General features: G+C 38.3%; 2 protein-coding genes across 7 annotated transcripts in view; both read right to left on the bottom strand.

The window, feature by feature from the left end:
* Positions 1–1,870, bottom strand: part of LOC148865279 (high mobility group B protein 15-like) — a 32,836-nt gene extending 30,966 nt beyond the window's left edge. Inside the window, exons 1-2 of one of the 5 annotated variants that reach the window (XM_088977585.1) lie at positions 1,776–1,870; positions 132–405 (exon numbers count right to left, since the gene is read on the bottom strand). In XM_088977585.1, coding sequence (XP_088833711.1) covers positions 132–355 — 224 coding nt within the window. In that variant the 5' untranslated portion in view covers positions 356–405; positions 1,776–1,870. Of the gene's footprint in view, positions 1–131; positions 1,014–1,775 lie in introns of those variants that run through there. The other 4 variants (XM_088977582.1, XM_088977584.1, XM_088977583.1 and 1 more) reach the window with 4 other exon arrangements.
* Positions 1,871–34,670: 32,800 nt separating this feature from the next.
* LOC148865278 (Sec14p-like phosphatidylinositol transfer family protein) lies at positions 34,671–86,908 on the bottom strand. 2 transcript variants are annotated; one of them, XM_088977579.1, is made up of 17 exons: positions 86,360–86,751; positions 85,983–86,031; positions 85,588–85,885; positions 76,042–76,141; positions 71,306–71,386; positions 64,757–65,023; positions 64,591–64,668; positions 64,403–64,504; positions 64,262–64,311; positions 64,043–64,142; positions 61,382–61,471; positions 61,171–61,284; positions 59,692–59,776; positions 49,415–49,812; positions 49,209–49,283; positions 35,061–35,247; positions 34,671–34,968 (listed from the first exon to the last, which is right to left on the bottom strand). In XM_088977579.1, exons 2-16 carry the CDS (start codon positions 85,987–85,989, stop codon positions 35,194–35,196), a joined length of 1,899 nt encoding a protein of 632 aa, XP_088833705.1. In that variant the 5' UTR covers positions 85,990–86,031; positions 86,360–86,751; the 3' UTR covers positions 34,671–34,968; positions 35,061–35,193. The 2 variants fall into 2 exon arrangements, with proteins under 2 accessions (XP_088833705.1, XP_088833706.1); XM_088977580.1 differs by lacking the exon at positions 71,306–71,386 and having other exon boundaries at positions 86,360–86,908.
* Positions 86,909–144,179: the final 57,271 nt, after the last annotated feature.

Raw genomic sequence — 144,179 nt, 5'->3', positions numbered from 1 at the left:
ATTGACTACTAGACGAAGAATAAAGGAAGTTTACAATTAACCAAAATCTGAACTTCATAAAAAAGTAAACAAGCATCATCAAACTTTCATGGTGAAATCTGCCCAAGATAAAATCATTAAATCAGACTCACATGAACTTAGTTCCCATAGTAGCATGAAGCTTCTCCAGGGTATCCATGAAAAGCTGCCGATTAGCTGCAACATCCTGATACTTTGCAAGAGCTGAAGGATAAGGACTGAAGTTTGCTGGCGCTTCACTTGCGGACAATGGACTCTCATAGCATCTAGAGGAAGGGAAGACCACTGCCGACTCCCTCCTACCACCCACACCATCCTCTCGACTCTGCTCAACCATAACTTAAGTGCACTGACAGTTCCAAATATCCTTTGCAATGCTCGTTAGAGCTGCAATGACACACAGAAAGAAGCAACTCAATGTGTAATGACAAAAAATCAATGAAACGATAAAATAAAATCTTATAAGACCAGAAGAAAACTAACAATCTGCACAGCCCCAGAAGAAACATAACCACCACTAACATGTAAAACCCAGATACAGTAAACCGAGAAAGAAAAACAATAACAAATCCCAGTCAACACAACAAAACGACCATTCAGTCAGAAAGGAAAATTAACAGATAAACAATAACATGTATCCCTTATTTTGACTTTATACAACACGAATCAGAAAGAGAATAGCCCCAACTAAATAGCTGGGAAAGACCCAGATAAGTTCCTGTAACCAGGTAGAGATCCAAAATCCAAGAAATCTCTATCATACGGAAAATCTGGCAAAACAGCCATTAATCACCCCTGGGGGTACTACTACACAAGAATGCCCACCAATCCTTCATACGGAATCCAGAGAGAGACCCCTCAGTCCTTTACTCCTTAGGCCATGGGGGACCTGAGGCCAAATAAAAAGATGACAGCACAAGAAAGTGAAGAATACACATAAGGGAGAAGGCTCTATTACTCTCCTTGCCCAACCCCCGACTGACATATAAAGACATGACATTAACTTGTAGCATTATTTTTTATTTGACAAGGTCCCTACTTCGGTTTCCTCCTGACACTGTTCAATTATAAAGTGTTTTAACTTTTAAAACAAACATTCAGAAAAAGATATCAAAACAGCTTATTTCTAATGGCTATTTGAAATGAACCCCCTCTGTCTCCCCATGTCTCCACAACTTCTTACCTTTACGACAAAACACAACTATGACCCCCCCCCCCACCCCCACCTGAGATTTCAAATCAAAATGTCCTTACTCTTATTCTACTTTCATGGAAGACAAAAAACCATGAAATCATTTCTTTGTTGTTCTATATATCAACCATTTTACCACTTGATATTATAAAAAATGAAAAATATAAGAAGAAGAAGAATAAACCCAAATAAGAAAATTTGAAGAAACCTTCCTTTTCTTTCTCTATGCAGATGATTATAAATATAAATAAACAACTAAATGTTAAAAAAGATAAATAAATCGAACCCATCCCAAAAAAAATCAAAGAAAAGGAGAAAATAAAAAGATATGAGAAGAAAAATAAGCCCAAATTCTAAAATGAAAACAAGAACGTTCTTACCTTACTTTCTCTATACTGAAGATTATAAATGCGAATAAAAGAATAAATTCTTAAAAAAGACAAATAAATATAATCCACCTAAAAGAATATTCTTTCTTATTGATACAGAAGCAAATAAGACAAATATAAACTAATTACTAATCCTTTAAACCCATTAAGAAGATGAAGAATGACCAAGAACCCACCTAAAAAGAAAAAGGAAAATCAAATAAAAGTGGGAACAAAAAAAGATTATGATGATAAATAATTATTATTGAATATACAGGCAAATAGGGTGGATGGTGTGAGGTTAGCAAAAACGTATCTTACTAACTTCCGTTATAAACGGCACATCTCTCACATTAATGGATAAGAAAGGTAGAAGCGGTTGCTTAACAAATATCTCCAGCTGGTGGAGTTAATACTGCATTTAACAATGTAGACCAAGTCACCAATTGCCTTCCTACCCTACCAACCAATACATTACAAGATCAATTCCTTCTGTGTTGGTCATTTTTTAGGCTATTAATCCTCAACCAACCCACCCCATTTAGCAATATTTAATTTAATATATATTATTATTTTGCACTAAGCCTTGCCCAATACCTATTAATATTGATATTATATTGTTGTGTTGTTGCTATTTTTAGGGTAACTAAGTTGGCTTAGAAATAGAGGTGTTGGTAGGATCCATAAACGGTATTGTTATAGTACATTTGGCTGGCAGTTTGTGTACAATTTTATTTGACATTTCAGTGAAATATAGTGTTGGACTTTGGTGGAACCCATTACAAGATATTGTACTGTAGGCTTTTAGAATGTTTGAACATTGAATGGGACCCATTGGTGACATGACCAAGTAGAGCGTCCCCACGAATCAAGCATACAGACGTAATGGTAAGACAAAGAGAATGAAAATTTTCCTACATGAACAAAGTTTGTTAGTCAATGAATTTTTCTCAATTTCATCAACAGTCCAACAGTATGTTGGGAAATTTTTAAACCTTTCCTATGTTTTTTTAACAACACTTAAATTTCCTTGTACTTTGACCTTTGTAGAATTCATTTTCTTTTTTTTTTGATAAAAAAAAAATATGCAAATGCATCCCTTCTGTTAACTATCCTATAATGGATGTATCAAAACTATAACCATGCCCTTTTATTATGAATATACACAGTGATCATCACTATTCACTTTTTAGACTGTTTGATTAATAAGGGAGATTAAATTTTAACACCAACTTGGCTTTTGTTGTTTATTACATACGATTAATGAAACCACTTAAATAATGTGAATCACTTTTGTTCTTTATCAGGCTTTGAAAAGAAATATATATATATATATATATATAATGAATCACTTTTTTTAAGGTAATTCAATAATTTTTTTCATGGACCAAAATGAAGTTTTAAGAGCATTACATCAACTTTTTCCATCAAGACAACCAATAGGGTTTTGTTTGTATATTTATTGAAACATCAAGGGAGGTCTCTACGGAGGTCAAACATACAGGGGGTTTAAGTTTTTTTTTTTTTTTGTAATAAATATAAACTTGGTGAATGTAAGAGATGGAAGTGGAATGTTAATCTTCTGCCTTCTTAGAACTTTATTCTACGTTATAAATATCACAGTTCTAATTTTTTCATATGAGCTTGAGTATGTAAGTTTAATGAATTTATTTAAATAGTCAATTTAGTGGATCAGGTGAGGAGGTGAGGACGGCAAGGTGTATGTGAGGCCTTTTTGTTTGTAGCACAAATAACCAATAGGTTTAATAGTATTAGTACCGAGTTTTTTTTTTTTTTTTCTTTTTTTCTTCTTTTGATTCATAGGATAGAACAACTACACACTATTAGAGCCAATTCTACTACCACCATAACCACATAGGTGGTATTTGGTTCCACTGCCATTTCTCCATTGCATTTTCTCAGAATGCAATGGTCTTGTAAAGGTATTTGGTTCCATTGCTATTTTTTGAAAAAATAGTGTCATGTTAAAGCCACATCAGAAACCATGCATTGCAACATTTAGGGAAAGCAAAAAAACCTTCAAAATGATGTTTTCCAAAATGGCCCAATTTTTTAAATTGATGCATTTTTTTCTCTTTGTGCTTTTTTGTAATTTTCTGAGAAAATGGCCAACCAAACAATAGATTCAACTAGTGAAGATGAATAGCTGATGTGGGGCCATTTTCTCAGAAAATAGCAATGGAACCAAACATCTCCACAATCTACTATTATCAACACCAACCAAATCATCCAAGGTAAGCAACATCCATACAGGAAAAGATGAACAAAATATCTTGAACAACCAGGCAGAACTATATATACCTCAATCTTGCTCTCTCTTTATATATACACACACACACACACACAATATATATATATATATATACTACTTTAAAAAGTACCAATAGCCCCTAAAAATTTATGGAATTTTGGTTGGATAAATTTTGCCCCTTTGTTTTAATGTTTTCATATTTGAATTTGAGGACAAATTTGACATTTTATTTATTATTTTAAATGAGTTACATAAATAAATTGTAACTGAAATTTCACAGAGCATTTAATTGGATATATATTTATCTCTCTTTTATTTAATAATGAATTGTATCTGAAATTTAATGGAGTTTTAGCTAGATGTATTTCTCTCTTTTAATTAATATTGAACAAAATCATTGCTATTTGATCATCTTTAAAAGAAGGTCCAATTGTCACTATTTAAAAACCAGCTCGGAAATGGAACCGCTTTAACCATCGGTTTTTGGGTTAGTGGTTCAACCATTCGGGTCAAAACGGTTCGACCCGCAACATTACATTTTTGAGAAATAAACCCTATAATGCTCATACTAGATTCATATTCTAATTTATAATTTTTGTTCGTCATTCTATTAAAATCAATGTTTAAAACTTAAAAGCCTATGCTGACACATTAATTGTATTGTGAGTTAGCGGACTAGGGAGAGAGATAAAAGGTGAGAGGTGATAAAGAGAAAGTGTGTCAAAATAGTAGAATAGAATAGGGGATAGGGAGAGAGAGAGAGAGAGAGAGAGAGACGCTAATTGACCAAAAACCCGCAATTCTAATAGTAAAAAAATTGTATATTGAAAATCAACTTGGAAACAAAATCAGTTTTTAAGTATGATAAATAAGAAAAACTTTTATTAATGATAGAAAGGAAATACAAAATTTAAAACTACCTTAGCAACGAAACCACTTTCATGTTTGTTAAATGATGGAAATGGAATACAAAAATTATGAAAAGAGAAAATTCATGTCTATTCCATCACCCTACTAAACAAATCAAATGATTCAATGGTTTGATTGGCTAGGTCACCATGTTGATCGTCAAGTCAATGGTTTTTTACAAACAATCAATTTGGTGGAAAAAGAACCTAAAATCCAAGACTAAGTAACAATTCAATTAGTCTAATCACACTCTAGGCAAGCAATGGTTCAATTAGCACAATAAATTTAAAATATTGATATAAACTATAGAATAAGAAGATTTGATACAAGTTTTTGGGTTGAAAGGCAATAAATCACCATATATATATATATATATATATATATATATATATATATATATATATATATATATATATATATTGTTGCTGTTGTTGTTATCATTTGAAATTGCCACGTGTGAAGCATGTGTGCACATACATACATACATACATATATACATATATATATATATAGCAAAATAGTCTACGTCATATATCCTCCATGCTTCCATTCTCCCTTCTTTGTCTTCTCCTTAAACTCTCTCTCCTTTCTCCTTATTTCTTCCCATCTCTCTAATTAACTCTCTCTTATTCCTCCCTTTACCCTACCCAAATCTCCCATTTAAGCCGCGTGGCAAGCCCTCTCATGAAGCCAAATTCGTGTTATAACACTCCCCCTAAACAGCTATGTGTTATAGAAAACTTCCCAATATATGGTTTCCTTCTTCCCTTCCCTTCCCTCTACCGAAATTGAAGAACTAAGACTTTTCCTTGTTTTGGAGAGATCTGAGTTCGGTGCTTAGCTAATACTCAACTTTTTGTCTAAGACATTGCAGAGATTTTAATTAAGGAGAGCAAACTCTCTCAAGTACAGCCCTTTTTATTCATTAAAATAAAGGAAAATTCTCAATTAGTACCATATACTTTGGGTCTAGTGCCACTTGGGTCCCCCAACTTTACAATGTTATAATTCAGTACCCAAACTTTCAAAATGTGCCAATACAGTACATGTTGTTAACTAGTCGTTAAGTAGCATTTAAAAAGACGTAAATGCTTTTCAAGTTTCATCTAATTTTCTTTATCAACTACCCAAATGCCCTTTTCCAGAGAGAAGTCTAATGAAAGTGAGAAGCAAATGCTAACTTAGAAATAAGCTTCTCTTACAATGTTCTTGCAATTCTAGTGCTAATTAAGGTGAGTCTTATCGGCTGTAAAGAACTGAGTTAGTTCAAAATCAGCAATCTCTGCAGTTAGATCCTCATCAAGTAGAATTGTTGCTCTTAATGTCCCTGTAAATTACTCTTGTTTCAGTACCTCCATGAAGATATGCAATCCCCTCAGCTATTCTAACAATGATGTTAAACTATTGTTACCAGGTTAGAATTTGAACCTTGCTCTTATCTGTATGCAATAATGAAAATTAAGTGCGGTTAACCTGGAGAAATATCTCTTTCTTTTCCATTCACAATGAACTTATATTTTTCATTCTTATACAGGTTGTAATAATTTCAATCTTGGGCATTGAAAATATTCATTATAAAACTAAATTTTTTGACAGTGTGACCTAGCAAAGAAAACTAGAACTATATAAGTGATGTAACTCAAAATTGGGTATCAGAGGGATTTGTGATTGGATTTTTCCGAGGACTTACTGAAAAGGAATTGGTCAAGGCTTTTTCTTTGGTACATACTCATAGATCAAAAGACTCTCTGGCCTTTAATGCTACAACCCAAAAGCTTAACAAGGTTTTTGTGCTGAATTCCATTGATCAAGTTTACTTCATTAAAGAATTCATCCACCCACTGTCTGGTGTTGAAAAATAAACTCTTGACCGCTACAGCCTTTCCATCAAGTAAAGTCCCCTTGAATACTGAGCCAACACTTGATCACCTATTTGTCCTAATTTGTTCTTGATATCGAAAGAGTCCGTTGCCTTTTCCAGCAACCTCATGTTTGAAATTCAAATGGGACATGGATGAAGAAATCGAACAAGGTTAATCTGTTCTCTAAGATACAAGGAAAGACAATCATGTCAGAAACATTGAGAGCTATGAGGAAAAATTGTAGACTAATTGATTGGATTTATGTTTCTATTACAGATTTTACAAGTATCGCTACTAATGAAATTTTACACAAGCACCAAAAAGAGCGAGTAGAGAAAAAGCGAGTGATGCCAAAGCAATTGCTATTACGACCGCAGTTTCAGAAAGCTCTAAAACAACACGAAATAGAAGAGGAAACCACATATACTTTTTGGTAATGTCGAGCAGCAACCTAACCCCAGTATCCCACTATGTTGCAATCCCATCGTCCTGGATCAAAATAGAAAAAAAGAACAGCCTTACCTTGCATAGAATTGTAACCCGCCAATAAGAATCAATAATGCTTAGTTAGAGAGAAAATATCACAGTAACAACAAATTAAGGACTAAACATAGAAAGAATAACACATAAAACCCACACTATGGAAGCTGTTGCTGCCAAATCTAGAGTCAAGGGCAGCTTGGTAACTTTCGAGATCAGATAGCTGAGGGTCCCACTTGTAAAGGGTAAAAAAGTTAAGAGGCCCCGAGAATGTTCCAGGGGCGAGGACTTTGACGGTCAAGTTAGCCAAGAACTGATGGAAAGTCGATGTCACAACAAGAGAGCAAAGAGAAAACTCAAGTGTGTGTGTCCATACCTTAGGCTTTGGTGCCCTTTCATAGTTGGAGTCACTTGGGAACCCAGTAACGGGCAGTCGGTAACCATCCTATGAATTTCGGTCACGAATGCGGCTGTTACAAGGACAATGACCAAGCATTATCCCATCATAAGTACGTTAGGAGAATGTTTAGTCGAGAGCATAACACTTGTAATAAATGCTCCCATAGTAATGACTCAAGGAAGTTACGACAATGCCCTTAGTTGAAGGTCAAGGTGATGAGATTGCCCTTGGGTAGTGTCATGTGTCATCACATGGTGAAGTGGCCGATAATACCCATATCACTTGCCCCCACTCCTAAGGCCAAGGTCTAATTATTAACTTACGCCTCATCCTCGATCAATGGGAGTAGAAAGAAGCTCAAAGTCTTCTAAGTCTTTGACCATCGAGAGAGTCGGTGCAATTTGGGAGGCATGCACATTTGTCGGTAGGCAGCCATGACCGGGACGAGTAGACACGCCAATTCAGTGGATCATGGGTTGATGAACTCTGGTGAACCAAAACCAGGCCTCTTGGTGTCATTTTGTATTCCGAGGTCGGTGCCACGTGGTGGCCATCAACGCGAACAATTGAGGTTATGCACGGGTGACTATTGGATGGAATAGATGTAGGTCATCCATTTTTCTTTAAAAGGAGAGGAAAAGAAAGAGGGAACCCCATCATTTTTCTATCATACAACTTCCTAGAGTTCCCAGACCACCTCGGCTAGTGCACCACTCCTGTTTAACCTTTTTGAGTTTTTGGTCCACTTTGCTTAACTAAGACCTTGTCCATCACCATGTCCCTTTCAACTTCTAAGCATGAGGCCTATTCCCTCCCCTACTGGAGTAACCATATTAGTACTCCTATTGGAATAGCAATAGTAGTAGTTGTTCCAAGAGCTCCTCTCAGCCTTCTAAGGTGGAAGTCTTGTAGAGGAGGGTTGTAGCTTGTGGGGCAAAGCATGACCAAAGGAGTGAAAGCTCCAATGATGAGAGTAATGGGTACATGATGCCGAGGTGTCACGGGGCTAGTCGACGGGGCCCCGTGCGGCGCTCGATTGGGGTCGAGAAAGCCTACAAAAGCAAGCAACAACACACAAAAGGAAACAGGAGTGCACACAAATTAGACAAAAGCCACTTGTATTGCATTAATCAGTGATAAGCACAAGCACACAGTACAGTGTCGAGGGGATCTCGTGCTTAACCTTTACACGCTTATGAGCTCACTCGACTACCTACCTCCCCTCAAAGAGTACGTTAAGCTTTTGGGGGAGTGACAGAATAATACATCAAAATAATGTACATGCATACTACTATTTACATAATTGTCATTGGCATACCCCCCTTACAAAAAGAGTACAAGGACCCAACCCAAAATACTTGGATGGCGTGCTGATGGCACTGATGGTGGCTGAACCGTCATAGTCTCCCCCACTCAATTCAATCTTCGTCCTCGAAGATTCTTCCTCAGGTACTCGTCCAGCTTCTCCGCAAACGGAAGGAGGTCTTCTGCTAGCTCCCAGGTGTCTTCTTCTGCAGGCCCCTTCCACTTCACCAGGTACTCCCGTTCTGATGTTTGGGAGGATTGGGACAACCTATGGTCGAGGATGGAGTCGAGGAATCGGTTCTTGGGTGGTTGGTAGGATGGGTGTGGGCATTGACTTTGGTTTCGGGAGGTGTCTTGGCTGTCGGCATGGTAGGGTTTGAGTTGGCTTACATGAAAGACAGGGTGTACTTTTAGCCAGGGAGGTAATTTGAGCCTATAGGCTGAAGTTCCTACTTTGGCTATCATTTTGCAGGGTCCCTCATATTTTCTCACCAGCCCGGGGGTGTACTCTTCGAAAGAACCTAAGGCAATGGGTATGGAGTTTTACTAAGGCCAAGTCACCTATTTGGAAGTTCTCGGGTCGTCTACCCAAATCGGCACATTTCTTCATTCTTCTGGAGGCTTTCTCTAGGGAGGCTCGAGTGATGTCAAGGCATTCTTTCCATTCCCTGGTGAAAGTGAAGGCTCGAGGGCTTCTTCCTTGATGGTCATTGGCGATGCTGTGCGGACATCTTGGTAGTTGGCTAGTGATGACTTCAAAAGAACTTTGATTGGTGGAGGAGCTCTTTTGTGAGTTGACGGAGAATTGTGTGATGTCCAGCAATCGAACCCAATTCTTCTGTGTATCTGATACAAAATGGCGAATGTACTCTTCAAGGAGGGAGTTCATTGTCTCTGTCTGCCCATCTGACTCTGGGTGGCTGCTGTTGGAGAAGTTCAAGTTCGAACCAAGAAGCTTGAATAGTTCTATCCAGAAAGCACTAGTGAATCGGGGATCTTGATCACTAACAATGTTCAGTGGGACTCCCCAATATTTCACCACGTGCTTGAAGAAAAGGTAGGCCGTGTCTTCAGCTGAAAGGTGCCTTGGTGCTGGGGTAAAAGTGGCATACTTGGAAAATCTATCAATGACAACAATGATGGATGTATAGTCTCCCACTTTAGGAAGACCGCTGATGAAGTCCATGGAAACACTCTCCCAAGGTTGTGAGGGAGTTGGAAGAGGTTGCAGGAGTCCAAGAGGCTTGGCACGTTCAAGCTTGTCTTGCTGGCAAATTAGGCATGTTCTTGTGTATTCTCGAACGTCTTGCTCCATATGAGGCCAATTGTAGGCATGTTGTAGAAGTGCCAAGGTACGCTGCCACCCAGGGTGTCCTGCCCATAAGTTGTCGTGACATTCATGTAGAAGAGTCTTCCTCAAGTCTTCAACTCTCGGTACAAATATCCGCCTTCCCTTTGTCAAAAGAAGGCCTTCTTCAACCCAAAACCGCCTAGTCTTCCCTTCACGGGCCGCTATCAATAGGCTTTGAGCGATGGGGTCCTTCTGGAGTCCTTCCTTGATGTTCTTAATGATGTCCAGTCTGATCTGGCTTTGTGAGGGACCTTCACCGGTGGATAGTGCTGCAAGCTCGGCCTTCCTACTAAGTGCATCAGCAACCCTGTTCATCGGCCCTGGCTTGTACTCTAGAGTCATATCAAACTCCACTAAGAAATCTTGCCATCGAGCTCGCTTAGGGCTCAGCTTCTTCTGTGACTGAAAATAACTAGTAGCTATGTTGTCAGTCTTGACCACGAACTTGGAGCCAAGAAGGTAGTGTCGCCATGTGCGGAGGCAGTGGATGATGGCTGTCATCTCCTTCTCTTGCACTGTGTACCTCCTCTCTGTATCATTCAATTTGCGGCTTTCAAAGGCGATGGGATGTCCTTCTTGCATCAAGACCCCACCAATGGCAAAATCAGAAGCATCTGTGTGTAGCTCATACGGCTTGCTTGGATCAGGCAAGTCGAGGACAAGTTCTGCTGAGACAGCTCTCTTCAAGTCATCAAAAGTTGTTTGACAACGTTCACTCCAGGTCCATGTACTAGTCTTCTTCAGTAAGTTGGTGAGGGCAGTGGCTCGTGTTGAGAATCCAGAGATGAATCTTCGATAGTAGTTCACGAGGCCAAGGAAGGAGCGAAGTTCGGTAACCCTGGTGGGCGGTGCCCAATCTTGAATGGCCTTGACTTTGGTTGGATCCATGCTGATTGTGCCTGCTCGGATTATATGTCCGAGGAAGGCCACATCTTTTGTGGCAAAAGAACATTTCTCCTTCTTAACAAATAGATTGTTGTCCCGCAAGACCTGGAAAACAGTACGGAGGTGGTCAACATGTTCCTCCAAGTTTCTACTGTAAATTACAATGTCATCAATATACACAACCACAAATTCGTCTAGGTAGGGATGAAATATTCTGTTCATCAATGTACAGAAGGTGGCTGGAGCATTGGTGAGCCCAAAGGGCATGACTCGAAATTCGAAGGACCCATATCGTGTAACACAAGCTGTTTTGTGTTCATCTCCCTCAGCTATGCGCACTTGATAGTACCCCGACCTCAGGTCTAGCTTAGTGAAGTACTTGGCCCTGCTGAGCTGGTCAAAGAGGTCGGCCACCAAAGGTATGGGATATTTGTTCTTGATGGTGAGCTTGTTGAGAGCTCGGTAGTCAATACAGAGCCGAAGAGATCCATCATGCTTCTTTTGAAACAGGACAGGTGCTCCAAAAGGGGCCTTAGAAGGCCGAAACAATCCAGCATCCAACAACTCATTCAACTGCTTTCGTAGCTCGGCCAGCTCCGGAGGAGACATTCTGTATGGCGGGCGTGCCGGTGGTTTGGTTCCAGACTCCAACTCAATCTTGTGATCAACTTCTCTCCTTGGGGGAAGCTTCTTTGGCAATGTGGGAGGCATGACATCCTGAAATTCTTCTAGTGCCATAGCAATCGTTGACGGGATATGCCCGGTTGGTGGGTCAGGTAGGTCGGAGTCCACCAATGTGGCTAGGTAAGTGGCATGTCCTTTCCGCACTCCATCCTTGAGTTGCAATGCTGAGAGCATCTTGGGGGTGGACGTGGTCTCTGGCACAACTGGAATCATGCAAGGAGCCTGATCTTCGAATTGCACACTTTGTTGAGGAAAGGCATGGGCACTGCCTTTACTTGAGTTAAGAAGTCCATGCCGAGAACAACCTGAAAATCATCCATGGGCACGACTGAGAGGTCTATCGTCCCTTCCCAGTCACCAAGTTGCAAGACCACCCCATGAGCTACACCTTGTATGGGTTTGGCATTAGAGTTCACAGCCTTCAGCCATCCGACTTCCTTGGTAGGTGCAAGTTCTACTCGGGATGCCTCCTCCATAGAGATAAAATTGTGGGTAGCACCTGTATCCACCATGGCTCTTGTGGGCTTGCCATTCAAGCAAATGTCTATATACATCAGTCCCTTCGGCTTGAACTTCGATGCTCCTTGCGGGCTCATCTTCTTCTTTATTGCATTGAGTCTTCGTAGAGCCCCCATTCTTGTCTCCCCTGGTTCCTTCTCCTCCTCGCTATGCTCATCATCACTAAGCTTTGCAAGCAAGGCATTGAGCTTCCCCCGACTAGGACAATCCTTAGTCCAATGTTTTCCCTCACAGATGAAGCATGGTGCCGGAGGTGTTCTCTTCACAAATTGGCCACCCCTGTATCCAAGGTCTCCTTCGGGTCTCCTGTAGAACTTTGTAGTGTTGGGTTTACTTGGCCCAGAGTCTCCCTTGGGCGCGTAGTAAGGTTTCCTATCACCTCCAACCTTCCCTACGCCTTGATATGAGTTGGATTTGGTGCCGTCTTTGCTTGGTCATCTGTTGTCTACCAGTTGTTCAGCAACGGCCATGGCTGTGGCGAGGTCCTTCACACCTCATCTTTGGAGTTCAAGTTCGGCCCATTGTTGTAGGCCGTCCATGAAGTTGAAGAGCAGGTCTTTATCTGACATGTCAATGATCTCGAGCGATAGTGCGGAGAACTCCTTCACGTACTCATGCAATGAGCTTGTGTGTTTTAGGTTTTTGAGCTTCCGACGAGCTTGGTACTCTATGTTCTCTGGATAGAATTGGCGCTTTATCTCGCTCTTGAACATGGACCAGGTATTAATGGAGCATAATCCTCGTTCCGCATCGTCACATCTCCTGCGCCACCATAACATAGCAACATCAGTAAGATACATAACAACAGTACGCACCTTGGCCGCCTCCTCAACAAGTTCGGCGGTGGTGAAATATTGTTCCATTTGCCACAGGAAGTTGTCAAGCTCCCAGGCACCGCGGGTCCCTGCATATGAGGTAGGCTCGCGGACTTTGATCTTTGGAGGGGCTGGAGCAGCAGGTGTGTTGGCTGTATTGGCCATCAACCTCTTCAGAAGGGTCATTTCGCCCTTCAAGTCTTCGAGTTGGATCTGTAGGCACTTCACCAGGTCTTCTAGGGGGTTGTCAGGCTTGTTGGAGCTATCACCGAACCAGTCCTCCAATCTTTCCACCACCGAGGCCACGGTCTCAAGGTTGAGTTGAAGCTCGTCCACGCGGTCACGAGTTTCTCCAACCACTGCTTCACAGCGCATGATGCGCTTGTCCATGGTCGCAAGCTTGTCAACTGACTTGTCACGCTTGCTATGCTTTGATCTGATGCCTTTGTCTTTGGGAGAGCTATCTCTAGGCTCGTCCTCATAATAAACCCATGATATCCCTTCTTGGATCTCCTCTTGCGTGTCACGTTTCTTCATCGGGCTGGTGTTGTTGCGGGGCACGACAAGGATTTGTTGGGCTTGACAACCGATAGTGTCAACCAGGCTCTAATACCAACTGTCATGGGACTAGTCGACGGGGCCCCGTGCGGCACTCGATTGGGGTCGAGAAAGCCTACAAAAGCAAGCAACAACACACAAAAGGAAACAGGAGTGCACACAAATTAGACAAAAGCCACTTGTATTGCATTAATCAGTGATAAGCACAAGCACACAGTACAGTGTCGAGGGGATCTCGTGCTTAACCTTTACACACTTATGAGCTCACTCGACTACCTACCTCCCCTCAAAGAATACATTAAGCTTTTGGAAGAGTGACAGAATAATACATCAAAATACTGTACATGCATACTACTATTTATATAATTGCCATTGGCATACCCCCCTTACAAAAAGAGTACAAGGGCCCAACCCAAAACACTTGGATGGCGTGCTGATGGCGCTGATGGTGGCTGAACCGTCACAGAGGGGCGACACCCTTAGAGGTTCTGTAGTGGTACCTCATAGTGCACACGGTGATTGTTGATGAGGAAGAAATCGATGATGAAGAGCAAGGGGCCAAAGGACAAGGTGCAAGGTGTGAACGCCCAATGTGTTAGATAGTGTATGCCCTTAGCTCCAATCAGATTGATGTGCAGATACTTTTTTTTATAAATGAATAAAAGTACATTATTGTTTCATGTTGATATTGGTATGTTTTTGTGAAATTACCCCTTAAACTAGACATTTATGAGACTTGTATTAGTTTAGAATGTTCTCAATCATTGGATAGACTTGGGGAGTATCCCACCAAGGTAGACATTGATGTGCTGCCAAAGAAATTGGGGCAGCTTGTCTCAACTACTAGGATTAAACCCAAAGCACATGCAATGTGTGTTTGGATGAAACAATGAACTTAGACCATTTTCAAATTATACCCTAGACCTTAGAGATTGATGGGCAAAATTGGAAAGTTACATATAACCCCTAGACTTAAATATGGTACTGCACCATGTGTTGAATTGAGCTATCTTTGATATGTCAATCAATAAGATCCATTAAGGGTCAAAACCTAGGTATGTTGGGGCAGTTTGAGAATTCATCTAAGTGGGTGATCATAGTGATAGGACCGGCCCCTTTGTTGGAGAAAGTGAATGATAACACTCTTCTAATGGAAACCTAAACTACCGGCAGTGGATTTCAACTATGTTTGAGACTTTGTTTTGCAAAATATATATATATATATATATATATATATATATTAATGTTTTTATGAAAAATGTTTGCAAAAAGGTTTTAATTTCTGATATCCATCTGAGTAGAGAGTGTGACGCTGCACATTTCTGTCATGGGAGAGGTCCTTCCTTTTGGCCAGTGTTTGATCATTATGGGCCGAGAGATTAAGTGTAAGAGACCATTACAAGGCTGATTACTTGATGCACTTTATCTTACTTAAGTCCATTATTCCTGTATCTTCATAGGATGGCTGAATTCAATGATCATTTAAGTATAAACGTTGGGCCCATATTGAGCCCATAGTGATGTGTGCTCAGGGGTTCACTATATTTAGTAGTAAATTCGGCCAAGCCTTTCACAGAGGTTGGGATGAATCCATATGGACTTATGTTAGGTCATTGTGGGGTCCCACGCCAGACAAATCAGGCCTAAGTTGGCAATGCAACACCCTTGGGTCGTAAGGCTTATAACTGATGGGCCTAAGGCCCATAATTAATATGATTAATTAAGTTGGCACAAGACAACTTGCCATGCAGCAAATCTGGGTTCGAATCTAGGTATGAAGCACCTAATCTTATAGGAAAATAAGGTATATTTCTAATTAGATTCTAGATCTATGATATAGATTTGGATTATCTCCAAATTAGATTAGGAGATAGCTCCATAAGAGATTATAAGAGAGGAGGAGGCAGACCAGTCCAAGACAGATTCATATTTTTGTAGTTTCTGGTTCTCACAACACCCTTTTGTCATCTACTTTTTCCCAGTTCGACATCAGCTATCTAGGACTAATATAGATCAGTTTTTTTCATTGATTTTTGCAAGAAAAATTCAAGGGATATCAGGCTCACCTTCCCTAGTTCAACCCAAGCAGTTTGGTTGCAGTTTTGTTGAAAATTGTGTTGCTGAATCAACTTCACCTATACATTGTGCCAAATTCACTAGAGGCTGGTTTTAGGACTAATTTGGGCATGAACCTCCACCTTGGGATCTAAATTTGTAGTATCCATATCAGGTATACATCTCCCTCTTTGTTTGGTTTCAAATCTGGTCTGGTTTAGTGCAAGACTGACCCACAAAATTGCAATTTTTCAAAACAGAGAATTTGATTCCCAAAATGATTAAAAAAATTTTGAAATTTCACCCAGACATCTAGCATGGTTCAACTATCCATATGATGGATTCTAACCTTTCCAACAGTGGTATCAGAGCACTAGGTTCAGCACTTGAACTGAACTAAACTAGATTTGAGCCAAAACTCAAATTGGCAAGAACCAGTCTAGCTGATTTGAGCAGTTAGCAGAAATCCCTAAGAACTTGATTCTTAGAGTGGGCCAATGATCTTAATATATATATATATATATATATATATATATATATATATATATATATATATATATATATATATATATATAATATTATAGATTTGTTCTATCATGAATTCTTGAATTCTTAGGCTGAAAATGTGATGGAGGTTGAACTCTTGGTGGTGGAAAGATTTGTGAACACCGAATTTATTAATTTAATTATGCGGTTTATAATTTTTTCCTTTCTAGAAAGAATGTATTAGGTTTTCCTAATGTAAGCAATAGAGATTAGGTTTTTCTATTTTTTCTTTACATTAGAGAAATCGCTAGAGCGTGCAAAGAAGACAAAGATTGCAAATGGAGATCGATCTGCAGATTGTAGTTTTGTAGCAATGTAGTTTTTTTCGGATTGGATTCAAACCATCACACTATCAACATTAGCCATTTATATTTAATTATCTACTATTTATTTTTTGATTTGATTGTGAATAATAACTGATAATTTCAAATTATTACCTACATGAATTAATGGATGCTTTGGACACCAAGCCCTAGGCCAATCTAACCTAGTTTTGGCCCAATATTTTGGGGCCGAACCTATAGTTCTTTGGGGTCTGATCACACCCTCTTGGATTATTGTTTAAATTACTCAAAATCAATCTAAGCCAGGGGTTTGATGGCCTATTGCATGGACCAATTCTGCCCATATTTGAAAACCCTTTTTATGTTATATTAAAGCAAGACAAGCCCATTTCAACATGGACTGCTATATGGGCCGAATTGTTTTTTGCAATTTGGCCATATACCATGACAAAATAATTTGTTAATCTAAATGGGTCTAGGTTTTACAAATTTTAAATTGATATGGATCAATTATGTATGTGCATGTGATGTGCTGAATGGATGTGATTATCATGGGCCATAAGTGCTTGGCCCATGTATTGACTTCTGTGTCCTAATCGTCCTCCTCAATAACTTCTTTCCCAGGAGGAACCTCATGGGAACCCTAGCTCATTAAGGGCCCATTTGAATATGACTTTATAAAAGTTAGTGGGAGCCACTATAGTATAACCTAAATCTGACCTAGGGACTGATATACATGTTCTCTCATGATTAATATCATAAGATGATATCTCTAAAGGCCTTCCATCATTAGCATGAAAACAGACCAAATTGGTGGGTGGATATGCACCATAAAATTAGGCTATCCATTTCACTAAGACATTCAATGGGATTGATTAATGAGATGATAAAGGTGTTTGTAGGTACATAGTGGTCACTAAGACCATCAGAGTATAAAGGGTGTCAAACTAACACTAATACATGGATGTATGTGATGAATGATAACCCATCGCACGTTTGCAATGAGTTCATAACTCATCACAAATTTGCGATGAACTCATACCCAAAATAGGTTGCAATGAGCTTTGTCCCACGCGGATCTGCAATGAACCTTAGACAGGCGCAGACTTGTGATGAACTTCGAACACGTACGCAATTACTATAGATCAAGAATAAATATCAGAAACATGTGCGTCTTTAAAATATGTGCATGACGGGATGCCCTGTGGGCCTAGTAAAGGCGAACAATTCAAATAATGACGTCACCCATGCCATGTCAGTATAAAAGGGTCACAAAAAGAAGTAGCATACGTAAAGAATTCTTAAGGGGAAGGAAACCCTGTCTTCGTAGGATCTCCCTAGACCCGTGGCAAAACCCCAATAACACTCCCTTAATAGTTAGATCTCCTTTCCTAATAGGAAAGGTATCCTTTTAAGTCCTTCTCCTTATAGCCCTGACTCTCTCTCTATAAAAAGGGAGAGCAACTCTTCCCTAGGAAAAAAACAATATAACTTTGACCTAGGGTTTCTCACAAGGGGGTCTCTCCCTTCTCTTTCCCCTCTTCCTCTCACTTCCCCATGATCTCTTTCTTTCCCATTACCTTCTCCGGACCTTCGGAGACATGAACAACCTTTGTAGCTTTACAAATGATGAAAACAATAGAATCTCTAGTTCTTGTCTCCAATCTCTGGAGATGTAGCATGAAAGATACTTCATCCTTCTCAAAATAAGTTTTCTCACGACACCTGAAGGGATGAGAGATCCATCATATGAATAGCCGAACCCTATAAGAAAGTTGGTCGAAATTTCAAAAATTTCTCTCTCCCATATGGGAATCACATTCCCTATTTTAGAAAATTACATTTTCAACGATCATTCTTAAAACAAAACCATACCAAATCTAAAACCAAAGGAAGGGAGAAGGAAATACCTGATACGGAATTAAAAGGAATTCCCAACATAGGTGTTTACACCCAAAGAGGACACCAAATCCACCTCCACTGAAGATGACACAATGAATGTTGAGGCAGGATCAGTAGAAACGGTTCTTCAACAAGAGCTTGGATTCTTCACCAAGAATCAAATAGGGTGATGTGAGCACGACTTCTAATTGCTTCTTCACCAAGAAACAATATCAAGAACACTTCTTGATCGCTCTAGCAGGAGGAGATCGAACTGGGATGGCGCTAAAAGCTGAGGGAGAGAAGAGACTACAAAGAGGAGTGTGTTCTCTTCTTGGAATTCACCCCTATTTATAATCCATTCAGGATTAGCTTCCTAATCTGATTAGGAATGAGATTTCTTAATCTAAATCTTATATTTAGATTTAGACTCTCAAGTTGATAAGACATATCTTATTCAACTGCTAATCCCAGTCAGATTATAAATTCAAAATTGGCCCAATTTAATTAAACCATTTAAGCCCAGTTCGAAATGGGCTTTAGGCCTATTATGTCATGTTGCTTAACCCATTAAGTGCTGGCTAGTTTGGTTTTCTTTGTATGGCGTAGGACCCTAGCATTGATTTACACATCAGCCACATGGGTTCAGCCTAGCCTTTGTTACAAGGCATTGCCTAATTCGCTGTAAGTCACAACAAACCTCTGAGTCCATAAACATGTGCTCTTAATGAGCCCAACATTTACACTAAATAGTCATTGGGTTGAGCCATTTTTGTGAAAACCCAAGGACTGTGGGCCATAGATGCAAGATTAGCCCATCAGGTATTACCCTTAATGGCCTTACACTTAGCCTTTCAACCCATAATGATCAAACACTGTCCGACAAGAGAAGACATCTCTCTCGGCTGCAAAGTACAGTGTTGCACTCTCTACTCACATGGATCCTGGGAATTAAAACATTTTGCAAACCAATTCGAAACCATAATATATAAGTATATCTCTATATAAATATATTTTGCAAAACCAAATTTCAGACACATTTGAAATCCACTACCAATAGTTTTATGTTTCCATCAGAGAGAGTGCATTTCCCCGATCATTCACTTTGTTCGACAAAGGGGTTGATCCTGTCACTATGATCACCTATTCAAGTGAGTTCTCGGATTGTCCCAACATACCCAAGTTTTGACTCGATAAAAGATCTCACTGATTGGCATATCAAAGACAGCCCAATCCAACACCTAGTGTAGTACCATAGTCGAGTTTAGGGGTCAGGTGTAACATTCTCGTTTTGCCCATCTATCTCCAAGGTCCAGGGCAATACTGGAATTTGATCCGATTCAGGGTTTCTAGAAAATCCACGCTTCATGTACCTTAGGTCTCCTCCTGGTAGCTGAGACAAACCACTCCAACCAACTTGGTGGCACATTAGTGTCAACCCTGACAGGATAAATCTCCCTAGATCTATCAAATGACTATGAAGATTCTAAACTAACACGAGTCTCATAAGTGTCTAGTTTAAGGGTATTACATAGAAACATACCATAATAACATGAATCAATTAATCACTTTATTCATTTACAATAAATGACAATAAGTAGATCAACCTGATTGAAGCTAAGGGCATACACTGTCTAATAACACCTCCGGTAAGAGTTTAGATCAGGATTTTTTTTTTCTAGAGCACAAGCCCCACACCTTTGAGTTCTTGGTTGGCTCGAACCAAATTCCCAAAAAAGTCCATCTTCCTAATCCCAACACAGAACAGGGGCGGCGATGTCTCTCTCCCCTCCTCCCGTCAGCGAAAGAGGGGGCACTATTCATCGTCGTCCTCTTCCGACGATAGCAATGAGAAATCCCCGAGTCCGAACCAGTCCCCTTCCTATCAAGTTCACTTGAGCAAATGGGCCCCGAAGTCACAGGTAGAATTCAGCATCAAACTGTTACCTCTCAATGACGAATCAAATACTCGGCATCAAATTCCTTGTCCCGCTCGGCCTCACATAACCAGCGATGACCGCGAATCATTGTCACCCAATACTGGCAACGCTACTCTGTCGGAACCGTGGTGCAAACGGCTCGAAGTTACTGAAATCGTTCGAGAAGATGACTTGAAACAAAGAGGGTTCATTGTAGAATCATTTCGAACTTGTCTAACATCACAACTCAAGTCTTCTTCTTCTTCTTCTTTTTTTTTGCTGCTGCAAACTCTCAAATTAGGCCGCTGAATGATCAATGGCTTCGACGGAGGAATCAACAGAGACCAAAGACTTTATAAAAGAAGGCACCATTTTGAAGGACACCGTTTCGCTGGAAGATCTTTGTTGAATCCTGAACACAGGTATCCTCTCCTCTCCTGATTTAAATATATACTATAGGTGCGATTATGAAGAAGGGAAGATTTAAAAAAAAAAAAAAAAAAAAAAGAGAGAAAAATCAAAATATAATGCAACAGTAAGACATTGCTAGAAAGCCTATCGGGCGAAGATTTATTAAGCCATGTGAATTCAATAATACTTTAATTAATAACAATATAACTATGAGATTTTAAATAGGTCTGAACAGTGAATGATCCTAAACAATTGTTTTAAATTAAATCCCATTAAATTAGGTAATTCGAACATTAATTATCTTACGATCTGATTAGGAAAATACTTGAGTCATAATCCGCAAAATAAATGTTGAAAATCTTTGTACATCTTATCTTTTAATAATTATCTCCAATAAATACTGAAAATCTTGGAGGACCATTCTTATTTAGAAAGCTATTACTTTTTCAATTAACCTTTCTTCTTCTTCCTTTTGGAAATTAATACGTTAGTGATAAAATAACAGGAAGCGAAAGAATTGACACAAAATATGGCAATTTCTGTATATTAGTTTGGCAACATAAACACTTGTCCTTAGCATTCAGAAGGAAAAGGGGGCGTTAATTATTAGAAATCAACATCAAAATATAAAATATATAAATATAACAATAAGAAAATAAATAAACAGTAGAAAAGTATCCCCCCATAGAGTTATACGAACCCTAGCAGACTATTGCTTTACCACTAATTCAATACTTTGTATAGTGCTTAAATTCGTTAACATTGACAAAATAATACGCACATGCATCTTAAACCCACTTTGACTAATCCAAGGTTTGGTTTATTTCATCATGATGAGTCTACAATAAATGAAGGTAGCTTCATAGCTTCATGCACCCAAAATTAAGTGGCCAATATTCAATTTCTTTCTATGCTCATTAGCTATCGTTGGCTAGATTAGTGGCTGAATGGTAGATTTTAGCAGTTGTATCTTTCCTAATGCTCCTTATCTTACTATTTGTTCTTTTTACTTCTTCCTACGACAATATGTTCCGTTTCAACGTGGTTAATTAGAATAACTATGTATTTTTTCGAAATAATTAAATGGATCTTATCGTAATCATTGATTGGCCTTCACCCCGGGTCATTGAATAATGTCCATTGTTATCATTAATTCCTATTTACTATTTTTTTTTTCTGTTTTGGGCGAACATTTAATTCATTGCAAAAATTAGCGGTTTACATTTTAGCTTTTTTATCCTTTTTTGCAATTCTCAAACGCATGTCACCTTAATTATGCTTTTCTAATTAGATTACGTGTTAAAGTGATTAGTGATTACTAGTTAATTTCGGTATGGATTTTGTTATATGGACTTTTTTGTTTATTTTCTTTTGAGCAGTAGCATATTTAACCCTACTTTTTAGGTATGTCTCAACTTATAACAAATTAGATCCAAAGCCCTAAATGTGTAAGCTTGGTTCTTGGTGTCCACCCAAAACCACACATGATGATCGTACTTTAGCATGGTGCCTCTCTGTCACATAGTTATTTTCAAAACATACTTTCAATATTGTCTCTTAAAATATATTATTTGGTTTTAAAGTTATGTTTTATCGTATTTAGCGAGAACATGTTTTCAAATAACACCCTTTTTTTTTATCCTACAGTGAAGATATGACTGAATCAATTTGTGAATTTTGAAATGAATTTTAAACAAGCGATTACCCATTCATCATATATCTTGTAATTCACTAACATGTTTCTTGCATCGTTACATAAAAATCTTGATCAGTAGCACAGCCCATTCATTGCAGGCCTGGTTTACTAGGCTCAAGCACCGCCTTCGGGTTGACACCCTGGTTGTATTAAGCCCTGGCAACCCCAGGAGCTTGTCACACACATACTCTGGCCAGTTCCAGGATGCCATGACCAATTCCGCGATGTCGTGGCCAGTTCCACGATGTCGCATGTTCCATGCAAAGGCCTTGGCAACCCTAGGTGCATTCACTTATTCCCTAGCCGGTTCCAAGATGTTGCGGTTGGTTCTGCAATTCCATGGCCGATTCCACAATGCTGCATGCTCCATGCGAAGGCCTTAGCAACCCCAGGCGCACTCACTTATTCCCTATCGATTCTGTGATGCCATGGCCAATTCCACAATGTTGCATGCTCCATGCGAAGGCCTTGGCAACCTAGGTGTGCTCACTCATTCCCTGGCTGATTCTAGGATGTTGCGGCCAATTCCATGATACCGTGACTAGTTCCATGATGCCACATGCTCCATGCGAAGGCACTGGCAACCCCAGGCACGCTCACTTATTCCCTGGATGGTTCCAGGATGCAGTGGCCGGTTCTGCGATGTTGTGGCCAGTTCCACGATGCCACATGCTCCATGCACAGGCCTTGGCAACCCCAGGCACGCTCACTCATTCCCTAGCCAAGTCCAGAATGTCGTAGCCAGATTCACGATGCCATGGCTAGTTCCACGACACCGCATGCCCTATGCAAAGGCTCTGGCAGCCTGGGTGTGCACTTATATGTCCTGGCAACCCTAGGCACATTGTTACATACCCTAACAACCTTAGGAGCAATATCCAACAAAATATATAGTATCCTGAAAAGCGATAAGATATGCTGACACTTAGCTTTCCGAAGTACAACAAACTATCCTAACAACACCAGGTGTGATGAAATTTAATTTCCTTATTCTTTGAGATGATATTTACCTCTCATATGCGATGGCATCTATCTCTCTCAAATACAATATCAATTAACCCTTAGTTGCAATATCATTCAACTTTCGCATAAGCGATGACATTTAAATTTTCAAATACAATGACACTTAGCTATCTCGACCGCATTGAAACATTTTGGCAAATACTAAAGACCTCAGAAACCTCAAGGACGATACAACAGGCATGACAATCAATCTCAGTACATCGCATAATCAAGTGCGATGACACGTCCTGACTAGATAAGGAAAGATCTAACAAATCCCAACCACACTAATTGACCTTGGAAAAAGAGAACTCTCGGCAAAACCAAGGGAGATGGAATACCACAAATACTTAGTCACGATGACATAACCAAGTCAAATTGCAAAGCAATCACAACAAAAGCTCAAATTGCATCAACATGTTCCAAAATCTTACATAGTAAATGGGGGGCTTTCCTTCATGCCTTTTATAAAGGCAAACAGGGGCTGGGTACTCTGCCCACGAAACACCCATACAACATCCCCCTACTCACATAAAGAGACGGCAAGTATTCACACACCTAGCAAACCTCACTTAAGTGTTTCTCGATAGAAGACATTCTATCAATATACAGGGGGGTGAACATTAAAGTAGCCAACTTTTCACTCAGTACAAGAAGTATTGAGCTATACCTTAAAAAATGCTTATATGATGTTACCATCACATCTTCAAAAACTTCGTACATGACTCAAATAACTCAGAAAAAATGTACAAGTTAACACGATAAATAACACCTTATCAAAAAGGCAAGGGGGCTGAGTCGTAGAACGAACACTCTCGATTCCCATCCAAGAGCATTATTAAGTCGAATGTCAGAATGCTTATTGACAAGTGTAAAGCAGGGGGGGCTATCAACATACCCCAATAAATTTTTTTGTACACAAAATTTGTAGAAAATCTCATCAAGAACTAGAACGACATCAGGCCTAATGTGAAAAGGTCAAGATGCCACAACATCTACAACCCTATTCCTCATCACCCCATCATGAAACCCCAAAGTAAAACATGATGACAAAATGCTTATCAATAAGTTCCCACTTATCGACAAAAGGGGGATAATGCAGGTACATAGTGGTCACTAAGACCATCAGAGTGTAGAGAGTATCAAATTAACACTACATAGATGCCTTTGATGAATCCATAACCCATCGTGCAAATCTGTGATGAACTCATACCCGAAACACATGTTGTGATGAGCTTTGTCCTATGCGGATCTATGATGAGCCTTAGACACGCGCTAACCCGTGATGAACTTCGAACAGGTATAGAATTACTATAGATCAGGAATAAATATCAGAAACACGTATTTAAAATATGCACATGATAGGACGCCCCGTGGGCCTAGTAAAGGCGAGCAATGCAAATAACAACATCACCTACGCCACATCAGTATAAAAGGGTCACAAAAGGATGTAGCATATGTAGAGAATCCTTAAGGGGATGGAAACCCTATCTTCGAAGGCTCTCACTAGACACGTGGTGAAACCCCAATAACGCTCCCTTAATAGTCAGATCTCTTTTCCTAATAGGAAAAGTATCAATTTAAGTCCTCCTTATAGCCTTGACTCTCTCTCTATAAAAAGGGAAAGCAACTCTTCCCTAGAAAAAAATAACAATATAACTTTGACCTAGGGTTTCTCACAAGGGGGTGTCTCCTTTCTCTCTCCTTTCTTCCTCTCTCTTTCTAGTCGCCTTCTCCGAACTTTCGAAGACTTGACCAACCTCTATAGCCTTACCAATGGTAAAAATAGTGCCATAGACTAATGGGAGGGGCCTATCCTAAAATGGAAGACTCTTCCATGGTACCTTGAGGCTCTCAATATGATAGCTCTGCACTTATTAGTTAGAAAGGTGTAACCTAAATTGATAATGAACCTTGTCTAATGGATGATAAAGGGAAAGTTTATTGGGTGGGTGGATATATGATCATTCATAAAAAGTGATGGGGTTATGCAACTGAAACAGTTGACCACATGCACCTATGTGATTTCCTACATTTCCAAATACATGAACTATGTCATCTATCACTGAGATAGAAAGGAAATCTTAGATATAAACAAATGGAGATAGAACATAAATAAAATTTCATTCTATGAAAGATAACATGAAACAATATTAATATTGTGGACTAATTAATTGTGCCTTTTATAAAAAATGATACATAGATAGTTTTTTAAATTGTTAGGCAACAATAAATTGAAAGGACCCAACTATGCAAACTGGTTTCATAACTTGAACTTGGTGCTCACATCCGAGAAATTGGACAAGGATGCCAAAAATACAATATCAAAACATTTGGGTGAAAGGGCTTCTGAGGCAAGGAGGGAATATCAGGAATGGGAAGAGAAAAATTCTCTTACCTGGTGTTATGGCATAGCCTCCTTGGATAATTCTATCCAAATACAGTTTGACAAAATTAATATCTACAAAGATATCCTAGATAGTCTAAAAACCATATATAAGGTGCATAGTTGTTTTACAAGACAAAAGGTCCTCAAACTATTGATAACCACGAGGATAACCGAAAAAGCCAACCAGTTCATATCCATGTCATGTGAATGATAGGTTATATAAATGAATTGGAGGCTCTTGGCTCCCAACTTGATGATGACACCAAGACTGATGTTGTCTTGAACTATCTATCATCATCATTCAATCAGTTTGTCATGAACTACAACATGAACAAGTTAAAAGTTAGCTTATAGGAACTCAACAATATGTTGCAAAGAGCCAAAGAACTGGTTAAGAAGGATAATCCAGTAGCCATGCTTGTTTAAGGTGGCAAATTTGATAAGAAGAAAAGAAAGGATAAGAAGAAGCCTAAAAAAAAGAGGTAAACCGAAAAAGCATAAGAGAGACAAGTCATCTAATGAATGTCACTTCTATAAGCAGATTAGGCACTCAAAGGGAAATTATTCTTAGTGTTTGGAATCCTGCAAGAACAAAGAAAGTAATTTTGAATATCTTGTCATAGAGACCAATATGTTGGTCACTTTTGCATTTTGGTGTATTGACTTTAAGGCTTCCACTCATGCATGTAATACATTGCAAGAGTTCAAGGAAAATAGAAGACTGAATGATGACGATGTTGTGCTTTACTTAGGGACAACTACAACTATTACAACTGTTGATATCAGAACAATAGATTTAATCTTTAGAGAAGGAATTGTCATATTAAAAGATTGTCTTTATGTACCTTTACTTAAATAAATTTGATTTCGGTTTTTATGTTATGTAAGTATGGTTATTATGTTTTATTCAGTAATAAGATTACCATTAAATTAAATAACAAATTCCTTATTCATGAAGAACTTGGGAATGATCTTTATGTTCTCCATCATTCTTTAGAAACGAATGTGACCAAAATCGTATCGGAGCACATCCCCAAGAAAAGAGCATATGACACAATTAATCCTACGTGTTTGTGACATTACTGACTTGGCCATATTAACATAGAACATGTCACAAGATTGGTGAAAGATGGCTCTCTAGATTTTTCTCACTATAGAAAAATCTACCAACTAATGAGCCTTGCTTCTAAGGCAAGATGGCAAAAGGCCATTTACAGGTAAGCCTCAAAGAATTACGGTCACACTTGACCTTATACATATTGATGTATGTGGTCCCATGAATGTTAGGACACGAAACCAACACTGTTATTTCATAACTTTCACTAATGATTATTCTCAGTATGGTTGTGTGTACTTAATGAGGCATAAGTTTGAATCTTTTACAAAGTTCAAGGAGATTAAACAAGAAGTTAAGAAACAGTTGGGGAGACAAATTAAAGCCCTTCAATCAGATCGATGAGGTGAATATCTCTCCGATGAATTCATGGACTACTTAAGGACAATGTGATTATATCATAATTATCTCCTGCTACACCACAATTAAATGGTGTGTCAGAGAGAAGATATCAAACTCTATTTGGATATGGTCAAATCACTCATCGTCCATTCAGAGCTACCCATATCCTTTTGGGGAAATGCATTGGACACTGTAATTTACGTGTTGAATCGAGTTCCAACCAAGTCAGTTTCTAAGACTCTTTACGAGCTATGGATCGGTAAGAAACCAAGTGTAAGACACTTCAAAATATGGGGTTGTCCAATACACGTCAAAAGGATAAGTGTGGACAAATTGGAATCCAAAACCAATCGTTTCTTATTTGTAGGATACCCCAAGGACTCAGTAGAGTATCTCTTCTATGACCCACAAGATCAAAAAGTGATTGTTAGTCGATATGCCTACTTCTTGGAGGAGGACTACATCCTGAACAATCACTATTAGAAAATTGTTCTTGATAAAGAGAGCTCAATAGTAGTGAGAGATAACCCACGAATTCTAGATAATAATATCCAACTTAGAATATCTATTCAGGTTTTAGACCTTTAGTATATTACAACTATGATCAAGAAAGTTACTTGATTGAAGCTATGAACAATGAGAAAGGTTCCGTAACTTATACAAAAGCTATGTTGGATATAAACTCCCTGAAGTGGGTATATTCCATGAAAGTCGAGATGGACTTTATAAAAACCAACGGAGTTTGGACTCTCGTAGACTTGCCCCTTAGGGTGAAAGCAATTAGTTGTAAGAAGATTTACAAGAGGAAGAAGGGCCTTGATGAAAAAGTTGAAACCTATAAAGCTCGGTTTATATTGAATGGGTACACTCAGAAAGAAAGAGTCAATTATGAGGAGACTTTTCACAAGTGGTCATGCTTAAATCCATAAGGATATTATTAGTTATAGTTGCACACTACGACTATGATATTTGGCATATTGATGTCAAAGATGCATTCTTGAATGAAGATCTTATTAAACATATCTATATGTAGCAGTCGTGAGACTTTATTGCTAAGGGTTAGGAACACATGATGTGTAAGCTAAATAGATTATTTATGGGTTGAAACAAGCTTCCATAAATTAAAACTTTTGATTAGACTCAATAGTCAAACAATTTGATTTTAAGCAGAATTTGGATGAATCCTGTCTTTATAGAAAGACATTGAGAGATAAGGTTACATTTATGATTATGTATGTAAATGACATTGTGCTCATTGAGAATGATGAAGGAATGTTGATTACAACGAAGGTATGACTTCTGTAGCAATTCTCCATAAAAGATCTTGGAGAAGCCTCTTGTATTTTGAGACTTTAATTCTATAGAAATAAATCAAATAAAATAATTGGATTATCACAATCTACTTACATTGACAAGATTATCAATAGATAGAACATGTAGAATGCCAAGAAGAGATATGTCCATTTTAGGCATGAAGTCACTCTCTCCAAAGGAATGTTACTTAAGACCCTTGAGGAGATAGAGGGCATAAGAAAGATTTCCTATGCTTCAACCATATAGAGCATCATTTATGCTATGTTGTACACTTGGCTAGACATTGCTTAGGCCGTGAGTGTTGTAAATAGATACCAACCTAACCCAAGAAAAGAGTATTGGACTACTGCGAAAACTAAAGTACTTACATAGGACTAAAAACTATTGTCTTGTCTTTAACGATAGTTCACTACAAATGGTCGGATATACTAATACTGACTTCCAATCTGACCAGATGATAGAAAGTCTACATCTGGATGCATATTCGTGATGGGGTTTTGTATAATTAGTTGAAAAAGTAGCAAATAAGGGTCCACGACAAATTTCACGATCGAGGCCAAGCACATTGCTATAAGGCTGCCTAATAAGTAATATGGATGAAGAAATTTTTCCTAGAGTTTGGAATCCTATTATATTGCCCATTCCACAGTTGTGTGACAACACTAGATCTACGAGAGGTTGTTAGTATAAGGATCCAAATTCAAAAGGTAGCATTAGCGGAGAATGTAGCAGACCCATTGATTAAGCCACTGACATAGAAATTGTTTGAGAAACACGTGGACAGTATGAGACTGAGGCTTGCTCCCGATTAGAATGTTCTCAACCATTGGAGAAGGTAGCATCAACGTTGGAGAGACTTTATTATTTCATCCGATTGGAATTTCCCCGATTGGACATAAGGTAGCATCAATGGAGAAGGTAGCATCAATGTATGCCCTTAGCACCAATCAGATTAATGTATAGATACATTTATTATAAATGAATAGAAGTACATTATTGTTTCATGTTGATATTAGTATGTTTCTATGAAATTACCCCATAAACTAGACACTTATGAGACTCATGTTAGTTTATAATATTCTCAGCCATTGGAGATTGATAGGAAAAATTGGAAAGTTACACATAACTTCTAGACTTGATTAGGATACTGCACTAGGTGTTGGATTGGACTATCTTTGACTGTTTGTATAAAATATTTTTTACATTTTTTTTATGATACAACTAATGAAAATTTCAGGTGTTTATTATTATCTAGAATTCGTGGGTTATCTCTCACTACTATTGCTTAGCTACAATATTAAATCCTAGGTTTAGAAAAGATGGTTTAAATGTTTTACTTGAATCTTATTATGAAAATATGAATATTGAAATTGGAAATATAAAAGAAGAAAATAATAATTTATTATTTAAAATGTACAATTTATATGAATTTCAATTATTACGGCATAGGAAAACTTGTATAGGACAACAACTGTAATTTCTACCTTTGAAATATATAGTTCTAGTAATGGAAGAGAAAAATTTTGGTCTCTAATAAATAAAAAGCAAAAATCAGTTGCCACTTCATCATCAAGTTTATTTACTAAACTTAATTTTTATTTACAAGCTAATTTTTCTAATTTAAATGATTCTTTCAACTCGGAGGAATTAAATAATTTTGATATTTTAGCCTAGTGAAGTAAACGTGGAAAAAATTATCTAGTTCTTACCTCCATGACACGTGATCTACTAACCCCTCTAGTGTCTACGATTCTATTGAAGTCTTGTTTTAGTGCAAGTACTAGGGTGCCAAATGACAAAAAAAAAAAAAAAGACTACATGAATGATGAAAACATGGAGATATGCATATGCTTGAAAGATTGGCTGGATGTTGACAATAAACTACAAGATAAAGGACATGACATTTCACCTGATGTTTCACCAGAAGCAAATGATGATTAGGGTCAAGGAGATGGAGGTGGAACTTGAAGAAAAATGATGAAGTCAATATTATTTTTGTATACTCAATAATTGTATATCATTTTTAAAATTATTGATTTTTTTTCAATTTTATTGAAATTATTTGTTATTTTTTTTCAATACCATTGTAATTCTTTATTTTCAATTTTATTATTTTGTTTTTATATTTTATTCCATTGTATTGTTCAAATTCAAATGAAATAAGGTTTCTAATTTATTTTCAATTTGTTGTTTATTTTGTATTTCGTCAAGTATTTTTTGTTAAATTTATATTTTCCCCAAAGTTTGTATCACTTAGTAAAAAAATGGAAAAAATAATAGAAATGTAAAAACAAAAAAAACAAAAAAAAAAAGACTAGTTGGCTCAACCTAGCCCCACGGCCTGACCCATCTTGGCCCAAGCCCACAACCCAGTCCATAGCTTGCCCGACTTAGGCCTGTGGCACGGCACTGCAGGGCTTGGACCCATGTGGGCTCGTGCCGGGCCTGTCCTCTAAAGTATCCTAGAGGAGGCAAGCAAGGCCCACCAAAGCATGAGCGGCCCGTAAAATTGTATCGTTCTAGCCCAACAGGGTCTGATTTACACATCTATTGGTGTATTCACTCATGATTGGTTACTTATCCCATTACACACGAATACTTTTGGGTTTTCTAATTTGAAAACTGATAATTATAATTCTTTGAAATTCATGTAGTAAAGAAAAGGGCCCTTGTAAATCTACAAGTCTATGCTTTTGACACATTTTTTTTTTGTAGGAGATGTTTAATATTATTCCATTGGAGGTATAAAAGTTATTGCAAGTCATCCACTAGTGGGGTATTTAGTATTTTAGTGTTTCGTTCTCATTATGTTTTGTCTGTGAGGGACAGATTTTTCAATCTGAAATGTTTTGAAACGATTATGAGTTGATTAATACAAATTGTTTTCTACATAAAATGTCAAGTTGATGTTTAACAGTCACATGTATATTTCCAAATTAAATGGCATTCATATATAATGTGACAACACACATTTCTTATAAATTTGTATTTATAAACCCAAACTGAAACCGCAACATAGTGCCACTATTACCAAACACACCCTCTAGGTGTATCTAGTTACAGCTTTGGGGTTCTACCGATGTCCATATCCCGTGTTTCTATGTTGTTGGTAAGAATGCAATTTGGGCAGGCTTAGGTTGATCATTTGTTAAAATTTGAATGGGCCAGCTTGACAACCCAAGCCTTGATGCAATACAAATTCATTAAATCAAGTATCCAACTTGCACCCCTTTTTGGCATTTTGGGTGCAAGGATCCTTTTGTAAGATATCAGAAGAGTGTCACTTGAGAGCACTATTTTCAAAACCGGACCAGACCGAATGGTCGGACTGGAAAAACCGTTGATTTTGGTCAACAAACCGCTGAACTGGTTGGTTAATTGTTCAAACAGTTCGAATGGTTTTGATCGTTTTTCAAATTTTTTTATTTTTTTGTCAGAATGGGCCAGCTATTCGGATCGAACGGTCAAACTGTTCGAACTGATTACCGGACCCCTTACCAGTTCGATCACCGGTTTGTTTTTTAAAACCATGCTTGAGAGGAATGCTACTTTGTTCTTGCAAACAGATTTGTCTCTACCATGCTTGTAAGTATTTAATGTAGTAGAATTCTTTGATCATCTTCGCTCGTATGCAGCAGACATTTTGTTGAACCACCCAAATCCGTCTTTCTATTTTTCTCGTTTCATTGTGGTACCATCAAACTTGTGGTTGTGTTTCCACTAAGGCCTCATTCGCTTTTCGATAAGTTATTTACCCGGGTAAATGCAGTCACCTGGGTAAGTTTTTCCTAGAAAACACTTGTATGGGTAAGTACATTTACCCATGTTCTTTTATTTCTCATGTAAATAAGGCAATGACCATTTTAGTCTTAAAAAACCATTATTAAAAAGGGCATTTTTGTCCCATTCAAGTTTTGGCAACTTTCCCCCTAAGTGGAAAATACCCACGTAGGAAAATAAACTTTCACTGGTCCCCACATAAATCTGAAAAAAGAACATAGAATTCTTGGTCAATGGGAATCAAAATCCCATTGACCAACTCCCCCCCTCTTAAAATCCAAAAAAAGAATACCCCCTAACATGTATCACATCTTAGATTCGTCGCTTTTTCCTTTGGTTTTTCGCGGAAGGGTTGTGCTATAAGTGGAGTTAATTCAATCAAGCTCGGGTTGCGCAGGTAAGGCACTGTTGTTGTTGTTAAAGTTGGACTCAAAGAAGGGCCAGATCAGCAAAACCAGAACCCATTGGCCTTGTAAATCTTTTTTTTTTTTTTTTGAATTTTTGAAAAATTAGATGATTCACCATTGCCCACATGAACCATTGAAACCTATAGGTTTTTAGTAACTTAAATGTTTTACGATGCTAAGTTATCAAAAAAAAAAATGACCATGGGCCCGTTTGGGAGAACTTAGCTAAAGATTCAACTAAATTTGTTCAGCTGCTTTGAAGCGCTTAGAATAAACTATTCAAAGAAGCTAAAGGGGACATCCCATCAAATGATTTTTTTTTTCTTTTTTAGTTTTTTGGGAGACAGTCCATCAAATAATTGAACTACAGCCAATTTGGACTCTCCCATTTTTCACCAAACATAGCTGATAGGCTATCTGTGTGAGGCCGCCTCAGAAAGTCACAAGCAGCTGCGCTTCAGCCCTCCCAATGGGCACCGTAAGGGGGCTTCCAACTTTCGATTACCATTAGAATGCAACTGGGCCTGGAGTTTATATAAATAATTATATATATCAAAATTCATGTAAAATAAAATTTAAGATTTTTTTTAATCTTTTGTATATTTTTACTTTAAATATTTATTTATTTTTTCATTTTTTAAAATATACCTCTCATGGCTTGGCCCAATCTATAGCTGGTCTGACCAAAGGCTCAAACCAGCCCGGTACAGACCTGTATGGGCTCAGGCCATGCCAGGCTGACCTCTCAAAGTATCTTAAGGAAGGGAAGCACACCCTGGCTCAGCCTGCGAGCTAGCATGGCATGGCCCGCCAAAAGCACAGGCCATGCCGTACTGGCCCAACACGGCCTAAATTACAGCTCTACATGTAAATATGATGTCATCATTCATTGAATCAAAACCAGTGATCGGACCATTTGAATTGTAACCCAATAGCTTTTACAAATTTGTGAACAATTTGGGTCTGATAACATTGATTCAAAGTAGAAAAACTTGAGGAAAATAACTTTGGTTTATGGAAAATCAAAGTTTTAGATATACGACTCCAATAAGTTTACACAAGACAATGGAGATGATAATCTATGAAAAGAATTAAAGATAGCACCCCTTTCTACAGAATTGTTCAAGGTTAATGTGGACTTGATCAATGATAAAGTTGATTTCTGTAACATAAGTGGGTGTAAAGAAAATGATAGAAGACTCTTATTTGCTTAATGTGGGTCGTTGTATGGCAGCCCAATGCACGAAACTCTCGCCAATGTGGGTTTGGGGAGGGACAGATGTACACATAGGGGAATAAATTGAATTGGATTTGGTCCAATCCAGTCCAATCCAATGTGAGTCCATTACAAATGGACCAGGTCCAACCCAATCCAATGAATGTTTTAGACCATTTTGGAGTGGTTCAATTCAATGTTTGTACCGTCCAATTTGTTCAAATTTGTTTTAATTTAGATTAATTCTAACCTAAACCTGATCCATTGATGCCTATATTCTTAGGAAGAAAGCTTTTTCCTTATCATTCTTGTCAGGTTTGGTCCCTCGATATAATTTCCTTTTGATAAAGTAGAGTTCTTTGATCATTTTCACCTGTAGAAATATACATTTTGTCAATTCACATAATTCTTTACATTTGTGTGCTTGTTCTGTCATCGCCTATTTTTCTCTTCTTTGGTGCCATCAAATCCTTGGCTGCATATGCAAAACAATATTTTCATGCTCGCATATGTAATGCACCACCAGAACCTGTATCTATGATTTGTCATCCCCACAAATCAAATGGTTGATGTTGTTCAACATCAACTACCTCACACATCAAGATATTCTAAGATGGAAACGGAAGTTCGGAAGTTTTCAGGATGTTTTAGTAACGTAATTTTGTAAACATTCAGCTTAGACACCAGCTTAGTAGGTTTTGATAAGCAAATATTTCTGCTTCTAAAATTAGACTACCTTGCACACATGATTATTAACAGATGGTTTTTTGTTTGGGGGATTATTAACATATGTTCTATATTATCATTGAATACAAATGAAGTATGACATATGAACATTGCAAAAAGAAGAAATAACCATAAGAACATTGATGCAAAGGCAATGTTGCATAAATATATGACATTATGATGCCTATTCCTCTTAACACTTTTAAAGGATACATAGTGCATTTCCATTTGGGGCTGTGTTAATAGGTGCACCTTCCCATTATCAAACCTGCAAAAGAAAGAACCATGGTGCTCCAAGGTGATTGAAAAGTTATTGGATTTACCAACAGAGAGGAGAGGGCTACTCAGAATGATAAGAACCTTGATTTAGTGGCCGGGAACTGTTCAAAGAGATCCTTATCTCTTTGTGGCCGTTGTATGCATTCTTGATACTCTATGAAAAGAAGGAAGGTCAGCCAACAACTTCGGCATCCAATCTTTCCAAACAATATATTCAGTTACCAGGCGGAAGAAACTTGCAATCTCCTGACCAGCAAGAGTTTCTCTTCTGTGATTGACAAGTATATTATCAGCAAACTTGAGCAATTGGTGCTATAAACCATGAGCAAAATAAATTAGAATAATAAAAAAGGAGTGGGCAAAGGAGGCAGGAATACATTTGAAATCCATATAAGCAGGGAAATGTAATATATTGAATGTGTTAGAGTTCACAGAACAGGGGTATTTTGGTCTTTTAGGTTTATCTATTTGAGAGTGAAAGGTCTATTTTATTCAAGTTTAAGTTATGTGTCCCATCACTTATAAGGGACAATATTGTCTTTCTTGTAACTGAGTTTATTTGATATAAATACAAGTGGGTCGACTAGTGAGGGTTAACTTTTCCTCTACTGGCTGAACCCTTCTTCTCCTTCTTCCTCTTCTTCTTCTCTACTTTAACCTAGAACTGAATAGGGTTATTCACATGGTATCAGAGCAATAAAACCCAGTTTACTTTCTTCTTTTTCTTCTTTCCTCATCGCCCTTTCTTCTTCCTGGTTTCGCCGCCAGCCATATCAGATTTCATCGATTTTCTCCTAGCCCGATTGGAAGCTCGACAAGAGGCCAAAAAAGAGTGGTTGTTTTCTGTTTTTGGAGGTAAGTATGCCTCCAGTTGCTGTGGTGGTGATCATTTAAGTGGTGTACTAGATGCCCTCTATTCTGTGATACAAAGAGGGCTGTTTGTGGACAGGTATGAACAGTTTTCTTTTTTTTGCCCAAGTAGTGGACTTCGAATGCTGTGTTTTGGTCTAGAATATATTTCTGTGGTTGTGTAAAGTGATTAGTATGCATATCAGTCCCTTTTTCCTCTGTTTATACCTGGGTATGTAAGTAGGGTTTTAAGTTGCTGAAGTTCACGACAGCAGTAGTGTAGTAGTGTTTATGCTGTGCTGAGTAGTGTGTGGTTTGATTCGGAATAGTTGAAGGTAAAAACCTTGTCTATAAAATTGATTCCTTTGTGAAGTGAGGAGATTTAGTTGAAAATGATGTCAGCCGGAGATGGTAGTGACAACAAAACTAGTGTTATGATCTCTCCAGATTATTTAAATGTTCAAATGACATCTATTAAGTTGAACAGTGAGAACTATGTGCTGTGGGCCAAGTCAGTGGAGGTGTTCTTAAAGGCCAAGAAGAAGGTAAAGCATGTGAAAGAGGAAAAACCTTCCTCTGACTCTCTAGGGTTCAGTGATTGGGAGCAAGAGGATGCTCAAATTATGAACTGGTTGTGGAATAGCATGGAACCTAAAATCAGTGTGAACTTTATGTTCCTAGATACAGCTAAAGAAATCTGGGACCATGCTAAGAAACTGTATTTCAGACAAGACAATACAACTAAGGTGTATCAGTTGTACCAAGAGTACTTTAATCTGAAGCAAGGCAATCAAAGCTTGGAGGAATACTATGCAAGTCTATGAAATATCCAAAATGTGCTTAATGTATATCATCCACTGACACCGAATGTTTAGGTTCAACAACAACAGCGAGAACAAGTTGATGTGACGAGGTTCCTGGTGGGTCTGAAGGCTGAATATGAACCCGTTCGAGCACAAATACTTGGGGGGGGGGGGTCTGCTCTTCCCTCACTTGAAGAAGTGTTTGCCTGTCTTAGGAGGACATCTATTGAGTCTACAAAGTATTCTTCTCTCTCAGACAGATCTGGTTTGGTGGTGCGTGGAAATAGAGGTGGTGGTCATGGACTTCCAAGTAACCGAGGTGGTCCCGAGTTTAACCGTGCTGGTGGCCGAAGTGGAGGTCAAGACTCAGGAGGTTGTGATAAAGGAAGAAGTAATGCTCCTAGGAAGTGTACATACTGTGGATTAGAGGGGCATACTAATAATTTCTACTATGATTTACATGGTCCACCCAACACTTGGGCTAACCATGTTGTGACTAGGGGTAGTGGTATAGCTAGTGAAAATTAGAAAACTGATCAGACCCCCTCCACATCTACTGGTGCTTCTGGGAAGGAGATGGTGAGTGTACCACGTGTGGTATATGAGCAGTTCCTTAAGGCATCTTCTCAACAGAACACAGCTACCCCTACCCATTCAAGTATGGCTTGCTTGGCTTCCAAGCCTTCACATTGGATCATCGACTCTGGAGCCTCGGATCATATGTCTAGGACTCCGAATGTATTTTCTTCATTTTCTTCACATTGGATCATAGTTTTATTTTAACTTTAGTGCTGCAAGGGCACCTTTGCAATTTTCTCCTTTATTTTTTATGTATGGTCGCCCTAGTATATATACCAAAATAAACTGGCGCTGCCAGTTGACTTTTGCCTCTTTCAATTTTGTCTCTCTTCTCTCTTTTCTCTCTTCTCCCTTCTTCTTCTCTTCTCTCTGCTCTGGAATCATACCATCTCAGCACCAAGAAAACATGGTATCAGAGCGGCAGATCCAATCTTAGGACCAGGGCGGCGCTTCTTTCCTTTTCTGTCTATTGGTGGTCGAACCAAAGAACAAGATCTCTGGTGGACGTGTGAGGAAGCTCACTGCAAGACTGTTCCTTTTTCTTGGTCGTGAACCCAGAAACTATCAGAAAGAAAAAAAAAATCAAATACTGTGAGTTATTTTTTTTTTAGTTTTTTCTTCCTCTTTTTGTGGATCGAACTGATCCTTTTTTGTACCCAGATGTATGGGTTATGTGGGTCCAATGACCTGCGGCTGGTGTGGGAGTATTTTCTCTCATTGTATGTGGATAAAGCGATCCCTGTTTTCCCAGAAAGGTGTTATTACTTCAAGGTTACAGATCTGTAACTGCTGTGACAGCAGATTTTTTTTCTTCTTCTACTCATATAGAAGCTAAATTACTGTGTGAAAGCTGTTTTGTTGCTGGAGAGAATGGTCAGATCTTTTTTTTGATAGTCCTTACACATCTAGAATGGTGTGATCAGTCTGAAAGGGTTCAGTAGGGCCAAAATCTGAGAACAGTTATGGTGAGGGACCAGCTGTGATTTCCTTGAGTGAGAACCAAGTTTTTTTTTGTGTCCAGAAGTGTAGCTGAACTGCAACCTGTTTTTGACTGTACTGTGGGTCTGAACTGAATTAAAAAACTTGTTCTCTAGCTGGTTTGTGACTGATCAGATTTAGCTTCTATGTCTTCAGAAGATTCTGGTATGCCTGGTGTTACCTCTAGTCAGAGTGGGATGAGCGGAGGTTTTGACATGAGTTCCCATGGCTGTTATTCCCTTTGATGGCCTTAATTACCTAGAATGGTCAAGGGGAACCAAACTTTACATAACTGCAAGGGTAAGAGCAGGATATATCAATGGCAGAATTAGAGAACCCCAGTCTAGTGGTGTGGAACATGATATGTGGGACCAGGAAAACAGCATGGTGATGTCATGGCTGTTATTGTCTATGCTGCCACAAGTGAGAAGGACCTTCATGTGGGCAGAAACAACTCATGAGATATGGGAGCAGCCACAGTCTACATACTCCGAACAACGACATTATGCTAAAATATATCAGTTGCAGGCTGCCTCCTCAACTTGTAAACAGGGGGAGAGGAGCCTCTCTGCCTACTATTCAGACCTGACTTCTTTTTGGAAGGAACTCGATCACTATCAGAATACAGACTAGAAGTGTGATGCAGATGCCAAAGCATAAAAGTCTCTGGTTTCACAGCAAAGAGTGTTTGCCTTTCTCCTAGGGCTGAATCCTATAATATGTATCTATTAGGGTTCAGATATTGGGGTGTAAAGACCTCGCATATATGCTCTAGTGCAGTCAGAAGAGAGCAGACGGAATGTGATGAATAATCCTGAGGGAGAGCATGAGGCTTTAGCAGCTAAACGGAGTGTTTCTACGGGTGGTGGAAATTCCTTCAAGAAGAGTGACTTCCAGAAGAAAGGCGATGACAAAGTTAAGTTATGGTGTACACACTGTCAGAAGTCTAGGCATACTCGGGAGACATGTTGGGAACTTCACAGGAAGCCAAAGTGGGCTTAGGAAATGAGTAAAAAGCCGGCTTAGAATAAAAAGCTAATACAACAAGGTCAGAAAAAGTTTAATGCAGCAAATATAAATCTCAAAAGCCTCAATCATCTACCACCACTATGAGTTCTTTCGGGACTATTCCGAGAGAAGATATCATTAATTCTTTCCGTGACCATTTTAGAGTTGTATGGGAGGGCACTCTGCCAGATGGATTCTGCTTCTCCACCCTCGACTTCCTTTGCGTCTACATCAGGTAATGGTAATTCTACCATAGCTTTTCATGTGTCCTCTCATTCTTCAGACACCCCTTGGATAACAGACTCTAGAGCCTCGAACCATATGACGGGTAAGTCCAATTATTTTCAATCTTATCATCTATTATCTGGTTGGGACAAGGTGAGACTTGCTGATGGTTCTTTCTCCACCATAGCTGGTCAAGGAACCATCTCCCTTCCTCTTGGACTCACCCTCTCTGATGTTCTACATGGTTCTTTCTCCACCGTATTTATTTAAATCAATGTCAGTGTTGGATTCACATGTCAAACTTGTTAGTTGAGCAAACATTGTAGAAATCACTTTACTTCAAGAAATAATAAATCTAATTTTCCTTTCCATATTGTGTATTCTGATGTCTGGGGCCCTGTTACTTTAGCAACCGAGTCTGGCTATAGATATTTCATTACACTTATTGATGATTACTCCCGATATACATGGGTGTACCCTATGCGGTACAGAGATGAAGTACCAAAAATCATTAAAGATTTCCAACGCTTGATATTCACTCGGTTTCAAACGGAAATCCAAATTTTCCAACCAGACAATGCCAAAGAATATTTCCATAGTGATCTTATGGAGTTCTTTGCCTCGTGCGGATCCATACACCATAGCTCTTGCACTAGAACCCCCTAGCAAAATGGTGTTGCTGAAAGAAAGAATCACCATCTCCCTGAAGTTGCTCGTGGGTTACTTATACACATGAATGTTCCTAAACGTTTCTGGTTGGATGCTATGTTGTGTGCTGCCTATCTCATCAACCGTATGCCAACTCGCTTGTTAGGGTACAAGGCCCCCCATCAGCTTCTTTTTCCCAAGGCTCCACTTTTCTCTATTCCTATTTGTGTATTTGGTAGTCGTTTCATCCAGGACCTTTCTCCTACTCGTGGAAAACTTGATCCTCGTACCATTGCTTGTGTCTTCTTGGGTTATCCTTCTTTGCAAAAGGGCTATCGATGCTTTGACGCCGTTTCCAAGTACTATGCCTCTATGGATGTGTCTTTCTTTGAAAGTGAGCCTTTTTTCCCGGTTTCTCCTCAGGGGGAGAGTAAGGTGGAGGAGAAATCAGTTCAGGTTCAGGTTCTTCCTCCTTTGCCTGACCCTCCTCCATTCCGTGTTTTTCGTCATTGCAAGGGCCAGCTAAATTCGAGAGTTGTGGAGCAACTTGAAACCATACCGCCAACATCATCTGATTCACCGGGGACAGATCATATCCAACTAGGTACTATTCATCCCTATTGATGTTCCTGATCCTCTTGCCATAGAAATTCCATCTAGTGATGACCTTGACATTCCTATTGCAAAAAGGGAGTTAGGTCTTGTACCACCAAGTATCCTATTACCCATTTTGTTACCTATGAGAACATCTCACCCTCCTTTCGTGCTTTCATTTCTTCCATTGATAGTGTCCCTATCCCAAAAGATGTGGCAAAAGCTCTCTTAGTACCTGAATAGACAGATGCAATGAAAGAAGAGATAAATGCCCTACATAAAAATGGTACATGGGAATTAGTGGATCTTCCTGAGGGTAAGGAACTAGTAGGGTGCAAGCGGGTGTTCACAATGAAACACAAAGCTGATGGCACGACAGAAAGGTACAAGGCTAGGTTGGTGGCAAAAGGGTTTACCCAGGTATATGGTGTAGATTATGCAGAGACCTTTGCCCCAGTAGCCAAGATGAACTCCATTGGAGTCCTTTTCTCCCTTGCAGCAAATCTTGATTGGGATCTTCATCAGCTAGACATTTAAAAACACCTTTCTAAATGGAGACCTTGGGGAAGAGGTATACATGGTTCAACCTCCTGGCTTTAGTGTCCTAGGCAAAGAGCAGAATGTGTGCAGACTAAAGAAGTCTTTGTATGGTTTGAAGAAATCACTGAGAGCCTGGTTCAGCATGTTTCATCTGGCTATACAGTAGATTGTCTACAAACAATGTCAGACTGACCATACTCTATTTGTGAAAAGAGGGGAAGGAAAGATTGTAGCATTGATAGTGTATGTTGACGACATAGTGATCATAGGTGACTGGAAGGCTGAAATTCAAATACTAAAAGATTTCCTAGCCACTAAATTTGAGGTGAAGGATCTAGGTCCCCTTCGATATTTCCTTGGAATTGAAGTGGCCCGCTCTCAAAAGGGGATCTTCATTTCTCAGTGGAAATACATCTTAGATCTGTTACAGGATACAGGAAAACTATGGGTTAAGCCAGCCGACTATCCCATTAATCCAAATCACAGACTAGGTGACTATTGTGGTGAAGTTGTCAAAGATGTAAAACAATTCCAGAGACTTGTGGGAAGGCTCCTATATTTATCCATGACCAGGCTAGACATTGCTTATGCAGTAGGTGTTCTTGTTCTTAGTCAGTTCATGCAAGCTCCTAAGACCACACACTTAGAGGCAGTAGAAAGAATACTCAGATACCTAAAGAGGTTTCCTAGAGCTGGTTTGTTATACCAAAAGAATGGTCACTTGAAGATTGAAGTATATACAGATGTTGATTGGGCTGGATCAGTTGATGACAAAAAGTCTACTAGTATGTATTGTTCCTTTGTGGGAGGAAATCTAGTCACATGGAGAAGCAAGAAACAAAATGTGGTGGCTAGGTATAGTGTTGAAGCTGAATATAGAGCAATGCCCCATGGGGTGGCTGAAGGCATGCAGATAAACAATCTGTTGAGCGAACTGGGTTTTCCTATTGATGGTCCTATGTCCTTGTATTGTGATAACAAGGCTGCCATCAATATTGCAGCCAACCCAGTTCTTCATGATAGAACTAAGATATAGAGGTTGACAAACACTTCATTAGAGAGAAAATTGTTAATGGGGAAGTGTGCACCCATATGTGAGTTCCAAAGAGCAACTGATAGATATATTTACAAAAGGCTTACATCACTCGTAGCGCGATGATTTGTGTGACAAGTTGGGCATGATTGATATCTACGTCCCAACTTGAGGGGGAGTGTTGAAATAACTTAGTTTTATTTTAAGTTTAGTGACGCAATGGCACCTTTGTAATTTTCTCCTTTATTTTTTATGTATGGTTGCCCGCCGCTAGTTGACTTTTGCCTCTTTCAATTTTGTCTCCCTTCTCTCTCTTTTCTCTCTTCTCCCTTCTTGTTCTTCTCTTCTCTTTGCTTTGGAATTACACCATCTCAGTACCAAGAAAACATACTTATTGTGGTAGACACCAGACATACCAAAGAGACATGTTGGAACCTTGTTGACAAGCCAAAAAACCTTGTCCTTCTAGAAGAAGCAACTACAACATTCTGGAAAGAATTCAGGTTCGACTTATGCAGTTTCTAGTGGTTCATCTCAGGAGAGTATCTCTATAGGTTCTAACTCTAAAGAAGAAATATTGTGTACCTTATGTGATCGGTTGGAAGAATATAGTAGAGCTCTCTGTCAACTTGAGGAGACCTCTATCACTCCTACCTCACATGTGTCCACATCAGGTAACCAAGCCTCTTCATTTCCATGTGTCTACTTCATCCTCCAACCGTTGGATCAGTGATTCTAGGGGAACCAACCACATGATAGGTGCACCAAATTTGTTTTTAGCATATCATTTACTTTCTAGTAAAGACAAAATTAGGCTAGCCGATGGTTCTCACACCACCATTGCTGGCCAAGGTACTGTGTCCATACATAATGTGGTTCTCCTCCATTCAATCTATCATGTTTCCAAATCTCCTACAAACATTTTATCTTTTAGTGACTTCTAGGAGAACGATTAGTAAGGGACGTGTGGTTGATGGTCTATACATCCTAGATGATGTTGCTACTCTGGAGTCAAGTAATACAATAAGTTTTGTGAGTTAGTTTGAGAGTCCTTGTAATAAAGCCCAGAGTATGTAGTGGCATTATTGATTGGGTCATTTGTCTTTTCCATCTTGGAAAGTTGTTTCCAAAGTTATTTAAGTCAATGTTTGAGTCTTCACTTCAGTGTCCAACTTGTCCTTTAAGCAGACATTGTAGAACGAGTTTTCCTCCAAGAAATCAAATTGTTCATTTTGACGTGTGGGACCCTACTTTATTGCTAAAGTTATAGATATTTCATTCGTTTCATTGATGATTTCTCACGATATACTTGGATTTACTTACTTTGTTCATAGGATGAAGTTCCTAAAATAATAGAAGATTTCCAAAGAATGATGTTTACTCAGTTTCATGTGGAAGTGTAAATATTTCACTCAGATAATGCTTGTGAATATTTCAGAGATGATCACAACTAGTTTTTTTCCCAACATGGTACAATTCATAGTACTTTCCCTAGGACCCCTCAACAAAATGGTATTGTTGAGAGGAAGGAGAACAGGCACCTCCTTGAAGTGGCCTATAGATGTTGCATATGCATGTTCCTTAGAGATTTTGAGCTGATGTTGTGTTGACAACTGCATTTCTTATCAAACGTATGCCCACACGTGTTCTCAAGTTCAAGGCTCCACATCAGTTCTTGTTTCCTCAGTTCCAATTGTTTTCTACCCTTGTTCGTGCTTTTGGATGTCGATGTTTTGTCTAGGGTTTGTCACCATCTTGTGGTAAGCTTGACCCGTGTTCTATTCCTTATATTTTTTGGGATATCCCACAACTCAAAATGGACTAGGTGTTATGGTCCCTCTTCTCATCACAGTTCACCTCTATGGATGTGACTATTGTTGAGTATCAACCATTCTTTCTGTTGAAATAGTTTACTTTGTTTCTTGTTTATTATTTTTGTCTTTTTAGGGTCTGTTTGGTCTGTTTAAAGCCTTTTTATTGCTGTTATTGTACTTTATTTACAGCAGGGGCACAAGGGTCTTTTTCCCTTTCTTTTTAGTCGCCCTATAAATATTAATATAATCAGGCGCCACCAGAACTATTCTAGTGTTGCCAATCTCTCTTCTTCTCTTCTACCTTCTCCCTTCTTCCTCTCTTCCCTTCTCTCTCTTATTTCCAGTCAATTCTATACTGTCAAGATGGTATCAGAGCGGGATTACTGATTGTGAGAGCAGATCGAACAAGACTTCCAATTCGACATGCTGAATCTGGGCTGAACAAAAACTGATCTACGACTGGTACAATCCTTCCTTTTTTTTTTCCTCTTTTATCTTTCTTGACATGTACCAAGAGAAAAATCAAATGAATCTGGGCTGTTGAATGTAGTCAGATTTTTGTGAGATTTATACCTCTTTTTTCATGGATCATGTGATCCTGTACCTGTGAAAAGGTGACTGTAGGTCACGGATGACCTGATATCTCCAGTTTTTTGTATGATTACAAGTTTTTAAGGATCTCTCCTGATGGTTAATGTACTTAGACAATATGGAAGGTTGGTAGGTTGGGACTGTTAACCTGTACAGGTTTGAAATCAGTCTGATCTTGCCATTTTTTCTGGAAATTGGTGCTGTTTTGTGCTCAGTTTGAATCCAAACTGAAGTGTGTGTGTGGACTGCTTACTTGTGTGGAGCTAAGTGTTTTTTTTTTGTTGGGGTGTAAGGAGGGATCCTAAGTTGAGTGTTGAGACTGATATCCTTTTTCGACCATGTTCTCTTGGAATTCTGCTACTTCAGGGGTTTCAGTAAGTCAAAATGGAGTGAGTGGGGGGATGGATATGAGTTTTCCCATGGCTGTAATTCCTTTTGATGGACTAAACTACCTTGAATGGTATAGGGGAATAAAACTCTACACCACTATTAGGGTGAAAATAAGATTTATTAATGGAAAAGTGAAGGAACCGAAGAATGGAAGTATTGAATATGATAGGTGGAACCAAGAAAATAGTATGGTGATGTCACGGCTCTTGGTTTCCATGCTGCCACAAGTAAGGAAGACATTCATGTGGGCTGAAACAGTTTGTAAAATATGGGAACAAGTAAAATCTACCTATTCAGAGCAAAGGCACCATGCCAAGATATACCAACTGCAAGCTGAATCTTCTACTTGCAAGCAGGGGAAGAGAAGTCTCTTAGTGTACTACTCAGATCTAACATCAATCTGGCAAGAACTGGATCACTATCAAAATGTGAGTTGGAAGTGTGATGAAGATGCAAAGGCATACAAGTCACTTGTTTCTCAGCAATGGGTATTTTCTTTTCTTTTTGGGGTTGAACCCTTCATATGAGTCTATTGGAGTACAGATCTTGGAAAGTAAAGACTTACCATCCATTTAGAAGGTTTATGCCTAAGTCTAGTCAAAAGAGAGTAGAAGAAGTGTGATGAATTGTGCAGAGTGGGAGCCGGTTGCCCTAGCTGTCCAAGGAAGTATAGATTCAAATGGCAAAGGCTTCTTTAAGAAGGGTGATTCTCAGAAGAGAGTGGATGACAAGCGTAAACTTTGGTGCACTCACTGTCAAAAGGCAAGACACACCAGAGATACATGTTGGGACCTCCATGGGAAACCTAAATAGGCACAGAAATTGAGTAAGAAGTCCACAACTAATTAGAGTAAGAAACCAATCTAGCAGAATAAAAAAAATATAACTCAGCTAATGTGGCATCTCAAGAGACTAGTCCCATGATAACTCAGGAAAGGCACCCTAGTTCTAACCCCAAGGAAGAGATTATCAACTCCTTTCATGACTATTTGGAGTTATATGGTAGGAATCTTCGCCAGATAGATTCTGGTCCTACTCCTTCTACTTCCTTTGTGTCTACACCAAGTAACACTGCCACTGCTTTCCATGTGTCATCTCATACATCTGATTCCCCTTGGATAATTGACTCTAGAGTCTCAAACCACATGACTAGTAAGTCAATTTTATTTCAGGCATATAACCTCCTTTCTGGGAGATATAAGGTGAGAGTGGCTGATGGTTCGGTCATCTTTCTTTTGAGTCATTAAAAGTTATGTTTCTATAATTATTTAAGTCTTTGTCAATTAGTAAGTTGCAGTGTCAGACATGACAATTGAACAAACACTATAGAAGTTCTTTTCCTTTAAGAAATAAAATATCTGAATTTCCATTTCATATTATTTATTCTGATGTTTGGGGCCTTGTTACTCTACCTACTACGGTTGAACATAAGTATTTCATTACTTTGATTGATGACACTCTAGATATACTTGGGTTTACCCAATGCAATCTAGAGATGAAGTGCCAAAGATTGTGAAAGACTTTCAATGCATGATTTTCACTCTGTTCCAAACTGAAATTCATATTTTCCAGTCGGACAATGCAAAAGAGTACTTCCATAGTGATCTCACAGAATTCTTTGCGTCATGTGGATCTCATCATCGAAGTTCTTGTGCTAGGACACCCCAACAAAACGGTGTTGCTAAAAGGAAAAATCGTCACCTTCTCGAAGTAGCTCGTGGTTTATTACTCCATATGAGTGTTCCAAAATGCTTTTGGATTGATGTTGTTTTGTGTGCTACATATACCATCAATTGTATGCCATCTCAGTTACTAGACTATAAGGCCCCACATCAACTTTGTTTCCTACAGCTCCATTGTCCCCCATTCCAATGCGTATTTTTGGGTGTCATTGCTTTGTTCATGACTTGCCCCCTACTCACGGCAAATGTGATCCTCGTGCTATTCCTTGTGTTTTCCTTGGTTACCTTTTATCTCAAAAGGGTTATCATTGCTATGCTCCCACCTCACACAAGTACTATGTCTCTGTAGATGTATCTTCTCCTTTCTTCTCAGTTTCTCCTCAGGGGGAGAGTAGGGTTGAGGAGAAACATACCAAGGCTCAGACTAAATTACCTCCTCTTCCTAATCCTCCTCCATTCATGTCTTTCTTCGCTGCCACAAGAGCCAGCAGAGTTCAAGAGCCATGGAACCTGAAACTGTGCAACTAACATCATTAGATTCTCTAGAGGTAGATCCTCCTCATCAACCAAGTACACTTGTTCCCACTGATATGCTTGAATCTCTCAATATTGATCCCCCTATCATTAATGATCTTGATGTTCCTATTGCTAAGAGAAAGGGTGTTAGATCTTATACTACTAATCATCCTATCTCTCACTTTGTGTCCTATAACCATATTTCACCTTCATATCATGCATTCCTCTATTCCATTGATAGTGTTTTTATTCCTAAGAATGTGACAAAAACTTTATCCAAACTTGAATGGACAGATGCAATGAGGGAAGAAATTGATGCATTGCACAAAAGTGGCACTTGAGAGTTGGCGGATCTTCTTGAAGGGAAGGAACCAGTGGAATGAAAGTGGATGTTCACAGTGAAGCATAAAGCTGATGGAACTGTTGAAAGGTACAAGGCCAAATTGGTGGCAAAAGGTTTTACACAGGTATATGGAGTATACTATGCAGAGAAATTTGCTCCAGTATCCAAGATGAAGTCCATCAGGATTCTTCTTTCATTGGCAGCAAATCTTGACTGGGAACTTCACTAGTTGGACATTAAAAATGCTTTCTTGAATGGTGACTTAGAGGAGGAAGTTTACATGACTTAGAGGAGGAACTAACCACATACAAGCCCTCTTGAAGTTGCTCAATAGAGATTGAGCATCACAAGCACCACCACACAACCATAACTGCCACACATGGTACAGATCTATCTGACCTTTTCAGAGGGCACTACAAGTCCAAAGGAAACATCAATTACTGCTACTGCAGTAACCTGTCATTCAATTCAGGTCACTTGTGACCAACAAAGGCTTGAAAACAACTATAGACCCACATAAAAGGGTCAAACATACCCTTACACCATTCGACCACTGTAAATACAACCTGTTCTTGGACCTTTTTCCAAGAACCAAGGCTACAAACAACCTAGTTCTCTAGGTTCTGATCAGTCCAAGCAGATTTTGAAGGTTTTCAACCCAGAAATACCAACATCACAAAAAAAAAAAGGTAACCAACCTTCGATGAAGAGCTTCAGTCGACCATCCACTTCTAAAGTTGTTTTTTTTTTCTTGAAAAACAATCAAGTCCGAAGTTGTTTTTTTTTTCTTGAAAAACAATCAAGTTCTGAGCAGAGGAAGAAGGACTGAAGTGTTCTCAGACCTAGGTCGAATCTGTATTCTCCATTTTCAGCCCAGAAAGAAGAAAGAAAAAAAAAATGAGGTCACGAACAGAGAGGAGCAGGGGAGGAGATTTAGAGAGCAACGTCCTGCTCTGATACCATGTTTGTCCTGTAGTTACAGTAGTTCGAACCAGGAGAAGAGCAGAAGAAGAAGAAGAAGAAGAGAACAGTCGAACCTGATAGCCTAAACCCTATCAATCGACCCTAATATGGATTAGCCTCTAATTAGTAGTATAAAGACTAAACTGCCCCCACTTAAGTATGGGACAGGAAGTCTCTATTAAAACTGCCACGTAAGCACATAACATAACAGAAATAAAATGACTAATCTACCCTTATTCAGCTAGCTCTAACAATCTGACAAATAGAATCAATTCATTAACTGTAGCCTTGGTTCTAACCAATGGCCTTGCAGTGCCCTTTGATGCCTTCATCAAATTACCAATTTCCACCTTTACCTAACTCTACTCTCAGCAATAGTATCAACCATTAATTTTAGCATCATCTCCAATCAACAACCTACCAGTCCCTTCTACAAGTCTTTCAAACTCTAACCAAATTACACAATTTTGCTCCTACCAGCCTGAGTCTCAGCATTTACATGAGCATTAAAACTCACTAAGCCTCATCTCATTTTGATCCCTAGTTGTGCCTTCAAAATCTACCAAATAAGAAACTCTGAATTGGATTATCCTACACCAAGCAGAGCATTACCATTGTATTTCATGAAACTGGAGTCCATTAATTGCTCATTTCTGAGGATGAGAGGACTTACATTTAGACGGGGTTCCTTCAAATTCTCCAAAGATTCTGCAAGCTCCACTTGTTTTGATGCTGTTGCATGCAGTGCCTATCCAAAAGGAAACCAGGTGGAAACAGTAAGTTCTAAACCAACTAATCTACATGAAAATCACCTGATCTGCACATTAAAATCAATTGACTAAGCTAGATTAGAGACAACAGGGAAAGAAATTATCTTACATTTTTAGTCTTCTGTAAGTCATGTTCTATCGATTTAATACGGTTCAACGATTCTATTAGTATGACGTCCTTCTCTGGAGGAATTGTAACAGGTTTATTGGTCAGCTCAGTTACCAATGCTTCTAACCTTTGAAGCCTTTGCAAACATGGATAAATGAGACTCTCTCCTGCAGCTGGAGAAGTGTGTTCATCTTGAGAACTTGAACCAAGCACCTCTTGATCAAACTGGATATCCAACTGTTCATCTGCATGATGCATTGCAGCCATTCTCCGCAAACTACTGAGAAAAATGCCTAGAGCTGCCAATAGCTTAACTACAAATGAAGTGGCTAAGCTTTTAATATGAGGGAAAAATAACTTTGGCAGCGTTCTTTCAGTAAGATTATCAACTGAATCATCTGCCATCAATGTGAAACATTTGTCAGAAACATGTTATGAATAAAGGCAATAGATGGAAGCAAACAGTTTTAATTAATAGGGAAGAAACTCTGAAGCTTCTATTGATAAATCCAACAAAAAATTGACATTTAACCTTGCTACTATTGCTCTTTTATTAACAGAACATTATCTTTAGGCACAAAAGCAATGTTCCAAAGCTAAGATCGGATAACATGATTGAAATGTATAAACTATCAATCCAGGCCCTATATTTGTTTGGACCAACCTCCCAACCCAGTTTTTCTTCACCTGGATGGGTTTCTATCAAACAAAGTAGGTTGGATCATTTTTTATTATCACCAGCATAAAGTAGAATTGTAAGTTGATACCTATTTCAGCCCTTTTTAGCCTAGGTTATATAAGCAACCAGAAGAGAAAAAATCAGAAGGTTAATAAATACTCTTTTTCAATAAAAATCCTATTCCTCCTCTCTATTGCCTATTTTCTTAGCTTGGTGGAGTTTGAAGAGGAAACATAGAGGTTTAGGGTTTTCACATAAAAAGAATACTAAAATATATGTGAGAACTCCACAGAAACAACAAAGTAGATGGAAATCCATGTTAATGGATTCATGAATAGTCAAAAGTAATTGCTTTTGATCTTATTTGAAGAAAATAAAGAATTAATACAGAAAAGGGACAACTGAAGAATAGACCCCCTAGAAATAAAATACAGTGAAAAAATACTACCTAATGGGGGACTTTAACATAAAGGCCTACACATAATAAACACCCACTGGATCAACAGAGTTTCTGTTGAGAAACACTTTTGGAATTGGACCTCTCTAAACTCTTCAGTAATAGATAGCCACAATTACACCATAGAAACGCCTTTCCTTGGTAAACACATAAATAGAGTTTCTGTTTTTCTATGTTTTTATTTTTCAAGAATCCCCCTTTTTGTATATGGGTCCTTGATGCTTTCCATGTGCATCTACACATATATTTCTTTTGATAGGTACATCTGTTTGTGTGTTTCTTCCATTAAGAATGTTGGTTGTTTACGCAAACTAAAATAAAAAAGTCTCTGATTTTTCAGACTTTAATCATCAAGGGAGCTAGTAGGAACCACTCTTCTCACCTAGTTGCGTAGGTGATGCCGTGATGGAACTTTTTACATAAAAACCATGAACCCTAGGTAATTCCCTAGGTTCTATAACAACCAGCAACCATCTTTCACTGATAGTTATTTATAAACTTCATAAAAGGTATGAGCTTCATATTAAAACATAGAAAATTGACATGTTTATGAGAAGAAAAAGAAGAAAGAAAAGAAAATTCATAAAGTATAGATGCTGAACCCCTATTTTTGTCTAGGAAAAGGGATAAAAGGGGTGGTGATGATGATGATAAAGATAAAGAATGTTTTGATTGGATAGAATTTTAAGCTCTTCCTTGCTTATTGATTCAGGTTTTGATGCTTTTGAGGATTCCTGATAGCATTCACAAACATGTGTGTTGATTGAACCCTAATAAATAAGAACATAATAACAAGAAACTATTATATAAACTGAAAAAATGTATATTTTAGCTTAATAATATATATTTAATTATTCAAATATCAGAAAAAAAAGAACATTAGAGTTTTTCATAGCGACATGTACAAAATAGATAGGTGATTAAGCAAGGTGACCATCCATAAGTGACTTGTTTCTTAGGCATCGCCCTGGTAACTATAATACCAGTAACTCCTAGACACCATGTGCCATAGTGTAAAACTTAGCTTGATCATTGACCTTGCCACCACTGATTACTAGCTTCTCCATGACACAATATTCCCATGAAAGATGTTTGGGGCAGTCAAATACCTCTTAGAATTATTGCATTTTTTTGGGAGGTTTTCCATGAAAAAATCAATACTTTTGATTTGCTACAGAAAAGGAAGCCTAATTATAGCTTATCCCGTATTTGGTGTATTCTTTACGAAGCTAATAGTAATTACTAATTATAGCTTATCCCAAAATTGGTGTATTCTTTGGAACGGTTTTTCTCTCTGTTTGGGGACTTGCCCATCATGCATGGCTGGATTATTCTTACCATCAACCTTTGTTTGTCCAAAGAAAAGGGAAAAACCATGTGGAGATGCACTCGGGCAGCACTTATTTGGACAATAGTGGAAGACAGAATGCAAGAATATTGAAGGAGCAAGACAAAAGCAAGGAAGAAATAATTGAATAAATTACAGTTAGGGTGGTTCGTTAGGTTAAATCGTTGGTGGAAACATCTTCAAGAAAGATTGTATCTCACATTCATTAAGCTTAACTTCAATGGCAGTAGCATGGGGAACCCAATGCCTTGAGGTGTGGGAACTGTGTTTAGGAATGAAGAGGATCATGTTGTTGCCATACTTTTGGGCCCAAATGGAGAGGAATCCCTAAGGGCAAAATTAATGGCTGTTTCAGAGGGTGTACAATGGTCAAGAGACATGAACTTCAGAAGATTATCTTGGAAGGTGACTCAAAGGTTGTGATAAGGTGGTTTATGCATAATGAAACAGCTATGTAGACCTATAAAAATGAGATCAAGAAGTTTGCATGGCTTACTAGAAGCATTCAAGTAAAAATCCAATGGGCACAAAAGTCTGCTAATTGTATGGCTGATGCTCTAACAAGATGTGGTTAGAGATCAATTGTTTTGGGATCAAGGGTAAATTCATGTAAGGGGAGGGGTGGTAGGGATTACTCTCTATAAAGGCTGTATGTAAACTTTTTACATACTACTATTTATATTTAATTGATGGCTACCTATAAAAGAATGCTACCACCTACAAAAGTACAATATGCAGAAGTGGGCATCCTATTGTCTTCAAAATAAATTAGCATCAGTGTAGGCTTCCAACTTGAGATGACCATGATGAGAGTACAATAAACCTCTACCAGGAGTGCCTTTAAGGTAGCAAAGGATTCTCTTACAGTAGTTAAATGAGGTGTCCAAGGTTGATTCATGCATTGTCTCACCACACTTACATAAGAAATATCTGGTTGGGTCAAGCAAAGATACAACTTACCCACTAGTCGTTTCCCTCTATTTGTCAAAACATCCCCAAGATTCCCACATAACTTGTGATTGGGAACTAATAGGAGTATTTATCGGTTTACCTCCAAGTTTGCCTATTTCCTTCAATAGATTAAAAGCATATTTCCTCTGAGAGATAAAACTGCCATTCTTTGACCTTGCAACTTCAATTTCCAAGGAGTATTTGGGTTCCCCAAGATCTTTAGTTTCAAATTCAATGGCCAAATATTACTTCAATCTTGAGATTTCAGCTATATCATTGCCAGTTGTCACCATATCACCTACATAAACAAGTATAGCCGTTAAATCACCATTTCTCCTAACAAAAATGATATCATCAGCATGTGATTATCTGTATCCAACTCTCTGAATAGCTCCCTGAGTCTACCAAACTAGGTTCTTGGAGATTGTTTTAGGCCATAAATTGCCTACTTGAGCAAGCCAATTCTATATAAACCTCCTGTAAATCACCATTCAGTAAGGCATTTTTAACATCTAACTGATATAATGGCCATGAAAACTGGGCAACCAAAGAGACCAATACTCAAACTATGTTCATTTTAGCAACTGGAGAAAATGTCTCCTAATAATCCACCCTATATGTCAATGTATTTTTGCTACCAAAGGATGTATCTTTCAGTGGAGCCATCTACATTATACTTCACAGCATATATCCATCCACACCTAATCGGTTTCTTGCCTGAGGGAAGCTTCACCAGCTTCATCAATTGCCAAGTCTGATTCTTTCCCAAAGCGTTAATCTCTTGGTCCATGGCTTGTAGCCTCTGTAATAGTTTTAGGCATAGAATAGAACAAAGAGTGAAATAGCGAAGGCAAAGTATGAATGAGATAAGGAAGCACAAGAGAGATAATCCGAGATAGGATATTGAGAATTAAGAGTAAATTGGGTACTAAAACAACGTGCATCATCATCATCCTAAAACAATCTACATACTTTCAGGAATTGTTTCCCCCATTGAATTGGTAGCCAGTAGCTGCTTTGCTAGCCATAACAGATCCTTAGAATCAACAACCAAGTTAATAATTATTGTAGATGTTCAAGACTGCTATCAGTCTTGAGCACTAATAAATTTCAGGTTCGAAAAAGGAGAAAGAATAGAGGAAGGAGGAGAAAGAGTAGAGAGAGAGCAGTAGAACACAAGATTTGAAAGGAAGGACAGAATCTCCATATTCTGCCGCCGCCACTTTATTTAATATTTATAGGTTATGCTCATTACATGGAAAGGACAGATCTGCCCTTAGTCGTGACATAACAAATAGAGCAAAATAAGACTGAAACAAATAACAACTGAAACAACTAAATGACCAATAACTGACCCTAGGAAGACTAAAACACCTTCTACCCTACAAACACAGTGGGACCTAAGCTGTGGGGCCCACATCAGTGTTCTCTACACTCCCCCTCAAGTTGGGAATAAATGTTTATCATTCCCAACTTGGATAGATCCGCCTCTAGCTTCTTCCGTGATACAGCTTTGGTGAGGATATCTACCAGCTGCATGTTGGAGGTGATGTACGGGAGACACACTTCTTGTGATGAGACCCTCTCTCGTACAAAATGTCGATCAACTTCAATATGTTTAGTTCTGTCATGTTGTATCGGGTTGTGTGCTATATTAATAGATTATCACAATACAACACTAGGGGCTTCTCATACTCAATACCCAACTCCTCAAGTAGTGTCTCAGCCAAAGAATTTCAGCCACTCCATTAGCCAATGACCTGTATTCAGCTTCAACACTAGATCATGAGACAACACTCTGTTTCTTACTCCTCCAAGAGACCAAGTTACCTCCCACAAGAGCACAATATCCAGAGGTAGACCTTCTGTCATCAACACTCCCAGCCCAATCGGCATCCGTATAGACCTCCACCTTCATTTGACCATTGTTCTTGAACAGTATACCTCTACTCAGGCATCTCTTCAAGTATGCTAATATTCTTTCTGCTGCTAGAAGGTGCGTGGTTCTAGGAGAATGCATGTGCTGACTGACAACACTAACTGCAAAACTGATATCTGGCCGAGTGAGGCATAGATATAGGAGCTTTCCCACTAATCGTTGAAACATAACCTTGTCTTCAAGAGGCTCTTCACTCTCTGCACTAATCCTATGGTTCTGTTCAATGGGTGTATCCGCAGGTTTGACACCTAGTTTTCCAGTTTCCACTAACAGATCTAGAACATATTTCCTCTGAGAGACAAAGATCCCCTGTTTAGATCTAGCAACCTCAATACCCAAAAAATACCGTAGTGCACCCAGATCTTTCACCTCAAACTCTTGATGAAGGAGCTGTTTGAGGGACTCAATCTCATGGTTGTCATTTCCTGTCACCACAATATCATCAACATATACTGCAAGTAATGTCAGAGAGGACTCCACCCTCTTGATGAACAGTGTATGATCTGACTGGGACTGTACATAACCGAACTTCCCAAGGGCTAGTCTGAATCTATCGAACCAAGCTCTAGGTGACTGCTTCAAACCATACAATGCCTTATTGAGCTGGCAAACCTTCTTACCTGCCTCTGTATCATAGAATCCAGGAGGCAACTGCATGTAAATCTCTTCTTGCAAGTCCCCATTCAGAAAGGCATTTTTAACGTTCATTTGGTACAAAGGCCAAGTGTGGCTTGCTACAAGAGATAATAGAACTCGAATGGTGGTCATCTTGGCTATTGGGGCAAATGTCTCCAAGTAATCTATACCATAAGTCTGAGTAAACCCTTTTGCAACTAGCCGAGCTTTGTACCTCTCAATGGAACCATCCACATTGTGCTTCACAGTAAATACCCATCTGCATCCAACTGGTTTCTTTCCTTTGGGCAAATCAACTAGTTCCCAGGTATTATTTTTCAACAGGGAATCCATTTCAACTTGCATTGCACCTCTCCACTCCGGGACTGATAGAGATTCTTGCACTATTCTTGGAATAGGGGACATTAGCAACGGAAGTGAGATAGGACCTGTAGGAGGGAGATAGGCGATCATAGGATAAAAACTGAAAAATACAGTGGGCTGTAGATGTGGTACAATGCCGTTTCCCCTTACGGACGACAATGGGAAGGTCAAGGTCATCTGGAGGAGGTGAAGTGGCAACAATGAAAGAGGTCTCTGTGGGCCTTGGGATTGTAATACCTGGACTTGGAGCCACAGAAGAGATTGGAGCTGGCCTGGACTGCTAATGACCGAGATCAACCTGCCTGCATCGCCTGTGATAAACCCTCAACTCTTGACCCCTCTGACCACCCTCACTATGGTAGCCCTCGTCACCCAATGGAATAGGTAAGGGAACAACCGCAAAAGTATGAACCCTACCCTCACTACGCTCCCCCTGAAGAAAGTGACCCAAATCCTAGCTCGCACTGCTCTCCCCCTGAAGAAAGTGACCCAAATCCCGACTCACACTGCTTTCCCCCTGAGGAGAAACCTGAGAATAATAGGGTGTCTCCTCAAAGAAAGTGACATCCATGGAGACGAATCTTTTCCCTGAGACAGGATCATAGCAACAATAACCCTTTTGAGTTTGTGCATAGCCGAGAAAAATGCATTTGGAGGCCTTTGGTTCAAACTTGAAGTGATGGGGTCCAAGAAGCTAAACAAAACAAGTACAACCAAATGTTTGAAGGGGAACAGTAAACAACTCCTCATCTGGGTATAAAAGAGAAAAAGGAGATGACATATCAAGAACCCAGGAAGGAACCCGATTAATAAGATATACTTCCATGAGGATAGCATCACCCCAAAAGCGAATAGGGACATTGGAGGTAAACATAATACTTCTAGCCACCTCAAAGATGTGCCTATTCTTCCTTTCTGCAACCTCATTCTGCTGAGGTGTATGAGGGCAAGTGCTCTGGTGGATAATCCTATGATTAAGAAGGTAAGATGCCAATGGCTTAGCAAAGTATTCCTTTGCATTATCAGATCTAAGAACTCTGATCTTGGCATCAAACTGAGTTAGGAACATTTGGTGAAAGGTTTGAGTCAGGGCGAGAACCTCATCTCGTGAACGCATAAGATAAACCCAAGAACACCGGGTATAGTCATCAACAAATAACAAAAAATATCTGTACCCACCCATAAAAGGAATGTGATATGGCCCCCAAACATCCGTATGCACAAGATCAAAAGGACAATTACTCCTTTATTACTCAATGAATAAGAGTTTCTACAATGTTTAACAAACTCATAGCTTTCACATTGCAACTAGGACAACTCAACAGACTTAAACAAATTAGGAAACAGACTCTTTAATGACCGAAAGGACAAATGACCCAATCGGTTATGCCAAAGCATAACCGGACTCACACTCTGGGAAACAAGTGACTTCTTATCCACTTACTCTTCCTGACGAGAACTTTCTCCGAGCAGATAGATCCCATTCGTCTCACGGCCAGTCCCAATCACCTTCTTCGTCTTCAGGTCCTGAAAAACACACCGGTCAGGGAAGAAAGTTACTGAGCAGTTCATGTGTTTGGTAATACTACTGACCGAAAGAAGGTTAGTATCAAGCTTAGGAACATGTAAGACAGAAGACGAGGAGATGCTATCCAATAGCTTGATGTCACCCTTGCCAGAAATGGGGACAAGAGAGTCATCAGCAATAGATACTTTATCCCTACCAGAAGATAAATGATAAGTGGTAAACAATGAAGGCAAGCTAGTCATATGGTCGGATGCACCTGAATTTATTATCCAACAGGGTTCAGTAGTCCTTGGAGCTGAGGCATGGTAGACTGAGGCTCGAGTACCTGAGTGTGCGAAAGCAAATGTGGTAGGGACTAATGGTGACTGCAGTGGCTGAGCTAAGTGCCCAACTTCCTTTTCCAATTGTATAAGGGCAGCCCGAACTGTAGCTAAGGTCTCTAAGAATGTGCCTCTTGTGCCAGACAAGGATGCTGAATCAGTATTCATGGCCACATGAGCATTACCCTTCTTGCTTCTCAACTTTGCCGGGACCAAATGAGGATGTAGCTTCCAACATGTTTCTTTTGTGTGTTTGGGTTTTGCCGGGACCAAATGAGGATGTAGCTTCCAACATGTTTCTTTTGTGTGTTTGGGTTTCTTACAATGCTCACATACATAACTGTTGTTCCCAAGCCTTCCTTCAGCCTGATTTTTAAGCTCCATTTCAGTCAAGAACCAGTAGTCTCAAAATAGGGTTACTACAGTCAAAGAACAGCACTTGGACTATCAATCACAACCAAAAACAGTGTAGGACCAATCTGTATTCCCAATGTATGTGCACAAAACTAGGATAACTCTGATCTGAAACCAACTAGCAAACACAACAACAGTTGTCCGTAGAGTTTTCATCCCTTAAGAGAGTTTGGAAACCCCAAAAGACTCTGAAAAACAGCTTAGAAGTAGGTCTGATATGCTTGGCAGAATTAGGGTTTTAATCAGTCCTTAAAAGTAAACAGTTCAATTGCACAATCCAATCAGTGCCGTATAGATAGAGTTGCAATAGGGTTAATATGAAACCCTAAAATCTGATCAATGCTAACAACAAACTTGAGGACAGCTTTGGGTAGATCGCAAGGTTCAGTCTAACACTAGGGCTTGCCGCAAGATCACTTTCAAACCCTAGAGCAGAGAGAAACAAGGCCAAGGCAGTTCGGCCCAACAGTAGGGTTTGCTGTAAAACCCTAGAGAATCGAAGGGAGAAAACCATAGAATGGTTCAGCCGCCCTCTCCAGATAGGTCCAACCTATCTTCTCTGATAGAACTTCTCTTAGAAAATAAATAACTTACAAGGAAATATTGTTCGCTACCTTCCAAGGTTACCTGAACCCTAGTTTTCTCTGATCCTTCCTGACCACCAACACTCTGCAACCGTGACAAGCTTTCAATAGCTGCTAGCCCTTCTGGCGATCTCCAAGAATCAGTCTGCAAACTCCACCTTTTCAGCTTCCAGTCCTAGGAGATTCTCATGTGGTCGACTGGTACTAGACTCACATGAGAAACCCTAACTTGGCTCTGATACCATGTAGATGTTCAAGACTGCTATCAGTCTTGAGCACTAATAAATTTCAGGTTCGAAAAAGGAGAAAGAATAGAGGAAGGAGGAGAAAGAGTAGAGAGAGAACAGTAGAACACAAGATTTGAAAGGAAGGACAGAATCTCCATATTCTGCCGCCGCCACTTTATTTAATATTTATAGGTTATTCTCATTACATGGAAAGGACACATCTTCCCTTAGTCGTTACATAACAAATAGAGCAAAATAAGACTGAAACAAATAACAACTGAAACAACTAAATGACCAATAGCTGACCCTAGGAAGACTAGAACACCTTCTACCCTACGAACACAGTGGGACCGTAGTTGTGGAGCCCACATCAGTGTTCTCTACAATTATAATAGTCCATAGACATAATCGGTTCAAAATCCAGAATAACAATGGTCAAGGTACAAGATAGTCCAATGAAGATAGATGATTGTGACAATTTGAAGGTGTCAACTAGCTTAGTTGGTGAAGTCTCGGGTAGTTGAAAGTTGAAACCTAAAGGTGGGATTGAATACTTCCTTCAATCCAAACTACGAAAAGATAAGCATTTGATCCATTGCCAATCCAAAAAGTTTATTAAAAAGAAAAAGATCGATATGTAATCTTTGCAATGACAGGATTCAACTGGATCTACATACTATCACAATTTATTCTTATAGCTGGAATAAATTTACATGCATGAATTTATTTCTTTTTTCATATGTAAGATGAATAAAGTACATAACACAATATGGAATAAAAACCTTGAGAAGAGGAAATTTTTATTATAAGATATCTGCATAGTTCATCTACCTGTTGGACCAACAACCTGAACTGCAGTGCCAACACTAATTGATTCATCTTGGCTTTGGGGAGGCCCAGAATTATCCCTTCTTTCCTGAGAAAAATTCAAACAGAACAAGAAGATACAAGTTAATTGATATTCTGCATGCTACTATGCTAAATGAATTTAGTAGATTAGAAGATGAGAACAGACATCCATTTATACAATGACACTCCAAATGCCGAACCATTGTTTCAATAAATTCCGGTTAAAATTTGACAACAATTTAGAATAATTCTTATGTCTTCAACATTAGTGGAGGACAACTTTTTTCCAATTTTGTACTTGACAACTTTTTTTAATGCCAATCAAGACTGCACATTCTGGGGGGGGGGGGGGGGGGGGGGGGAGTAGGACCTGGGTCCCATCCAGGTCGATCGAAGGGCTTCTGGACTACTGGTTGGTGAAGGGACAAGAAAGCTAAAATAGTACAGGGCTCAATTCACGTGGCTGTTCTTTGGTCTCTCTGAATGGAATGAAATTTGTGTGTATTTCAGCAGCGGAAGAAACCAGTGGAGGAAATCTTCAACAGGGCTATTGATCTGTTGCTTTCTTTGTTGGCATTCATCCTCTATCTAGGGATTCCCCAAGGCAAAATATTCGTGATTTTAATTATTTTTTATTGGGATGCCACAGTTTGATGTACAGAAACTCATTGTACATTTTGGGATTCCCCAAAGGCACATTGTACATTTTGGTACTTATTAATGAAACATTTACCTTACCTTCTTTAGAAAAAGAAAATACTTTGGCTGATTCACTTTCAAGACAAGGAGTGACAAGAAATGATCTCTTATTAATGAAACATTTACCTTACCTTCTTTAGAAGAAAATACTTTGGCTGATTCACTTTCAAGACAAGGAGTGACGAGAAATGATCTCTTTTGAGGAACAACCACCTAAGATTCTAACCTATACTCTCCAACTATAAACAGAAAGGTTAGGAAGCTGAGCTTCCAATTGTGAGGGATGCCCTGGAACCATTATGAATTCTCTCCCGAGGGATTGTGGACCAGAAACTGACAATGTTCAGCTAAATGTATTCAAATTGGACAAACTGGAGAAATAAATAAGCATTGCTTTAACCAGTATAATGCACCTTTCTTTTTGCACCCAACATAAGTTGCTGATGGATTGAAAGCCTACATATGAAAGAATACTTTACTTTCTCCAAGTAATTGATCCCTACTGAAGCAACAACTTCCAAGTAAATCCTCTGCTTGATAAGATGGTTGTTATTGATTATTATTACACTGATCACTGATTAAAGAATCATTTTATGACTAATTATGTGGCCAAGCAACTTTTTTCTTGATCAGTATCATGCAGGCAAGTATTTGAAAACTAAGTGTCAAAAACTATCACATTTTTTTATATCAACATTGATATAGGAAAAAAAAAAAGAAAAAAGAAAACCAGTGTAATGAAAAGAAAGATAGAAAGCGCACTTCTTCATGAAGAGGAATTAATTGTGTGAATCCAGAATTCCTTCTCCCAGTTGAAGAGCGGAAGTCTTCAATGTCTGAGCCTGACTCTGCAGCTAATATTTCATTTCCTACAGCCTGCAATAATCAAGGAAAGAACAAAATGAAAAAAAAAAAAATTGCTACAAATGTAAAATAAATTAAAAAAAAATCAGGCATTTGATCTGCATGTCACCTTAGAGGCATGAATTTTGATTAGCATATTGTCTTCATCAGAAACATCAGTAGATTTTGTCAAGTATGCTGCTTCTCCAGTATGTAACAGCTGCAGACAAGATTGAGATGTGACATAACCCAAGTATTTTGTGGGAAGTAACTAATAGCTCAGGACTGTTTGACATTATAGTGTATGCTGGCAGGTCAGCTATACTGTTTTCTTTTATTTATTGGACCTCTTATGTTTTTTTTTTTTTGGATCAGCAACACAGAATAGATTCATTAATTTAAAAAATTATGTACAACAAGAAGTTGTGGGCAGTCAAAAAGTCCAATATGTCCCACTAATTACATCACAGCCCCAAACAGAATCCAAAGGACAATTCCTTTGATTACATCACAGCCCAAAAGGTAACCCTAAATAGATCCACTAACTACAACATATACATAGCCCAAAACATAGATTTTCTTTGAACTCCTTGTTTAGCAAGGCCATCGGCCATGCTGTTAGCTGACCTTCTAATCCACCTTATTTGAATCATCATTTCTTTAGAAGCCTGCTTGAATCACCTGAGCTCATTTCTTAACTGCCAAATTATTCCTTCCCCTTTCTACAGCCATTTTATCACAATTTTTTAGTCCCCTTCAATAATCAATCTGTGAATCCCCATTTCTTTAGCTTTTTCAACACCAAATACTGCTACCTTCATTTCTGAACTCACCATGCCCCCATGCTGAATTGGACCTTTTATGTTTCTTATTCTTATGTTTGTTAGCAGGCTTTTATTATGTTATTTATTGGGCCCATGGGCCTCTTTATTTTTTATTTCTTAATTGCTGCCACTCTATTAAGGATATGACCTAATTTCATCTCATATTATACATGAATATAGAAAATAGAGGGGACTCTAATGGACCCACCATCTGATTTTCCAGCCCTCAGAGGTCTATATCTTTCATTCCTTTTTGGACAAAAAAGTCCAGTCCCTAACGCTAAATGGCACGTTTACCACCAAATCCTTTGTTTTGATAAACTTGTTTCCAGCTCTCTCTCCACTCCGTTTCTAGGAAACAGGATATGGCTCTCTACAGTTCCCCCTAGAGTCTCCTTTTTTTTGGGAGGCAGCTTAGGGGAAGCTGAATACTTATGACATCCCAGAAGAACAAGAAAGGGAGTTGTGTATCAGAGAAGGGGAATCCATTGGCCACCTGCTCATCAATTGCCATGTTGCTAGAAGTCTTTGGCAATTCTTTTTTGGCATGATCTTTGAGTGTAGCTACTGCTGGACTCCTAGTTCAGTTGGTGAGTTCATTAACCAGTGGAAGTGTTACAAGTTGGACAAAAGATGGTATTGGAGAGCTATAACTCATGTTGTAATGTGGGGAATTTGGGAAGAAAGAAATAAAAGGATCTTCAACAACAACACCTCTTCAATGGGTGGTATTAGAAACAGAGTGTTGACCATGCTTAACTCTTGGATTGATCACCAACAAGGATTTTGCTAGAGTTAATTTTGGGGACCTGCAAAGGTGCTGGTTGGAATGCTTACAGACTTCACCTGCTCACCCCCACTCTTATAATCTCCCTTCAAGGCAGGAAGGTGACATAATTCTCCAATTTGATGGAAGTTTCAGGAAAGAGCATTACTCCCCTTCTTTTGCTGGTATTGGAGACCTATTTTACAACTCAAGTTGGGATTTAAATTGGGTTTACAGTGGACCTACCACAAGAAAAAGCATCAGTAGCAGAAAGCCTGAAACCCATGCCCTCTTAGGATTGCCAAGGCTCTTTAGGTCAGCTCCTTTGCACTGGAAGGTGACTCTAGAAATGCCATTTAAGTGGAATAAAGAACAGGGTTCAGATCCTTGGAAATTATCCAACTTCTTACATGAAATTTTTTCCTCTGATATGAAGCCTCAAATGAGTTTCCAGAAATCTAAATCAGGTGGCTTCTGGGTTAGCAAAATCTAGTTTAGGAAGGGATTTTTTTTGGCTCTTGTTCTTTTTGTCTTCTTGTAGAGGTTTTGTACATCCTTTCACATACACTCTTCCTTCCTTTTGAATAGAATATAAATTATCTTTCTTCAAAAAAGAAGGCATCAATTAATATTGCCCATAATCCTGTTTAGCATTATTGCAATAAGAACATTAAATTTGATCAGCACTTTACTAGGAAGAGGGTGTTATCTGGAAAAGCATGCCTTCTTTATGTTAAGACAAACCAACAGTTAGAAGATGTTTCACCGGTGGAGTACCTAAGTTGAAGTTACATTCTCTTGGTAAATTGGGGATGCTAGACATTAATCCCAAGTTTCAGGGAAGTGTTGACAAGCTGGCTATACTGCTTTTCCTTTTTCTTTATTTATTGGGACTTTTATTGTTCCTATTCATATTTTTGTCTGTGGGCTTTTATTATGTCATTTATTGGGCCCATGGGCCTCTTTATTTTTATTTCTTTAATGCTCCCGCCCTATTAAGGGTACAGATGTAATTTCATCTCATATTATACTTCAATATAAAAGATAATGGGGACTCTAATGAACCCCATGATTTCTCTTCTTCTTCCTTGTAGCTTACTCTCTCCTTCCACTTTTCTTGGACTAATCCTAGGTGTTTATATGGCTGAAATCAGTCTACTGTGCATGACTTAAGAACGCAATCAAAGAACAAGGGTCATACTTTCATTATTTCTGGATCATTCCATGGTCCTTTATCAGATCGAAGGCACCCTCCTTCATTTGGGCATGCACAAGAGCCACCTAGAAAATTTGGCAATTGGCTGTTGAAAAAACAAAAGCATGTAAAATGAGTCTTGGAGAAAGATGTGCACAAAAATCCACCTATTATGGACCAACACTTAACATACTGAGACAATAATAGCAACAAAGAAACTCCAACCTGGAATCTATGACTTCTAGCAGCTTATTCTGGTATTTATTTCCTAGAACCTGTGAAATCAGAAAAAAAAAAAATCACACTTTTTCAATCTCATAAACCCAGAAAAGTTAGAAGAAACAGAAGCATTGCATGCCCACTTACATGTATTTTTGCAGTAGTCCTTGGATCAAGAAAACTTTTTACAGTATTCCATAGTAACTTGAACCCATTACCAGCATTAACAATGAACATTTGATGCAATGTCTGTAGTAGATAAGCTAATATCAATAGCATATTTCATATAAGAATTTGAGGAATGTTGAAGATTTGTGTTTGTTAAAGAATGAAACCTCAGGATAGTTGTCACCATCAATTTTCTGCATGCGCATGACAAGATCATGTGCAACCTTGCCAAAACTCATCCAGTTCTGCAAAATATACAAGCCATGACTAGTAAGTAATCCAGGAAAGTATCATACAAAAATGGCAATATGGATACAGTGTAGCAGATCATACCACTCCTTGCACATCCAATATCGTTGTTGAAGAGTCGATATGCCTCTTAGCCGCAATAGAACATGCTGGAAATTTCTCAAGAAAGGCCTTCTCAAACCCCTGAACATGGTACTTTAGAAACCGGTCCACAGTTGTTACACTCATAAGCTTACTAGGTTCAACTTTTCCAAGTCTTTCAATATAAACAGGTCTTCCCTCTTTGTCCACTCCATGGTAGCCATGAGGATAATAACGTTGAACTTCTTCAAACTCATGAAATATGAAGTCCTAACCACAGTTTGTTATATTACAATATCTGTTAGAATGCTCAGATAATTATTCAAATCATAGTACATAATACACTTGCAAAGGAAATCAATCATATGTGAACTCCAATGTATTAATCATCTTATCATTAACCAGATCTAAGTTCTTTATTATGAAAAGCAATAAAAGTATGAAAAATTGCTTAGTCTAACAAACAAGGGAAATAATCCAACCCAAAAAGCCTCTCAAGTCTCAATAAGAAGGCCAAAGTAAGTTGACTCAGTAAAAACTACCTAGGTGCTTGGGAGATGCCACATAGCCATTGAGAAATTTCTAATTCAGGTAATTCCAAGCACAATATTATGTACCTTTAATGAGAGTCAGTGTCTTAAAAGAGAGAGGTACGAGAAAAGTGAAATAGCCTTCTATCACCTTTTAAGCGCCCAAAGCAAGGTACAAATTTTTGAAAAAAAAAAATAAAATAAAAAATAAAAACATTAGTTCTTAAAAATATGAAAACTTGAATTTGAAATAACATTAAATATTTTAAAAAGCTCATTAGTTCAAATCAAAATACATAAGAATGCATGACATATAAGAGAAATTCCAAGTGAAAGAGCAAACAAATGTGGATTGCACAAAAGAGATTCAAACATTCAACAATTCAAGCATATATAACTCTTAACATATTTGTCTATCTCCTAGTTTCATTACTTTAAGTAGCTACTGTGATGTCAAATATCTTGCATTCCTAATCCTAGGAGGTCGGTGCCTGTTGCTGCAAAAAACTGGCAACTGATACGAGTGAAGAAAATCGAGAGCTGCATGAGCCAAAGAAAAAGTATGAACCGAGCTACTTCCAAAGAGGCCTGCAACACCCACAAAATTAGAGGCCCTTGAGGTGAGTCACCGGGGAAGAATCCAATAAATCCCACCTATAAGAATCTAAAATAAAGTAGAAAAGAAGCGGAAGATTGAAGAAGGTGGAAGAGAGAAAGTGTATAAGAAGAAGATGGAAAAGGAAAGGGAAGAAGGAAGAGAGTCAATCGAACCTCTCCCCAGTACCCCACAATTATCTTTTATCTTTGATTGTAAAGTGAGTACAATTATCTGAATACCCTTAGTAGGGCGGCCAACACTAAAAGCAATAATAAAAGAAAGAAAGCAAACCCATAACTAAGGCTCACTAATCACAAACATAAAACATAAACAGAACTAAATAAAAACAGAAACTATGACCCATTCATCCCATCATCTCTTAACTCCCTCTCAAGTTGAGCATATATATCAATCATGCCCAGTTTTCTTACATAGTGTTGTAACCTTGCCTTAGGGACTCCTTGGTCAGAACATCTACTAATTGTTGTTCTGAGGCAATGAAAGGAAGACAAACTTCTTTGAATGCCACTCTTTTTCTTATAAAATACTTGTCTACTTCAATGTGTGTTGTCCTTTCATGCTGAACTGGATTGTGAGCTATGTTAATTACAGCCTAGTTATCATAGTACAACATTCAGGACTTATCATATGCAATGCCCATCTCCTATAGAAGTGACCTGAGCCATAACAACTCTGAAACTCCATGTCATGGTCTATATTCTGCCTCAGCTGATCTATCTACCACAGGTTGCTTCTTCTCCAAGAGACATTATTCCCTGCTACCAGAGCATAGTAACCAGATGTAAATCTTCTATCATCAATACTACTAGCCCAATCGGCATCTTTATAAGCTTCTAGCTTCATGTGTTCATGCCTACAGAAGAGAATACCCTTTCCTGGAGTTCCCTTCAAGTAACACAAAACCCGTTCTACAGCAGCCATATGTGAGTCTTTGGGGGCATGCATAAACTGACTAATCACACTAACAGCATACGAAATATTTGGTCATGTTATACAAAGATAATTTCCCCAAAAGTCTCTAGAACACACCCATGTCTGCCAAGAGCTCACCATCATTAGTTGATAGTGTATGGTTGGCATCAATAGGTGTAGAGGCAAGTTTGGCACCAAAGTTTCCTAGTCTCAGTAAGAAGTTCTAACACATACTTTCGTTGGGAGATGAAGATACCATCTTTAGACCTTGCAACTTCAATTCCCAAGAAATATATCAATTCCCCTAAATCCTTAATTTCAAATTCTAAATTAAGGAAGTTCTTGAGCATCTAAACTTTCTTTATATCACTACCTATAACCATAATATCATCAACATAAACAATAAGGAGGGTAACCTGAGTACCGTCCTTTTAACAAATAGGGTATGGTCAAACTATGTATTAGTTAGAGTGTAGCCAAACTTAACAAGTACAACTTGGAAACTACCAAACCAAGCTCATAGGAATTGCTTGAGGCCATAAAGGGATTTCTTCAATTTGCACACCTTGCCCTGCATTTACTTACCATACATGCCTGGAGGGAGTGACATATAAACCTCTTCAGTAAAGTCCCAATTTAAAAAGACAATCTTAACATCAAATTGATATAACAACCAATCCTAACTCATTGCCAACAAAACTCTCACTGAAGTCATTTTGGCAATTGTGGAGAAAGTCTCCATATAATCAACTCCATACACCTTTGTATAACCCTTAGCAACTAGTTGGGCCTTATACCTCTCAATAGTACTGTCAACATGACACTTGATGGTGAACACCCACTTACATCCCAGGTATTATTTTTGCAAAGTACTTCTTAGTGTTTTAAAAGGCATGGGAGGCGTACGCTTGGAGGCGATGGGCTCCCAAAATGCCCTGAGGCGTATGCCAGAGGCACTGACACCTCCGAGGGGTATGCCTCATGCGCTTTTTTCATGAGGCGTGCTAGAGGCATACACCTCATGCACCTCATGCACATCTTATATAAAAAGACAGAAAAAGAAAAGAAAAATGAAAAAAAAAAAAAAGGAAAGGAAAAGAAAGGGAAGGGAAAGAAAAAGAAAGAGAAGAAAAAAAGAGAAAAGAAAAGGGAAGGGAAGAAAAGATAAGGGGAAAGAAAGTGGTATTTTATTCTTCTTAAAATAAAAGATTTTTATTAAAAATAAAGAAAAAATGAGATCACCCCTTCCTCCCCCTAACCCCCCTCCTCTTAAGGAGGCTTACGCCTCTTGTGTTCTAAACTACACCTCACACCTCTAGGTAGTGGAACACCTCGCTTCACGCCTCCACGCTTTAAAACATTGGTACTTCTATTTCAGTTCTCATAGCCTCCATTTTGGCTTTGACAAGGCCTTTATAATTGACTTGAGTATAGGTTGAGAGGAAATAGAGGCAAGGAAAGAATAATATGAAGGTCACAATAGGCCCTAAGAAAAGTGTTTGGAGATACAACTTGTTGTACATTTTCTCTTGCCTTTCTTCACATCTATAGGTATGTCCAAGTCTAGGAAGGAAGGTGCTAGAGCAAGTGGTAAAGGACCCGTCCTCTCTTCAAGAACTAGGAGTGAGGCTTAACTGTAGAAGGGAGAACAACTTGTTCATTCTGTAGCCCTTGTCTTTAGTACCACCTCTAAATATGACTAGTGAAAACTAAAGGACTCGTAGGTCGAGTAGGAATGTGAGAACTAGGAGATTAGGACACAGCTAAAGGGACAGAAGGAGCAATGGAGGATTCAACACCAAGGTCGAAAGGAAATGGTAGAGGAAGTGGTGAAGCAAACAATTCAATAGAATGATCCCCCCTCAAGAGAATGACCATAAAAAAGAAGTGACTCTGCAAAAGTGACATCCATGGAAACAATATGGGTGCCACTAGTGGGATCAAAAAGTAGTAGCCCTTTTGTGTAGTGGAATACCCTAAAAAATACACTTCCGAGCCTTGGGTTCAAATTTATGTGTTTAAGAGTTAGGAATATGAACATAACATGTGCAACCAAAGACATGCAAAGGAATAGGAAAAACATCACTCTCAATGAACAGAACAATAAAGGGGCATTTGAACCCTAAGACTCGAGAAAGCATGCAGTTAATAAGATATATAGTTGTCATAATTGCACCACCCCAAAATCTCACTGGAACAAGGGAGGCAAAAAGGATACACCTTGCTACTTCAACATGTCGATTCTTTCTCTCTACCACTCCATTTTGCTCTGTTCTATGAGCATAAGAACTCTGATGTACAATCCCGAATCTCTCAAAATATGAAGTAAGGTCATTCTCAAAATATTCCTTAGTGTTGTCTAATCGGAGATCTAGGTAATAAACTAGGTAAGCACAAATTCATGAAATTGTTTCACAAGTTTAGGCACTTACAAAATTGTTTCACAAATTTTGATGTTGGACAGTATATGCCCCCAAGTCCAATAGTGTTTTGTAATTAACATTTATCATGAATAAGTGCAATTATTATGTGTCAAAATATCGAGTAAGGTCATTCTCAAAATATTCCTTAGTATTGTCTATTCAGAATATTTTGATGTGGTTATCAAACTAGGTAAGCACAAATTCATGAAATTGTTTCGCAAGTTTAGGCACTTCAACATGAGATTGCATAAGGTAAAGTCAAGAAAAACAAGAAATGTTCGACAGTATATGCCCTCAAGTCCAATAGTGTTTGTAATTAACATTTATCATGAATAAGTGCAATTATTTCATGTGTCTTGTAGTGTGTTTGCTAATTAACCTTTGAACAACATTGAAGATTATGCTTGAGACAACATTTTCAGTATGTCATCTAAATGTTCTTAACTAGTGGATAAACTTGGGTGGTCTAATCCTAACAAGGTTGACATTCACACACTACCTAAGTGGTGGAATAGACTGTCTTATTGCTAGGGTTGTAACTCAAAGTGTGGGAATGGGTGTCTACTTGAAATACTGAACCGGACCAAATTTCAGATTGTTCCTGGACTTTTGGATAGGTGGAATAGCTGAACCGTTGCTTGTGATCCCTGACTTGATAATAGTACTCAACTGGATATCCATCTAAGCTGCTTTTGATATGCCAATCAGTGAGATCCTTCTGGGATCAACATTTGGGTATGTTGGACAATTTAAGAGGGATATCTAGGCAAGTGATCATTGTGATAAGATTATCCACTTTGTGAGACAAAAAGAATATCTGTGAACATTCCCTCTTTCAATGAATAGTCAAAACTGTCGACAGTGGATTTCAAACATTGTTGAAATCAGTTTTACAAAATAATATGTATGCATTTATAAATAGTTTATTTTGTAAAAGGTGTTTGTGAAATAATTCTTTCTCGGGGTCCACTAATGAGAGGGTATGACATTGGGTTGTCTGTTAAGTGTCTTATTAGGCCCAAAACCCTGATGGACATATAATTGGGTTAGGACCATTAAACTTGATTTCATAGGGTGGTTAAGGCCCAAGTAATTAGTATTTGATACTAATAATTAAGTATTAGATGCTAAAGGGCTGAAATGTTCGATCCGGTAGCGTTGTAGGTGATTCACTCTTTAACTAGAATAAATTTGGCCTAGTAGGCCCAACTCACTTCAAGAGAGTGAAAAGGCCCAATAATGGTTTGATCCAATTGGCATGTGGGTCCCATACCATACAAGAATGTCTTCTCTTTTATCCTTTGAGAAATTAAACACCTATTGGAAGTGGTTAGAACAAAATTTCAAGACTTATAGTTAGAGTAGAAATTTGACTAGTTTTGACTAGTCAAACTTGGGCTGAATAGTTCTCTATTTAAAACCAGCCAAAGACCAATTTGATTAGAACTTTTCTAGGGTTTATTGCAGACTTAATAGAAGTCTTTAAAAAACCTGTAGTGGCTGGAAAAACTCTAGACTCGTTTAGACCTTGTAGAGCACACTATTCAGCTCAAAACCCTAGTCTTCTAGCATCGACATTGCAATTTTGTCCTCCAGTCTTCACCACGTTGAACCAGCATCAAGAGGGAATTTTTGGGGATTTTCTACAGTAGAAATCCTCCATTACTAGAAGTGGTTTGATTGTCTAAATACTATTGTAATCTCAAAGGACTAAGCTCTTCAATACCAAAGTTGTGCCATCTTCAGCTAGATTGGATTGATAGAGAGATATCGGATTATTGGGCGTGAACACCACAGTGTTCTTGCACTTGTGAGGACTCTTCTATCAAGTAAAGTTCCAACCTTTCTCTGAGTTTTGGATCTAATTTGACATGGTTCAAATCCCAAAATCAATTTTAAGGAGAAAAAATAGTTCTTCCATGTGATTCTGCTATTCTCTTGTTCTATTCTTGGGTTCCTGAACCCTAGTTTGGAAATTTTTTGAACAGAAAAATGCAACATTTACTTGCCACAACTTTCAAGAAAAGTTGTTAATAAACAGAATAAAGGTTGCTCTTTGAGGTGATACTTGACTTTGTTTAGGCATATCCAACAAGTATATCCCATTCGCCTCATGGCTACTCCCACTCACCTTCCAAGATTTCATGTCCTGAAAAATATAGTAAGAAGGGAAAAAGGTTACACTGCAATTCAAGGATTTTACTAACTGAAAGCAAGTTAGCATTAAGCTTAGGAACATGAAGAACTGAAGATAAGACGAGGGTATTTGACACTCTTATGTTTCCCTTACCAAAGATAGGAGCAAGAGAGCCATCAACAAGGGAGGTCTTGTCTCATCCATCCAGATAAAAGTTGGTAAGTAGAAAATAAATGAAACACACTAGTCATATGGTCAAAGGCACAAAAGTCGATTATCCAAGGGATCTTACGATTACCTAAGATAGAAACATGATTTGTAGTGGCACGAATACCTGAATGAGTATAAGTAGAGAAGAACCATTTCTTGAGGAGGTAGTAGCTATAGTGGTAGATTCTAAGTGGATGATGAGTCAAACATACTTGCCATACTCTACTCTGGCGACTGCAAGTTGTTCCCCCACTGATTTTTCAACACTAGAACCTTTCTCAACCTCAAAAGATGTGGTTTCATTGGTATTGCCACCTTTTCCACTCCCATTCTTCTTCCCACTATTATTGTTCTTGAATCTAAGAGGTATAAGCTCTAGATATAGCTTCCAACAAGTATCCTTCATGTGCTTAGGTTTCTTACAATACTCATTCACCACATCTTTCTTCTTAGTGGTAGTCCTTGGCTTCATTCCAGCATTGGAAAAATGATCAACTAGGACTTTTGCAACTTGCACCCATCTCCTACTCTCTTCACTATTAACCATGGCATAAGCTTGGGATAAGGTGACTTCATCCTTTGCTAGAATATTTTGTTCGACAATATCATAATTGAGATTGAGTCCAATAAGAAACTTAAAAACCTGATTCCTCTCCACTAACTTCCTATGAATCTTAGCATCCTTAGTACACCCCCACACACAACAGTCTTCATTAGCTCAATCTCTTGCTAAAGAGATTTTAGCATAGAGAAGTAAACAGCTAAAGGCTTCTCCCCTATCTTAGATTATTCAAATCATTTTTCAGCTTGTAAGCCCTCGCAATGTTCAACTTCTGGGAACAAGTCTCTATGACTCTATCCCACACCTCCGTTGTAGTATCCATCCATACTACAACTGTATAATTTTCCTATCCACCTTTTATAGGCAAGGTCATCCTCCTTAAGTTGTTTCATACTCCTAGTTAGACCTGGCAAAAAGTTGACCCAACCCGCAAACCCAACCCAACCCAACCCGAAAAAACAGGGTTAGGGTCTCATATTTAGCTACCCGAATGTGAAAATGACCTGACCCGGCCCAACCTAAAAAAAAAAGCTGGGTTGGTTGGGTTGGGTCATGGATCAACCCGCTGACCCAATTGTCAAGTCTTGAATCCTAAAAGGTTTTAGGTTTGTAAAACAGAAGAGAAGATGAGAGAAAATGAGAGAATAGGAGAGAATAGAAGAGAAGCAAGAGAACACAAGTTGCTGAAAGGAGGGACAGATTCTAACTAATCTGCCGCCGCCACTTCAACTTAATATTTATATGTTATGCTAGTTACAGGAAAGGACACATCTGCCCTTGGTGTTTACATCATAACACTTAACAATATAAAACTGAAAAGTAAATAACAACTAGAATAACAGAACTAGAATAACAGAAAAACATAACAAATAGACTAGGTACATTCTACCCTACGGACAGAGTGGCCCCACAGCTGTGGGGCCCACATCAGTTTCTCTACAGAAGTTTCCACTCTTTAATTTTTTCTATTTAGTCTTTACTTTTTATTGTTTACTCTTTAAATTGTTAAATGTTCAAGTTTTTTATTTTATATTTGGAATTTTAAGGTTAATTCTTTTAATTTTGACATTTTTCATGTAATTTTTCTTTTTTTTTTAATTTCAATTATTTTTTGGGATGATCCGAATTGACCCATGGATCAACCCTAACCCGAGCATTTAGGATTAGGGTCTAGCATTTGACAACCCGACCCGAAATCAACCCAAAGTACCTTGACCCAACCCGAACCCGACCCACCCAACCCAATTGCCAGGTCTACTCCAAGTGATGCATCCCCTATAAGCAGGGTGGTAAGGCAACAAGGGATGGTCTCTTTGAAAGACAAAGGATGATCGTGAGTTTGCACGAGTAAGGGTGTGAAGGAGGCCTTGGAGGAAAGGGAATTGCAATGTAGCAAGAGGGAAAGAGTTGAAAGACTAGGAAGCAAGGACTCTCAAGACTAATCTCGTGCGGGGGTGTTCGAGTCTCTCCCTTTTATAGAGAGGCTCCTAAGTAAGCTTTTCTTATTAGGGAAGTAGATCATGATTCTTTGGGTACCATCAAGTAAGCTTTGCCAGGGTTTCACCATGTTTCCAGTGAAGATCTTTTGGGATCAGGATTCCCTTTTCCCTTAGAACCCTCATGTGGTATGTATCTAGCTACAGCCCTCTTTAGGCTCACTCACAATCACGTCAAGGAGAAGGTTCCTAGAATGATGACATGTCTTGGTGACATGGTTCGCTGTGACAGGGCGAATCACCACCGCTCATCACAACTAGGTATGAGGAAGGCTCCGCTTGCTAGACCTTTGAATGGTGGTGGGCGATGTGTGAGGGGCATCCCAGGTGTGTTTGATTGTGTTTCACTTTAGAGTGGTTCTCCATCATTGCAAAGGTTAGTGATTGTGTTTACCCATCAAATTCGTCGACAATTATAACATTCATCGCAGGTGCTCTGGTAATTCCCTCTGTGTCATCGCAATCTCTACGATGTTGATTTATATGTACTTACACCCCCATTTCCCTCTACTACAAACATGGATCTTAATTGACTGAGGCCATGCCAAATAATTAGTCTCATGTAACTTCATTAAGGTTACTATACCCAATAGAGTCTCCACAGACACTCCCAAGCCAAACCCGAAGTTTATAAGTTGTTCCATCTCACCTCCAATTTGCTCCATTGGTCAAACGAAAATAAACAAAAATAAAACTAGAGTGCTACTAGTCATGACTCACTACCCTAAGGCCAGAACTGCTATTCAAACAATCAAAAATAAGATTTAATTGGACCTGGCAACTCGAGAGAAATGAAGAAAGTTTAGTCGCTCCTACCAAAGGCTCCAGAAATCACTCCAACTTGGATTGATCTCAAACGTAATCAAAAACCTTCTATTCTAGTCCCAAGCGCCACTTCCAAACTCCCTCTATACCCCTTAATCCAAAAACTCTCTAGTTAGCTAGGGTTTTCAAGAAACTTTCAAAGAACCTACCTTGGGTCTCAAACAAACACTGCAATCTTCTCCAAAAACCTCCTCTAATTGGGTTGAGTGATTGTTAACCAATCAACCAATCAAATCTTCATACAACCTGTGTATGAGATTAAAAAGGGAAAAAAGGAACAAGGTAGGAACCTTGCTCTGATACCATGCTGTAAACCCCACCTGTAAAAATCTAAAATAAAGTAAAAATGAAGAGGAAGATTGAAGACGGAAGAGAGAAAATGTATAAAAAGAAGATGAAGAGAGAAGAAGAAAGGAAAGAAGGAAGAGAGTCAATCGAACCTTCTCCAATACCCCATAATTACATTTTATTTTTTGTTTGTAAAGTGAGTACAATTGCATGAATGCCCTTAGTAGGGCGGCCAGCACTAAAAGCAATAATAAAAGAAAGAAAACAGACCCATAACTAAGGACCACTAATCACAAACATAAAACATAAACAGAATTAAATAAAAACAAGGAACTATGGCCCATTTGGCCCATCATCTCTACAAACCTTTTGATGCTTAAGTCAATAAACGGACGAAGAGACACTGGACCAAGCCGAGGAGGATGGATTGGCAAGGAAAGTAAAGGACAGGGTATGGATGCTTAAGGCCTCAATGGAGGTATCTGGGTTCATACATTCTACTCGCATCATTCAACTCTCAATTTTCTTCACTCTTATCTATTGCCAATTTCTGGCAGCAACAATGCCATAGTGATATCTCTTCAAGGCCTCTTCAGACAAGTCCAAACAAACCTATGTAGAGGGTTTGGAAGCCATGCCACTGACCAGTTGTATTTTTGTCACTTATCCAGTGAAGATTTTGTCACTTGAGATCCTATCTGCAATAATTAAGGCTTCAAGTATTCAAAAGGTCTTTCTTTTTTGTTTCTTTTAAAAGTTAATAGACTAGCACCAATAAAAAAGGTAATTTAGAAGTCAGTTGACCATTTCAAATATGTCAAACAATATAAGAATTACAAAAAAGAAGTGACCAAAAAAGCAAACTTATAAAAGTTGAAGTATAGGTGAATGCACAAGGTGCACCAGGAACATGGCTTTTGAAAGAGGCTGTGCTTGGGTTGAAACAAGGCACATGCCTTAAACTTCATTAACTATCTAGAAAAAGAAGAGAAATACAAACAGAGAAGAGAAGAAAACTAAAAATGTAAACCCCCCCTCTAATAAAAGAGAAAAATATTATGCTCTTTTAGCTTATATCCTTCAACCAATCCTAGCCCACTGAAACAACACAACCCACCTAATTCAGCTGGTTCAGGCCCTTTTAATCACAGTTACAGTGTATTTGAGAACCCGAGATTAAACATGTATATGCTTTGTTACTTCAATTAAATGGACAATTACAGATTATAGGACTGGTGCCATCTGCTAAAAATAAAGATAAATAAGATCATTATAGTATATTTTACCTGTACAATAGAATCAACACCCCACTCTCTTCTCCACTTGAACATTTCTGCCCACATATGGACAGTTTTTTCAATATCAAACTTTCTTGCCTTCAAAAATCTGCAGCAACAAGAAGTCTTTTTATGAAGCAGAAACATGAAAAGAACCAATAATGAAGATGATGCACAAGACAATCCAAAACTTGAAATGAAACATGAAAAGAACCTGTTGTTAGTGTTATTCACTTATTTTTTATATTTGCTGTTAGAGTGCTGTCAGCTTGTTCTTTTATTCTCTTAAATTAGTTTATTATTAGGGTGTGCCGCCAGGGGTATAAATGTAATCTTCTACCTATTTTATGTTAAGTTATTATAACTAAGAAGCTGGGCGTCACCAGCTATACTTTTTGACTCTCAAACCTTTCTCCCTCTCTCTTCTCTTCTCTCTTTTCTCCTCTCCTTTCTCGTTTCTCTCTCTTCTAGAAGGAAAATATGGAATCAGAGCTAGGTTCTGGGTGATAGGAGTCCTTTTTTCTCCTCAGAATCACATTCATCCACCTAATTTTCTGATTTCTTGGACATTGAAGATAAGAAACCCTAATCAGACTGTGTAGAATCACTGTTTCTGTTTTCTTCTGGGTTCTTCCTTGGTCGTAGTACCAAGGTAACCCTAGTAGGAGAGAGCCAGTGCTATGAAGACCCTGTTCTCTCCTTGGCCGATGCTGTGAAGGCTTGTTTTCTTGGATTTGCACCTTCAGACAGGTTCTGTACAAGGGGGTGTGATCCCCTTTGACACAGGTATGTGCTGTGATTTGTTGGTGTGTGCAGTGGGTAACCCAATGGGGACTGAGATTTAAATCTCTGGACTGTTTGATTGCTATCAACGAATTTCAGCAGTATTTTATTGCCTTTCTTCTGGACCGTTTAGTGCTGGTCTGCATTTCAGTAGTGATTGGATTGGTGTTTAGTGCTGTTGTGCATTTCAGTAGTGATTGAATTGGTGTTTAGACTGTTTAGTGCCTGGACTGAGACTGTGAAAGGTACTAGTTCAGTGGGGACTGGTTGTATGCATCTATAGATCAATTTCTTAACTTGTAGTTTGTGTTGGTGTGTGAAGTGGGTAACCCAATGGGGACTGAGATTTAAATCTCTGGACTGTTTGATTGCTATCAACGAATTTCAGCAGTATTTTATTGCCTTTCTTCTGGACCGTTTAGTGCTGGTCTGCATTTCAGTAGTGATTGGATTGGTGTTTAGTGCTGTTGTGCATTTCAGTAGTGATTGAATTGGTGTTTAGACTGTTTAGTGTCTGGACTGAGACTGTGAAAGGTACTAGTTCAGTGGGGACTGGTTGTATGCATCTATAGATCAATTTCTTAACTTGTAGTTTGTGTTGCTCTCAATGGCAAATGATGATTTTGTCTCATCCAGGGTTACATCAACCCGTGGATCAATTGGTATGGAAGGTGAAAACATTCCTATGCTAATTACCCCTTTAAATGGCCTGAACTACCTGGAGTGGGTTAAGGGGGTAAAACATTATGTAACAGCAAGGGGAAAAGCTGGTTACATAAATAGAAGGGTAAAAGAACCCAAGAGTGGGACTGCTGAATACGATAGGTGGGACCAAGAGAACAGTATGGTGATGTCCTAGCTCCTTGCAGCCATGGAATCCGATGTGAAGAAGAATTTTATGTGGGTAGACACTGCTAGTGAGATATGGGAACAAGCCAAAACCACTTAAAATGAGTAAAGACACTATGCCAAGATTTACCAATTACAAGTTAAATGCTCTACATGTAAACAAGGGAACCGTAGTTTGTCAACCTATTACTCAACCCTTACTACTTCAGTCTGGAAGGAGTTGGACCACTATCAAGCTATAGAATGGAAACATGATGATGATGCTAAGGCTTATAAGAAGTTGCTTTCTCAGCAGCAGGTTTTTGCCTTCTTGTTGGGGCTAAAACCTGTATAGGAACCTCTTACAGTTCAGACTTTAGGCAGTAAAGAGTTGCCTTCAGTTCAAGAAGTGTATGCCCTGATTCAATCTAAGGAAAGTAGGTGGAGTGTGATGGTTACAACTGAGGGGGAGCAACAAGTAGCATTAGCTGCAATGGGTAGTAAAAATACAGGAAAGAAAAAGTGACTCCAAGAAGGTTGATGATAAAGACAACTTGTTTTGTACCCACTATCGCCGTTCAAGACATACACGTGACACATGTTAGGAGATTCATAGGAAGCCAAAATGGGCTGTGAGAAACCAAGAACATGGTAAAGTGCAAGGTCAGAAGAAGCCAAATACAGCATATAATGCAGCAAATGTGGCAACCCAAGATACTCAATCTGTTGGCACTACTTGGGACCACTTCACTGGTTCTGACCCCAAGGAAGATATCATGAATTCCTTCCATAATCACTTGGAGTCATATGGTGGGGCTTTGAGACAGATGGACAGTTCAGTTACTGGTACTCCTACTTCATTTGAGTAGTCGTACAAGACTACAAATATCTCTTAGGTTTTGAACCGAAAATAAAGAAAGGAAGAGAGAAGATGAGAAGAAAAAGAAGAGAGGATGAAGAGGGAGAACTCGTGGAGAGGTATTAGAAAGAAGGGAGTGGTTGGTGTGTTTAAAACAGCCGCCCCACTCCTTAATTTATATACATAGTATCCTAATTATAAAAGAACTTTAATGCTTAAATGGCAATAAAAGATAAGATTAAAATAAAACTAATCCTAGATAAGATAGAATAAAACTAATCCTACTAGGAAAGTTGATTGTTAGAATAGTGTTAAAATAACTTAGTTGCAGATATTAGGACCTGTTTGGATAATTAAAGTGTTTTTTTACTTAGTTTTTTATTTCTATTATGTCAGTTATTGTACTCAGGGGCACAAGGGTCTTTTCCCTTGTTATTTCTGCCGCCCTATATGTAGTAAAATAAAAACTGGCACCGCCAGTACTGTTACATTGCAAAACCTTCTTTCTTCTCTCCTCTCTTCTCTTCTCTTCTTCTCTTCCCTTCTCTTATCTTCTCTTCCTCTTATTTCTAGCCGGCCAACACTGTCAAGATGGTATCAAAGCGGGAATACTGATTAAAGAGAGCAGATCGATCAACCCTACTGTAAGAGCAGATCGATCAACCCAGAGAACAAATCAAACAAACTAGCAGAACCTTAGCAGAACCTGGGCAGAACAAAAATCTGATTCTGGACTACAAAATAGCTACAACTAGTACAGTTCTCCCTGTTTTTCTCTTATTTACACCCCCCCACATGAGTTTGGGGCGGCTGAATGCTGTCGAACCTGTGTAACCCCAATTTTCTTGGATCGTGTGATCCTGTTCATGTGTTAAGACAACTGTAGGTCAAGGATGACCTATCTTCTCAATGGTTTGAGTTGACTATAAGTACGAAGGATCTCTCCTGCTGATTAGTGGTTGTTAGACATTCTGGAATTCTGGTAGGTGGGGACTGTTAAAACTATACGGGTCTGAAATCTGCCAAATATTACCTTTGTTTTGTCTGGAATTTGGTACAGTTTGTGTTTAACCCGGTTGTTAAACCCAAGTGTGTGGGTGTGAACTGAGTGGAGCATTGTTTTGTGGAGTAAGAAGGGGTCCTAAGTCCGGTGTTTGGGACTGTTTAACTACTTGACCATGTCAACTGAGAATTCTGCTACTTCAGAGATCTCAGGGAGTCACAATGGAGTGAGTGGGGGAGTGGATATGAGCTTTCCCATGACTGTTATTCCCTTTGATGGTATGAATTACCTTGAGTGGTCTAGGAGAATAAAACTCTACATCACTGCTAGGGGGAGAATAGGATACATCAATGGGAGAGTAAAGGAACCGAAGTATGGAAGCGCTGAGCATGATAGGTGGAACCAAGAGAACAGTATGGTGATGTCTTGGCTCTTGGTTTCAATGCTGCCACAAGTAAGGAAGACTTTTATGTGGGCTGAAACTACTTGTGAGATATGGGAACAAGCGAAGTCCACCTATTCAGAGCAGAGACACTATGCCAAGATATATCAACTACAAGCTGAATCTTCTACTTGCAAGCAAGGGGTGAGGAGTCTCTCGATGTACTATTTTGATTTGACATCAATTTGGAAAGAACTTGATCACTATCAGAATGTGAATTGGAAGTGTGATGAAGATGCAAAGGCCTATAAGTCACTTGTATCACAGCAACGAGTGTTTGCCTTCCTCCTAGGGCTGAATCCGTCATATGAGTCCATCAGGGTACAGATCTTGGGTAGTAAAGACTTGCCATCAGTCCAAGAGGTGTATGCCTTGGTACAGTCAGAAGAAAGCAGAAGTGTGATGAATGGTGTAGAAGGGAAGTCAGTTGCTCTAGCTGTCCGGGGAAATTCAGATACAAATGTCGGAGGTGGCTTTAAAAGGGGTGACACTCGAAAAAAATCAGATGATAAAAGCAAGCTTTGGTGCACTCACTGCCAGAAGACACGACACACGAAAGATACATGCTGGGATCTCCATGGAAAACCTAAATGGGCACAGGATTTGGGTAAGAAATCAGCACCTGATCAGGGCAAGAAACCAAGCCAGCAGAATCAAAAAAGGTATAACTCAGCTAATATGGCATCAACAGAGACTAGTCCTTCAGTAACTCAGGAGAGACATCCCAGTTCTGACCCTAAGGAAGATATTATCAACTCCTTCGGTGAACATTTGGAATTGTATGGTAGGACTCTCCGCCAGATGACACAACCTTCCATGTGTCATCTCATACTACTGATTCTCCTTGGATTATTGACTCCGAAGCCTCAAATCACATGACCGGTAAGTCAAATTTGTTTCAGACATATAACCTTCTCTCTAGGAAAGATAAGGTAAGACTGGCTTATGGTTCTTTCTCTACCATAGCTGGCCGAGGCACCATACCTCTCCCACTTGGCCTTACTCTTCCTAATGTACTACACGTTCCGAAATTACCTATTAATTTGTTGTCCATTAGTAGTCTTACTCACTCTTTGAATTGCTTAGTCACTTTTTTTCTGTCTTCATGTGTGTTTCAGGATTTGACCTCGGGGAAGACGATTGGTAGAGGAAGCATGGTGGATGGTCTCTACATGTTGGAGAATAATGTTGGTCTAGTGGCGACTGAGTCCACGAGTTCGTCAAGTGAGAGTCAGGCCTATTTATGGCATAGTCGTTTAGGTCACCTTTCTTTTGAGTCGTTAAAAGTTATGTTCCCAAAGTTGTTTGAGCCCTTGTCAGTGAGTTAGTTACAGTGTCAAACTTGTCAGTTGAGTAAGCATTGTAGAAGTTCTTTACCTTTACGAAATAAAAGATCTGAATTTCCATTTCATATTGTTTATTCTGATGTTTGGGGCCCTGTTACTCTACCTACTGCAGCTGGCTATAAGTATTTTGTTACTTTGATTGATGATTATTCTCGATACACTTGAGTTTACCCTATGCGATCTCGAGATGAAGTGTCACAAATTGTGAAAGATTTTCAACGTATGGTGTTCACTCAGCTCCAAACGAAAATCCATATCTTCTAGTCGAACAATGCAAAGGAATATTTCCATAGTGATCTCACGAAGTTCTTTGCTTCGAGTGGGTCACTTCAGCGAAGCTCTTGTGCCAGGATACCCCGACAAAAAGGTGTGGCTGAATGGAAAAACCGTCACCTTCTCGAAGTTTCTCGTGGCTTGTTGATTCATATGAATGTGCCAAAACAGTTCTGGATGGATGCAGTATTGTGTGCGACATATATCATCAATCGCATGCCCTCTCGGCTACTAGAGTATAAGGCCCCACATCAGCTCTTGTTCCCTACAGCTCCGTTGTCCACCATTCCGATGCGTGTTTTTGGGTATCGTTGTTTTGTCCACAACCTGTCACCTACTCGTGGTAAACTTGACCCTTGGGCTATTCCTTGTGTTTTCCTTGGTTACCCTTCATCTCAAAATGGGTATCATTGCTATGATCCCATTGCCCGCAAGTACTATGTTTCCATTGATGTCTCATTCTTTGAGAGTCAACCGTTTTTCTCGGTTTCTCCTTAGGGGGAGAGTAGGGTTGAGGAGAAACAGGCAATGACTCAAATTCAACTACCTCCTTTACCCGATCCTCCTCCGTTCCGGGTTTTTCATCGTCGCCATAAGAGCTAGCAGAGTTCAAGAGCCGTGGAGCCGGACACTATGCAACCAACATCATCGGATTCACCCGAAGCAGATCCGTCCCATCAGCCAGGTACATTTGCTCCCGTTGCTCCTTTAAATGCTAATTCCCCTGTCACCAATGATCTTAATATTCCTATTGCTAAGAGAAAGGGTGTTAGATCTTGTACCACTAATCATCCTATCTCTAATTTTGTGTCCTATGAGCATGTTTCACCTTCGTACCGTGCCTTTCTCTTCTGTGGATAATGTCCCCATTCCTAAGACCGTGGCAGAAGCTTTGTCAAAACCTGAATGGATAGATGCAATGCAGGAAGAAATTGATGCTTTACACAAAAATGATACTTGGGAGTTGGTAGATCTTCCTGAACAAAAGGAACCAGTGGGGTGCAAGTGGGTGTTCACAATAAAACACAAAGCTGATGGAACTATTGAAAGGTACAAGGCTAGACTGGTAGCAAGAGGCTTCACACAGGTATATGGAGTGGACTATGCAGAGACTTTTGCTCCAGTAGCCAAGATGAACTTTATCCGGATTCTCCTTTCCTTGGCAGCAAATCTTGACTGGGATCTTCACCAATTGGACATCAAGAATGCCTTCTTGAATGGTGACTTGGAAGAGGAAGTGTACATGACCCAACCCCTAGGATTTTGTGCCAAAGGCAGTGAACAAAAGGTGTGCAGGTTAAAAAAATCCCTATATGGGTTGAAACAATCACCTCAGGCTTGGTTTAGTAAGTTCCATTTAGCAGTCCAACAAATGGGATTCAAATAATGCCAGTCAGATCATACCCTGTTTGTAAAAAAAGTGAAGGTAAAATTTCAGCCCTTATTGTGTATGTGGATGACATAGTGATCACAGGAGATTGGAAGGTTGAAATCCAGAGACTAAAAAAATTCTTAGCCACTAAATTTGAGGTGAAGGATCTAGGCCCCTTACGATACTTTCTTGGAATTGAAGTTGCCCGCTCTCACAAGGGCATCTTTATTTCCCAACGGAAATATGTACTAGATCTACTAGAAGATACAGGCAAGTTGGGGGTAAAACCATTTGATTCACCTATTGAACCTAATCACCATCTGGGAGACACTCAGGGAGAGTTTTTGAAAGATGTAAAGATGTTCCAGAGACTCATGGGGAGACTTTTGTATTTGTCTATGACCAGGCCTGATATTGCTTATGCAGTGGGTGTCCTTAGTCAATTCATGCACAGCCCTAGGACAACTCACTTTGAGGCTGTAGAGAGGATCTTGAGATACCTCAAGAAGTTTCCTGGAGCTGGTTTGTTGTTCCAGAAACACAGCCACTTAAAAGTGGAAGTATATACTGATGCAGATTGGGTAGGAGCAGTCAATGACCGAAGTCTACCCGTGGGTATTGTGCCTTTGTAGGAGGAAACATTGTTACATGGAGAAGCAAAAAACAAAGTGTGGTGGTTAGATCCAGTGCTGAAGCAGAGTATAGAGCGATGGCTCATGGGGTTGCGGAAATCATGTGGATAAGAAATCTGTTAGGTGAACTGGGTTTCGCAGTAAGCAATCCTATGTCACTCTACTGTGACAATAAAGCTGCCACCAATATTGCTGTTAATCCAGTTCTGCATGACAGGACGAAATACATTGAAGTGGACAAGCACTTTATCAGAGAGAAACTTGAAAGTGGAGACGTGTGTACACCATATGTCAGCTCGGAAGAACAACTTGCAGATATCTTCACTAAAGGTCTCCATCATGTGCGGCACAAAGATTTGTGTGACAAGTTGGGCATGATTGACATCTATGCTCCAACTTGAGGGGGAGTGTTAGAATAGTGTTAAAATAACTTAGCTGCATATGTTAAGGCCTGTTTGGCTAATTAAAGTGTTTTTTTATTTCGTTTTTTATTTCTACTATGTCGGTTATTGTACTCAGGGGCACAAGGGTCTTTACCTTGTTATTTCTGCCGCCCTATATATAATAAAATAAAGACCGGTGCCGCCAGTACTATTACATTGCAAAACCTTCTTTCTTCTCTCCTCTCTTCTCTTCTCTTCTTCTTCTCTTCTCTTCTCTTCTCTTCCTCTTATTTCTGGCCGGCCAACACTATCAAGACTAATCATAATCAATTTAAATCTAAGTATATCTTTGAGTGTCACACGAATACACTTAATGTGGGGTCCACAGTTTCCTACACTCCCCCTCAAGTTGGGTAGTAGATATTTGTCATTCCCAACTTGCATAGATCTTCTTCTAACTTCTTTCTTGAAACAACCTTGGTGAGTAGGTCTGCAAGCTGCATGTCGGAGGTGATGTAGGGAAGGCATACTTCTTGAGATGTAATTCTTTCTCTGATAAAATGCCGATCTACTTCGATATGCTTAGTTCTGTCATGTTGTACTAGATTATGGGCTATATTGATGGCAGCCTGATTATCACAGTACAACATTAGGGGTTTCTCATAAACAATACCCAATTCCTCAAGTAATGATCTCAACCATTGAATCTCAGCCACACCATTTGCCATGGACCTATATTCAGCTTCAGCACTTGAACAAGAAACAACACTTTGTTTCTTACTCTTCTAGGAGACCAGATTACCTCCTACAAAGGCACAATATCTAGAGGTAGATCTTCGGTCATCAACACACCCAACCACTATATTCTATTCGATTCTTGAGCTCTTCAACTCTCTAAAACTGTGGTTCAGATCTGACTTTTCTGCATATTTCTCCTTCTTCATATGGTCTAATCTCTTCAAGACCATAAGGTTTGAATCGTCTAAGTCCTTCTCTTCTGCAGGATATTTCTTTTATAGGGTCCAATTGGATCTGCTAGTTTCCTTTATTGTATCTAATCAGATCTGATCTGCTAGGGTTTTGATCCCTTTTCTCAGTCATTATAAGTGGTGGCACATGATTGTTGATTTAATATAACAGGTCCAGTGTCCACATTGTAATAATCTACAAACATGTGAAAGTCTGAAGTCACAGCTAGTACACATCCTTAAAAACAAGGCCATGGAAAACAACATGATTATTTTATGCACCGCATTCATCATGGGAAATGGAAATAAGTTGTAGCATCATAGTTTCGAGAAAAGGTGAACACCTGTCATTTAAGTTGAATTGTTTCTAGACACTACAACACAACAATTCAATAATACTTTTATCAGGCAATTGAACATTCAATTAATAAGGCTATGTTCCTAAGCCTTCTGATAGATAAACAACTAGAAAGGTTCCACATTTCCCAACCAGAGACCATATTATACTGCTGATTTAAGGGAATGACCTCCTTCTGCCAAAAACTAAAACAAGTAACCAACACAATCTATTCATTTCCATAAAATAAATGTTCATATAGTGTAATGCAGGTTATCTGCACCCGCATGAGGTGGGAAGTAGGAAAGAGAACGAAATAATATAATTACCTAAGCATGGTATGATAATCGTCATAATGAACCGGAAGCAGATCTCTTTTGAGCAGGGCCCGGCGAAATGCATTTACTGCTTCTTCCTCCTCTGCATCTCGAAAATCTTCTATCGAAACAGAAGTATATCGGCAGTCACCTACCCGTCTTCCCCGCCTCCTAAGAGTATGAGTAAACCTGGTCGAAGCATGCATTGCCTTCTTCTTGAGAGATCCGATCCGAGTTCTTCTCCTCTCATCCTCAGAGGTCTCAATATCAGATTTCCTTGCTCTTTCATCTTCTTGAACTGAAAGCCCTCCTAAAACCAACCAGTTGCACACCATGGTAAATAGACAATTAACAAACATTTTCCACTCAATTCTATCCGAAACTCCTCTAATTCAAACTCAAATTACCTGGCATTGTGTCCTTTACACATAGAAATCAATCCGAACACTCGGATATCTGCATCAAGAAAAATAAATCACTCAAAATCTGAAAGAAACTCAACAAAATTCACCAGAATTTTGGACTAAACAGATTACAAAAGGCAAAAATCAGTTGAAATCCCAGAAAAGAAAACAAAGAAAAAGAGAAAAATCCATCAAACAGAAGCCGAATTCCCCAAAGAATCAGCTTCATTCGCTCAAGCTAGCATCCCAGATGTACAATAACACAAAAAATAAAGACCCAGAATTCGAGATCAGAAAACAGGAACACATCATAAGTTCTCACATTTAAATACAATTCGGAATCCAAAATTTTCCATAGATGGATGGAGATCGAATCGTACCTTGGAATGGATCAAACCGAAGAAGGATCAAGGTAGTAGTACGAATTGCAAAACGGAAAATTACGCTCGTCTCTCTCAGATCTCGACGGAGAGATCGATCTCTCCTCTTCCCCCAATCGGTGAACAGTTCAACATTTAGGAAGTGTTTTTAAAGTGTATGTAGCTCGCTGGTTGCTTTTTCGTTACGAGGTCAGGTCTCTCTCAATTCTCAAAAAGGAGAGAGCGAGCGAGCGAGCGTGGCGTACAACGGCCGCATTACAGGGACAGAGACGGCGCCGTGAGTTCAGCCTTTATGCCTTGGTGGACTGTTCACTCTGGTAAAACTCCGTTAGTTAACGAAATGGAAACCGCAGAGCGGACAGGTTCACGCTCTTGACTCGCTGCTCGTGAATGTTTTTTTATTTTTGGCACAACACCGGATTTCTTTTGGCTAGAAAGGAGTCCGGCTTAGTCAGGGCAAGCACCGATTTGCCCGACAGAAGCCGAACTCGGTTGAAAAGGCACACCACTGGGATGGTCAGAGATAAAGCCACTAGGCCCACCACCACTAGATTAGGGCTGCGAATCGGATTGCCCCCGAGTTAATAGTTTACACTGTTTAGGGCTCAGGCTTTCGGTTGGGCCTATTAAAATTTTGATAAATTTTCATCTCTAACCTAAAAAAATTGCACCCTTGTGATCATGGGCCGGGTCTGGGCCGAGCTTTACACTTAAGGGCTATACATTAGGTTTGGGCCCAGCCTGGTCTAGGTTTCGGGCCTGAAACATAAGCCCTAGCATGGGCCCAGGCCAGGCCAGGCCAGATTTGACTTTGGGTCAATGTCTTTCATATATAAAATATTACATATCTATAATATTTTATATTAAATGACATAACATGCATATAAATTTATTCTATACATTATATAATATAAATTATACATGTCATGTTATAATATTTATATATATAATATATAATTTAATGTAAAATAATATATATATATATATTATACACAAAATGTGTAAGTTTAAATGTATGTGGGTTGGACCGGGCTGGGCCTAGACTGGACTTAAAGTATTAAGCCCAAGCCCAGCTCTAAAATTTGCAGGCTTGATATGAGCCTACGCCCAAGCCAGAACTGAACACAAAACCCAGGCCCAAGTTCCGAATTCCTGGACCGGGCTGAAGTGATCACCCCTACCTTACACCATTTCAGATCGGTGGATGGATGAATCGGGTTTACAAAGCAGGTTAAACCGTTAAAGCGCCCGAATATTTTATGCCCGTTGCGTTGCAGAGCTTATCTCATAGGTTATACACAAACAGCTTATAAGCTTTGTTTGGCAGACAAGTCAAAAAGCTTCCAAATCAGCTGTTTGGTATGCTACTTTTCTGTTTTTTTTTTTTTTAGTACCATTGTTATTATTGCTTCATAGGTATTTTTCAATGTCACGTCACACATTTTTCAATTTCTAATATATGGTATGATAAAACATTTTTCCAAACAACACATAAATATAACCAAACATTAGGCGTTGTCTGAAAAATCAAATTTCAGGCATGACAATGATGTGAAACCATTTTTTAAGAAACAGCATTAATTCCAAACACCTACCAAAAAAGCATACTCTGCAGTCTCTGTGAGTTAATTCGGATTAAGCTGAAATAGATTAGCTGAATCTTCAGCTCAGCCCTCTCAAAGGGCCTAGGTTCAGTTAGGTTTTCTACCGAAACAAAGGTTCAGCGGTTCAGGTAAGCTAGGGATTGTTCGATAATGCCATCTAAACTAACTTCCTAATTCTGAATTTTTTTTATTTTCTCCATCACCCCACCACTAAATGTGGTTAGAGGTGTGGTTATAGTTTTTTTGGACACTTTTATCCCTGATGAAATATCAAATTTCCATTCTAGGGTTTCTCATAATGAACTTGTTAAAATCACTAGTGAAATAAATTTGACAACTGATTGATATTAATTTATTATAAAGGGTAAAATACAAAAGCCTCAATCATAAAAACCTCCCCTATAGTTTCATTGTAACAAATAACTCCCCTATATTTTTGAAAAACTTAACAAAAACCTCCATTCCATCATTGGCCTAGACAGAAAACCTTAACTGATGCATAATTTTTTTAAATACCAATTTTACCCTTTATTACTGACCCAAATGGAAAGTGTCACTAACCACCTATGCGGCAACGGCACAGACGCCATCGCTTCTATCGAGATCAAGCCAGGTCTTTGCGTTATTCCTTCTCGTTGGCCAGGTCAAACTCAAACCTAGATATGTTTCTTCCTCATCGATCCAACTAGAAAACCCAACCACTTCCTCATTGGCTTGTCCAAGCCCAAAAAGAAAAAGCTCGCTTGCCGTCTCTCCACCATTATAAACGCCATCAATGACTGCAAGCTTCCTCTTGAACTCTGTTGTCAAGAGAACAAACCTACATCCTCGTTTCCTTTGCCACACCCATACTACCTTATTTCTCTTTGCATTTGTTTTATTCTCCTAGGTTGAGTAAACACAAAAAAAGATGTATCACTCAATGGCTAACTAGTTGAATCCATACTCACCCACACTTGATTACAAGAACGTTGAGGAAGGAAAGAAATATGTGGAACACAAACTTCGTAAGTTCCTCTATACGCTCTGCTTGAGGCCACGCCCGCCATAAATAGTTTCTTCTCTTCTACAGACTAAATAGACTAAAGCAGTAAAGTACAAGCACAATTTGAGAGTTCATATCAATCAATTTGCGTTTTTATTGACTTAAAAGTAATGGCCCTATATCATTCTTGTTTTTCCAACTCTGAAAGATAATGGAGTAAGGAAGATGCTAAAACTGCAACTATTGCTTCAAAGTGCAAACCATACTGATGAGGGGTGATTTGGCCCGACCTAGTAAGCAACAGACACATGGATTCGATCAGGTGATTGGACACGTGACTCAGTATCCTCAGCTATCTAGCAAACTACCTTTACGTGCCTAATCACCTCGACAAGTCGGGTCTACACCCGATCACCTTGGCAGGTCACTCCACCTCGGGAACTTCGACCACTGCGGTTAATACCCAAGCCCAAGTATCCCAAAAGACCAAGCTTATCAAGGTGACATGTGGCGGATATCTAGAAGGCTAACAACTATCTCTGAGCCTCTCGGCAGCACATCGCATAACCGTAGGTATTAATTCTATCCCATCCAAATCGAAAGGAAGTAGTAACTCTCGTCAGTTTGCGGAATCCCTGCCTTCTAGTAACGGATCCCAACAAATTAGGGCGAAGATCCTGAAGCATTTCGCTAGACCTACAGTCACCCACATACATATGGGCCTCAACCACCCAAAATCGAAGTACGCACGTCTGACTACTCTCTAGCTCTCTAGCACTCAATCTCCAACTCGCACATCCGAATACTGACTTAAGCATCGGAGTGACCTCGCTGGGTTAGCCACCCCGGGTTCTCTGATCTATTCGTCTTGCAAATTGATCATCCTACTAAGCAAGTAACATCGACAGTACTCTCCAGCTAGGAGCATCTAGGTCATGCACCATCATTTGGTGTCGTTTGTGGGATACACTACATAAAATCTAAGTTCCAACTTACCTTCACTTTTTGTTGTACTCAGTGGATACCGGCAAGGCTATTGACATGAGTGTTACTGGGGGGCAAGACATCTAGGTTGTGCACCATCACATATCATTCTTTCTTAGCCACTACCTCAATTCCTCTGAACACTAAAGATAATTTTGGATGTTTATACAACACCTAGGTAAGCAATTTCCTAGGGTCCAAACAATTTATACAACCACATCAAATTCATTGTTTGGTGAGAGTATTGGCCTCTTTGTTCCTATACAAGTTTTAGATTTGAAGTCCAAAGTAAAGATAATGCTTTTGTTATAACTTTGCCATCAGATTCTAGTTTGTCAAGTCACCATTTTACTAAGGATATACACCATATCCTGTCTATTTTTTGGGTTCTTTGCTCATAAAATCTCCTTTGCACAGCAAACTAGTTGAATTAGCCAATGGCTTTAGTATTGATTACAATTACTAACTAATCAGTTCCCGTTGACTTTATCAATTATCATCAGCACCCTAATCGCCTTTTTGAAGTTCCAGGTTGAAGATTTTGAAATTCTGAAAGTGCAAATGTGTGACATCGATGGTAAAGGTATTCCAGTATATCTTTTGGACAGTAGATGTTTGGACTTAAGTGGGAGAAAGAATTCATTCAAATGAAAATAAACAAATTCAGCTGAGGACCTCCTCTTTCATTAGAATGAGAGTGGTTTGATGGCCATGGTTGTAGCTAGCTCGTGCTTATTCATTAGCAGAAATTACGGAAATTGAGAAATGTTGCTCAGGGAAAATATGGTATTTTATGTTTTTTTTTTAAATGATGCCATAGGGGTGATTTTGTAAATGTATATGTTTTCCGTCTAGGTCAATGACAGAAGTGAGGTTTTTGTTGAGTTTTTCAAAAGTTCAGGGGAGGTATTTATTACAATGGAACTATAGGGGAGGTTTTATGATTGTCAGAAACTTCAAGGGAGGTTTTTGTATGCTACCCTGTTATGAAATATGCAAAGTACATTACACAAAAAGTAATACATATTAAATAATTGTAAAATGATAACAAAGGCATTTAAAATTATAAAAGTTTGTTTGAAAAAATAAATAAAAATACTGAAATTATTAATGCATTTATGATTTAACAATTTTAATTGAAGAATATAAATTATTTAAAATTTAATAACAACATAAATATAAAATATGTAAAATACATTGATAAATAATAATATACATCAAAATAATTGTAAAATAATAATAATGACTTTTAAAAGTATTCAAATAATAAAAATGTTAAATTTATTAACAAATTTACAAATAATTAAACAATTGAAAATATTAAATTAACTAAATTATTATAACAATTAGAAAATTCATTAACTAAAAAGTAATACAAATATAAATTATTGTATAATAATATCAAAGGTATTTAAAATTAAGGCATTTTACAAAATAAATGATAATGTTTCTCTTTCTCCAATTATTGAAGATGGGTATTTAAAATACAATGGTCAAAGAAGTGAGCAATAAAATAAAAATCCATTTTCTAACAAATTGTCCTTGCAATATAAAAAAAAAAAGTAAACAACCTTGTCTCCTCTTATCCTCCCCTCTTCTTTGAACCTATTTAAATTCTTAGAGTTAAGGGCTGTTTGATAAGAATTGAAGTCATTAAACTAAAAGGCTTATTGTTTTGTCTTTTAGTAAATGAATTTATAAGGAGGTTATGGGGTTATCAAGGGCCGAAGCTAAAGTTTGATATATGGGAAATTGCCTAAAACTCACCATGAGTTTTCATCATTTCTCTTTAACTCACCACAACTTTTCAAAATGTCTAAAACTCACTATGTCGCTAACTTGGCATTAAATAGACTAACGGGAGTTAATAAATTACCATTTTAACCTTCATAGAAAAATATAAAATATATACAAAATAAATTAATGGGTGTTAGTATATTACCATTTTAATATTTAGACATGAAAAAAAGAAAATGTTCAAAAAAATATATTCAAATATAAAATACATAAAAACATAGACATTATAAAAAATATAAAAAATTATTTTCAAATTATAGAAACTATAGAAATTGAAAAACAAAATCAGAAAATAAATAAATAACAAAAATAAAAACATTAGAAACTATAACAAAACACTAAAAATGCAAACAAACGAAAATTTGAAAACTATAAAGACCATTTTCCCTCTAACTCACTATTCAAGGGTAATTTGGCCATGAAAATTGTTATTTATGCTGACATGGACACCTTTTGTTAAGAAGCATTAATGGTGCACTAACAGAAGGTGAGTTTTGGAAAATAAAAACTTACTAACATGGTGAGTTTTATGCATTTTGAAAAGTTGTGGTGAGTTTAAGAGAAATGTTGAAAACTCATGGTGAGTTTTAAACAATTTCCCTTGATATATTACTTGTTAGATCTGTGTTATTTCAGATTTGTTCTCAACCATAGTTTAGATCTGTGTTATTTCAGATATGAATTTCATCAACCATGGCTAACCAATTGTTCTTAAGGGATAGAAGATGTGTCCTAGGGTGAATTGGGGTGGTGATGACTCCCAATTATCCTCAAATTTACATCAATTTAGGTTTGAGTTTAGAAAAACTCAGATCTAAACTGATGCAGATCTACTTTAGTAGAACTCGGATCTGAGTTTTGATATGAATCCTTACTTTCCATTCTTTTCTTTATATGGTTCTCTTTTTTTTCTTTTCATTTTCTTTTTTTTTGTAAAGAAGGAAAAAAATAATAAAGGGCTAAAACACAACTAAATCTTTTCGGCTGAATGCTGCAAGTCTGAGTTCTATTGATTTGAGTGACGAATGCGACTCAAATCTATAACACTCATGTTTTTGTGAATTTATTTTTCTTAGAAGGTAATAACTTCAAGATAGAAAGGAAATCAGGTCTACCTTTATTAAAATGAAACTGAAACAAGAAAAAGAAAGTAATCTACTAAAGAAAGAAGAAACAAAACTACAGTAGTACAACAATTGCATTCAAAGCTAAAATGTAAAATTAAGCAAATTAAACCAACTATGAATGCAATGCTGAATGAGACCAAATTAAGAATGCTCAATGTTTCCTAATATTGTTTCCCTAAATCCCCGGCAACGACGCCAAGTGCACTAGCCGTTCAAGTAGTAAAGTAGTGAATAAAGTATCATTCCCATAAGGATTTAGGAAACAATTACCAATACTAAATTGGGCACTTCTTATCTTATCAACAATAAATCAAAACTTTATTCAAAAGCAAAAAATCCTAAACTAAAATCCATCTAAATTATTGGCCCAATTGCCTTCAATTCAAGTTAGAAGAGTAAGTAGTTAATGTTAATCTCAGAATTCAGCAATCAATCAAATTGAATCATTCATGTATGCTGATAGCTATAAATATATAACCCTAGCAAGTGCACTAGTTATCAAGTAGTATAATAATATCGTTCCCACGGGAATTTAACAAAATAAGTATTAGAATCACAGTCTTTCCTAATTATTTGGACAATCAAAATTTAGATTTGAGGAAACAAGAACTACTAAAAATAAAGACTGGAATAAAGAAAATAAAAACAAGGGTGATCACTAATCGAATATGTAAATGATGGAATCGCTAGGACTTTAGGTCCACCTAGCCAATGTAATGAATATTGATGGGTCCAATTATCCAAGACTAATTGTTATTCCCATAAGCTGAGATTTTCACAAATTTATTTAATATTCTCTCTCGAGATATACTAAACCTATGCCCATCAAGTAATCCTTCGATCTCTCGAGTAGAGCTCTCAAGATGGAAGTGCATTAAGTCCAAGAAAACCATTAATTTCAGATGAATCATGTATATATATCTCTATATACCATTCAATTCACACTATGAATTATTCTGTTAATTATGTGAATTTCTCTCTCAATTCATTCACATAACCCAAATCAATTAAGAGGTGACCAAGCTCTTAATTGCATTAAGCACAATAATTCATAGACTATATGGAAATCACAATCTTCGATAAATCAAGAAGATAAAAATATATTCATTAACATGGTTAGGCTTTCCATAGCCCTAGCAAGAAACAAATCAGTTCTTGATGGAAGAATTAAAACAAACAAAGGAGAAGAAAGAACTATTGAATTCGCCCATGGTGCTGAGATCTCCTCTTCTTGAAGTTTCTTAAATTCTTGAACCTTTCTTGAACCCTTCTTGACTGATTGCTCCTTGCTTCTTGATTCAGATCAAAAGTTGAATGATTGAATAATTCAGTGATCAAGTGATACCTCAAGCTGGTCCACCCCCTCCTTCTTATAGATTAAAGGGGAGAGGGTGGTCTCCTACTTTCTCTTGAAGTTGATTTTTACAGGAAATAGAAAGTCCTATCCTAATTCTAATCCTATCTCTTTATCTCTTGAACTCAATCCCTTTTTCATTCTAAGATTACATCAAGAATTTAAATCTAGAAGGATTCTTCTTAGTTTCTTATTCTTGGATTCGTAATAGACCTCCTCTGTGAATTGGGCTTCAGCTAGGCTTTTCTGCGAGTTGGGCTTTAGCTGCGGATTGGGCCTTCCTACGAAATTGAATCAGTCCATTCGAAGTTCGGAGATGCGAGTTAAGCCCATATTACTTAACGATGTCGAAACTGTAAAAAAACATCCGATTTGTCTTTCTTTGCTCTTGATGCCTTCTTTCATACCCTGGACCAAAATACAAGAGATATGAGTCCAATTAGATGCTAATTTAGTATAAAAGACAGAATAATCAGGGATAAAAATATGATAAATCCTACTCTCATCATATGCATTTCTTTAAACATATCTAAGGAATCAATTCAAATCTGAATTGATCACCAATTGAATTGTGCAAGTTATCTCTAACTTTGCATCCAATTCAATTCTTGAATAGTGGATCTGAATTCCTAAAGTCTTTATCAAGCACTCTAAGAATTCCAAGCTTAGATCAATTCGGCCAATCTGAAAATTTGCAGATCTGAATTCTCTTTCAAGCAATTCAGATCTTGCAATCTCATATGTGAAAATTCATATATGAGCTTTGAAAGTTTAATTGGCTGAATTGATCTACAATAACCCCTATTCAAGAAACTTCAAGAACAATTCACACCCATTCGAATGAATAAAAAAGAAATTGATTGCTGATATAAAATTTTACGAACTTAATTACATCAAGAAAGAATGGAAGAGGGAGAAAGAAAAAATTACAACAAGGAAGCTGAATTCAAATCAAAGGAAAATGAAACTAGAATGGAATTATTACAATAAATCTCTGAATAAAAAACCCTCAATTTCAAACTAACATTCTCTTCTTGCTAACTTGACTTGAACTCTTTCAATCATTCTTCTTCTCCTCCTTGCACCTAGCCCTCCTTCTCTTCTCTTCTCTTCAAAGTATTCGAACCTCTAGGAATGGAAAAGCCTTGATTTCAAGCAATTGAACACCTCTCCCCCCTTTGAACCTTCTAGAGTGCTCTCTCAAGAACCTTCTAAGGGTTGTTGCCCTTAGCTCCTTTGGGCTGCAATTAAGTTTCTTCTTAACACATGTTAGCTACACTCTAGGTTGTTCTTTGGGCTGAGAATGGACCTCCTCTTGCTAGGCCTAAATTTTCTCCTTGCTAGGTTTCTTTACTTAGGTTTTCCCAAGGAATTAACTTGAACTACTTGGGCCGAATTATGCTCTCTTGCTTCTATGGCTGAGTTGTGCTGAAATTGGTAATTTTTTGCCTTCTTTTTTTACCTTTTGCCTTCTTTTTCTTGAATTGATTACCCCTGAAATCTTTCTTGACATTGAGCTAAACCGGCATAAGACTCCGTGCAAAAACCTAAAAAATTATAGATAAATTGTATGTTCATCAGTGACAAAAGGATGAAAAGGATATATCAAGTGTTAGAGACAAGGCGAATTTATTTCAATGATATACTTGGTAGAGAGAGGGGTAAACCATGGAAAATTTATACATAAATGCTACAAATTTTCTAAATTCTACATTAATATACATTTTATTTTCTAATTAAATGGAATTTAATGAATATGTTTAGAAGATACATAAATAAAATTTTTAGTAATTACCTGAAACTTTAATAAATTTCAATATTTTTAACTAAAATTTTTAGAAATTAAAGATAATAATTTATTAATAATTATTAATAGTAAAAAGTAATCAATACTCATCTAAAATTGTAATAAATATTTTTTAAAAAATACATAAATGAAATTTTCAGAAATTATATGAAATTGAAACAAATAATTATCTCATATTGTAATAAATATTTTTCAAAAAAACACACAAATTAAATTTAAAAAATGACCTGAAATTGTAATAAATTTCAATATTTTTTAACTGAAAGCAATTACTAAAATTCTCTGGAATTAATGACAATAATTTATTAATAATTATTACAGAAATTTACTAATAATTATTACATAAATTTATTAATAATTTAATTAACAGTAGTCAAAGAATAAAATTTTCGAAATAATTTCCTATTAATTAATATGAGCAAAAATAATTTTAAATAAACTACAATGGAAATTGTACAAAATTTCAATAATATTTTAAAATGCATAAACGTTATAACACTTCCAACATTACACTAATATATCTTTTATTCTCTAATCAAAACTAATAAATATTTTTTTTTAAATGAAAAATTTCCAAAAAAATGTAATAAATAATTATTTTAAATTGTAATAAATACTTTTCAGAAAATACATAAATGAAATTATTCGGAAGTTATTTGAAATTTTAATAATTTTCATTTTTAAAGTTAAATAATTATTTTATAATTTTCAATATTATTTAAAATTGTATTAATTTTCATTTTTTTAACCTAAATAATTATTTTATAATTTTCAATATTATTTGAAATTTTCAGAAACTATGTGAATTAATTATCTGAAATTTTCAGAATTTAATTTCTGAAGATCAATTACTGAAATAATTTTCAATATTTAAACTGAATTTTTCAGAAAAAAATTGTAGAGAATTAAAAACCACAAAAGTTATTGATAATTAATATTAATGTTATTTGTTTTCATAATTTTTAAAAATTAATTCCTTTAAATAATTTTATTTGTTTTAATTTACTAAAAATGACATTTTAAAATAACAGTGAATTACAATTTAAAATTAAATAAAAGGAAAATTTGCACATTCTAGAGAAAGAGGATGATTTTAGTGTAAAACATATATTGAGCTAATTAAGTAGGGAAATTCAATAGATAGCGAGAGTGGAAGATGTGGGTTGGGGTGGGGGGTAGAGATTTTAGGAAGATTCAAGAGAGACTTTTAGGAAGATAGAATTTGTATACTTGCTTTGCACGTGACAAATTTTTTGATGGAGGGTGATTTGGCCCGACCTAGTAAAGAGGGGACACGTGGACATGACCTGATCAAGAGATGACAACTCAGTTTATCATAACTAGTCCACAGCAGATCGAGCTGGGTACCCAATCACACAAGGATAAAGTGACCACAGGACAAGGCCACCTCGAGCCGAGATCTCCTTGGTACCAGATTGCAACAAGAACACCTCGATGCCAAGGCACATCGGCACTCAACCAGTTCCAGACTTAAAGACATCAGTTCGGGGATACTGACATGCCACTACATGGTGATCCCGAAAACCCCTCCAATGGATCTTGGGCCTCACAGGATCACACCGTGTAACAGCTAGAATTATCTCCTCGACCGATTCGGGCGGAAGTGACGAGACTTAATAGTTGGCAGCGTTATTTTCCAACTAACACAGAAACGGGTCCTATCATGATGAAGATCTCGGAACTGATTTGCAAAACCCATGAGGACTTGACTATATAAAGGCTCCACCCCCGGAGGTTAAAGGAATGTGTGATTTCTTTGCTTTCTAGCTCTCCTACATCCTTAAGCTATTTCAGCTTGCTACTGGTTTACTGACTTAAGCATCGGAGCGACTTGCCGGGCTAGCAACCCCGGGTTCTCTAATCCTTCTTTTGCAGATCAACTTAGTCCGTTGTCTGCCTGGAAGCCAGATCACCTCCAGCAAGGAGCAGCGAGATCGCACATCATTTGGTGTCGTCTGTAGGAAATGCTACAAAAAGCCTTTCTCCACCATCAATAACAGAAACAAATCCATGGCTTCCTCCAGCAACGCCAGACAAAACAATGAGGTGAACATCTCTACAGGGCAGTCTCAGATCCCGTCTGTTTGCATAGGTCAGTTTACCATATCGCTTATTGCGGCTGGAGTCCCAACACTGACCATGCCCCAAGCGATTTCACAAGTGAACGCACCACTCCCTCCTTTAGTTGGCGCGGCATTCGCTGAACCATCTATGGTTCCCCTGGAGTTGGCCAATCCCAACTTGATGACCTGGTACACTGTGTTTGGGCCATCCAGGTCCAAATGCAATAGGTCCAGAAGTTCCAACACTATCAACAACAAGTCCTCCATCACTTTTACTAGCAACAGTACCAACAACAGTTCCCTCTGCTACAGCAAAATCCGCAGTCGGTTCTACCTCGGCATCCGACAGCACAGCAGAATCAACCCCGCAGTCATCAGCAGAATCGCTCTCCCCGCCGTGGCAAGACCTCTCAAGTCCCACTTCCTCTTGGGAGTCAGGTCTCATCCCGCAGCAGGAGGGACAAACAAGTCACCCCCCCCCCCCCCGCTTCTTAGGGCAACTTGAACAGATCAGGAGATGCTCAGCCTGCTAGGGCCATGTTACCTCGGCCTTCTCATTAAGAGGGCTCACTCACAGGTAACCGGTTTGGGTCCCTGGCTGTGGACTCAAAACAAGGCCCATCCATCCATGGTAGCCAGGCTCAGCACCCAGAGCCACTCTGCGCCATAATGGTTCCAGATCATACAGAAGTCAACAGCACTAATGCGGAGCTGGTCAAGAAGCAGCAACAAAAGTGTCACAAGGCATGACAAACTACAGCTCGTAGCCATCTCGTCGTTCCCAACCAACCAGAACAAGTGAATGGTAAAGAGGAGGCAAGCTCAACAGCCACAAAGACTGCTCCAAGACTGCTTCTCTCCTGTTTGGGTCATCTCCTTTATCCTCCGAGCTCCTGGCAGCCTCTTTGCCAAAAGATTTTAAAATGCCACCTCTGGACAATGATCCGAATGATCATGACAAACTACGAACTGCGCCCAACTTCTGATAGTCCCTGGCACGAGGTTCTTGTACCTAGTTGGGGCTGATGAGTCTTGCATGTGCATAGCCTTCTCCACAACATTTAAAAGAGTAGATCCAGTAGTGAGGCTCATGGCGGCGAAGAAAGGTATAACACGCAGAGAATTTAAGTGGCATGTGGTGGCCAATAAGCCGAAGTACATCACGGAATTCCTCAAGCTTGCCGATCAGTTCATCAAGACCGAGGAAGAGATGAACCAAAAGACTGAGAATCCAGTAGAAAAGAGGAAAAGAGAAGGTGACAACGCAAGTAACGGTGGCAGCAAGCGAAGAAAGACCAAGTCCCTGACTAGGGGAGGAAACAAGTTAGGGAGCCGATCTCCTTCACAATCTCACAGGTTGGGTTGGCGTTCCCGAACTCCGCCAGTTGAACAGACAAGCTACATGCCTTTCAACGCAAAGCGTTAAGGATTCCTCCTCCGTCAAGTGGCCACCTCAATTGAGGGGGGACCCCACCACCAAAAACAGGAACGTGTATTGTCACTTTCACAAAGACCACGGTCATAGTATCAAAAAATTATAGAAACCTCCGTGACGAGATCGAAGAAATCATCCGTTGTGGATATCTAAAAAAAATCATAGAAAAAGAAAATAAAAACCAAGCAGATCAATAAGAGGAGCAAAGAAGAAATGCTCCCGAGTCCAGTAGCAGGCAGAATGAGCAGCCACAAAGGCAACTACTAGAAGAAAGGCCGTTCCGCAGAGTAATCAACATGATTACTAGCGGGTCCATCATCGTGGGTTGCACCTCAGTGGCGAGTAAAGCTTCAATTCGTGAACTAGAGCATGAAGAGCAGAATCAACCGAAGTGACGCGGGCTCGAAGTTCCCATTTACTTCATAGAAGATGATGCACGTGGGATCCAGTACTCCCATGACGATGCCCTGGTGATAAAGATGAGACTGAATGACTTCGAACTGAAGCGCGTCCTAGTAGATTTGGTTAGTTTGGCCAACATTCTATTCAAGGACACCTACGACAAGCTCCAACTCCAAGAAAGCGATATCAAGCCGACAGATACACCCTTGGTAGGCTTCAGTGGAAAAGAGGTCAGTCCGTTAGGGCGAGTCTCAGTACCTGTAGAGGTCAACATGTGGCCTAACATTGTAAGGTTCGGACACACTTTCCTGGTGGTCGCGACTCCCTCCCCGTACAATGCCATTGTAGGTCGGCCTATTAGCCACACATTACACGCGGTAGTGTCCACCTAATACTTGGCCATCAAGTTCCCGACGAACTATGGAGTAGGGGTTGTGCGAGGTTACCGGCTCAAGTCTCACAAATGCTACGTTGCCGCTCTCAAGGGGAAAGCCAAGCTAGCAGCTGATATCGAGCTCGAGTGACCTGTGGAGTATCCCACGGAGCGAGTTATGCCAATGGAAGAGATGGTCCACATCCCAGTCTCAATAGAAGATCCAACTAGAACTCTCCAGATCGGTGCTTCGATCGAGGAACCACTTTATTCTTAGCTGGTAAGTTTTTTAATTAAAAATTTAGATGTATTTGCGTGGTTTGCAGCAAAAATGCATGGCATAAATTCCAAAATCCCAACTCATAAGTTAAATTCTGATCCTTTAGTCAAGCACGTTAGACAGAAAAAATGCAACCTCGCCCCGGAGCGCTAGAGGATAGTCGATGAGGAGGTCGGGAAACTCTTAACGGCCAACTTCATCAGGGAGGTCCATTAGCCGTGCTGGGTAGCTAACCCAGTTTTGGTAAAAAAAGACCAACGGTAAATGGCGCATGTGCGTCAATTATACCGACCTGAATCGAGCCTGCCCAAAGGATTGTTTCCCACTCCCTAAGATTGATTGCCTAGTGGACGTGATATCAGGACATGAGTTGCTGAGCTTTTTGGACACATACTCGGGATACAACCAGATTAAGATGGACCCTGCCAATGAAGAAAAAACAACCTTCATAACTAAGCTCGGCCTGTATTATTATAAGGTTATGCCTTTTGATCTAAAAGACTTCAGGGCAATCTTTCAAAGCCTTGTAAATAGAATTTTTGAGCCGTTAGTCGGCAACAAGGTTGAATGTTATGTAGATGATATGGTCATAAAGTCTCAGTTTTCAAAATTTTTATTGAATGATTTGCAAAGTGTTTTTGAAATCTTGCATAAGTATAAAATGAAATTGAATCCCAACAATTGCATCTTTTGTGTCACCTCGGGTAAATTCCTGGGCTACATAGTCAACTGACGTGGCATCGAAGCCAACCCTGAAAAAATAAAGGCCATCCTAGATATGAAGCCACCTTGCAAAATAAAGGAGGTTCAGAGACTGAACGACATGATAGCCACTTTGAGACGCTTCATGTCCAAGTCGGTAGATCGTTGCCTGCCTTTCTTTAAGGCCATAAAGAAAAGCAAGGACTTTGAATGGACCGCAGAATATCAACTCGTCAAAGGCGAGCTGAAAAAATACCTAGTTAGCATCTCGGTTCTGACCTGACCCGAGGAGGGAGATGTTTTAAAGTTGTATCTCTCCATGAATGATGAGGTAGTCGGCTTGGTACTAATAAAAGAAGTAGATCGGGTCCAACGACCTATCTGCTATGTCAGCAAGGTTTTGCAGGATGTTGAAACAAGGTAATCAGAGATTGAGAAGCTGGCATATGCACTAGTCACATAAGCTTGGAAGCTTCGTCCTTAATTCCAAGCCCACACCATTGTCGTCCTCACCAACAAGCCTCTGAGGCAAATCCTAATCAAGCCCGAGGTGTCTGGTAGACTAACGAAATGGGCCATTGAACTTGGAGAGTACAACATCGGGTACGAACCTTAGACGACGATTAAGGCCCAAGCCTTAGCTGACTTCGTTGCTGAATGTTCCTTCACCACCGCAGTCCTTGAACTGACTGAGCTCAGACATGCAGAGGAAGCTTCAACCAGCACGACACCAATCCCAGTCCGAGCAAGTCTGACCTGGGACGAGGAACCCTAGATCCTCTATGTTGATGGCTCATCCAATCAACAAGGAAGCGGGGCAGACATTATTCTATACGGTCCAAGAGAAGTGAAGCTGGAGTACGCACTTCGGTTTGAGTTCGCAACATCTAACAATGAAGCAGAATATGAAGCATTGATAGCCGGGCTCACCTTAGCAGACGAAGTGAAATCTAAACATATCATCATCTGTAGTCACTCCCAGCTCGTGGTCAACCATATTAACAGCGAATGTGAAGCCCGCGATCTCACCATGGCTACTTATTTAGCCAATGTCAGAGAAGTTCTACGCGACTTCTTATCTTACTTCATCAAGCAAATCCCAAGATCCGAGAATGCTGAGGCTGACGCCTTATCTCGGTTAGCCAGCACAAGCAATAACACAATGAGGACCGTGTACATAGAGGACCTACCCTGGCATAGCATTATCAGGGGGGCAGGTCGCTCCTATAGTACTGATCAGCGAAGTACGTCATTATAGACGGATAGCTGTACCGAAAATCTTTCACGCTCCCTACTTGCACTGCTTGCAACCCTCAGAGGCTGAGCTTGTTCTTCGTGACACTCATGAAGGATTGTGTGGCAGACTCTTGGGGGGCAGTGCTCTCGCCTAGAAAGCCCTACGAGGGTACTATTGGAACATAATGAAGGCAGACGCATTCGATCTCGTCAAGAAGTGCGATAAGTGTCAAAGGCATGCCAACATCCACCATTGACCTACTGCCGACCTCAAATATCTCATAGCCCGTGGTCCTTCACACAGTTGGGAATCGACGTTCTTGGCCCTTTCCCACCAGCGACAAGACAAAGGAGATTCTTGGTGGTAGCAGTGGATTACTTCATGAATTGGGTGGAGGCGGAACCCCTAACAATGATCACAACCCACAACATACAAAATTTCTTTTGGAGGAATATATTATGTCGCTTCGAGCTACCTCGGGTACTCATCTCCAACAATAGAAAGCAGTTTGAGGACATCAAGTTGTAGAGTTGGTGTGTTGAGATGGGGATACAATAGAACTTTACCTCGGTGACACACCCTCATGAAAATGGGCAAGCAGAGGTCACGAACAGAGCCATACTCTGTGGATTGAAGGCTCACTTAGCCCGAGCTAAAGGACTATGGGTAGATGAGCTGCCCAGTGTGTTATGGGCCTACCGAACTATCATTAAGACCGCCACAGGAGAGACCCCCTTCAACATTACTTATGGCACGGAAGCGGTGATCCCAACAGAGATCGAGGTGCCTACGCTATGCTTGGAAGCCTACAACAAGGAAGAAAACAATGACGAGCTCCGTACCAACCTCGACCTGGTGGAAGAAGTCCAAGACCTGGCATACATTCGAACTGCAGCCTACCAGCAAAGGGTGGCTTGGTATTATAACGCCCAGGTCAAGAAACGACACTTCCGCATCGGCAACTTGGTTCTTAGGAAAGTTATGGTACCTGAGCCTGGTGTTAGTAAGCTCAAACTGAACTGGGAAAGTCCGTAATGAGTAAGACAGGTACTTGGGGAAGGTATGTACGAGCTCAAGAACTTAGAAGGAAAACAAGTACCTCAAGCATGGAATATCGACAACCTGAGACGATACTACCTATGATTGCTGAACTGGAGAGAGGACTGCGAGTCACTCCCATAAGTCCAAGGACAAAAGTTCCGAACTGATAAAAAACTTCGGCACCACATAAGTCCCAGTCGCCTCCTCGGCATGGGCACATAGGACCTAGTCGCCTCTTCGGCATGGGAAAAACCAAGGGTAAGGAGAGTGGACTGTGAGTCACTCCCAGAGCCTAAAGGCTAAAGTGCTGAACCGATAAAAGACCTCGGAACCACATAAGTCCTAGTTGCCTCCTCGGCATGGGCATACAAGTCCCAGTCGCCTCCTCAGCATGGGCATACAAGTCCCAGTCGCATCCTCGACATGGGCAGACAATACCTAATTGCCTCTTCGGCATAGGCAACTCATCTCCTCATGCCTAAGGTATAGACAGCTTGGGTATAAACCCTACGATGTCTAGCCCACTTCGACATATAATGAAAAAGTTGAACCCCAACAAAGGGACAACTAACATTACCAAGTAGCCCGCTTATAGACAGGTCGGGTATATGCCCTACAATGTCCATGTACCTCAGTGTACATCATGCGAAGTTACCCCTACTGGTAGTCCAACTCAGTAGCTCAACGGTTCGGGGTAACCTATACCTATTTGGTTAGTTCGCCAGTTAGGGAGTTATTTGCATTTGGAATATTTGACAAAAAGACAAGTGTATTTCATTAATATGAGGAGTTCGTTACAAAAAAAAAAAAGATTTCTACTATAAACCGATCTCACAGGCCCGGGGTAAACAATATGGAAGTCTATTCGTCTGAGCACTCGTCGCCTTTGCCTGAGGCGTCGATAGGAAGGTTCGCCCTTTCGTTAGCACCGGTCTCTTCAATGTCGATGAGAAGCTCGCAGTCACTTTCCACCTCGGAGTCTGGATCTTTGGTAGCTTCGACAACCATCTTATATGTGACCCTTGAGGTGGTGATGGCGCTTAGATCGAGTTGCGGAAGTTCATGTTGGGTTAGCCACCTGCTAAGCTTAAAGCCCTTACGGTAGCCTTCTGTTCCCGCCTCGATCAACTCTCCATGGAACTCCTCAGAGGTCTTGTATTCCTCGACAACTTTGGCCTTGGCCTCCTCCACTGCTTGGAGGAGTATTTCAGTTCACTCCTTGACATGGGCCTTGAGGTTCTCCATCTCCCACTTCAGTGCCGCATTCTCCCTTGCGAGCTCCTCCTTCTCGAACATCAGTAGTGATATCAACTACTTCTAAGCTTGTGCATCATTCTTCAACTGGTTGATTTCATTACGGGCCAAATTCAGCTCGGCGTGAGCTTCGCGAGACGAGGACTCAGCTGCAATAGCTCGCTTCAGGTGCAGTTCGGACTGATATGTCAGAGCGTGCACAACAGAGTTCACCTGCCAAGAGAAGAATAGCAGTTAGTACAAGAAAAGTTTTCAAGTATAGAATTGAAGAAGTAAAGACAACTTACCACCATACAGTGAGTAGTTGCTTGAGCTCTGAGCTGAGCGATCGGCAAGTCGGCTAAGTTGGCGACCTCCTCGATGTATACCATGCCCTTGCTCTTGAGGAGGCTATACTTCAGAGTTAGGATACTCCGAACTACCTCCTCACTGCCCGAAGAAGTAATAGCCACAGGGGTGGGCTTCGAAGATGTTGCCTCCTCGGGTGCACGGGGTGGGGAGACCCTTCCTGGTTCCTCCTCGACTAGATCGATCACTGGAGGTTGCACATTGGAGGGCTGCTTGGGCTCAGGGACGGTAGCATATGGAGACTCAATGCGAGGTCTTTTGACAACTCGCTTCTTCCCCTTCATCCTTTCAAGGAGCTCATTCGTAGGAAGCTTCATGGTTGCTGTAACAAAAGCAAAACATCATAAACAGCATCAAAATAAAACAAAGGCAGTACAAAAGTAACGACCTACCAAGACTCAAATTGGCCTGCATGAGCTTGTCTTCGGTCACATAGTCTGCGAACTTGAGACTGAGCTCCGCCCAGGACTGGAGTGCTTCCCTTGTCTTCAAGTCCAGCCTGACACCGGGATCTTGGATGGCTGCCCTCCAGTGGCTCGGGAAAGGCCACCCCTCAGTGTTACGACTAAGAAGTAGCCCCTTTTCCAGGCCGGTATCCTGTTTGGTAGTTCGTGTGAGAACTTGTAGCCTGAACATGGGGACAAGTAGTAAGTCCACCTGTGCTCGGGTATTACAAAGGAGGAATTCTTCTTTATTGAAAGGATTGAAGAAAAATTGTCAAGGTTAAGGGGCAGGTTATAGTCATGGAAAAGCGAGATGGTTCCTACTATGTTGCGGATGGAGTTCGAGTAATGGAAGATGAAGACCAGCTGCGAGTTGTTCCTCAAAGATCACGATCTCGTCGTGACCGTGCTCCTAGGGAAAGTTACCTATCAGAAGACTATAGACAAGATCACTTGGAAGCCTATACCGAGCTACTAAGGCTTGGAGCCTGTCCACTGTCATCGTCAATGGGCCAAAGTTATCTAGCTGCCGACCTTGGTGCGAGGTGGACGCCAGACCACCGGAGGCCTCTCACGCCTCCCGAGGTGATTCCACCTTAGGAGGACTGTGGACTGCTTCTTGACCCGAATCAGCTTTTTCAGTAAGGCATTCTATGACCTAAGCCGAGGTACCCACCTCGGCCCCAACGGATTCACCGCTCTCATCTAAAAGACTATCTAAACTAAAACTAGACATTGTGAAGAAAAGATAATCAGAAAAGTAGAGCTAGGGAAGACTCACCAAAGGAAGACCGAACTGAAAGAAGACACCAGACTAGAGAAACCGAGCTAAGAAGTTTGAACATGACCTCAGAACAAAGATTTGCAAATTTATGGCAAAGCGAATGAGTCTTGGGCCCCCTATTTATAGTCAGTATGTCCGAAAATCAATGGTCGAGATTGCGTGATGTCCGCGCGTGAACCAGGTGTGACCTAGGTTATTCCTGGTTGAGCCGGATAGCCGAACAAATCTGACCTGTAATTCGTTCGACAAGCCACCTGGACCTCGGGCCAAATCCACTTGTCTCGTCATGAACTCCCCTCACTTGGTTGGGACCCCTGGCTCGGGGAGTGGGGGGCAATTGATGAATGGTGATTTGGCCTGACCTAGTAAAGAGGGGACATGTGGACACAACCTGATCAAGAGATGACAACTCAGTTTATCATAACCAGTCCGTAGCATATCGAGCTCGGGTACCCAATCACCCCAGGATAAAGTGACCTCAGGACAAGGCCACCTCAAGATGAGATCGCCTCGGTACCAGATCGCAACAAGAACACCTCGATGCCAAGGCACTTCGGCACTCAACCCAGTTCGGGACTTAAAGACATCAGTTCGGGGATACCGACATGCCACTACATGGTGATCCTGAAAACCCCTCCAACAGATCCCGAGCCTCACGGGATCACGCCATGTAACAGCAAGCATTATCTCCCCGAACAATTCGGGCGAAAGTGATGAACCTTATCAGTTGGCAGCGTTATTTTCCAAGCAACATGGAAAGGGGACCTATCGTGACGAAGATCCCAAAACTGATCTGCAAAACCCGTGAGGACTCGACAATATAAAGGCTCCACCCTCGGAGGTTCAAGTATGTGTGATTTCTCTGCTTTCTAGCTATCCTACATCCTTAAGCTATTTCAACTTGCTACCAGTTTACTGACTTAAGCATCGGAGCGACCTCGCCGGGCTAGCAACCTTGAGTTCTCTGATCCTTCTCTTGTAGATCAACTTAGTCCGTTGTCCACCTGGAAGCTAGATCACCTCTAGCAGGGAGCAGCGAGATCGTGCAACATCACTATGTTTATAAAATTATTCTTATTTGTCACACTTATTATGGTTATTAAGTAGAGAAATACCCAAGTGTTTTCTACATAATTATATATTTTTTTGTATACTTTTGTGTTTTCATCTTTTTAAAATATTATTATTTAATTATAACTTAACAAGTTGACACATTTGAACTGAAATATTGAATTGATCTACCACCGAATAGGAAAACAATTTCACTTTTGGGTTAGCTTTCAATTTGGTATTTTATTTATATCATTAATAAAAAACAAGTCTTATTTATTGTATCTAGATTTTAATATGATTAATATAATATATTAAAGATGCGTCCAATTGTTTTCTATATAGTTTTCATCTTTTTCATACTTTTGTATTTTTATATTTTTATAATTTTTATTATTTAATTATGAAATCAATAATTGACACATATAACCCAAAAGGTTGAACTCTTGACCCACCACTAAGAAAACAAATTCATTTTTTGGGTTTGTTTTAATTTTATGTTTTATTTCCAATAACAATAAAGTAATTATTATTTATCACACGTATTTTCGTTGGTATGATTAATATAAAACATTAGATAGGTGCCTAAATGTTATTTATACCATTTTGTATTATTACATAATATTTTTGTGTTTTTTATATTTTTCTTTTTTTTTGTTTAATTATGATATCAAGGTTTTGTACATTTAACTCAAAAAGTTGAATTGTTAACTTTCCACAATAAAACAAAATATATATTTTTTGGATTGCTTTTAAATTTTTATTTCATTCCAACATTAATAAGAATAATTATTATTTATCATGTTTATTTTTCTTTAATATGATTAATACATATAAAACATTAGAGATGCGCCCAATTTTTCTATATTTGTTATTTATATTTTAAAAGTTTTTTATGTAATTTTGACATCATAGATTAGCTCACTTGACTCGGATGGTTGAATTGCTTACTCGCTACCATGATGGAAAAATGGTTCCATTTTTTTGGTAAATTTAAAAAAAAACATGTATTTTCTAATTGGTAAAATTTATTTGTTTTTATCTTGTGAAAAAAATATTTTAAATATAGGATTTAATAAAAGGACGAGAGTTAATACCCTAAAATAAGACTTAATGAGAGGAAATTGAATGAGGAGAAATGTAGTAATTCAAATTAAATTTTGTGCCCTTATAGTTAGAGAGGAATCAAATTCAAAATTAAGGGTATTCTAGTTAAGAAAATGATTCAATGAATGTTAATGGGAGTTAATACTTGAAATATGAGACTTAATGAGAGGGATTCAAATTACATTTCCATCCTTAAAATTAAACAAGAACCAAATTCAAAAATTGGCATAATTTAGTCAAACAAAAAGTTCTACACCATTATTCACACTTTTAGTAATAGTAGAAATAAGCATTAAGTGAAAATTGTAAAATGACATTTTTGGCATAACTTATTTTCTAATTGCTAAACAAAAGAAGTACTTTTGTGTCTTTTAATCAAATAAGCATAACTAAATGAAGATGTAAAATAACACTTTTTCCTTTGTTTGTTTTCAAATTTAAAGCATTACTAAATTTGATAATTCTAGATGATGATAATGATAGTAATAGTATATCCAAAATTTTCTATAAACTTTTATGTTTTTTTGTTTGTATATTTTATATATTTTATTATTAATCGGATGTAGATTACAAAATTGAAATCTGATTACATAAACACTTTATCCAAATATGTGGTAATTGGATTGAGTTATGAAGTTTTAGCCTCCAGGTATCATTGAGAAGCCTACTTTCTTGGTATTGATGCAAATGGATTGGATCGGATTCAAATTAGGGTATATCCGAATATGATCCAATACTGTTAATAATAGATCCAATTGCATTTATGAACATGGATTTGAATATGAATCTGATGAGGAAGTTAGACATTTAGATCTAATCCATTCCAAATTAATTTAAATAATAATAGAAAAAATTAAAATATCACAACTTAAATAAAAAAACAAAAAATACAAGTATCTTTTCAACTATTTTCATTATATATATACATTTTTTATAAAAAAAATAAATAATATAACAAATTTACAAAATGCAATATATATATATATATATATATATATATATATATATATATATATATATATATCGAATCAGATAGGGAGTGATTCGAATTCCATCCAGTTTTCTATTTGATCCTATTATCCGATTTGACCCGATCCAAATATTTGGACTAGGGATATCCGAATACATTCATACTTATAACAAACTTCCACAATACATTCATAGTTATAAGTTTGTTGGACTAAAATTACTCTCTATTTTCTTTGTTTGAGAAAGGGAATAAAAGTTATTTTATTATAGCTTTAACGTCAGCTTTAATGGCTACTAAAATACCCATATTTGTATATTTAATCCATATCTAATTGAAAAGGTTGAAAATATAACTTCAATTATCACTTTCCACCTCATTTGCTCTCCTCTAATTAAGTCTTACACTTAAGGTATTAAATCCCATTTTCTCTTATTAAATCTTATATTTTTAAGTTATTTTTCACTAACAAATGCTACTAATTAGATCTATGTCAATATTTTTTAACAGTATAAATCCATATATTTTAAAATTGACTAAAAAACAAAACCATTGTTATCCAAGTGGTGGTTAAGCAATTCAACCATCCGAATCGAATTGATCAATCTACAAAGTCATAGTAGGTAATAAATTTTTTAAAATAGAAATAAAATATAAAATTGCAAAAATAATGTAGAAAAATTAGACACATTTATGTAATCAAATTAAAAAATAAATGTAATAAAAATAATTAGTTTATTGATAATAAAAATGAAATACATAATTTAGAACTGACCAAAAATGAAATATAAAAATTAATAATAAATAGTGCAACTTTTGGGTTAAATGTATTAAACTTTAATATCATAAATAAATAATAAAAATTAATAAAATATAAAATATAAAAATAAAAAATATGGAATGGCTGGAATGCCTGGAATGACTTAGTCAAGCCAAAACCTTTTTTGCTTACTTAATATGCCTCTTTTGTAGGCAAGTATTAGTGGGGTAGGCCACTCATATGGATTGAACCCACACCTAACAACAGGGGCGGAGCTAGGATTTTTTATTGGTGGGGGCAAAGCATAATAAACATGGATGGGGGGGACAAAAGATAGGAAACATGAGTAGGAGGGGCAAAATATATGTGAGATTTAAATGGCTACTATGGGGATTTTGAAGGCATGGGGGGGGGGGGGGGGATGGCTCCCCTCTACCAAGATCTTTGAATATGCATAGCGTGTTTGAGCTTGTTCTAGCAAAAGATCTTTGAAAAACAAAAACAATGGTTGTGATATAGATAAGTGGATATATGCAATATTTAACCAAATCTTCTGAATGCACACACTTGATAGAGAAGGCATTTAACTTGGATATATAGAACTTCCCAAACTATGGAACATAGGCCTAAACCAGACTTGCCGATGGAGTTGCTTCTTCTATAAATGCATAGAAATGGCTTCTTAGCCTCATCAATGAATGTCTATAAATGTACGAAGGTTAAAAATAAGGAAAAAAAAAAGAGATAGGGAGTTCAATTTCTCTCTGTACCCATGATGAGCATTTATTTATAGCTATAGGAGGAATACTTTTAATAGATTTGAATTGATTAAAATTGTAATATTCCACGAGTAGAGTTTAACAACTTCAAATAGGTGCCAATATTTGAGGTTTTAGTTGAAGTTGTGAGACAACAACAAACAATGAGAGAAGGACATGGAGGTTTTAAGGGAGTTAGACTAAGATGAATTGAGAATAAAATTAAATCAATGGAATAGTTAGAAGGTTTGGAATGCCTTGGATTGGATGGGTAAAAGCAAGATGGGATGAGATGGAAGAAAATTGAATGCCTTGAATGAAAAACGGATCCATGGAATAGGTAGAAGGACATGAATCTAGGAAAAAAGGTCTCTAATGACTTGAATTTGGAATATTCTGGAATCATTTGGACTTTCTTGGGTGTAGGTGCCATAGACTCCGATCGATGGTTAGTCAAGTCTCCGAAGGACCAAAGAAAATGGCGATGAAGAGAAAGGAAAGGGAGAAAAGAAGTTGCAAAAAAACCTAGGGTTAGGGTTGTAGAGTGGTGTCTTACGTGGGAGTCCAGGAGGGTTCTCTCCTCTCTGGAAGGCTTTGATCCTTTCCTACTTATTTAGATAAAAGGCTAGGGTTTGAGAGGAGAGCAAGGGAGAGACCAAAGAAACTTTCCCATTGTGGGGAGGTAGTTAAAATTCGTTAAGTGCTTAACAAGTAAGAGACTCGGGGTTTCATCACGTGTCCATGAGAATCCCTCGAGATTAGGAAATCCTGTCTTTAGAGTCCTCATGTGAGTGTGTTTGCAACTATAGCCCCTTCTAGAATTTTTTTCATTGTTATATGACATGATCCCTCCTGTAGCGGCATCCACAAGTGCTATGATGCGAGTGTCACGGTGCTGTGATGTGAGAGTATTGCGGTGTTGCATTGTTATCTTAGTGGATCTTATGATTTTGGACTAGACAGCAATGTGTTCAGGGCAGCGATGTCTTAGTGCTGCATTGCAATTTTCTATAATTTATCACTTGCTATGTGGTATACTTGAGTGTTCATTTGGAGAAATTTGGTACCTATTGGAAGGGCAGTGTGGTGTCGTAAGCAACATCACAAACTTTGGTATTTCTTTGCACATTACAAACTTTAGTATTTCTGTGCACATCATAGACGTTGGTGTATATGTGCTCTGAGTTTCTTAAGATATGTAGATTTGTGATTCTGATTCTCGGGCACACGATCACACCTATGTTTCGGTAGTGGACATGACCTTTATTATGGGTTTTGTAATGTTTAACTCTATGTACTTACACTCAGATGGTTTTTGAAGAGGGGAGGTGATGAATATTTATAATTGAGTTCTCATCGTTATAAGGATTGCTTTTATGGATTTTAGTTTCAATAGTTTTAGATTGAGTGGTTTGAAGTAGGGTGCAATTTAGAAATGACAATGGGGTGGGTTCAGGGAAGGGACTACGTTCCCATTTCCGACCCCATTTTCTAAAACATCCCCCATCCCATCCCTGATCCCCGTCTAGAAAGAAATGGTCCTCCATCCCCAACACCCAATGGGGATGGGTTCCCCATCAGAGACTTGAATCCCCAAGTGGAAGTGAAACTATGAATAGATAGAAGAACAGGGTCATACCTATCTTTCTATGTGTACACGGATGAAACCTCTTTCTGTAACACTACAACTTTTGTTCTCTAAATTTACTTGTTGCTCCAAAAGAAAAAAAATGGGGAAATTAAAATCAGAACAAAATAAGTATAAACCTTGGAAATACAGTAATGAAAACAAAATAAATATATGTTTTAGAGGGCTTACTAGAATTAGCCGTTGGGAGTTTCAAACTAGTCGGCAATGGTAGTGACTTCTATTTTAGAAGAAAACATAGAGGAGGTTGGTTATGAACCTTATGGTTGATGGAGACCAATATATATATATATATATTGAGAGAGAGAGAGAGAGAGAGAGAGAGAGAGATGAACAAAGGTCTTGACTTGAAGAGTGAAGAGTGAAGACGAAACTGAACTGAGCTTTATGAGGTGTTGGCTGTAGTTTTAGCTAACTGTGGGTGCATGCAAAGTGGAGAATAAAAGATAGCTTTCTGAAAATCTTCTTCATACTAATTCTGGTTTCTTGCAAAGAGTGATACTAGAAGATAGCTTTCTGAGCAAGCCAAATAGAAGCTTCTTTTGTACACTTTTACAACTAACCCAAGTTTACAAAAAGTAGAAAGAGACCTAACTAAAGTTACATTTTACATGCTGTAGAAAAAGATAAATAAAAAATAAAATATTTAACTTTCTAGCACATTAACTATAACATTCTCCCCCTTAATGTGTTGTTATTGGACTCCTAGTGCTGAAACTGGAATCAGTCAATGCAGAACCCGTTCCAACTTGGGAATATCTCCCCATGAAATAAAGCACAGAAGTACGAAAATGTTCTTGATGCAAGGTTGTAAAGGCTGTTCGAACGGGCCTTGCATTGACTGAAGCCAATCTCCCTAATGCTTCTCTAGTTTCTTTAAACTTTTCTCTTGCTAATGGCTTGGTGAAAATATCAACTAATTGCTCTTGGGTCCTGCAATACACTAGTTCAATTTCTCCATCTTCAATGGCATCTTGAATGAAGTGATATTTGAGAGCAATATGCTTGGTTCTACTATGATAACATGGGTTCTTTGACATAGCAATGGCAGATTTGTTGTCATAATGGATCACCATAGCAGTCTCTTGCTTTTCATTAATATATTCCATAATTCTTCTAAGCCAAATTGTTTGAGATATTGCAATTGAGGCAGAAACATACTCTGCTTCTGCTGAAGATTGAGCCACTGATTTTTGGTTATTTGAGCATAAAAAAAAAACACACAACTTCCAAAGGAAAAACAATAACCGGAGGTGCTTTTCACGTCATCAACACATCCACCCCAATCACTATTACAAAAACTAATCAATCTTGCTTCATTTCCTTTGTCATATTTAATTCCATAATCCATGGTGCCATGCAAATACCTTAGCACTCTTTTTGCAACTCCAAAATGAATGTGACTGGGGCTGTTCATAAATTTGGACAGTAAACTTGCTGCAAACATGGTGTCTGGCCTTGTAGCAGTGAGATAAAATAAGTTTCCAACCAAGTTTCTATACAAGGTTTCATCCACCTTTTACCACCATCTTCCCTCATTAATTTCTCATTGACAACTAGTGGAGTAGCTATAGGTTTACATCCAAACATTCTGAATTTTTTTAGAACTTTTTCAGCATACATGCTTTGACAAATGAATACACCATCATCACCTTAATAAATTTCAATACCAAGAAAGTGATGTAACAGTCTCATATTGCTCATTTCATATTTTTTCATCCTTTCATTTTTGAAATGTTCAATCATTTTAATATTGTTTCCAAGAAAAACCAAGTCATCAACATAAAAGAGCATCATCCATATATACCTTGTTTCTTCACATCAAAATATGATCACTTTTGCTTTTCATGAACCTTTTCAACAAAGCAAGCATTAATTTGGCTATGCCATGCTCTTGGTGCTTGTTTTAACCCATATAGAGCCTTCTTCAACTTGTACACATTTTCTTCTTTGCCTTGAATCACAAAGCCTTGTGGTTGTTCTACATATACATCTTTTTTTTTTTTTTTAATTCTCTATTCAAGAAAGATGATTTAACATCAAGTTGCCTTAACAACCAACCTTTGTGGGTAGCAAGTGCATCAATTTGGCTATGCCATGCTCTTGGTGCTTGTTTTAACCCATATAGAGCCTTCTTCAACTTGTACACATTTTCTTCTTTGCCTTGAATCACAAAGCCTTGTGGTTGTTCTACATAAACATCTTTTTTTTTTTTTAATTCTCCATTCAAGAAAGATGATTTAACAGCAAGTTGCCATAACAACCAACCTTTGTGGGTAGCAAGTGCAATGAGAGCTCTAACAATATCTAGTCGTGCTACGCGAGCAATGGTTTCAAACTAATCAACATAGGGCTGTGTGCATAATCCATAGCAACCAGCCTTGGTTTGTTTCTTTGCATAGAACCATAAGAATTGTGCTTTACTTTGTAAATCCATTTAACACCAATCATTTTTTTATTGTTTGTTCTATCAACCAACTCTCAAGTTTTATTCTTTTCTATTATGACAACTTCCTCTTCCATTGTATTTTTCCAAGCTTCTTCCTTAACAATTTCTTCAAAGCTTTCCAATTCCATAATATAGAAATTGCGCCTTGCATAAACATAACTCATGCTCCTCATTTTTCTTAGAGTTGAGCTAGATGAAGATGAACTTGAATTTGGAGATGATTAAGAAGTTCCTTCATCATTTTGAGTTGTATTCTTTTCCAAATTAGACATGGGAACATGTTCTTCTTCAAATTTTTCTTACTCCTAATTCCAAACAGCTTTCTCATCAAACAATACATCTCAACTAATAATCATCTTGTTTGTTTTTAAATTGTACAACCTATAACCCTTTGACATAGAGCTATAGCCAACAAAATACACTTTTCACTTATTTCATTAAACTTTGATCTCTTCACTTTTGGAATTTGGGCATTAATGGAGGGTGATTTGGCCTGACCTCATAATGAGGGAACACGTGGACGTGACTCGACATAAGTGACAGCTCAGCGTAACGAGCCCGCTATAACCCAGCCTGATAGCTCACCATGAATGGTAGCTTGCTACGAGGTAATACTTTTTTGCTCCGAGCTAAGACTCTCCTAAGTAGGGAGCGCCCCGAGCTAAGATTCTCCCAAGTAGGGGAGCACCCCAAACCGAAGACACTTCATGTTAAGCTCATCAGCTCCCTAACTAGAATAAGCTCGCTTTTGTCCAAACCTAAGTAGGCTACCTCGTAGACCTGCCTCGAGTAGAAGCACCTCGGCACAGCACCAGTAGCTCGGTGTAAGGTAGCTCACTACAGAGTAGCTCGGCGTGTCGCAGGGGGTTTTCTGCTTGACAACTGTACCTGCCAAACCTGGAGACTGCACCCAAGTTTCTCGCTTGGTGGCGTCGTGCCTGCCAACCCTGGAGGTTGTTTCTCATTTGGCATGACCGTACTCTACAACGTTCACCTTTGCCCGCCAGCTTGGCTCTGACAAATAACGGCCAGCCACTCCAAGCCATTATTTGATAGCAGATCACCGCAATAGAGATTCAAAGGCGGTTGCACCTGACATGTCAGGATACTAGTATATAAGGACCCCGACCCCCAGAGGCGAAGGTATGGTGTGATCATCACTCTAGCTCTTTAATTTCTCTGCAACTATCTCTCTCTCTTTCTCTTCTAGCTTTTGATCCGGTTACTAACTTAACCGTCGGAGTGTTCCCACTAGGTGAGCCCCCCCGGGTTCCTTCGTCTTCTTCCTCACAGGTATCTCTCGTCCGTTGCCAGTTAGGAGTGCAGCCACTTCCAGCTAGGAGTGACCAGATCGCGCACCATCAGGCATAGCACGCACTATCAAACACTTTCAAATGTCTAACTGATGGTTTCCTTCCACTCCAAGCTTCTAATGGAGTCATACCTTTAATAGAAACAATGGGGCATCTATTCATCCAATACACAGTTGTGTTTATAGCTTCAACCCAAAAACTTTTGGAAAGTTTCTTCTCATGTAGCATGGCTTTAGCCATTTCCATCACAGTTTGGTTCTTCCTCTCTTTCACAAAATTTATCAAATTCATTTGAAATGTACTCCTTGCCATGATCACTTCTCAACTTTTTAATGTAACAATCACTTTATTTCTCAACAATACATTTAAATTTCTTGAAAATAATAAACACATTAGATTTTTCTCTTATAAAATAGACCCAAGTTATGTGAGTATAATCATTAATAAAAAGAGAAATACCTATTTTGGGAAGAAGAGGAAATCCTCATGGGTCCATACACATTGGTATGGTCTAATTCAAGCACTTCATTCGCTCTCCATTCAACTCCTTTTGGAAATGGTTGTTGGTGATGCTTTTCTATTGTACACCTTAACAAACTTCATGCTTTTCTTCAATGTTTAGAAGCCCTTGAACCATCTTCTTTTGTGATAACAATTTCAGCCCCTTGAAATTTAGGTGGCCAAATCTTCTATGCCATAGCCAAGATTCATTAATCTCCTTGGCATTCATAGAAACATTTCTTGCATAATTAAACAATATAGGAAAGCTACTATTTGTTTTCATTTTTCACATTTTTCACCACATGTTTCTCATGGTCATAAATGATACAACCATGCAAAATCTTCAAAATGGAGTGAATAACCATGCTTCAAAAGTTGTCCAGCACTAAGAAGATTCTCATTCAACTCAACTACAAATAACATATCACGTATAAATTTTCTTTCCTTCTTTGTTTCAACACCAATTGTGCCTTTGCTTTTTACTTCAACAATTTCTCCATTTCCCAACTTTACTTTTGAGCTAAATGATGTATTCATGTCAAGAAAAATATTTGAGTGCCTTGTCATATTATTGGTACACCTGTTGTCCAAGAACCACACATCATTATTTTCCTCCATGGCACTTTGACATGCACAAAACAAATTTCTTTCATCTTCTTTTTCTTCTTTAAAATTTGCTTGCTGATTGTTTTTCAATCTACAATCCTTTTGTAGATGCCCAAGCTGTTTGCAAAAATGATATTGTGACTTTCCTTTAAGCCAACAATCCTTATCAACATGGCTACTTCTTCATACGTATTTTAGTTTCTTGTAAAGAGTAAAGAAGATAGATTTCTGAGAAAGTCAAATAGAAGCTTCTCTATACACTTTTACAACTAACCCAAGTTTACAAATAGTAGACAGAGACCCAACTTAAGTTATTTTTTATATGTTGTAGAAAAAGACAAAATAAAAAATAAAATATTTAACTTTCTAGTACATTAACTGTAACAAGTTTATCATTCTGGTTGACTGGTTTGGTTTTGGCCTGAAGAGTGAAGAGTGAAGACAACAGAATCATGGAAGTCACAGTCTCACGGAACCGAACTAAGTTTCAGAGTTTGTTGTTCTAGATTCTGGTTGAGCAGTCAATTGGTCTTGACCATAAGAGTGAAGACTAAAGAGTGACAACAAAAAGAATGTAAGGTTTTGCCGTTTGGGTTTGCCACCGGTTATTTGGATTTTGGACTTTGTCACTTTTGGGATTTAGGAAATGGGAGTTTGAATTCAGTTAATAGGTTTATGTTTGTAACCTGTTATTTGTTAACTGTTTAAAATTTAAATGTTAATTTGTTGAGTTTATGTTATTAGGTATTTATGCATTTTGTTAATTTCGTTTATAATATTTAAAATAAAATTATAATATTATTTAATATATATATATACAATATATATATATTTATTTATTTATTATACATAATATATAATTGGGGTTGGGGCAGGGTGGGGTGGGGATTTCATTCCCTATCCTCATCCTTGAACCTAATCGGGTTTTCAATTTTATCCTCATCCCTAGCCCTAACCCTGCCAAAACATCCCCATACCTGACCCAACCGGGTCAGGGAATCTGGGTACTAGGTGGGGATGGAATCCCTAGTACACTTGAGCGGGTCCAACCCGAGCCTAGACCGACTCAGCCTACAATTTTACTTGAGTTGGCTTAGATTTTTGGTCCTTGAGCTACACCTAGTGCCAAAAATTTCAGCTTTTTAATTTTTTTGGGCTAGGCTTGGGCCTTAGGTAGCCAAACTTGGCCATAGCCCAATGCAACCTTATTTCAACCAGAGCCTAGTACAATTATGTACTTGTACATATTCATATATAGGCACATATTTGCATGCATGTATGCATTTATGCATATGTTATTTAATAAACCATGCATACATATGCACCTACATGTATTCAACTTTTAGTGTGGATTGATTAACCAACCCAAGCTCGGCGGCTCAGCCCAAGTCAAAGCCCAATCCGAATACATAAAGTTTTAGTATGGATTAGGCTTGGGTTGGATAGTTCCGGCTTGACCTCAGTCCCAAAATGGACTCGGGCTTTAAGCCCAATTCTTAGGGTTAGGCCTACGTTAAGCAAAACCCAACCAAGCTTCAACCCTTAGTTTGAAGCTTTCCTAGTTTTTCTAAACACAGAATGGGTAAGGATCTTCCATTGTTAGGTGGCTTGAATTGTTGAATGAGGAGAAGTTCTAACCATGGAAAATTTAGTAAATTTAATGACCTTTTAGGGGTAAAATGGTAATTCTGCAAACAACATATAGAGGGGCCATTTCTAATGATCAAAGGGTCTAGGATGATCTAATAGGGGCCAAATAAGTTTCAAAATGGTTAGTTTTCTTAAAATGGGGTTTTAGGCCTTTGAATCGTCGAAGTGTAAAAATAGAATATTTGATGTTTAAGCTATATTTGGTTTAAAGGAAAGGTAGGGAAAGGAAGGAAAAGACAGGAAAACCAATACAAGGTTTGTAAAGGTTGCCTTACCTTTCCCTTCCTTTCCCTACATTTTCCTTCAAACAAAACATAGCCTTAGTGATTAATCCTTGGAAAATTTCAATGAAATTTGATGGATAGAGGTTTTCGATGACCTTAGACCTCATAGAGGTGTTGGATTTTTTATTGAATTCTCAAATTGAGAGTTTATTTTTTATTTTTTTTTGTACTTAGGCGGGTTTGGATAAGTAATGGTCATGCAGTGGATTTTTGAGTCTTTTGGTTCAATTTCAAATTAGAATGTCCTTTTATACATGCGCAGTCTAATGTAAAAGGTCATATCTGAATGCTGATATAAATGTTTAATTTATGGCCATTTCTATGTTGAACGGTTCAAAACAGAATCTTTATCGATTTGATGGAAATTGGGTTTCATGAGTAATTGGGAATGGCTTGGAATTTAATCAAGAATTTTGGAGTGTGCTGGTTTGCATGATGGGCCTAGTTTAGATCTGTAGTGGTCATCTGGTGGTGTTTTCTGCAAAAGTTTCAAACCCATGAGCTTTTTTTGGGTCTCATTTTGTATTTAGAGTACCTATTGACCATAAGTAATTTAATTGTGAAGTGAAAAAAGAGGTCCAATCAAAAGTTTCTAACCCCTCAAGAGGGATAAAACAAGGGGACTCACTTTCACTATATTTATTTATCATCTGTAGTGAAATCCTATATAAGTTGGTTCAGAAAGAGAAATTAGGGTGTAAAGCATCAACTCCACTCCTACAATTTGCAGAAGAATGTCTAATTTTTGCTAAGCCTGAGTTTGGAAAGAGTACAAATGCAAATATGTACTGTGCAAATACATACAAAATAATACAAAATATAAGGTTTTGCTCTCTACATATTTGCATTTGTACTCCTTCCAAACTAAGCCTAAGGCAAATCTTGAAGAAAATCGAGGAATTAATGGAGAAGTATGTATCAGCCTCAGGGCAAATTAACCTTGGTGCCTGTCTAATTGACTTGAGAGTTACCAATCAAACATTTTGGAGGGTTGAAGAAAGAACAAATAAATTGGAAAAGAAAAACTTTATCCCTAGCTAGGAAAGTAACCTTAAGTCATCCATGGCCATGGTATCACGATTCCTAATGAAGACCTTTAAATTTCCAAAAAAAACATTGTCGAAAATATTAATAAAACCCAAAGGAGGTTCTTATGGAATAAAATTGCAAAAAAGAAAAAATCCTTTCATTAGATGGGACAAAGCTTGTAAATTAAAAATAATAGAGGTTGGGGATGGATGAATGTTGTGTCTTTGGGAAAGCTAGGTTATAAAATCCTAACCTAATCAGATAACCTATGGGTCCAGGTCATGAGGACAAATATATGAAAAGTAAGAGCTTTTAGAAGTAAAAGTTAAAGAAAGCATCTCTTGGGCCAAAAGAGGAATTCTTGGGCAGAAAGGTCTATTTAAAAAGGGCCTCATTTAGAAAATTTGTAATGGCAAGGATATTGTCTTCTGGAAAGATAGGTTAAGAATAAACCTCTTTGTGAATGTTTAGGAAATGTGGGCATTGGAACCAAGAGTTTGGATAAAAGTTATATTGATTAAAGAAATCATACTTGGTTAGAGGAAAAATCCTCCAAGTTGTTCCTAGGAATGTATGGGAAAAATAAGATCTATTCCCATTCCATTGGTCCCAAAAAAAGGATGAATTAGAGTGGGGTCCAAATCCAAAATGAACCTATACCATTAGATCGGCATACAAGCTCTTATCATGCAAAATTAAGGTTTTTAAAACTGAATCGGACAACGAAACAGTCAGGGGTCCAGTTCCTCAGTAGAACGGTCCAACCATTCAAATCGGATGGATGGCCCATTTTGACAAATAAAAAATTAAGAAATTAAAAAATAAAAACCACCAAAACCGTTGGATGGTTTGACTACCCGAGTCAGCGATTTGCTAACCAAATCAATAGTTTTTGGCGAAATAACGATTCTAGGGTAAAACAGAACCGATCACCTATTCCCGGTTTTTTCAATCTAACCATTCAGTCCTATTTTGAAAACCATGTGCAAAATAATGGGGGATCAGAATTCAAATCACTTTGGAAAATTTTGGAAAATCAATTGTCCACCAAAAATCAAATTGTTCTTATACCTTGTTGTTAAATGATAAAATCCTAAGAAAAAAAACCTTATTAGAAGAGTAGTTAATATTGTTTCAAATTGATTTTTCTATAGGGAGGAGGAAATGGTAAACCATATATTCATTTCCTATCAAAATGGTACGCTAAATTCAGGAGATGCTCAATAATACAATCCTAAAACCCGAGGTGGTAGGGCTGTACACGGGTCGGGTTGGGTTGGTTTATTGGGGTTTTCCCAACCGACCCAACCTGGTCGGGTTACTTGAGGTGGAAACCGAAACCAACCCATTGATAGGCAAAACCGACCTGGTCGGTTTGAGTTGGGTTGGGTCGGTTTGGGTCAGTTTCGGTTTTGCTCCTGACCTTATTTCTGAAACATGTCTCACCTTTGGTCCAGTGTCAACCTTACTAACCCCTGTTCCACTCAAAAAGATTTTGTATTTCCCTGGTAAGCAAGCAACCTTAATCTGTTCAGACCTTTGTTGACCACCACCTGTCATTGAGCAGAGAATTTTTCATGTCTGGGTTTCCAACTGTCCTTTCCCAAAGCCTAGAGTAGCCATCTGGGCATAAGTTTTGAATTGAGACATTGGATTCAGACCCAGTGATCCTGATCTTCTATTAGAGGAAGGAAGTTGTAAGACTTCCTTTCCCACACCAAGCTCCAGAGTTTCCTTATTTCTGAAACTTCTAATCCCCTTCTGTGATTCCTTTCTTTGGCTGAAAAAGAAGCTACTTTTGTCCATGTCATCATCTTCTTCACCAAGATCTCCCTCCTTCCACCAAGAAGCTTCAATGGGGGTGGCAATCCAAGCTCTGTACTCCACTCCACCTGTTTGAAATTCGATCAGACACGGAATCAAATCTGGCTTTGCACCAAACAAAGTTATTACAACTGCTCTCAAATTAGAGCCATTGAAGGAATCCATTTCACCCCCACACAGCTTACCGATTCTTCTAAATACCTCCTCTGACCAGAGGTGGAACGGAAAACCCAAAATTTTGAGTTCGATAGACGAATTTGGATCCATAGTCTTGGAGTTACTTGGGGGGGGGGCATCTTTGGACCATTGCCAAACCTTGCTTTGTCTCTACCAAAGTTGCTACAAAGTCTTGTATACCAAGAGGCAAAGAGATCAAAGCCTTTCTTCCATCAAAGGATCTAACCTCACATCACCTGAGAGTTTGAGCGCTTGTTTTAACTTTTAACTCGTCTCCATTGAAAAAGGACAGAGAAGCCTAGAAGTAGAACTAGAAGGAAATTTATTTGATCATCATTTTAGTCATCTGAATCTGAATTCAATTCAGAGTCCAAGATAAATCTTCTTGTAAATCTGAATTAGTTGTTGTTCAAGAGTCCAAGATAAATCTGAATTTAATTCAGGTAAAGAATAAAATCAATAAATTCTTCATGTAAAAACAAGTGTCAAGTAAGATTTAAAAACAGTCATAAATTGAACTTCATTTCAACCATCTCCTATGATAAAATTTAAATGAAAAATTAATCACAAAAGTTGTTCATTAATCACTAATCCAAAGTTGCTTGCAACCATTCAAAAACTAGGTGGCCTAATGGGCTTTGGAACTTCATGTTTTAAGAAGAAATATTGCCATGCTAATGACTCAACTGTCAAAAAACAAACAAGAAAAGTTTGTTTTAGATTGTCACATTACTTGGAAAATAAAATTTTAAATTGTAAAAAAAGTAATTACACTTGTAAAGATTATTAATTTTACCAAAACACCAATCATCATCACTTAATTACACTTGTTCCGTTGTTCCTGACAATTCTAAAACAAAGAAACAAATATTAGCATGTAACCCAAAAAATTATATAAGTTATAAACAATATCATGAAATAAAGTTTATTCACAAGATAGCAAATATTACTTATTGCAATTTCTTCATATTTTTCCACTTCATCCATAGCTTCTTGAACATCAATTGGGATTGGTTTGGACCGTAATCAATCTTGGCCACATATAAGAGCCTACACCATTTTTGGAGATAGTGAACTCCTGGATCAAGTAAATGCCCACATGTGCTGAATGCCAATTCAGAAGCAATTATAGAAATTGGCATGGCCAAGACATCTCTTGCTATTTGAGAAAGTATAGGATACTTTTGACAATTCATTTTCCACCAAATCAAAATGTCAAATGAATCATTTGGCTTTTCACAACTCTCTAACAAATACCTTGCAACCTCAGATTTACTTTCTACACTTTCTTCACTTTCTAAGTGTTTTGCAAATCGAGATGCTAAGAATTTCCATGTATCGTCTTCATTATCATCGAAATCCATCTCATTAAAAGCTTTACTTGAACTTGATGCTTCATGTCCATCATTAAAATTTGAATTGCATTCATGATCATGATAATGGTAATATAAATGATTAAGAGTTTCTTCTACTCTCTCAATCATCTCTTTAGCTCTCAAACTATCATATATTTGACCAAAACAAAATTTCACATATTTTAATTTGTAACAAGGATCCAAAACAATGGCAACATATAATAAGAAATTCAGATTTTCAAGGTTCTCCTAATATTTATCAAACTTTTGTTTCATGCACTCTGCCATAGAACTCAAGAGATTGCCTCCACTTCTAGATAAACGAACCAAGCTAGTTTGCAATGCCACAAGTTCATGAAAAAAGCATTCGATGTGACATAAAGAGATCCCGAAAACCGCAATGTTACATTATATAAAAGCGTTAGAAACTTCACAAAACATCTGGCATTGTCCCAATCATCATAATTAGGAGGCCCGACATGTTTATTCCCTCTCCCTTTTCCTCTCTTATTCCCACCTCTACTCTCCTCATTTTCATCCTCATCATTGCCTTCAAAGTATAAGAGATATCTTGGGTCATCCTCACCTAGCCGGTCAAAAGCTCTTTCAAAATTTTCAGAAACTTCCAACATCAAATAGGTAGAATTCCACCTAGTCTTAACATCAAGGCATACGAGATTCTTATTTTCTTTTTTCTCCTTCTCAACACACCTTTTGAAAGTTTGAAACCTAGATGGAGATGATCTCACATATCTTACAGCATATCGGATTTTGAGAATAGACTCATGTAAGTTTTCCAGTCCTTCTTTCACTATCAAATTCACAATATGAGCAGAATATCTTAAATGCATGAATTCATGTTCTAAGATGGTGCATTTCCAATCCCTAGTTCTTCTTTTTAAATATCTAATTGCACCATCATTAGAACTTGAATTATCAATAGTAATTGTAAAAATTTCATCAATGCCCCATTCTGGCAAGCAATCCTCAATAGTCTTACCGATTGTTTCTCCCTTGTGATTAGGAACTTGACAAAAGTTTAATTTTTTTTTTTATTCAAATTCCATTCACTATCAATCCAATGTGCTGTCAAGCACATATAATTTAAATTTTGGATTGATGACCAAGTTTCAGTGGTAAGACATATATGTTGATTTTTTATCACTTTTTACAGTTTCATCTTCTCATCAAGAAAAATTTTCATGCAATCTCTAGAAACTATGATACGGAATGGGACTGTAAACTTAGGTTGCAAAGCTTGAGAATATTTCCTAAATCCTTCCCCCTCCACAATCCTAAAAGGCAATTCATCAGTTATAACCATTTTAGCAAGCTCCTTTCTAGCTTCCTCAACACTAAAAGTCATTGCTTTTAGCTTACTAGTAGTGAGGCCATATTCTCCTCCATTTTTAGGCTCAAAAGATAATATCTTTTGCCCTTTATTAACCCTACAGGGATATTTCATGCACTGCTGTTGCAAATGACTCCACATGTTACTAGTGCCATGATTTTTTGTGTCACATGCATAGTCTTTTCCACAATAGTTACATGCAGCCCTAAGTTCATCCTTATCCTCCATTTTAGTGAAATGGTCCCAAATTTCTGATTTTAATCTAGAACCTTGCCTTTTGTTTTGCTTAGTGGGCTGTGTCCTAGTAATTTTACGAGCAGAAGGATTTTTTACCGAATTTGCAGCCTCAGAAACTTGTTGCTTTGAGCCCATTGCTATTGGATCTTCAACTCCATCAATCCGATGCACATTTTCATTTATTTTAGGATCCATCTGAAAACAAAATACCATTACAAATTTATAATTATTATTGAGTTTCTCAAGTGAACATTCCTAATGTAACAAATTAAGAAAAAAACAACTAATTGGTTATAATAAAAAACTATATATGTTTTTTTTTTATCTAACATCAATAAAATTGAAATATATAAAATAATAAAAACATGTTTCAGAATATATATAATATATTTTTTAAAATATATATTCTGATATTATATATATCTGATATATTTCAGTAAAAATATATAGTTTTTTGTGCAAATTATGAAATTACTATAAATATCTATTACTATATTTCAAATGTATATATGAAAAATGTATATTCCGAAATATATCATATATATATATATATATGGAAACATATATATTATATTTCAGATATATATTACTATATTTCAGATATTACTATATTTCAGCTTTATATATATAATATTTATTTATTTATTTCAGAATATATTTTCTGGAATATATTTAAAATTGAAGTATATAATAAAAATACATAGTTTTTGTGCAAAATGCAAATTATGAAATTACTATAAAATCTATTACTATATTTCAAATATATGTATGAAAAATATATATTCCGAAATATATCAGATATATATTTATGGAAATATACATATATATATATATTATATTTCAGATATATATTACTATATTTCAGCTTTATATACATATATATATATATATATATATATATATATATATAATATTTATTTATTTATTTCCGAAATATACTTATTATATATAAAATTTCAGAATATATTTTTCTGGAATATATTTAAAAATTAAAGCTGAAATATATAATAATATAAAAATACATAGTATATATATATATATATATATATATATTTCGGAAATACACATATTATATATAATATTTAAAAGTATATTTTCTGAAAATATATATCTGATATATTTCAGAATATATACTTTTTAGATATAAATTTTTCAGATATTTCAGTGTTTATGCAAAACCGAAATATCTTTATTTAACAGTTTTAAATATAAAATATATTTAAATTAAAACCGAAATATATATTTAAATAGATTAGGTTTTTCATACAAAATTGAAAACTGAAGTTTTTAAGATATTTTCTGGAAATATATTTAAAACTGAAATATGTATTTTATATATATATATATATATATATATATATAAACAAAAGTATACATACAAATATATTGGAATATATATTTTCTGGAAACATATATTTCACATATTTCAGAATATATAATTATTTATTTATAGATTTTTCAGATATTTCGGTTTTTATGCAAAACCAAAATATCTTTATTTAACAGTTTTAAATATAAAATATATTTAAATTAAAACCGAAATATATATTTAAATAGATTAGGCTTTTCATACAAAACTGAAGTTTTATGTGCAAATATATCATCATTAACCGGATTTTTTTTCAAAGCTTAAACTTAAACAAAACACAAATAAAATATATCAACTTGTAACATGCATTAAATTAAAAAATAAATAAATAAATAAATACTAACCTTTGATCGACAGAAGTTGAGACTTTGAAAATGAGATTTGAGGCTTTGAGTTGAGAGAATGAGAACTTTGAGAAGATGGGAGAGTTGGGAGAGCCAAGTTCAAAAATCAGATGATGTCTTGAGTTGAGGACTTGAGGGGGGTGGACCAAGTTAGAGAATAGAAGAGAAGACAAAAGACAAAAGTTATCAATAAGACAATAAAATAGAAAGTCAAACTGTTTTATAGAAAGAAGGCTGAAATATTTATATTTCAAGAAACTTTCTAAATTCTAATCTAGGTAAAAGAGGACACCAAATTCTAATTGTAATTGCCTAATGGGTTGCCTATTTGGTGTAAATGACTATAGAAACTAGGATAGATACAATTTAGTTAAGTACGAAATAAAAGATAGGGCTGTTCTAGTTCTAGTAGAAGACTAGTTAAGTAGGAAACTAGGAACTACCAAACTAGTAGAATACTAGTTAAGTAGGAAGACTAGTTCGGTTTGGTTTTGGTTTTTACACAAAAAAACTGAAACTGACCCGATATTTCAGTTTATAAATTTGCCCAACCCGAAATCGACCGGTGCTGATGAAAACCCAGCCGACTCAGGTTGAATCAGTCCGGGTTGGTCGGCTTGGTCGGGTTGGGCCTTCTTATGAACAGCCCTACGAGGTGGGAGAAGAAGTCATCAAGTGAAAGAAAATTAAAAAAAAAAAAGGAAAATATGAATCTATCAAAACATACTGGTTCGTGTTATGGGTAATATGGAAAAGTATAAATCACAAAATTTTCAACAATAGAGGCACCCCTCTCATGTACTTAGTTGAAAAAGATAGGACCTACTGGTCGGATTTCCTTGCGATAGATGTTTCTAGGAGCCTGAGGGAGACAGCAAGCTATGTCTATATGTAGTGGAATCCTCTAGATATTAAAGAAATCAAGATCAACTTTGGTGCATCTAGAAAAACCAATGGATACTATGCAATATGTTATTCATCCTTAGCAAAAATATTAGAATTTGCACAAAAAACATGGTAGAAGGATGGCAGCTCTTGAAGTAGTCAAGACGAATTAAAAAAAAAACACATTTTGTACTAAAACTTCAGTTAGAATTTTGGCTATATTTGGTTTGAAGGAAAAGGTAGGGAAAGGAAAGGAAAAGTAGAGAAACCTATCCAATGTTTGTAAAAGTTTCCATACATTTCCCTAACTTTTCTTTCAATTTAAACATAGCCTTAATGTATTGATAAATTTTTCAGACCGATTACCTTGTAATCGTAGTACATGAATTTGCCTTAACTACTAATCGTTATAATTTGTAATATGTTGAGTTGGGATGATTATTTTTTCCCTATGCATTTTGATGAAAAAAGGGAAGAAAATGCATGACAATGGAACACATGTCTCACTCTAAAGAGGCATCCATGATAGGGTAGCAAATATATGTATTCTCACCCCTCTCACAAGCAAATGCTTATCTCAACTAATAGGGAGTTTATTTGTACTTTTTCATTTTAAACATTTATTTATACTTTTTCACTTCAGCATTTGGTTTCAAGAAATGCTAGGGCATTGGGGGAAACACGAATTTGATGATGTTTCCCCAAATGCCCCATGCACAAAAATCAAAGCATTTTAGTTTTTATCATTTATTTGATAAGTGGTGAAACCAAGCAGTTGTTTCATTTTGCTTCATACTAATTTCTTCTATTTGATAACTCGTGTGATTACATTCTTATCTGATTTTAATTGCTTATATTCACATTTTGATGAGGTACTGGCAAAAACTTAAATTTGGCTTTGCTTTCATATGCTCAGAAAATTTTATTTCCAACTGTTAAGTTATGATTTATGAGTTCTCTCATCTTCCATTCTTCACTAATTTTATCTTAGGAATGATGAGAATAAGTTTATTCCCTTACTCCCTTTTCATTGATATCAAAAGAGAAAGAAATTTTAGTAATAAATGAAAAATTATTATAGCTGGAAATCAGGGAAGAGATGCAAATGAGTAATGTATCTTCTCATATGATTTAGGGGGAAGTTACCTCTTGTTGATAAGAAGGGAAAGCTTACCTCCTATAGTATACTTAGCAACAATCTATTATCTATATACTTCAAGGGGAGATAAACTTGGAACTATATTCCCCATATATGTTTCAAGGGAATGTTGATAGAAGAACCAAAAGAAGTTCCCCTAAAATGAGAATGATTATGGGAAGAATACTCATTTAAATCATCCACATGATTCTAGGGAAGCTAAATGGTTCTTATTTCTTAATCTAAATTTGTGATATCCATTTGTTTGCTAAGCATTTAGTTACTTTTGCTTAATTGTCAAATATATTTGTGATTTAGTTTGAGCAACAAGTGCTCAATCTATGGCTATTCTTGTGCTTACTGGTTATATCTATTATTTTATTGCCAATTATGTGTAATCCATCCGTAAGCTTAATGTTGTTATAATATATATCCTTTGGTTGCATTTGTTTGGTAGCATATTATTTATAGAGCTTAATATGTGTACTCTCAATACAAGCCTATTATTATTATTATTATTATTATTATTATTATTATTATTATCATCATCATCAAAAGAGGGGAGAATGTTGACCCTATGTGTCTTGATGTTAACAAAATTGAGGGTACTAATGACTTGAAAAGTAAGGGTTTAGCTGCAGAGAAACAACCCCTGTTGAGCTTAACAAGCATAAATAAGTAATCATTTACATGAGGCAAGGAAAAGTGATTGATTCTTGTGGTACAACGAAAACACCATATATAAAGGAAGATTTGCTGCCAAAGGAAGAAAAAGAAGAAATCAATATCCAACTAATGTGCTTAACTTGTTTTCATCTTTTTAGGACATGATGTAACCTAGGTGTATGATATACCACAAGGGTTGAAATGAAAACTTACTTGGTCAACCGAACTTAGAGGCCAAATGAAGTTAGGTTTGGTTCTTGGGCTTTTTTAGACTTTACTTAAGCTAAGAATGTGAGAAATCATGATTGGAAACCTAATAATTAATTCCCAAGCATTTGTGGTCTTTGTATTAGGTATGCTCAATTTATTTTCGAAAAGAAATTGGATTGTTCTAAGGCTAGATTGATCCTAGGAGAAGTGCATTTTCCAATGAGAATTTTGATTTTCAAATACTTGGGCCATCAAAAGTTTTAAATTAATGATGAAACACTAGCAAGGTTCAACCTTTATGGGACTTTTATAGTCCAAACAACAATTAACTCCCATTCTTTCATTGAATCCTATATTTAACCTATTATTTCACCCAAAAAATTCTATCAATAAGATCTACATCCAATACTTTTATTTAATGATATAAAATGCATGCCTTTTAACTCCCATTCTTTCATTGAATCCTATATTTGAGATATTATTTCATTCAAAAAAAGTAAATTCTATCAATTAGACCTACAATCAATACTTTTATTTAATGATATAAAATACATGCTTTTTAAAATTTACCCAAAAAGGGAACTATTTTTCCATCATGATTCAACCATCTAGGTCAAGTGGGTTAATCCACGGTGACATTATAAATAAAAAATTTTAAAATATAAATAAATAGAAATATAGAAAATTGAGCACATCTCTAATGTTATTTATATATATATATATATATATATATATATATATATATATATATATATATTAATCATATTGAAAAATAAGTTTGATAAATAATAATTACTCTTATTTATGTTAGAATGAAATATAAATTTAAAATCAATCCAAAACTAAAAATTATTTTTGGTGGTGGATCAACAATTCAACATTTTAACTCGTGAAGTTATAATTAAATAATAAACATTAAAAATATAAAACGCAAAATATATATGTAGAAAACATTTGGGCATATTTCTAATATTTTATATTAATGTTCTACATTAAATAAAAATAAGTGTGACAAAGAATACTTGCTTTTATTGATGAAAGAAATAAAAAAAATTTAAAATCACCCAAAAAATGGAGTTCTTTTACTATTTAGTGGAAAATCAATAATTCAACCTTCGGGTCAAATGTGTCAACCCTTGATGTCATAATTAAATAATAAATAAAAACTAATAGTTGAAAGCTTACGAAAGTACAAAAATACAAAAATTTTGTAGAAAACATTTGCAAACATCTCTTATAACATAAATTATTAATATTAAACAAAAAAATAGTGTTACAAATATGAATAAATTTTATAGATATAGAAATATAATAAATTGTAGAAAATTTTGGAAAAATATCATATACCAAGGGAAATCTATGATGCCAGAAAGACATGACACCGAAAGAGCTTTGGCCTAATCAAAACCCATCCATGAATATTGATATATACCACCTAGTTGGTTATCACATTTATGATACCAGTTGATTGGCCACATGTTTTTTGGATATCATATCTTTATGGTATCATAGTTGAACTCTATACACTATCATCATCATCATAAAAAATTGCCACATGCACACACTTACTAGTTGGTTAAAAAGGTATAGATTCGGTGAGGTTTTAGCCAAACACATTGTAGGTACATGGTGGTCACTAAACCTATACAACATAAATGCTTGTGATGAGTCCATAAGCTGACACATATTTGCGATGAACTCATGACCCGAAATAGTTTGCAATGAGCTTTACACCTGTGCGGACTTGCATGAGTTTAAAGCCATCGTAGAACCGTAATGAGCACAAACTCATCGCAAAACGAAAGCGAATAAAAGGATCACGTGCATCATTAATAACGTGTGCGACGCAACTCCGTGTGGGCCTAACAAGGATGTGTAAGCTAAATTGTGACGTCACCCATCCTCAGATGAAGGAAAATTTCGTCCTTGAGATATTTCACAAGACACATGGCAAAACCCTAGTAGTGTTCCCTGATAACTGACATCGAATCCAAGATTCCCTTTCCTAATGGGAATCAAACACTTTTGGCTCCTTCCTTTCGAGACCTTGGGATCTCTCCCTATAAATAGGGGTCCATCTCATAACGAGATAACCATTCTACCACTCCATTCACTCTAGCCTTTAGCCTATCTCCTGCACTCGACTTTTCTTTCTCCATCAAGGAGACTCTCGTATGTAGCCTAACCACCTCACTAACACTAGAATCTTTGGTTATTCCTTGATCATAAAAGATGGGCACACGCAGGATCAACCTTTCCACCATCCAAGAAGAACACGACAACAACTAGGAGAACATCAACCCAGAGGTTGGAGATCAGTTTGGTATGGAGTCAACCGAGCAGGTTGACATCGAAATACTCTCGAACAAGGTCTATGAGTTTGAGTCCCACTTCGACAGCATGGAGCAGATGCAATAAGAGATGAGAGCCACTCTACAGCTTCTCTCCAACAGTCGGCTAGGACTGAACAATCTCTTTTCACCCCAGCCGCTCTTCTTGCATCCATCCCCACTAGTCACCAGTCCACCAATCAGAATCCTACTATGCCTGAGCAACCCACCAAGACCAATCCTACACCTACATAGACTAACCAACCCACTATTGAATAGCCTCGGGTCACTCCTCAAACCAACTCGATGACAGAGGCACCACTCAACCGCGACGAACTGAAGGAATACATTCAAGAGTTGATGGTGGAGAATCAGAATAGAGCCCAAGCCTCATTTGTCTTGCAAAAAACCCTACTTTTACCAAATCCTTTACAAACCTTACCCCACTGGTTACATCCCTCTCCAAAGTAGCCACAATATGATGAGCAGAAGGGAAGCCTGCAAGAGCATGTAAATAAGTTTGAAGATGTTTTGGGGTCTTTTGCTCTCTCGACAGAGATCTGTAATTCAGAGAGTTCTCCAAATCTTTGACCGGATCAGCCAACACCTAGCTTGTCAATCTAACTACGGGTAGCTTTGACTAATGGATAGAGCTGGCGAAGAGGTTCTTGTTCAAGTGGTTCACCCTGGAGTGGAGACTAACACTGGAGGACCCATGCAACATGGAGCAACATACAAGGGAAGACCTCTTGGCTTATGTGATGAGTTTTGGAAGTTGACCCACTCAGTTTCGACGAGCATGTTACTGAGAAGAGCTATGTCAAACAATGCATGCAAGGCATGCAACTCGCCTACAAGATAGGCATAGAAAATGTAGAAGTTGAAACTTTCAGCCAATTGTGGAAGTGGGCAGAGATGAAGGTGCACATTATCAAAAGCACTTCGTCCTAGTCTACATCAGCCTCAGGACAGTATGGGAGCAAGGGCCCTTTTATTGCAATGACAACCAAGGCAGAAGAAATAATGCACTGGCCCCTCCTTTTACCTACACCAAAGAAGAGATCATCATGATCATGAACAAGCTCGTGGAAAATTGTGTCATCAATTTGCCACCACCACCGACAGGGATTGACCCAGAGAAGGAGAGGCACGGAGGAAGGTGGTATAATTTTCACTAGTCGCCGCACCACGACTTGATGGATTGTTTTTCCCTAAGGTGACTGTTTGCACAGAAGGTAAAGCTTAATGATTTTGGGAAGAGGAAACCAGTGAAAGTAGAGAAAACCCCTCCCCCCACACACCTAGGGAGGAAGCACCAACATGGTTGGAGCACCGGGCCAAGACCACCTAGACATGTTGATTCTGAGGTTTGAACAGAGACCAAAACTACAATAATTTTTTAGTAAGTAGGGAGCCAATGCCTCGACAAGGAGGCTCTCCATTAGGGCACTAGTTGAGACGTTCAGAAGGCCGTTGGAGCTCCACTGTTCTAACAAGACAAACTTGGAGTTCACTCATTATATATCACAACAAAGATAGGGGGCTTTGAGATGAGGTGATCCATTGTTGATCCAAACAGCTCTATGAATATGATATTCGCCCACACCTGGAATTTGATGAGCATCTGGAAGGAGACAGTTAAGGGGTTACCTATGGAAGTGACGGACTTCAACGATAACGCATCTACCACGAAAGGATCCATTGAGCTACTGGTTGTGATAGGTCCGTTCACTATCACCCAAGAATTCTAGGTGATCTTAGGGAGCACTGTATACCACACCATGCAAGGACACCCATTGATACACTGGTTGGCCTTAGTCCCTTCAACATACCATCAATGCATTAAGGCAAAACATAGGGGATGCGTGGTGAGGATCTCGGTGACTCGTGTCCCTTTTGATAAATCAGAGGCTCATCTACAGGATGTGATCTACTACACTAAATTGGCTGACAAGGGTGAAATGAGGGTAGCCAAGGTAGAAGGCATGTAGCTACCAAGCCATACGAATGAACCCCCTGCCGCACCAGAGAGGAAGAAGAGGACGAGGTGCGTATGAATGACCGACAATGATGGGAAGAGTTACTACACCATCATAGAGGAGTACGAGGACGGTGATGCACCAGCCACTAAGAAAGCCATCTCGGAGGTATGCCTTTAGAATTAATGCTTCTTACATATCATGAAATGATCACTATAGGTTATGTTGCCATCGCTAAAATTGAAATAACCAATATGCTTGATATTTGTTGTATATACAACATAAAAAATTTGCTATACTACAACCATCGAGTTCAAGTCAACCATTGTACATGCATCTTTTATTGAAATCAAAATTGCCATATACTCATCACTTGAACCAAAATATCACTACGCATATAATATTCATATATCTCCATCATTGTATGCATGCACCTTTAATGGAATGGTTACTGCACTCTCTAATATGCATATATCCATGCATTTATCTTGAATGACATTTCAACCAGAACTATTTTGTTGCACCATCTTTGCAAACAGACATCGTGATGATCTCATTGTAGAAGAACATTGAACAACCCAAACAAAGTTGATCAGAATCAATGGTACGCCACACTAAAAAAATACACAAAATTAAAAACAGAGCCAAGGATACTAAAATCTACCCAAAATAATAGGGACGGAAGGAGACCATAGAGTACTATAATGAGGTCCACACACCTCCCAAACATATGCATGATTCCATCGATGTGGTGGGAGAACTGTTAGAAGAAAAGGAGTAGAGAAAAGGCCATTATACATCTTAGCCAAGCTAGGATCCGAGGAGAAATAGAAGTTACTCGACCTACTGAAAGGTAAAAGAAACCTTTCCTCATCGCAAACATTAGGCTTTCGTTAGAAGTAAAATTGATTTGTGTTTTCTTTCACAGAGTTCTAGGATGTCTTCGCTTGGTTGTACAACCAGATGCCGGGCTTGGACTTGGCCCTTGTCAAACACTCTTTGAGCATAGATCCAAAATTCAAACCAATGCAACAACTACAGAGGATCTTCAAGCCGGAAATAGCTCTGAAAATAAAGGAAGAAGTAGAACGACTACTAAAGGTAGGATTCATCGAGACCATCACACACCCATAGTGGTTAGCAAATGTGGTTTTAGTCAAAAAGAAGAATGGACAACTCAGGTTAGTATTCAAACTCTAAGAACACATTTTGCCTTGATTATTAGAACAAAATTAGCGCACTAACTTCTCCCACCTTTACCTTAGGTGTCGTGTCAATTTCAGAGATTTGAACAGAGCATGCCCCAAAGATGATTCCCTCTACCAAAAATGGATATCCTCATAGACACAACAATGGGAAACCAATTGTTCTCCTTCTTAGATGCCTACAGTGAATACAATCAGATTTTCATGGATCCTATAGATGCACCACACACAACATTCCGAACGCCAATAGGGAATTTCTATTGCAAGATGCCCTTTGGCCTGAAGAATTCCAGAGCCATGTATCAGAGGGTGATGACAAGCATTTTCCATGACATGATGCACAAGGAGATAGAGTGATATTTAGATGACATAGTGGTCAAGGCAAAGAAGAGAGAAGATCATTCTGAAGTGCTTAGGAAAGTATTTGATAGATGCAGAGCATTCAACCTAAGACTCAATCCTTTGAAATGTGCTTTCGGAGTATATTCCAGAAAGTTCCTTGGTTATAGAGTAGATCAGACTGGGATTCATCCAGATGAGGCGAAGGTGAAGGAAGTCCTAGACCTTCCCCCTCCCACTAGTGAGTCTCAACTAAAGACCTTCCTAGGAAAAGTCTGCTACCTAAGAAGGTTCATCTCTGGCCTAAAGCACGTAGCAATGCCATTGCTGAAATAGACCAAGAAGTCTATAGAGTATAAGTGGTCAACGGAGCATCAGAATGCCTTTAACTAGTTGAAAAATACCCTAGCCAAAGCCCTGACTATGTCACCACCTAAGAGTGGTCGAGAGTTCAAGATGTACATCGCATTGAACTCAGAGGCTGTAGAGTGCTCGTTAACCCAAGACAATGATGAGGGCGTTGAATGTCCGATTTACTATGCCAATAGAACCCTGAAACCAACTGAGAAGAATTATTCCCATATGGAGTAGCAGTGTTTGGCATTAGTGTTTGTGACACAGAAGTTCAGAGATTACATCCTAGGCTAGAAGGTGAAGTTGATCGCAAGAAGCGATCCGGAACTAACGATCTTGCCATATGGGATGCTGATCCAAAGATTAACCAAGGACTTGGAAGTGACCTACAAACACCAGAACAGAGCCAAAAATAGGTATGCCAATGCATTAGCCACTTTGGGATAAAAAATACGGCCGTGTGAAAATCCAATCAACATTACCATCTAGATGCACTATGAACCATCAACTAAGAGATTGGGACATTGGGTCATGTAGCCGACCCCCTCTTTGCCAGGAAGGTCCATGAAACAATCCACAAAACGGATGAGACCAGCATCTCGCAACAACTGACAAAACACAGGGTTGTCCAAAATGTATCGTGCCCAACTCGAGTAATTCATCGATGACCACGAGGCGTCTGTCCTTGGCTCATGGCACCATAAAGAACAGAGCGGTCCAAACGACCATATAGGCGCATCAACTCCTTCCCCTCTACATCATCAAATACCCCTTCTTTTCCCCTAGACACTGGCACGAGAGGCCAGAAACCCTTGTCACCGTTAGCCATCTTAGCTACCTCGCGCTCTGACAGCATCTTGGCGGTGTCAACAACCCTAACAAGTTCAACAAAAGGGCATTCAAGTTTCATCTATGAATGAGGGGCCATTTGTGAAATTAGAGAAAAAGATAGAAAATGCAAAATGGGAATCAAACTCATAAGGAGAAATACAAACGCATAAAGCAGAATGAACTCCAAGGAAGAATGCAACTAGAAAGCATAGACGACTCCTTAACACTGCCATTTTATAGAGGCTTCGCACGAATCTGGAATTCCAAATGGCGCCGAAGAAGTTGAAAAGAAATGACTACATCTCCCCTACTATCACTTAGCCAAAAAGTATGCCAACGGAAATTACAAACATACCCCTAGAAAAGGTGGGACAACTGACAAATAAATTCAAAAGTACCACTACACTAGCAACTGCCACTTTAAAATATCACACTTAATACCCAAGCCATACACACAACCACAACACATTAATGAGAGATGACAGTTATAAAAAAAAATGATGATGAATGCCACGCCACCTGTGCATAATGACTCCTCCACCAATCCAACTAACAGACGATTGCAAGAAGCCACTTCACCGAAATGAACCGTCACAACATCATTCCATGTATTCAACAATGGACAACACTTTGCCAAAGACAGGGGGACTGAAAATTAAAACTGAAGGGATGAGAGATCCATCGTATGGACACCCAAATCTTGTGGAATAAGGTGGGAGAATTTCAAAAAAAAATTCTCTCCCTTTCAACTAGGAATCAAATTCCCTATTTAGAAAATCATATTTTCAAAGATCAACCTTGAACCATAAACTGAACCAGATCTGAACAAAAGCAGTATGAGAGAAATATACCTGATAGAAGAAGTAATATCTCCCAATGGAGGTGTTCACGTCTAAGGAAGGATCCAAAAACTGTTCCCACTGAAGATGGCATAGTGCAGGATGGAGCTGAATCAGCAGAGTTCTTCTCCAAGAACCTAGTCCTTCGCAAGAAATAACAGGATGGCACGTGAGCACGACTTCCTATCAGTTCTTTCACAAAGAACTAATATCAAGATCAAATCTTGACTTCTCCCACTGAAATGGAGATCGAACTAGCAAGGTAGGTGGCAAGAAGAAGGAGGCAGCAAGAAAGAATTCTGCAGGGTTGCTTGATTCTTTCTTAAGTGATTTCAGAACTAAAGAGGATGTTAATATTTGTCTTCTAAAGGTTGCCGCCCCTTCTTTCTTTTGTAACCCTAAAGGATCAGCTCCTAATCTAATTAGGAGTTGTTGATCCAAATCTCATTTGGATCAGACATCCCATTAGGTGATAAGGATAGACCCTTATCTTATCTGTAGATTGGATAAGCCTTCTCCTAATCTTATTAGGAGGTTCGTAGATCCAAATCACATTTAGATCTGGACTCTCTGAGTGGATAGGGTTAAGACCCTATCCTATCTGCTAATCCATTTCAAAATTTGCCCCATATAATCAAATAGCCCAGTTCAAAATGGGCTTCAGGCCCATTAAGGTCCAGTGCTCACTTAGCCTTTCTAACTGTTGCCCAGTTGGGCTTCCTTGTATGGCATGGGACCCAAGCATTGATTTACGCATCAGCCACATGGGTTTAGCCCAACCTTTGTTACAAGGCCTGGCCGAATACACTGTTATGGACAGTGCACCCCCTGAAACCCATCAAATGGGATCTTTGGGCCAACACTTACCCTAAGTGGTCCCTGGGCCAAGCCACCTTGTAACACCTAGGGATTGTGGTCAGATGCAAGATTAGACCATCAGGTATTATCCTCAATGGTCTTACACTCAACCCCTCAACCCAAAATGATCAAACACTGCCCGATAAGAGAAGACATCTCCCTCATCTGCAAGGAACAATGTTGCACTCTCTATTTATATGGATCCCGGGAATTAAAACATTTTGCAAACATTTTAGAAACCATAATATATATAATTTTATATCTCATATAAAATATATTTTGCAAAACAAATCTCAACGGTTGAAATCGGCTATGGGCAGTCTTGGTTTCCATCAGAGAAACTACATCCCCAATCATTACCTTTGTCCGGAAAAGGGGCTGATCCTGCCACTATGATCACCCACTCAGATGAATTCTCAGACTATCCCAACATACCCAGGTTTTGACCCCCGCTAAGGATCTCACTTATTGGTACATCAAAGACAGCCCAATCCGACACCTAGTGCAGTATTATAATCGAGTCTAGGAGTCGGGTGTAACTTTCCAGTTTTGCCCATTAATATCCAAGGTCCAGGGTAATATTGGAAATCTGATCCAGTTCAAAGATTCAATTGATCCTACACTGCATGTGCCTAGGGTCACACCCCGGTAGCTGAGACAGGCCACCCCAACCGACTTGGTGGCACATCGGTGTCAGCCTTATCAGGATAGGTCTCCCCAGACCGACCCACTGGCTGTGAACATTCTAAACTAACTTAAGTCTCATTAAGTGTCCAGTTTAAGGGTATTACATAGAAATATACCAAGGGAACATGAATCAAATATGTACTTTTATTCATTTACAATAAACTCATAATGTACATCATTCTGATTGAAGCTAAGGGCATACAAAACTGTCTAACAGCTCCCACTTGCACTTAGTTCCAATCAGGTATAAGTCGGAGTCCCATGCTTTCCATATGTTTCTTAAACACTTTTTGTGGTAGTGGCTTCGTCAATGGGTCTGCTACATTTTCCGGTGACGCTACCTTCTGAATCAAGACGTTCCCTCTACCAACAATCTCCCGCAGTATGTGGTACTTCCTCTCTATGTGCTTTGACTTCGAGTGGGCTCATGGCTCCTTAGCCTGAGCAATGGCTCCATTGTTGTCACACAACAATGGGATGGGTGATGTCCTGGACAAAACTACTCCCAACTCAAGCATAAACTTCTTCGTCCACACAGCTTCTTTGGCAGCGTCGCTTGCGGCAATGTACTCGGCCTCGGTCGTGGAGTCTGCAGTGGACCCCTATTTGCTTCTTTTCTAGCAAACAACACATGATCTTATCATGAAAACATATCCAGATGTAAACTTTCTATCATCTAGACCCGACTGGAAATCGGCATCGATATACCCTTAGACCTGTAGTGAGATACCATCGAATACCATACAAAACTCTTTTGTCCTTCGAAGGTACTTAAGTATATTTTTCACAGTAGTCTAGTGCTCCTGCCCTGGGTTGGCCTGGAATCTACTTACCACACTCACTGCCTGTTTACCACGTCCTTCATGCCCTCAATCTCCTCAGAGGTCTTGGGAGACATCTTCTTGGAGAGAGTGACTCCATGCCTGAAAGGAACATTTCCTTTCTTCGAGTTCTTCATGCTGTATCTTTTGACTATTTTTTCAATGTTAGCAGATTGGGATAATCCTATTATCCACTTCAATCCATCTCTATAGAGTCAAAGACTCAGTATATAGGAGGCTTCTCCAAGATCTTTCATGGAGAATTGCTGTCAAAACCATACTTTCACCGTAGTCAACATTCCTACATCATTCCCAATGAGTAGAATGTCATCTACATACAGAACCAAGAAGGTAAACTTATCCCCACTATACTTCTTGTAGACATAGGGTTCATCCGGATTCTGCTTAAAGTCAAACGATTTGACAGCAGAGTCAAAAATGGATGTTCCAACTTCTAGAAATTTGCTTAAGTCCATAAATGGATCTATTGAGTTTGCATACCATGTGTTCCTGACCAGCAGCAATAAAGCCTTGCGGCTGCTGCATATAGATATCTTCAGAAAGATCTCCATTCAGGAATGTAGTTTTGACATCCATTTTCCAAATATCATAATCATGGTATACTGCTATAGCTAGTAGGATCCTAATGTAAGCATGGCCACCGACGAAAAGGTTTCCTCATAATCGATGCCCTCTTTCTGAGTGTATCCTTTCGCCACCAGACGAGCTTTGAAGGTCTCAACTCTACCATCGGGGCCCTTCTTCCTCTTGTAAATCCATTTGCAATTGATTGCTTTTACCCCGGAGGGCAGATCTACTAGAGTCCAGACTCCATTGGTCTCCATTGAGTCCATCTCAGCTCCCATGCCCTCCACCCACTTCTGGGAATCTATGTCCAACATAGCTACCGCGTAAGTCACGTGATCCTCTTCACTAGTCAAGGTTTCTACCAGGTAACTATCTTGGTCATAACCATAATGGACTGGTGGCCTAGATACCCGAGTGGATCTTCTAGATTGGTCACTACCTGGAACTTATGGGACATCTCCCACTGCTCCTGAGCTCTCCTCATCAAGAACTACTTCCTGATGATGGGTGTCCAGGATGTAATTTGTTTCCAAGAATTATGCATTTCGGCTGCAGAACACCTTCTGCTCACTTGGGTCATAGAATAGGTAACCCATAGAGCCTTTTGGGTAGCCTACAAATAGGCAATGACTGGTTTGGATTCCAACTTGTCTGCACTCGTTCTTTTAACGTGTGCTGGACAACCCCAAATCTTCAAGTGTCTAACACTTGGTTTCTTTCCAGTCCAAAATTCATATGGAGTGTTCGAAATCGATTTGGTTGGAACCCGATTCAGCATGTAAATCACAGTCTCTAATGCATAGCTCCAAAAGGATGTGGGTAACTCTAAATGTATGAGAAGTGACCGAACCATGTCTAATAAGGTCCTATTCCTTCTCTCTGAAACACTATTAATTTGTGGTGTAGCAGGAGGAGCCAATTGTGATACTATCCCATTGTCCTTTAAGTAGTCATTGAATTCGTCAGAGAGATACTCACCACCTCGATCTGATCGAAGGGCTTTAGTTTCTTTCCCTAACTGTTTCTCGACCTCTTGCCTAAACTCTTTGAACTTTTCAAAGGATTCAGACTTGTGTCTCATTAGGTACACGTAACCATATCGTGAAAAATCATCTATAAAGGTGATGAAATACACATGTTGATTCCTTGTCCTAACACTCAGGGGACCACATACATCAGTATGTATAAGGTCAAGTGTGCCTATACATCTTTCAGGCTTACCGTTAAATAGTCGTTTGGTCATCTTACCTTGTAGGCAAGGCTCATAGGTTTGAAGATCTTCTACTGTTAGAAAATCCAAAGGACCATCCTTTACCAACCTTGTGATTCGGTCAACACCGATGTGGCCAAGTCGGTAATGCCATAGGCACGTGGGATTAACTGTATCACGTACTATTTTCTTGGGGATTTTAGCTGATGTAGTTTTGGTTATGTTAGTTTTTAGAGAAGGATGCAGAACATAGAGACCGTTCTCCAGTTCCCCATATGCAATGAACTTTTATTTCTTTTAATAGTAATCGTATTACTAAAGAAGACAGAATAACCATCTGCACACAGTTTTGAGACAGAAATCAAATTTCTTCTTAAATTCTGTACATAGAGACAATCTTTCAGTACAATAATTCCTTCTCTAAAAATTAACTCCACGATTCCTATGGCCAAGACACAGTTGCAGTAGTCCCCAAGTAGAGCATAACTTCTCCTTCACTCAGCCTTCTACTTATCTTGAACCCCTACAGTGAGTTACACGCATGAGTTGAAGCCCCGGAGTCAATACACCAGGACGCAAAAGCTACCAATAGATTGGTTTCTATAACACAAGATTCAAAATTACCTTTCTTGGATTCCGGGTAGGCAGAACAGTTCATTTTCCAGTGGCTGGTCTTCTTGTAGAAGTGACAAGCATCTGATGCTTTGTCTTTCTTCTACTTCTTGGGTTTGGTAGCCTTCTTCTGTGGCTTTCTCTTTGCCTTTCTTTTCTTGCCCAGTTTCCTAGCTTCAACAAGCATGGCAATGGGCTAATCCTTTTTAATCAATTCTTTGGCCCTCTGCAATATATTGCAGAGTTCCTGCAAGCTGACGTTCAGCTTGTTCATGTTGTAATTCATGATGAATGGATTAAAGGAAGGAGGCAAGGAGTTGAGAATAACATCGATCTGTGTTACCAGATCTAGCCCGGATCCAAGAGCCTCCAGTTCGTTGATATAACCCATCATCCGAAGATGATGGTCGTGAACTTGTTGGCCCTTGGACATCTGCTCGGTCATGAACTGTTTCAAGACCTTCTGCCGAGTAGAACGATTCTACTCTTCGTACATTGTCTTGAGACTGTCCAATACATCCTTAGCAAGTTCGATCTGATTGAACTGCCTCTAAATTGGGTTGTCCAAGGAGGCAATGATATAGCAACAAGCAAGGGAGTTTTTCTCCTCCCATTCTTGGTATTATCTTCTCCGAGCCTCAGAAACCTATCTCCCAGATGATTCGGGGCAGGATTCTTGGCTACCTTATCCAACTTTTTAGAGGTTAAGACCAACATAAGGTTCTTGTACCAGTCGGCATAGTTTGGTCCCTTCAGCTTGTTGTCATCAAGCAGCTTTGCAAATTGTCCGTTTGCCATTTTCTGATAAAAGAGCAAACATCAGTCCACGACCTAATTTGATTCATGTTCATTACATAAATATGGATTTTAATCTACGTTCCATTTCCATTTATTCATCTCTGAGATTTCCCTCCTTTCTCAATGATGGAGACTACGGGTTGTCTCTGGAAATGTGGAAAATCACATAGGGTGCATGGAGCCAACTGTTTCAGTTGCATAACCCCACCACCTTTCTTGAAGGATCGTATCCACACATCATATGAGTTTTCCCTTTGGCCTCTATCAAACAAGGTTCAGAGCCATTCTCAGGTAAACCTTTCTGTCCAGTGAGTGCTTACCCATCATATTCATGAACGCCAAGGTACCGTGAGAGAGTTTCCATTTTTTGGTGAAGCCCCTCCCACATCGGTCTATGACACCCCTATCATTTTATGAAACACTCAGACAAGCCCAACAACAAATGGATAGCCCATTTTCTGGTGCATTTCCTCATTACTGAAGGACCCATCCTCATGCTAATGATGGAAGGGCTTTAGAGAGTTCATCATATGAATCTCCCTATCACATGCACTCATATTAGTTGGAGGGAACAGTAAATTACGCCCTAGTTTGATCTAAGTCAAACCAAAGTGGCTCCCACTGACTTTCATAAAGCCAGATTTCAGTGG

Source organism: Nelumbo lutea, chromosome 3, assembly GCF_056320005.1.
Source record: "Nelumbo lutea isolate HS-2025 chromosome 3, American lotus-T2T, whole genome shotgun sequence".
Taxonomy (NCBI): Eukaryota; Viridiplantae; Streptophyta; class Magnoliopsida; order Proteales; family Nelumbonaceae; genus Nelumbo; species Nelumbo lutea.
The sequence above is the reverse complement of the archived record's forward strand: the minus strand, read 5'-3'. Positions and strand labels throughout refer to the sequence as shown.

Coding starts and splice junctions, on each gene's coding strand:
- LOC148865278 (XM_088977579.1), bottom strand. Junction 76,142..85,587: donor GATTATCATACCATGCTTAG/GTAATTATATTA, acceptor TTGTTGCTGCAG/ATTTTTGAAGGCAAGAAAGT. Junction 61,285..61,381: donor TCAAAATTCATGCCTCTAAG/GTGACATGCAGA, acceptor TGATTATTGCAG/GCTGTAGGAAATGAAATATT.